Source organism: Pecten maximus, chromosome 1 (assembly GCF_902652985.1).
Source record: "Pecten maximus chromosome 1, xPecMax1.1, whole genome shotgun sequence".
In the NCBI taxonomy this organism is placed as follows: Eukaryota; Metazoa; Mollusca; class Bivalvia; order Pectinida; family Pectinidae; genus Pecten; species Pecten maximus.
This window is the reverse complement of record NC_047015.1, coordinates 12,939,806-13,083,984: the sequence shown is the minus strand read 5'-3', so window position 1 is coordinate 13,083,984 and position 144,179 is coordinate 12,939,806. Positions and strand designations below refer to the sequence as shown.

The following is a 144,179-nucleotide window of genomic DNA, read 5'->3' as shown; positions in this document are numbered from 1 at the left end:
ACCACAATAACGTGCAAAAGATAAGATCGAACGTAACGCCACACACAAACTACCATCCTAACACAAAAGACAAGAATACAAAAACAGAGATTCATTATGTCATAAATGAAACAACGAATTGAGCAATTAAAATATGAAGCATACTGCAATAGATATATGTCTACTCATACACATACTGTGTTAAATATTCACCATTTCATTATGATTAGATTTATGACTAGGGATAAACATATATTTTATAAAAGCATACAAAGCTAGGCTAATACAAGCAACATCTAATGACCTGAAGTTCCATACAACAAACAAGCCAACACAGTAATTAAATAGGTTATGTCACCGATATGGTTGTTGGTCCGTGTACCAGACACTGATGACAACAGCCTACACAAATGAGTGCAGGTTGTATCTATGACAACTTGGCTGACAACAGCCTACACAAATGAATGCAGGTTGTATCCATGACAACATGGTCACCAACAATTGCAGGTTGTAACCATGGCAACAACCAATACAATGATTGAATGTAGTATCTATGACAACAGCCAAAACAAATGAATGCAGATTGTATACATAAATACATGTAACAACAGCCAAAACAAATGAATGCAGGTTGTATGCTGACAACAACCAACAAAGCAGAAAGGTAAATGTATCCGTGACAACGCAGGCAACAATAACCAATACAAATGAACACAGTTCATATCCATGACATGGTCAGCAGTAAACTAACATGTTTGGGGTGTAACAGTTAAACCATGGCTAGCTCTTAACAATACAAAGTAATCAACATATTCAGTGGAAACTGTTACGATACCCTAGCTGTAAACAATGTGAAAAAGAAATACTCGTAACTAAATATTTAACAGAAGAATGGCACAAATGAATGGCATTAATATGGAGGTGGTGCAATCACTAAGCAACTAGCCCACGGAAGAACTGATCAAATGGGGTAGGTATAAAAATGATTGGCGATGTATAGAGAGATGCTGACCAAGATAACTAATGAACTGGTAGCAAAAGATCTATGATATGTGCAATAATATCAAGTCATCCATACTTATGCTTGACATAAAGGTCAACATCAAGTACAGTAGACTTAGGCCTGACATATAAGTCATTAGCAAATCGCATGAATACATGTACTATGAGGTGATATTGCCCACTCCTCCGGGCACTATCAAATTTGGCGCAAGATAGAACATGAATCTATTGTGACGTCACTGTAACTGCTGCGAACGCAGACGACGAATATGGCTGACCCTTACAGGCACCTGGTGGTGAAATATTTTGTTGGATATTGGAATTAGCCAAGTAAAATGTAAGTGTGATGTACTAAACAAATGATGGCCTTCTTCGAGATGGAATAGTACCCTTACCTCTAGCTCGGGTACTATGCCATCCCTTTATAACACTGTCAGGCCATAGTGCCCTCAAAAGTCGGCAATAATATATAAATATCTCGGGTATACTTATCAGTTTTACCATCTATTACCAAATAACAGCACTTCTCACTATGTACCTCCAGTATAGTAGGGGTAATGATAGTACCGATGTAAATTTTGTTAAGTCCACTAATCTAAACATGCATCCTTATGTCAGTTTCAATCACATACGTAGACTTAAGTGTCTCATAAAAATTTGAAATGAAGAGAATCAGTTGCTGACGTATATAGGACACTTCGTTTCAGCGTGGACAAGAGAATGTATCACTCCTGCACTAGGATGTGGATAGAAATCTCCACCAGAGGACTTCAGCATGAGGCTATCCATGACAAAGTTGGTGACACAATCACATTGAGTGGGTGACATTTGATGACACAATCCTATTGTTGTGTGATATTTGTATAAGTTATCTCTATCTGTTATCATGAAAGCAGATTTATTTCTTATTTTAAAAAGATTGTACATGTATAGTGTTAATAAAACTATACTGTCACACATGTAACAGGATGTTAAGAATTAGACGCCTGACGGAGAAATTTTATACTACCTACAAAACCAGAGATTACTATTGGTACACATGTACCAACAAAACAAGGCTTCAATTTTAAATGCCTTCAAGACAGATTTAGCAATGTATTCTGATTATTTAATACTTTCAGGCAAATAATAAACCATAAATATCTCGGCATTATGTTGCGATTGAATAGGGGATGGATACAGGGACTGTTTGAATATTTATGTCCATGAAGGAGATCTAGACAGATGATTAAGGGTGCCAGGACTGTTTATATATAAGTGTACCAGGACTGCTTTTATATAGAGGGTCTATGAAGGAGACCTAAACAGATATTTTATACATTATAAATTACTTGGAAGTTCTAAAATCACTCCATATACATTTTCTTGACAAAATACATGTCTGTATAGACACAAGACTAACAATCTGGAACATAATTGTATATAGAATGTTAAAATATATTCAAATAACCTGAACCAGCTATATAAAAGTACAGTACAGAAACTGTCAGTGTCAATAAAGCTCAAACACTGGCTTTAACATAATTAACAGGATTCACACAGAAAATTTAATTGAAACAAATCCAAGGACAAATTCCAGAAGATTAAGATATACCTGATTAATCTCTGAAGGTCTAAGAAGAATCTAATTAATCTAATCTTAAACTTTTAAAACATCTACATCCTACAAATCAAATCACACTTCCAAAGTGTTTTAAGAAGTTGTATAGAGTTGGCAGTGTATAACACACTATGTAATTTCAGACAACATGATTCCCTTATATGAAATGCTATGGAGCCAATTTCCTGATCAAGTTGGGTTCTCTGGTTTCATTCCTTCTGCACACTTCCATTCATGCCAACAAGAGTGCAAGTGATATAACTGAACAAAGATCAGCTGTCAAAAACTTTTGAATATTAAAATAGACATTTAATCAATTGTCAACACATCCTTGGCCTTCTGATTATTTGACAATGGTTATATCATAACACATTTCTAGCCAATATCAATACTGTTGAATGCTTGCTGTCTGAAATGATTGGTAATTCAGAGGAAGTTGTTCCAAAATTTATCACATTTGACCTCTTTGATCTTATTGGGCCAATGCCATTCACTTCCACAAACTTGGTTTTACTTCTTCCCAGTCTATCATGATCCTAGACATGCCAGAAATGTTGATGCTAGACATGCCTTTTTGGTAGGTAAGCCATTTATAATGTAGCAACTCTTAGTTGTAATGAGATATACTATCAGAATAAGCTTGGTATGAACTTCAGATCGCTACAGTACAATGCAATTCAGAGCTAAAACATGCTCAAACCTACAGGTAAATGAAATAGTTAAGCCATGCACGTAATATCAACAATGCCATCTTCGTACAGCTAAATAGTGTCTATAACTAATTAATATAATCACAAATCAATGGTGAGCATACTGGCACAGGCAACATTTGATAATGTATGTGAACACAGTTAACATTGACAACTTAAAAATCAAAACGGCAAAAGTTATTATTGGTAATGCCACGAGTCATTCAAAGTTTATGATTTACAGGGAATCTTTCCTGTTGTCCGTGACCTGATGTAGTTAGTAACCAAAGTTGTTAACACTATTAGGTAGGTCCTTTCTTGTGATATTTTTGCAATGGTAGTGCAAATGTTAGATCATTTCTCAGTGATTTGGCCGAGCACAACTGATAAGTTATTTCACAGTGGCATATAGGTGTCATCAATAAGTAAGGATCATTTGTTATTAAAGTGTATGCAAATGGCATAGCAGATATGTTTATATACATATATAGGTTTTTTTCAGAGTGCAATATTGTGAATACACAAAATGAAAGTATTAATTCCATGTGCTTATTTCCATCATTTCATGAAACAAAATGCACAAAAGGCAGTTTTGGCAAAGTCAAACACACCTGTTCTAGATTATTTTTCAAAAACTTTTGAAAATGCAGAGGATTTCACACCAATGCATAAAGTTTTTGTAATAAAATCTTTCTCATACCAAGTCTCAGACAAGGGTACCAACTGTCAACATATCCTGTCTCCTGGCAAATACAAAAAACAAAATACAATGTACATATGGTACCAACTGTCAACATATCCTGTCTCCAGGCAAATACAAAATTTATATATAGGGGCATCCACCATACGTTCTTCGTCTATCTACTTTGATTAACAAATTCCTTTCAAACTTTTTCATTTCCATCAGGTTACAAACTCATTCAAAGGGTATATGAATGACAAGATCTCAGAAGTACAACTATGTGTAGGACTAACGAGATGAGAGAACCATCACAAATTCTGACTAGACATTTATGCATGTTTATTTTATCTTCTGTACTATAAACAGAATTTCTGCCTCTAACCAATGTGTTTATCTGATTAAACTGTTAGAAGTATAAATACATATATGTGTATATCTCTGATTAGTTTCTACCCTGTGTATTGTCCTGATAAAGATAATGGCACAATATCTTTCAAAGAAAGAAAATCATAGATAAAGTATATGAAAAATTAGATTAAAACCAGTACTATCAACTTCATAATAAATAATTAAAGCAGTAAAAAATCACATAAAAAAACAAAACGTTTTCACAGATCAAAGCTTATCAACTTGGTACAATGATCATTATTGGAAGATGGGTGTAAATATATCTTACGCAGATGATGTTCTGTTTCCATTATAAAATTACAGTAATATTATGTATAGTTTCATACAGAAATGACACTGGACTATTGGGAGATTACTAGCCTCTCAGGGTTTAAACAAGAGGTCACTGGGCCTGTATAGCTCTCCTGTCCTTCTAAACCTGGTATGTTTAACATGATACATGTATATCAAATAGAACATAGAATGTAGGACTGAGATATCCTCACTATTCTCATGATAGGTCTGAAATCTAGCATTACCCATTATCATATACATGAAAACCCTGCCCAGCCAACCCTGGTTTAACCAAAGGATACTCTATAAAAATATGTTAAAGCTCTCTGATTTATCATTTATAGAATGACATCGACTAGTTAATCCAATCATTCTTCCCACACAATAATGTATGACATATTTTGTATTTACTCACCTGGCATCCTTCACTAAACATGACCAAAATCTATATAACCTTATTTTCCCTTTTTTGATAATACACCTCTGCCATGCAATATTGCACCTCCTTGCTCCCAGGATCCTCAATACTCTATTACATTGTAATCCCTTTAATTACTTGCACAGAAGGCATAAGCATACCCATTTCCTCTATTGGGCACCATCCCTCATGTTCCGAAGATCAACAACCTTCCTTTAACAAATTTTCAAAAATCTTTTTCAAGGAATCCTTCATATCAAATGAACTTAAAATCCATTCAGCCCTGCTTAACGACTAGAACTTTAAAGATTTTCACCTGACATCTTAAGTAGTGGGCACTAACCCTCTGCCCCAGGGGACTACACCATAAATCAAACCACATCAAGGCCTTGAAACCAGAGATCTTCCATCGTAATCCAAAAATCAACCCCTCCTCCTTTTTATGCAAAAATATGTTCAATATGAAGACCCAATAATGACCCACATATCTGACAGTTAAAAGCTAGTCAAAAATACACTGTACTAGATCAGAAGACTATCAAATGATAAATTGGAAAGATGACAGAAGCTGCAACACAGTGTAAACTCAATCTGGGAAACGAGGGTCAAACCAATGATCTCCAAAGAAAATCAGGTTAGCATGACATTGTACATAATTTGTAAGACATTTTGTTTAATTTCAAATGTAATAAATGTATGTAATGATTTTGCCATGCAATGCCATCAGTAGCACTGTAGATCTAGGACTCTTAAGGGTATTATTGTATACATCTTCACTCTGTTAGCAGCTACTACCCTACCTTATATAATATTTATTGAAAATGATAGCAGATTTGGGTTTCTGAACTCTTACGTTCAATCAATGTTTTTAAAAGGAGATGAAATTGAACAAAGTAGATGAAATGGCTAATTGGTCAGAAAAAAAAATCCAAATCATAAATGACTGCATCAACCTGTACACATAATTTACATGCATTCATTAGATTTCTGATTGTGATTACATAAATTTATCTGATAACACAATCTAACAACATGGACCTTTAATATCTAAAGTCCATAAACTGTGGGAAATATTTTAGTAATGCTTTGTTTGGTTATAAATCCATAAAGTATACATGTTTAGTAAATAAATATAGTCAACCATTCTTATCATATAAAATTAGTAACACATAATCTAATCTGGTTGGAGTTTGGCAGGTGGACTGTTTACACATTGTTTACGTGAGTTTTATGTGACTGCCCAGCTAGCGTATGTGGATGTTCTAGCTTTATTAACATGCAGTGTTTTCTACCAGTAAATCAGCATGCAATGTGATCAATGTAGTAGTACTGGAGAACTAATCTAAATAATATATATAGTTAGTGAAGTACCAGTATAACCCAACATGTACCAGCGCCATTAGTATACATGTTATATTCTGTAGCGATATCAAAAAGAATTTCATTCGTATAAAACCTTCCTCACACAACATAGCACTTAGGATTTCAGTTTCTCTCAACAATGATCATCAATCAGTTTCTTTCTATATTCACAATGATGATTAATTATTGCACTTTCCTCACTGTACAAACTCTCACTCAGATAATGTCATACTCTACATGTTGATTTTGATAGATAGCGGCACGGTAACTGTACCTATCAGACAGGGATCGCTGCACTGGCCGTTTCTGATGGACTTTGACTTCATCTGACTGTCCATTTTCCTCATCCTCCCCAATGACAGTCTCGACAAGGGAAGGCTCCAGCTCTGGGTAGGCAGTCATACGGGACTGGAGTAGGTATGTGTACGTCTTGTACCGCTTCAACTAAAGATATAAAACACAGTCATGTGAATGTGTGAAAAACCGCTTCAACTAAAGGTATAAAACAGTCATGTGAATGTGTGAAAAATCGCTTCAACTAAAGATATAAAACACAGTCATGTGATTGTGTGAAAAACCGCTTCAACTAAAGATATAAAACACAGTCATGTGATTGTGTGAAAAACCGCCTCAACTAAAGATATAAAACAGTCATGTGAATGTGTGAAAAACCGCTTCAACTAAAGATATAAAACACAGTCATGTGATTGTGTGAAAAACCGCTTCAACTAAAGATATAAAACACAGTCATGTGATTGTGTGAAAAACCGCTTCAACTAAAGATATAAAACACAGTCATGTGAATGTGTGAAAAACCGCTTCAACTAAAGATATAAAACACAGTCATGTGATTGTGTGAAAAACCGCTTCAACTAAAGATATAAAACAGTCATGTGAATGTGTGGACTGGAGCTGGTGTACTATCATGTATAGTCTGATCAAATGGACAGTTAACTACTGGACTTTTTCCTGATCAGTTTTGTAATGAAACATACATAACTAATGACCAAGTGTACCCTAGATACAAAATTTATGAACAATGATAAGAGGCTGATGGGCCTTAACAGTCATCTGACTCTAAAAGACCACTGTACTATTGTAGTATACATACTCAGTACCAAGTATCCCTTCCGTATCAGATGGCCTAAAAAACTTTATAGCAGTTTAAAACCGATTTACAACCACAACTGAACATAATATACAACTAAAGAAAAACAGGAACCTAACCCCTGCACTTTCCACGATATCGCAAGAAAAATTCCAGTAGTCAAAATCCAAGAAGGCCACCATGCATTCATCTCCTTGACTGAACTAGCACAATTAAGAAGCAGGAGAGATCTACATGGCATTTGTAAAAGACCCATTCAGTATTTCCTAAGAAATAATGATAGCAATAATTGTGAGAATTAGTGATCAGTCACCTCACTCTCCAGGAAGCTTTCTTTCTCCAAATAGTCTTGTATAAGGCGGGACTTGGCACCCTTTTCCGGAGGAAACTGGCGATGATCCTGGAGATCATTCTCTACCTGGTTACACATGACTTCGTGGCGCTGTAGTTGGTCATGCTACACAAATAACCAATTACAATTTATATTTACATCACAAATGTCACCAAACTACCATCATTATTAAATGAAGAATGACAACAATCTTATTAAGAGAACTATGCTTATTGATACAGACATATAGATTTATATCATTTATTACATTCAAAATATTACAATCTTTCCAAAAATAGAATTGACACAATTTCTAATACATTCAAATTATTATAATCTTTTCAAAAATATATTTGACATCATTACTTACACTCAAAATATTACATTCTTTTCAAAAAGAAAACTGACACTATTGAAATTTCTTACATTCAATATATTACAATATTTTTCAAAAATTCAATGTATCAAGATTTCATGATTTCCAAGTGAAGTTTTAGTAAAAGAAAAAAAAAAAAAAATGGAATATTCTGGCAAATTCTAACTAACGGCATTTATGAATATTTTATCTATCTACATACAAGATTGAATTTGGTGTAGGTTGCCGGTAACAATGGTCGCTGGAACTTCTTTTGTGAGCCCACAGCACCTGGCAGTTGTGGGGACGAAAGGCTGGCTGACACAAAATTGATGGTGTCGATCCATTCCTGGAGCTCACGACTGTCACTAGAGTCAGAAGGATTCACATAATATGATCTACTGTTTTTATATCATTTGTAAACTGCAGCATTAAAGTTTTACTTTAATACTAAATCTTAATCCATTTTAGAGTACATAATATGTCTTTAACTACTGAACTACCAAGTTACTCCATGTTAGAGTACATGTGTCTTTAACTACCAAATTATTCCATGCTAGAGTATATGATTATGTCTTTAACTACCAAATTATTCCATGTTAGAGTATATGATTATGTCTTTAGCTACCAAATTATTCCATGTTAGAGTATATGATTATGTCTTTAACTACCAAATTATTCCATGTTAGAGTATATGATTATGTCTTTAACTACCAAATTATTCCATGTTAGAGTATATGGTTATGTCTTTAGCTACCAAGGTACCAATTCCACAGCATTTTCAAATAACCCACTGCAATGTAGACTTAAGTTTACTATTAAAACAAAACTTATCTTTCTACATTATGAACATTTTCACTTATTTACCCCAATGCAGTGATCAACCTATCCTTATTTGTTTACTGGATTGTTGATAGCATGCCGACTTTGATTTAGAATTTATTCAATTACTAATAAACACCACACCACACCACACCACAAATGTTGTTCCCAATTCTTAACCAAAGTTACCTTGTTTGAAACAGATATTCTGCCCCATCTGCAGTGTTCAGTCTGAAGACATGCTGTTTCTTTGTGTAGTCATTAGCCTTGGAGGCAAGGCAGTGGTGGATGCGTATGGCATTGTTGGAGCCCTGTATGAGCTGCCCTTTCTTCATCCCATGTTGGTCCTTGTAGAGGTAGAATATCAAATCACGAAGAGAGACATAGTACATCTTCCATCCTCTCTTTCCCAGTGGCGCTGAAAACAACCAAACTCAGATTATACACTGTATGTGATACATAGAAAATGTACAAATGTTCAGCAATATCATTCACACACCAGTTTGGACTACCCAGTAACTTTTATCATTATTAAATAAACAGGTAATTCCTTATAAGAATACTGCCTGACAAAGTATTTATAATTAAATATCTTGAAATTTTCTGACACAAAATAATAGACATATCACTTTTATCTTTCATTTTGTATAAACAAATGTTTTTATCTATATCAAGTACAAAACTTACTTCTTCTCCTATCTGCTTCCATGCAACACTTTCTCATCACATAGCCGTTTTTGTATTCAGTGGCTTTGTCTGGGTCAGGTACCTTGTAAATTTACACAATTTCAAATCAGAAGATACATTTTATACTGGAGTAATGATGATATTTCACAAGACCTGGTTTTAACCAGCATTATATTACAGATATCACACAAGACACCTCTAAATAAAAAAGAAAATTATTTATATATTTTTTTTCTTTTACGATTCTATCTGTAAATCTGTATAGTGAAAAACCTAGTCCTATAAAAATCCTTAGATATGAAGTGATGATTTATTTTATAACAGAAGACTTACATCAAGGAAAGGATTAAAACTTAAGGTTGGTGTTGACATGTTTGTTAACGATACAGCTGAGCGATCCTCTGTCTGACTGTGGTCCTCTTCATGGTCATCATCACTGTAATAGACAACATAACTCTCGGTGAAGATCTAACTGAACCTATTATATATATCCGTGTATAGATATCTGTGTAACTGTGTGGTTTCCATGTTCTCATGTAAGAATTAAGTTTGCTTCAGAGCAAGTCTTATGAGTACAGGCATCAACTAGTTTCTGAATTATTGCAGGCACACAGGTAACAAACTGAAACATAAATGCTAGGTTATAATTTCTGTAGTGTAACGTACAACAGAAACAACATCAATAGCATCAATGCTTTGTTATAATTTCAGTCGGGTATTGTACATTAGAAACAGCACCAATGTTTGTTGGATATTTGTTACAGTAAAGAAACATTTACATTATTCAATTAACTGCTCCCTTTTACTGGTCACAGGATCGGGATAATACAGTTTACTTACGCTGCCCACTCAATGGGTTCAGCCTTGATATTTTGGTAGATAACTTTGAGAAGTTCTTTCGGAAAGTTGTCACCATCGTTGAGCTCTGCTAGATTTTCTATAAACTCTGCACATGTCATCTTCCTACCAATACTCTGTAATACAAAACAAGATGTCAAGTCGACTGTATATAGGTATACAGTATTGTATTCTACTCAAAGGTGGAGAGTTTAGGTCAAAATTGACAACATATCCATAAACTAAGGCCAAATTTGGAAATAGCAAAGAAATATCAGACAATTAGTACTCTAGTATCTCAGATACATGAAACATCTTCACAGCAAGCTTCTTCAATATTCCTTACCGTATTTTATTGGGTATAAAGTGACTAAACCCAGGGGACTAATGCACTGAAAATGGGCAAAACATGTACATTGTTTATTTCATTCGGATATTGTCAACGAATTGCAGGTATGTTCATGAGGTGGTACAAGTTGCCAAAGACTGGAGTGCCATGAGCAATAGATAAATTTGATTATAGTGGAAACTGCATCTTAAGCTCATTATATGTACTGTTTGAATTGATTATGTCAAAAAGTAGAGTTCTGTGACCAAGTGGCCCTAATGAATCATTTTCAATATACACAATTAAGTTTTAAAAACAATGCTGTACATGAGATAGGATAATATCTGGCTAACCATTAGAATCCTAGTAATGAACCACCATTGGCCTTTTGTATTAGATGAGTCTACTGTGTTATCCAACATGTTTGTAACAGGATAGAAATCAATCACTAGTCTATAAAGTATGTATATTGGCTTACTAAAGCAAGAGTCACCCGGTTTAGAATGTCTTACCTGACCGTGGAGGTCTGTGTTCAGTAACATAATAGCACAAGTAAGTGTATGACAAGCATCTGTAAAACATAAAGATAACAAATAAGATACAATAAACAATACCAAACAGACCACATACACAATCATGAATAAATAAGTTTGTCCATAGTTACTGTGTAACGTGTATATGTAGGTATCAGTATATTAAATAACAACAATGAATAACATTCCAAATGGTTGAATTACCTTCAGAATTATAAATGCCTTGATTGCTTTCTATGTATCGCTTGGAGAAGTGAGCTAGCACCCGTTCCCTTTCTTGTGTCTCCCCTATCAGAGAAAACTGTAGCAGGAACTTTCTCAGAGCCAAATCAAGTGTATCCTTATCAAAACTGAAAAACTTGAGGTACTCCTCCGATACTAATGCACCAAAATCATTTCTGAAAAGAAGAAATAACTCTTCATAAATCAAGGAATCCACACCATATCTAAATTGTCATTAAGTGAGTGCAATGAAATATTAAACTGACTACATAATTTGTACATTTAATGTAATAACGATATAGAAACATGTACAACCCTCATAAGAAAAAGCTGTTTAACAATAAATTTTTCCTTACAAGGTATTATCAAATACAGCTGTTGCTGCTGTACTAGTAGTCTGCCCTATGTAAGTGCATTTACAATGATGATCATAATCACTACCTGTAAGTAATCTACAGGTATATATTATACTTACTTCTTACTAAGATGCCTTGACACATCTGATTTTTTGAATCCATCCAAGTTATATAGTCGTTTGGCAAGCCGCTGAGCTGATGGTCGATCAACACCCTTAGCAAGCGGTTGATATTCTAAGAGATTAGGATCAAGGGATGGGTCTAGCGAATATCTTTGAGGTTTTTCATTATCTCGCTCAACATTGTCATTATTTTGTGAGCCCTCTAGGCAATTATTGTTTGCAGCACCATCACCAAACATTTCACTGTCCTCTTTGGTTTTGGCTTTCTTCATGTGTGCCTCGTCCACCAACGTTATAAATCCTGGTATGAATTCTTTGTCATGGCACTTATCTGCCTTGTGTTCTGGAGAACTATCAAGACTTCTGGAGGTTAACAGGACGTCTCCTTCACCAATTCCTTCCAGGGAAGCTGTTGAATTGGTTGTGCCATGTTGTGGTATTTGATCCAAGGAATATGCCTTATTATCTTCCTCTATATCTATGGTCACTAGAGAAAATTCAGATTGGAGCTCTTGACTTTTACTGGGACGTACACTCTGATGACCACCACCCTTTGTTTGCACAAACTTTTCGGCACTTTTACTGGTCACCATTTTCGAATAATCAGTGTCTTTTTCTGATTCATTATAATCCCTCACATTTTCACAAGAACTATAGGTATCACTATCTCGGATAGCTTCTGTTTCTGGGGAAATAAGTTGCTCAGAAGAATGCTCATTTTTCCCCACAATACACTGTAGCACTGTTTGTTCAGATATGTCAGACTTTATATCAGAAGGCGTTGATACAGACGAAACTGATGTACTTGCAGCTGAAGACTGTGACCTCGTCATTTCTGCTAAGTCCTCAGAGCTTATCAAAGACAAGTCTGATACACTGTTGGGTTCTGTGGCTTGACTCCTATCTCTTTCTAATGTTCCCGAATCCTGATCCTCAAACCCAGATTCGGCAGACCTTTGATTGTCTTTAGTGAGACTGGTGCCCTCTGTATACTCTTGAACACCTTTCTCCTCTATAAAAACAGCATTGGTGTGTATCCCTATGTCGCTCAGATCACCTGTGTCGCTGGTGTCTGTACTGTCAGATGTGCTTCTGTTGACCTTATCTCTGGTTTTCTGTGTGGTCCGAATTATCATGTCACCAGTCATAACAAAAGTTTCAAAACCTTTGTCTTTCTTGGCGTTGTTGTCTTTGGAGCTGTTCTCTTCAATCTTGGAATGTGTGTCCACCAGTCCATTTTCCTGAAATATGTGCTTGGGCTGTTCTTTGGTCAACTGTTTGACCTTATTATTAGCCAATGTGTGGCCTGTGGCCCTGACTGGCACGGGGATACGGGAGGAGGCACTCTGAGCGACACGGTCCACCATCACCAGCTAGCATGCAATCACATGAGGCATCCAAACCATCACTTGGTCATGACCTTCCCACAGGTGTAAGGCAGCTTTTATCATCATGACATATTTTTATCTACAAAATGAAATAACAAAATCATTCAATCCCTCCAGTATTATTTAAATTTCATTTTTCCAACAGATAGTGGTACATAGATGTTGTAATACCTATGAAATAAAAATATCTTCACTAGATCTTAGTTTAAATAAACACTATTATACATGTATTCAAGTAAAAAAAAAAGAGTTGTCTAGAAATGCTAACATGTAATGTATATGTACACTAAATACTTTTCAAAGCAACATTATTCATATTCCACACCAAAGAATACAAATTACAAGGTTCTTTTCATGAAATATTTCCTCATGAATCATACACATTTATTGTGCCAAGCAGTGGCAAGGAAGTGATATTATGTTGCCATTCAGTTTCTTGAAAAACAAGCAGTTCAGCTGCCATACATTTGAAGTTGAACTCTAGCTTCACCTGTATTTAATACTTGAACTACAAGCTTAAGTAAACAATAGAACAATTACTATACTGTATAACTTTTCTTAGCACTTCACTCTAGGAAACAACGTCTTGTCGTGTTATATTTAAAGCAAGTTTTTGTCATTGTTTGCCTGCTTATGGTAGATTTAGATTGTAATTTGTAACATAACAAAGAATTAGAGTTATTGTTTAGAATTGCAACAAGAGAGCTCGAGAAAAATGCAACAGCCGGACCAGACAAGTGCTGAAAAACCCAGGATATCCTATAAGCTAATGAAAGAAGGATGCAAGTGCTTTGACCATATGAACTACCTGGCCACCGGCATTCAGTCCCGTCCAGTTCTGCTACAGAATTTTCCTAATAGCTCAATCTTTTCAAGAATACAATATTTTTCAAAAAAAAAATTGGTGTACAAAATCAGAGCAGTAAATTTGCTATAACTAATGCTAACAATAAAAAATAACTAAGTACACAAAAATGTTATCGTACATGTGACACGACAGGTCACTTCATTTCGTGTTGCTGTGTATACACGCAAAGATTTATGTATAAATATAACATATCCCTTGTTTCCGCAACCAATTGTAAATTTGGCACCGTTTCATCAAACTGCAGGGAAGATTATGGATAGGTTCCCATTGAAACACATCTAGGCATATCTTTCACTATTCTGTCAATATAACTTGTATACGTTCCATTTCATTTATGACTTCCTGGTAGCACATGGGTAACAGTCAAACCTAGGGCTATTTGTTTAAACTGAATTGGAACTTTATGAAAGGGGGAGTTTCGGAAAAATTACTTGACAGACGGCTCTTTGTCGCGATCAGCATCGGTTATTTTTTTAGCTGTTTACTAGAAACGATTATTTCAGAAGATGGCCCGAGTAGAGAATGAATGTATAATTTAAGCAATGATTCGTTAACCGTTTAAATATAAACATTACAATACCTTATTTTGCGTACTACAAAAAAGCCGAGTTGTAATAAAATCATTACCATTTTCCTCCATATTGAAATTTGTAGTCAGCACTAATTCACGGAATTAGGCCGGTGATAGAATCCTACGGTTCCGGAACTACTGTTGAACTCTATCGAAGGCATTTCAAAATTGTTTCGATGAACGTGTCTATTTCTGATATATGTGTATTAGATAGTTAGCTGTATGGTTTTTATTTCTTCAGTTTTTTTTTATTTGATTAAAACCATTTATTAACGAAGTATGAATGAAAGAATATATTAGGTCGGTCAAATAGCATTTTGAATGGAATAAAAGGCGCCGTTTTACTGTTTATTCACTATTTTGATACCCGATTTTTTATATACTGTACTACTGTATAGTACATCTATCAAGAATTACTTTTGGTATGAAAAAATAGATAATATAATATCAGAGACATATATACATATCTGTATATATATATATGTCTCTCTGATAATATTTGCTTTTTTCGATATCATAAATTGATAAGATCTAGACGCTCCTTCAATATTTGTTCAGTATTATTTTATTTAAAAAATCAAACCTATTTTCTTATATAAAAAAAAACAATAACTTTTTTTTTACATTTAGAATAGGTGGTAGCAAGGCGCCGTTTTACTGTTGTTTTGATATTCCGGGAAAAAAGTCCTTCCGTCGTTTATTCCTATTTCATTTCTTCTCGCGTCAAAAATCATGTGACTGCCCTACGATAACACACGGGAATGAAAATGGCGAAACTGATGGACGTAGTGACGGTAAGGGAGCTTATTATTTCAATGTTTTATCTCAGATCAGCTATGTTATCGGTTTAAACTAAATGATTCGACTGTAGTCAGTTAGGACGCATATTTGTTCATGTCATACGACTACTGTAAATTGCTCCAATGTCCCGTTTACCACCTGGCCACTGTCACAGTGACTTGTTAACGTTGCGTAAACACCAGATCGCAAATGTCAACAACTCGACAACAGTAACACTATCATTCGTGGTCCTGCGTGTTCAACCAGAACGGTCACATTCCGTGACGGGTATATCAGTATTTTATTGTGCATCAAAAGCTTATTATACCCTATGAGTCCTAACACTCATACCAAAAGGGAAACCACAAACTTGCGTAATCATACGCCAGTTGGATTATGGATTTGTCACTAAAAATTGCCAAAATAGACTAGTTTAAACTTAACTTTTGAAAAAGACTGTAAATTTAGTTCTCTGTATGTAAGTTGTCTATAAGTTCAAATTAAACTGAGATATGTTACGCAAGTCCGAAACGCATCAAGTTAATATTTATATTTCTACTGGGTCACTGCATCATGTATTCACAGTATATATATTTATTGTTCTGGCCTTACCAAGCGACAAATTGGAATTGTATTTTAATTTCCTTTTTGAAGAGATTGCAAGTACTCGAAAATGCATATTGCAGTCACATATTAACACATTTCCAATTGATTGTCCTTCAAAGTTCCTATTTCACTTTATTTTGATTCATAAATAATGCAGTTGAACTATGCATTAATGCAAAACACCAATGGTGCAAATAAGTTGCACATGCGGATCATTGTACAACATTGTTAGTAATGTAGAAAGTAGGAAAACGTAATCAGCTTGACTATCAAGTAACTGACATGTAACCTTTGTTTATATATATATATAATTCAATTTGTTGTCAATAGCTAGCACTCTTATATAATAAATTGGTAAACAAGAGGAATTACTAAATATAGGAAAGGGGTTAAAGAATCAACATTCTAATCATTTCAAAGAGTGGTAATCTTCTAACGGTATTCAGTAGAGAGTCTGGATGTTGTAAACATAATACGTAGAAATAAAGGCTTCTTCTCAACATTCAAGAACAGTATCTTCTTTATTGTCATCTAGAATTAGTCAACATGTTTTGACTGCTAGGAAGATGCGTCGGGACAACTTTAACTGGATTTAGGGACATGTCCTATTCAAATTACCTACACTCGCTTTCAGACTGATGAGGGGCGATATGATAAAAGTCTACAAATTGACTAGCAATATCAGCGATAACGGATATCAAAGCTGCAGACTTTCTCAAGCTCTGTAGCGATGAGTTTAAAAGACACAGAACAAGAGGACACGATAAAAAATGATTTCCTCAGCATTCTCAGCTAGATAAGGAAACACATTTTTGGTCTGCGCATTGTTAGAATATGGAACAATCTCCCAGAACATGTTGTCTCAGCACCAATAGTAAATTCTTTCAAAAACAGACTAGATAATCATTGGGAAAATCAGGAACTTTTATATAACTATAATTGTAAGTGTGAAATTATATAGGAATTGGAACTGTTGTCACAATTTATTGATTTTATTTATTGTAATAATCATATTTTGGAGTCTGGTATAGAGGATCCAAAGGTCCTACACTGGTTATAAAATTTATCTTATCTTATAACTTTCATATGCTCTGAAGTACAATTTGGCTGTTCTAGCTGATTATAGTTGATTGAAAACTGGATACACAGCATTGGTGGACAATGTTGTTTTATAACCAGTGGTGGTGGTAAATTTTTTAATAAATATTGATATTTATTGCATTTCTGCCAGTGAAATATATAGATATTATCAAACGGATCAAGTTTATATTTCCACTGCAGTGATGATGAACAGTTAAAATATAGGATTTTGCAGAGAAAATATAAGTTCTGCAGTGAAAATATAATTTTTAAAGGTTCATAGTTTAGTACAATTTTCCATCCATCTTTTGTAGGGTTGGGCCCTCACTTATTTTATTGTTAAAAATACACCTGTAGATACCACATCGTTGGTTAAGTAACTGTCATTAGTTGTAGTATTTGTAATCGGTAGAGTATGTAAGGTTTGTTTAAGACCAGAATGAATTTCCATGGATGGTTTTTCCAGTGTTTGTGTAGCCTCTCCTCAAAACAGTTTATACCTGGTGCCGAGACTACCTCCTCTGGCAATTTATTCCAAGGCTGGATGACACGGTGAATGAACACATTTTTGCTTCTTGTATGATTTTTTGAATAGTTTTTTGGAATGCCCCCTCATTGAACTATAGTCGTAATATTGTATATGTATAGATTCATTGTAAGATATCTATGAAATCTTCAAATTCAGGGACACTGAATTTGTATAAAGTGAATGCAGCTGATAATAAATAATCTGTATAAGTTGTACATGTACCTGATAATATTGTAGTGTCTGTTTCTAGGTTATCAGGTATAGATATCATTTGTTTACTTGTTGTAAGTAAAGTATGCTTACATAAATCTGTTCACAGGCTTTACATTATGCATGAGTATATCATAATTTCCTTCATAATGCCTGTTATAAATAGCGGGCACACATTCACATTAGATTGTATTCCATTGGGTGATAACTATTTGTTTTTTATGTTCAGTTAAATGTTATTTTATTGTAATTACACGTACAGCCCCCAGTGCCTACAGCTATTGAGCCCCCGCAGCTGTGTCCTCATGAAATATTGAACATAAAACAACATAATTTCTAAATTCTACATTCAGTTGCCTCGGATGTATTTTTTGTTAAAAAGTCAGTATTCCCATCCTCAGATTCTGAATGTACATTCACTGCTATCAGAAAAATATGCATTTTAAAACTGAAACTGAAATGTCTGATTTTGCTCCGACTGGCAAAGCAATGAAAAGTGTTTGGAAATAACCATGCAGTATTCAGCCATAGGTGTTTGGGCATGAAATAATCTCAAAACATCAGTGGAACTGTGTATGCTATATGAAAAGTGAAACAAAAATGATTAAGGTGCCGCGTTACTGGAGCATTTTCTTACCTGACCTTGTTTTAAAGTGCCTCAACATGGCATCCCCAATGTTTACACTTTAGCAATTTTAATCTCAGGGAAGGGGTTGTACAGTGATACTTTGGGGATCATAGTGCGATGATCATACTGTTGTGATAATACTGTGGGAATCTACTGGAGATCATAATGTGGGGATTTTGTAGTGGGGATCATATTACAGTGATCTTACTGTGGAGATCATACTGTAGTGATAATACTGTGGGGATCATACTGTGATGATCATGATCATACTGTGATGATCATGATCATACTGTGATGATCATGATCATACTGTGATGATCATGATCATACTGTGATGATCATGATCATACTGTAGTGATCTTACTGTGGAGATTCATACTGTGAGGATCATACTGTGAAGATTCATTCTAAATTACTTTGGTGATTCATACTGTAGTGAATCATACTGTAGTGAATCATACTGTGGTGATCATTAACATACTGTGGCTATCATACTGAAGGATCTTACTGTGTAGTGATTAATACTGTGATGATTCATACTGTAGTGATTTATACTGTGGTGATCATACTGCAGTGATCATACTGTAGTGATTAATACTGTAGTGATTTATACTGTGGTAAATCATACTGTGGTGATCATACTGTGGTGATCATACTGCAGTGATCATACTGTAGTGATTTATACTGTGGTGATCATACTGTGGTGAATCATACTGTGGTGAATCATACTGTGGTGATCATACTGTGGTGAATCATACTGTGGTGAATCATACTGTGGTGAATCATACTGTGGTGATCATACTGTGGTGATGATACTGGAGGATCTTACTGTGTAGTGATTAATTCTGTGATGATTCATACTGTAGTGAATCGTACTGTGGTGAATCATACTGTGGTGAATCATACTGTGGTGATCATACTGTAGTGATTCTCATACTGTAGTGATTCATATTGTGGTGATCATACTATAGTGATTATACTGTAGTGATTATACTGTAGTGATTATACTGCGCTGATAATATTTTAGTGATTGATACTGTGGGGATCATACTGCAGTAATCATACTGTGGTGATTCATAATGTGGTGATCATACTGTGGTGAATCATACTGTGGTGATTCATAATGTGATAATACTTTGGGGATCATACTGTGTAGTGATTTATACTGTGGTGATCATACTGTGATGAATCATACTGTGATGAATCATACTGTAGGATCTTACTGTAGTGATTCATACTGTGGTGATCATACTGTAGTGATTCTCATACTGTAGTGATTCATATTGTGGTGATCATACTGTAGTGATTATACAGTAGTGATTATACTGTAGTGATTATACTGCGCTGATAATATTTTAGTGATTGATACTGTGGGGATCATACTGCAGTAATGATACTGTGGTGATTCATAATGTGGTGATCATACTGTGGTGAATCATACTGTGGTGATTCATAATGTGGTGATCATACTGTGGTGAATCATACTGTGGTGAATCATACTACGGTGATCATACTGTGGTGATCATACTGTGGCGATCATACTGTGGTGATTCATAATGTGGTGATCATACTACGGTGATCATACTGTGTTGATCATACTGTGGTGATCATACTGTGGTGAATCATGCTACGGTGATCATACTGTGGTGAATCATACTACGGTGATCATACTGTGGTGATCATACTATGGTGATTCATACTGTGGTGGTCATACTGTGGTGAATCATACTACGGTGATCATACTGTGGTGATCATACTGATCATGTATAAATACAAAGTCCAAAATTGAGAGTCTCCTATATACCGGAGCATGATTTATCACAGCATAGCTTACTAAGATATGATTACCGCTAAAATATGTTAATCATTTACATTAACATTACTTACATGCTACATATGTAAGTTGGTCCAAGAATACTTCTACCTATGCCGATGTGAAATGGTTTACAGTTTTATGATGCCTCATGCATTGTACGTTTGCGTATGCTTGTTTTAGGGACCGGCCATGCCGTACCTTGACATGGTGAAGGACAAGATCAACAGCCTGTGTGATGGATTACAGCCCTGGCAGGTCGTAGTCTACTCCTGTGGTGGCACACTCGTATTTGTCACCATCAAAAACCTCCTTTTCAACGAGGAACAAAGTAAGTTTACTGAAAGTGACATTTTCTAGAAATTATAAAGATTGTTATTAATATTGAATTTTGGATTGCAGTACATTTGAAGTGACATTCTTGCTAAAAAGATAAATTTTCTAATGACTTGAAGTTATAAATCAACAAACAATGTAATTAAAACTTTGTATTAGAGTTAACGTTACAAATAGTGTGATATTCCAATTCTGAGTGAAATAATGGGTTTGAATTATCACAAATTGGCATTGTAATACAACTGGCTTGGGGAATTCAACATATGTAGTACAATATATAATGGGACCTTTGGAGTTCTCACCAACGGTAGTAAGTCCAAGGGTGGTTGGACAGGTGGTGCAGTGGTAGCATATATTGGCCTTTCACCAAGGAGACCAGCAGGATTTATTTCCTGATCAGACATGTAAAGGTTTGGGGTCACCTGCCCAACTACCTGAGTTTTCTTTGAGTACTCTGGTTTCCTCATACAGGAAGATGCCTCTCATGTTACCACCCATAATTTGTTTTCGTAAATTTTGTGATATACATGTATAAGAAGTTTACACTTAACATGTCTTTGAAGTCTTTGCCAGCATGGTATTGGAGTATATTGGGACATGGAGTTGCAATCTTCAAGTTGTATCGTAAATAAAAGTGTCTTTTGAACTATGATATATACAAATTGCCATATGATTGTATACATAATGTTGTGATTGTCCCAAGTATGGATCCTTCCCTTTAAAGTAAATATTTTGTTTGATACAAAAGTTCACTGATTTTGTGATGTGAATTGAAGGAGTTAAATGATCATTAAATATGTATAAATTGATTAATTTTTATGTCAATTTCATTAAAGCACTAAAGAAGAGAACATTAGACACCATCTTCCGGTATGTGAAGATGATTCCTTTGGTTAAGAAGAAGGTGGCAGAGGAGAAGAATAAAATGCTAGTGGATATGGAGGCCAGTTTCCATAAGAGTGTGGATGGGTATCAGAAAGCCCTGCCAGCCACTGGTCTCAAAATGGTGAGACATTTGTTCAATTATCTCTACAAGTTATAAGTAACTACAACAGCATCAATTTACAAGTAACCTAAACCCAATTTATATATTACAATAACTGTTAATATCCCTACTCAGTCAAGTTGATGGCAGTAATAGTAACAGACCATTTCAGTATAATTTGAGAAGTTTTGTACTTCATGTTTATATCCTTATTATAGTAACTGTTAATACTTTATGTCGTAAACCTACACTTATTACACAGTAGGGGTCACTCTACTGATCATGGCCTATACCTACACTTATTACACAGCAGGGGTTACTCTACTGATCATGGCCTTTACCTACACTTATTACACAGTAGGGGTTACTCTACTGATCATGACCTATACCTACACTTATTACACAGCAGGGGTTACTCTACTGATCATGGCCTATACCTACACTTATTACACAGCAGGGGTTACTCTACTGATCATGGCCTATACCTACACTTATTACACAGCAGGGGTTACTCTACTGATCATGGCCTATACCTACACTTATTACACAGCAGGGGTTACTCTACTGATCATGGCCTATACCTACACTTATTACACAGCATGGTTACTCTACTGATCATGGCCTATACCTACACTTATTACACAGCAGGTGTCACTCTACTGATCATGGCCTATACCTACACTTATTACACAGCAGGTGTCACTCTACTGATCATGGCCTATACCTACACTTATTACACAGCAGGGGTTACTCTACTGATTATCTGTTGAGAATACTCAATTTTACCCAGTTTTCATATTTCACTTGACATGTTATAGTCTTTTTAATCCTCTGTGTGTGGGTAATAATCTCTCCCTTCACATCTGTTATACTGCTATTATAGGTGATCTAGATCTGCTAAAAGCTTGTTACTGGTTTAAGTTAGCATTGCAGCTCATAAATCATATCTTTTCTGTAAAGGGTTTTAATGAAAATGTCTTATTGTTCAATTTTTAGGATGAAGTTGAGAAGTTGTTGTTGCAATATAAAAGTTTGGGTAAGTATTTAAAAATGTATTAGTTCTATGTTACTGCTTCACACTGTGGATTGTATAGAGTATGAATTAAATAAATGTTTGGAAGGATGCTGGGCAGTGGTAATGACCAGTGATATGCTATCCCCGTCAAGTATTACGTGAGATGACAGTAAGTTACTCTGTCAATCTTTATATTCCCTGATTAAAGGCATACCTCACATACTCCACCTGCTAGTGCCAAGTTTTGGCTACCTGTACATTGTTATGGTGGACTGCTATGTACAAAAAGTTTGTACAGTAATAACCCACCATATAGATAATTTTGACCCTTTGTACACCAGATACCCAGAATGTGTCAATTTAGGTGAGGCATTTTTCATATAAGATAACCTCTATTTGATACGTTGTGTATAACTCTATAATAGACAAAATGTCCTATCATTGAGTGATAATGCATATAAAGTTACAATTTTGTCACATAGACATACAGGTTAATATGATTTTCACTCACACAGTCAGTCAGATCTTGACAAAGACAAATTTTGGTGCCATGACCAGCATTATTTGTGTTACAGTTGGGTGCCATGACCAGCACTATTTGTGTTACAGTTGGGTGCCATGACCAGCACTATTTGTGTTACAGTTTGGTGCCATGACCAGCACTATTTGTGTTACAGTTGGGTGCCATGACCAGCACTATTTGTGTTACAGTTGGGTGCCATGACCAGCACTATTTGTGTTACAGTTGGGTGCCATGACCAGCACTATTTGTGTTACAGTTGGGTGCCATGACCAGCACTATTTGTGTTACAGTTGGATGCCATGACCAGCACTATTTGTGTTACAGTTGGGTGCCATGACCAGCACTATTTGTGTTACAGTTTGGTGCCATGACCAGCACTATTTGTGTTACAGTTGGGTGCCATGACCAGCACTATTTGTGTTACAGTTGGGTGCCATGACCAGCACTATTTGTGTTACAGTTTGGTGCCATGACCAGCACTATTTGTGTTACAGTTGGGTGCCGTGACCAGCACTATTTGTGTTACAGTTGGATGCCATGACCAGCACTATTTGTGTTACAGTTGGGTGCCATGACCAGCACTATTTGTGTTACAGTTGGGCGCCGTGACCAGCACTATTTGTGTTACAGTTGGATGCCATGACCAGCACTATTTGTGTTACAGTTTGGTGCCATGACCAGCACTATTTGTGTTACAGTTGGGCGCCGTGACCAGCACTATTTGTGTTACAGTTTGGTGCCATGACCAGCACTATTTGTGTTACAGTTGGGTGCCAAGACCAGCACTATTTGTGTTACAGTTGGGCGCCGTGACCAGCACTATTTGTGTTACAGTTGGATGCCATGACCAGCACTATTTGTGTTACAGTTTGGTGCCATGACCAGCACTATTTGTGTTACAGTTGGGCGCCGTGACCAGCACTATTTGTGTTACAGTTTGGTGCCATGACCAGCACTATTTGTGTTACAGTTGGGTGCCAAGACCAGCACTATTTGTGTTACAGTTAGGTGCCATGACCAGCACTATTTGTGTTACAGTTGGGTGCCAAGACCAGCACTATTTGTGTTACAGTTGGATGCCATGACCAGCACTATTTGTGTTACAGTTTGGTGCCGTGACCAGCACTATTTGTGTTACAGTTGGATGCCATGACCAGCACTAGTACTATTTGTGTTAAGTTTGGTGCCAAGACCAGCACTATTTGTGTTACAGTTGGGTGCCATGACCAGCACTATTTGTGTTACAGTTGGGTGCCATGACCAGCATTATTTGTGTTACAGTTGGGTGCCATGACCAGCACTATTTGTGTTACAGTTGGGTGTCATGACCAGCACTATTTGTGTTACAGTTGGGTGCCGTGACCAGCACTATTTGTGTTACAGTTGGGTGCCGTGACCAGCACTATTTGTGTTACAGTTGGGTGCCGTGACCAGCACTATTTGTGTTACAGTTGGGTGCCGTGACCAGCACTATTTGTGTTACAGTTGGGTGCCGTGACCAGCACTATTTGTGTTACAGTTGGGTGCCGTGACCAGCACTATTTGTGTTACAGTTGGGTGCCGTGACCAGCACTATTTGTGTTACAGTTTGGTGCCATGACCAGCACTATTTGTGTTACAGTTTGTTGCTTTGGTCTGTATTTATTATGACTATGTTGTCTATAGCCCAGGTTGATTGGGAGAATGGCCAGGTGTCTGGAACAGTTTACAGTGGAGACGCAGAGCTCACTGAACTCATGGCTAAGGTAAGTCACTGTTCCTCATTCACTAGAGCAGATAGAATAGGTTTGCTATTTGTCACTTACACATCAAAGACAGTAAATACTAAGATTTATAATCAGTGGCAAATTTACATTACCTGGTCATTAAGTTTGATATGCCTGATCTAGTAAAATGTATATAGAGGATATCTAACAGTTTCTTTAGTAATACCAAATATATTTCACGAGTGTGGCTAATATTTTGATATTTTTCACAAATGTGCAGAACGAGTGAAAAATATAGAAATATAAGCCACATGAGTGAAATATATTTGGTATTACTGAAGAAACTGTTTGATTTTCTGTTTATTACATTTTCAAAGCTAAATTTACGGATCAGCTTTTCATTTTCGTTTGTAAGCAGTGTTTTGATTAGTCAAATCAGAAAAAGTGATATTTTTCACAAGTGAAAAGTACCAATTTTATCAAATGAATAATTTTTGATATTTCATTGGTAAAAATGTATGACTTATTTTGCCAGACCTATCAGATGGCCTGTCTGATCTAGTATGATATATGAATGATATTTATTTTGCCGGACCTAACAGACGGCCTATCTGACCTAGTATAATATATAAATGATGATTTATTTTGCCGGACCTAACAGATGGCCTGTCTGACCTAGTATAATATATAAATGATGATTTATATTGCCAGACCTAACAGACGGTCTGTCTGATCTGGTATGATATATAAATGATGATTTATATTGCCAGACCTAACAGACGGCCTGTCTGATCTGGTATGATATATAATTTATGACTTATTTTCTTGTTAACAGACCTATGGGATGTTTGCTTGGTCCAATCCTTTACATCCAGATGTGTTTCCTGATGTGAGAAAGATGGAAGCAGAGGTCGTCCGTATGTGTTGTACAATGTTCAATGGTGATGACAACACCTGTGGCACAGTGAGTTGATAAAATGGCTAATCATGTGATGTTTTTGTTTAAAAAAAATGATGAGATGATGTGATTGCGAGCAGGAATATCAGGTCCTAATAAACAGGGTAGCTATTTGATAAACTTATTTATTAGATATATTGAAATCAATTTCTGTATAAATACATTTGCCTTCAACTTTTTGTAACATTGCAATTGCCAAGTTTGAGAAATAAGGTCATTTTTGCTTGGAGAAGAAAAGTGCAGGTATGCAGTGTTATAATTGTTTTTAACATTGAGCTTTAATTATTGTTCAGACCTAAACAGAGAAACATTAAATTTGTATTTACTTTGATATCTTATCCTCTCAGATGTCTTCAGGGGGCTCAGAAAGTATTCTGCTGGCTTGTCTGACCTACAGAAATATAGCCAGGGATAATGGAGTTAATTTTCCTGAAATGTAAGTTGGTTTTTCAGAATGAATAAATAAATTTACTCTGATAGTCTGAAAGAGAGTCCACTGTATTAGAGTTGTTGATTTCTGCTATAAAGCAGATACACTCTATTACAACTGTATTGAGAATAGTGTATTTTAATACACTGTATTATAACTGGTATATGTACTGAGAATTAATACACTGTATAACAACTGGTATATGTACTGAGAATTAATACACTGTATTACAACTGGTATATGTACTGAGAATTAATACACTATTACAACTGGTATATGTACTGGTAATGGTGTATTTTAATACACTGTATTACAACCGATATATGTACTGAGAATGGTGTATTTTAATACACTGTATTACAACTGGTATATGTACTAATAATGGTGTATTTTAATACACTGTATTACAACTGGTATGTGCAATGATAATGGTGTATTTAAATACACTGTATTACAACTGGTATATGTACTGAGAATGGTGTATTTTAATACACTGTATTACAACTGGTATGTGCAATGATAATGGTGTATTTAAATACACTGTATTACAACTGGTATGTGTAATGATAATGTACTGGGTGTATATTACCCTATTGTATATTGTTACCTTATACTGTACTTTTAAACAAGGGATTTGCTTTATTCTCCAGGATCGTACCTGTCACAGTCCACGCTGCATTTGATAAGGTATGTTTATATAATACTCAAGGCATCGATTTGTTCCTAATTAGCTCACTGGTTACGAGTAACTGTGAGCTAATGCTGTACTCCCGACGTTGGCGTCAGCGTCCCACATGCACCCCATTTTAAAGTCCAAAAGTATACACCTCACACCCTTCTAATTTGGTTTATACATTCATTAGAGGTCTAGGAGTGATGTTATGGCAAAATCATGCAGAAAAAAATTGTGTGACTTTTTCGCATTTTACCATTTTGTGGAGCAATATTATGTGACATACAATTTCAAAATGACATGCTTATAATATACATACATAAAAAATGAATGCATAAAATGCGATTGCTGCCGCTGGTGAGCTTTCGCAATCATTGATTGCACTTGTTTTTGTTTTGTTTGTATCAGGATTCAGAAAGATTTTGTGGGGAATGAAAGTAGTGTAACTCGGATGTAGAAATTATCAAAACATTTTGCATGTAACTAAGTAATGAGGATTTAATTAAATTACATTAAGGAGTCACTTACCTTAAAAGAGTTATAAAACTCTTGCTATCATAAAAAATACAGACTTGTGATCACGATAAAGATCCCTGAGATATATTACCACAACAAAATATCAGCAGTTATATAAAGTTACCTTGAAACCTCTCTGTGGGCCTTGAATTTGTCTATTAGTTATTCTCTAGTAGCTTACATGTAAGCATACCCTTTATCTCTTCATTGTAGGCAGCATTCTACTTCCGAATGAAAATCACACACATTCCTTCAGATAAAGTGACAGGAAAGGTTGACATCAAGGCTATGAGAAGGGCTATCAATAAAAACACATGTATGGTAAGTTTCCCTCTGTAACTTTTACAAAAAAATGTGTCTGGTATTTTCCTTCTAAGAGAATTGGTATGCCTTTTGAAAAACTAAAATCAAAATAAAGCAACTATATCTCAGTAAAAATCACTGTTGCTGAATGCCATGCAGACTCATCACCTGCACCTACATAACTCTGTTCAGCTTTCTCTGTTTAGCATTGGTTACATACATCGGTTGAGGTAAACAGTGGTTTAAAACCCGTAAACATGTACTCATAGAACATTATTTACCATATGGGCTTGTGTTATTCTATACATTAAACTTATTTCACTATCTATAAAAAGAAATCCAATGTTTAATGAGTATGAAATCTACAGTTATAGCCACTTTAAAATTTTAATTGAACAATTTCTTGAATACCTGTAGATAAAAAACTTGTGTATTTCAGCTTGTTGGTTCAGCACCTGGTTTTCCTCATGGTATCATAGATGATATTGAAGAAATTGCAGCAGTAAGTTTTGTCAGATAAACAAAAAATCATTTACCTGTTAAAGTTGATCCCTTCCTACAATTTCAATAAGTTCCCTCCTGATATGTTCCTGAAATATTGAAAAATACTTTGAAACTGGAAACAGTGTTTCTGTGTAAATTGAAGAGTTCAATCAGAGTTAATTTCTTCCAACAAATTTAAATGTATACTATTAGAAACAATATTGTTATGTTTTCTTATAAACTTGTGTATTTGCCTCACTACACAGCTTGGACATAAGTACAATATTCCAGTCCATGTTGACTGTTGTCTTGGTGGCTTCCTCGTCCCATTCATGGAGAAAGCAGGCTATCCCATTCCTGTTGTGGATTTCAGACTTCCAGGAGTCACAAGTATATCAGCTGACACTCATAAGGTAAACAAAACAGAAATCAGCAGTAAAATTATCCTCTGTTGAGTGGAATGTTCAGATTAATGTATGAACAATATCAGACCTATATTAGCATTAGTGACTTGTGTTTGTACAATATCAGAACTATATTAGCATTAGTGACTTGTGTATGTACAATATCAGACCTATATTAGCATTAGTGACTTGTGTTTGTACAATATCAGAACTATATTAGCATTAGTGACTCGTGTATGTACAATATCAGAACTATATTAGCATTAGTGACTCGTGTATGTACAATATCAGAACTATATTAACATTAGTGACTTGTGTATGTACAATATCAGAACTATATTAGCATTAGTGACTCGTGTATGTACAATATCAGAACTATATTAACATTAGTGACTCATGTATGTACAATATCAGAACTATATTAGCATTAGTGACTAGTGTATGTAAAATATCAGAACTATATTAGCATTAGTTACTTGTGTATGTACAATATCAGAACTACATTAGCATTAGTTACTTGTGTATGAACAATATCAGAACTATATTAGCATTAGTGACTTGTGTATGTACAATATCAGAACTATATTAGCATTAGTGACCCGTGTATGTACAATATCAGAACTATATTAGCATTAGTGACTAGTGTATGTACAATATCAGAACTATATTAGCATTAGTTACTTGTGTATGTACAATATCAGAACTATATTAGTGTATGAGTGACTTGTGTATGTACAATATCAGAACTATATTAGTGTATGTACAATATCAGAACTATATTAGTGTATGTACAATATCAGAACTATATTAGCATTAGTGACTAGTGTATGAACAATATCAGAACTATATTAGCATTAGTGACTTGTGTATGTACAATATCAGAACTATATTAGCATTAGTGATTAGTGTATGTAAAATAGTATTAGTTCCTTAAATCAAACGGTCTCAAAATACCTTGCCAAGATATTTGATGTAATATTTAATATTAGGTGAGTGATACTGGCTTTTTACGCCTTATGTAATGATGTGTGTTGTTTCTTAGATGAAGCTTTACTCCCTGTCAAATTTCAGTATGGTTTTGCACCAAAAGGCTCATCTGTGATTCTGTATAGAAAACCTGAATACAGACAGAAACAGTTTTTTGTCCAGCCAGAATGGCCAGGTGGTATCTATGCCACATCCACCACAGGAGGTAAGTTGTAGTTTATATGTGTTCAAATCTTTAAATTGTTTCTTCTGAACAATCAAGATTTTTAGTCATGATATCAATCTACTAGGATGAAGGCTATCAAGTTTGTTAGAATTGGATAATTTGAATAATTTATAAGGTCACCAGTAATAGAGGTGAAAATCAACTTTTTGATAACCAAGAGGTCAATGGTCATGACCAAAACGATACTGGGATTTTGCATTGTAGATTTAGTTCAAATGAATGATTTTCAAAGGAATCACTGAAATGAATAACAGGCGAGTTATATACAGGCCCACTGGACATTTTGTTTACTAGTCTCAGACATTAATGAGTGACAGTGCTACACCATCATGTGAACTATATTTTCCCCTTCATTGAGTATAATTTGAATTGAACCCCAATTCACTAATACCAGAAGTACAACATTCCTCCAACTTGTTTAATTACATAATATGTAGAAGATCAGATGTAACAGTAAACACCCATCCAGCCTCTTAACTACTTTGCTTTGTGATGACTGTTGTAGTTGTGTCATGTGATGACTGTTGTAGTTGTGTCATGTGATGACTTGTAGTTGTGTCATGTGATGACTGTCATAGTTGTGTCATGTGATGACTGTCATAGTTGTGTCATGTGATGACTGTTGTAGTTGTGCCATGTGATGACTGTTGTAGTTGTGCCATGTGATGACTGTCGTAGTTGTGCCATGTGATGACTGACGTAGTTGTGTCATGTGATGACTGTCGTAGTTGTGCCATGTAATGACTGTCGTAGTTGTGTCATGTGATGACTGTTGTAGTTGTGTCATGTGATGACTGTCGTAGTTGTGTCATGTGATGACTGTTGTAGTTGTGCCATGTGATGACTGTTGTAGTTGTGTCATGTGATGACTGTTGTAGTTGTCATGTGATGACTGTCGTAGTTGTGCCATGTGATGACTGTTGTAGTTGTGCCATGTAATGACTGTCGTAGTTGTGTCATGTGATGACTGTTGTAGTTGTGTCATGTGATGACTCTTGGTTGTGCCATGTGATGACTGTTGTAGTTGTGTCATGTGATGACTGTTGTAGTTGTCATGTGATGACTGTCGTAGTTGTGCCATGTGATGACTGTCGTAGTTGTGCCATGTGATGACTGTCGTAGTTGTGCCATGTGATGACTGTCGTAGTTGTGTCATGTGATGACTGTTGTAGTTGTGCCATGTGATGACTGTTGTAGTTGTGTCATGTGATGACTGTTGTAGTTGTGTCATGTGATGACTGTTGTAGTTGTGCCATGTGATGACTGTTGTAGTTGTGTCATGTGATGACTGTTGTAGTTGTGCCATGTGATGACTGTTGTATTTGTGTCATGTGATGACTGTTGTAGTTGTGCCATGTAGTGACTGTTGTATTTGTGTCATGTGATGACTGTTGTAGTTGTGTCATGTGGTGACTGTTGTAGTTGTGCCATGTAGTGACTGTTGTATTTGTGTCATGTGATGACTGTTGTAGTTGTGTCATGTGATGACTGTTGTAGTTGTGCCATGTAGTGACTGTTGTATTTGTGTCATGTGACGAATGTTGTAGTTGTGTCATGTTATGACTGTTGTAGTTGTGTCATGTGATGACTGTTGTAGGTGTGTCATGTGATGACTCTTGGCTGTGCCATTTGATAACTTTTGTAGTTGTGTCATGTGATGAATTTTGTACTTGTGCCATGTGATAACTGTTGTAGTTGTGTTATGTGATGACTGTTGTAGTTGTCATGTGATGACTGTCGTAGTTGTGCCTTGTGATGACTGTTGTAGTTGTGTCATGTGATGACTGTTGTAGTTGTCATGTGATGACTCTTGGTTGTGTCATGTGATGACTGTTGTAGTTGTGTCATGTGATGACTGTTGTAGTTGTGTCATGTGATGACTGTTGTAGTTGTCATGTGATGACTGTCGTAGTTGTGCCATGTGATGACTGTCGTAGTTGTGCCATGTGATGACTGTCGTAGTTGTGTCATGTGATGACTGTCGTAGTTGTGCCATGTGATGACTGTTGTAGTTGTGCCATGTGATGACTGTCGTAGTTGTGCCATGTGATGACTGTCGTAGTTGTGTCATGTGATGACTGTTGTAGTTGTGTTATGTGATGACTGTCGTAGTTGTGATGTGATGACTGTCGTAGTTGTGCCATGTGATGACTGTCGTAGTTGTGCCATGTGATGACTGTTGTAGTTGTGCCATGTGGTGACTGTTGTAGTTGTGCCATGTGGTGACTGTTGTAGTTGTGCCATGTGGTGACTGTTGTAGTTGTGTCATGTGATGACTGTTGTAGTTGTGTCATGTGGTGACTGTTGTAGTTGTGCCATGTAGTGACTGTTGTATTTGTGTCATGTGATGACTGTTGTAGTTGTGTCATGTGATGACTGTTGTAGTTGTGCCATGTAGTGACTGTTGTATTTGTGTCATGTGACGAATGTTGTAGTTGTGTCATGTGATGACTGTTGTAGTTGTGTCATGTGATGACTGTTGTAGGTGTGTCATGTGATGACTCTTGGCTGTGCCATTTGATAACTTTTGTAGTTGTGTCATGTGATGAATTTTGTACTTGTGCCATGTGATAACTGTTGTAGTTGTGTTATGTGATGACTGTTGTAGTTGTGCCATGTGATGACTGTCGTAGTTGTGCCATGTGATGACTGTTGTAGTTGTGTCATGTGATGACTGTTGTAGTTGTGCCATGTGATGACTGTTGTAGTTGTGTCATGTGATGACTGTCGTAGTTGTGCCATGTGATGACTGTGGTAGTTGTGCCATGTGGTGACTGTTGTAGTTGTGCCATGTGGTGACTGTTGTAGTTGTGTCATGTGATGACTGTTGTAGTTGTGCCATGTGATGACTGTCGTAGTTGTGCCATGTGATGACTGTTGTAGTTGTGTCATGTGATGACTGTTGTAGTTGTGCCATGTGATGACTGTTGTAGTTGTGTCATGTGATGACTGTCGTAGTTGTGCCATGTGATGACTGTTGTAGTTGTGCCATGTGGTGACTGTTGTAGTTGTGCCATGTGGTGACTGTTGTAGTTGTGCCATGTGGTGACTGTTGTAGTTGTGTCATGTGATGACTGTTGTAGTTGTGTCATGTGGTGACTGTTGTAGTTGTGCCATGTAGTGACTGTTGTATTTGTGTCATGTGATGACTGTTGTAGTTGTGTCATGTGATGACTGTTGTAGTTGTGTCATGTGATGACTGTTGTAGTTGTGTCATGTGATGACTGTCGTAGTTGTGTCATGTGATGACTGTTGTAGTTGTGTCATGTGATGACTGTTGTAGGTGTGTCATGTGATGACTCTTGGCTGTGCCATTTGATAACTTTTGTAGTTGTGTCATGTGATGAATTTTGTACTTGTGCCATGTGATAACTGTTGTAGTTGTGTTATGTGATGACTGTTGTAGTTGTGCCATGTGATGACTGTCGTAGTTGTGCCATGTGATGACTGTTGTAGTTGTGTCATGTGATGACTGTTGTAGTTGTGCCATGTGATGACTGTTGTAGTTGTGTCATGTGATGACTGTCGTAGTTGTGCCATGTGATGACTGTGGTAGTTGTGCCATGTGGTGACTGTTGTAGTTGTGCCATGTGGTGACTGTTGTAGTTGTGCCATGTGGTGACTGTTGTAGTTGTGCCATGTGGTGACTGTTGTAGTTGTGTCATGTGATGACTGTTGTAGTTGTGCCATGTGATGACTGTCGTAGTTGTGCCATGTGATGACTGTCGTAGTTGTGCCATGTGATGACTGTTGTAGTTGTGCCATGTGATGACTGTTGTAGTTGTGCCATGTGATGACTTGTAGTTGTGCCATGTAATGACTGTCGTAGTTGTGCCATGTGATGACTGTTGTAGTTGTGTTATGTGATGACTGTCGTAGTTGTGTCATGTGATGACTTGTAGTTGTGCCATGTGATGACTGTCGTAGTTGTGCCAAGTGGTGACTGTCGTAGTTGTGTCATGTGATGACTGTTGTAGTTGTGCCATGTGATGACTGTTGTAGTTGTGCCATGTGATGACTGTTGTAGTTGTGTCATGTGATGACTGTTGTAGTTGTGTCATGTGATGACTGTTATAGTCGTGTCAATGACATTTGAACTATAAATCAACAAAAACATCCATAAGTAAGCAGACTGACATGTTTCCAATCTGAATACAGGAAGCCGAGCTGGTGCTATTATAGCAGCGTGCTGGGCAACCATGATGCACATAGGACTCAACGGATATGTGGAATCCACTCGCAAAATTATCAAGACTGCCAGATATATTACAAAGGGGTAAGATAACATTCTTTTCACATTATTTTACACACTATGTGACATGCAAGAATTAATTATATCATAGTTAGAAAACCTTATAAATTTTGGTTTACTCTCAGTTGAATGGAAACAACAATATGTTTGATGTGTGATTTTCCAAAAATAATATATTAGAAACATTTTGATGTGATAATTCACATCAGTCAGAGAGTCTTGTCTATCCTGGTGCTGAACAGGCAGGGCCCAAATGTGAAGGTCCCTTGGTGACAGGTCAAGGTCAAATATATCTTTTCATGATGAACTTTTTGTTAAGAATTATGAAGCAAAGTTTGTTGAAATTGTATCAGTCTACTGACCTCAGGTCAAGGTTTATGTGTCAAAGGTCAAGGTCAAATTTTGTATTGTTTCACAGATTTTAGCACATTATAAAACAAAGTTGGTCAGAATCAAATAATTATTCAATTGAAGAAAGGTGGTCACTGGGTCAAAGGTCAAGGGCAAATTTTGTATCTTTTCACTAAATAAACATTTTCTTATGACATTAGAGAAAAAAAAAGGTTTGAAAAATCAAAGAGTCAGTTGACTAAATGTCCAGGTTAAAGGTTAAGGTTACTGGGTCTAAAGTTTAAAGGTCAGGGTAAAATATTCAAATTTTTCACTAATGAGCATTTTGTAATGGTATTATGAATAGCTGGGTGGGATTAATCATGACATCAAACCCGCAGCAGATCTTGTAGGAGTAATTACTAAACAAATTGAGCCTTCCAAGTCCCCACAGCTTTGCCATGATTACTGAAATATTCAGGTGATAAATACAGGCCCCAGGGGCATCTTGCTTATGATTATGTGTAATAACAATATACCTATGGATGTGTGTGTACAGCTTGAGGGAGATTGAGGGACTAGTTGTGTATGGCGAGCCCCTGATGTCTGTGGTAGGAATGGGATCAGACCGGTTCAACATATTCAGGCTAGCAGACATCTTGACAAGTCGAGGATATAACCTAAACGCTCTTCAGTACCCAGACAGGTGAGTCATCTCTCGAAAAAATTGTATGCATGGTGTGGAAATTAGCATTTAACAAGTAAAAGTTCATTAAATTGTTAGCATCTGACGTGCGAAAACTGTTACAGTAGTTAATGTTTTGGTTAGATGATATTTGAGTTTTTAATCAAATGTAATTGTGACTTTCAAGATTTTTTTGTTACATGTACAAATTTTATGTTCATAAGTATAAAGCACAAACAAGAATAAGTGTTTTGATTGTATTATTGGTATGGACAATGTAATAACTATAATATGGATATTTCTTGTGAGTACATGTACTTCTACATCCCTAGTAAAAAACTGGATTTATTGTAGCCTACATCTATGTTGTACATTGGTACATACTAAAGAAGGCATGGCAGACAAGTTTCTCAGTGATGTGCGTAATGCTGTAGAGGAGATTCTACAGGATCCACAAGACCATGCGATAGGTGGCATGGTAAGTACCATTTATGGTGAAGGATAAAACAGATTTTAGGTCATCTGAACTTTGCTCAAGTGACCTATTCATATCGCCTTTTGTCTGTCGTTGTGTGTCGTCTGTAAACAATTTACATTTTTGACTTCTTCTCCAAAACGGCTGAACTAAATTCAATGGAATTTGGCAGGAAGCTTCTATGGCTAAAGGTCAACCAAAATTATGAATCATATGGTCCCCACCCCCAAGGGGCCTGAGGGGCGGGGCCAAAACTTCAAAAATCTTCTTCTCTAATCTCAGATGTGGTGGAATCAAACACTGTTAATAGATGGAAGGGTCTTCAAGTGCTCTTCATTGTGAATTTCATGACCCTGGGGTCTCTTATTTCCCCCTTGGGAGGGGGTTAACTTTACTAGTTTTTACATGGAAATCACATTTTTGACTTTCATTAAATTAATTTTGTTGAATTTCTATTGGAATTCATTCTAAATTTGTTGATATTATCAGCATGAGATGACAGCTTAATAGTATGCACATGTTGGCCCTGACTGACCCCTTAGACTGATGGGTGGGGCCAAAAAGGGTTAATTTAATTTTCTGAAATATTTCAAATCTCTTTTGACCATTAAGGCCCATGGGCCTCTTATTAAAATGAATATTCATAAATCTGCAGATTTTGTATAAGGCAATATAAACAGTATTTGTGTATTGTATGGTTTAAATGATGCCTGTTCTAGGGTGCCATATATGGCATGGCACAGAGTATTCCTGATAAGAAAATGGTTGGAGAGCTGGCTGGTTGTTATCTGGAGGCGATGTACAGCACCAACAAGGAGTGAAGGCTTACTGTAAATACAGTCTGTGGAGAGAGAGGGGAAAGGGACCTGGCACTGTTCGTGGAGAGAGGGGGAAAGGGACCTGGCACTGTTGATGGAGAGAGACTGGACAGATGTATCGGCCAGTGTGTCTGGAGTAATTAGGTTCCTTTGTCTCACCCTGGACAGATGTATCCATAACTTTGTCTGGTGTAAGGTTTATAGAACGTTCCATCCCTATTGAGACTAAGATAGGGGGTAAGATTGCCAAACACTAGACTAAAGGTCACAGCCCTTTGGGTAAGACTTTTAAAGTCTCTTGTTTGTCAGATTTTTCCAATCGCTATCTCACCCCTGTGGTGATGAAACATTCTGCCAATGTACATGTAGAGAAACATACCTGGCATGATCTATGAAACGAGCATCAAGGTGCCTTTAGATCGACTATTATATATCATTCCTTAGAGATGCTGTGAAATAAGTACATTATGTATAAGATAACTCCTGTGTGATAGACCAGTGAGTGTGATGGAAAAAACATTTTTATGTTTACAAAATACGAATTACAAACAGAATTATCAAGTTGTTAAATTTTACATCTATATTGATTTGGTTTTAAGGAACGCTTTATTATGTGATTATTTTATATATATATATATTTTCCTTGTTATAATCTTAAACACTCCATTTATCTGGAAGATGTATTTGAGATCCAAGTAAGAATTTGTTTTATTGTATAAATCGGCTGTATGGTTTTTGATATTTGTGTCTCTCTACATATATGGTGAATTTCATAAACTATAAACAACCCTACAAGTGTTTTCAGATTAAACAGATGATTAAGTTTATATTTGGATAACCAAAAATGTTTGTAAGAGAAGTGTTTCTTGTGTACATGTTAATGCCAATAATCAGTGTTCTGATGAAGTATGTCTAGTAAGTATGACAATACCAGGACAAACATCTTGTGATAAAGAGGAGAAATCAGTGCCAATGAATCTATAAACAAGCCTTTAAGGAGACAAAAGGAAACTATAATTCACAATAATTACGTAATATCTATTAGAAAATAGTGTGATCCGTTCAGTCCCAAGGACATGTTAGTGACCTTTGAGGCGATGTATTGACAGTAGTTCCTCTGGTGCTCATGAATTATTTAAGCAGGTATTTAGTCCTTTGGACAATAAGATATATGTACCTTATTGTGTGACCACAGGAAATGTAGAGATTATAGTTTGTATATGTAGATAGATATAGCTAATTTGGTTTAGAAAGATTTATTTTTAAGAGTGCTCATATAATATATCATGAATTAAATCCTACAGAAGCATTGTTTTCCATGCTCTAACTTGTCTATATATGTTGTAATATTTAATATGTGGTGTGAAATGTTTGTAACACATTCTGTGTCTTTACCATATGGTGTGTACTTCTTTACACATACAGTGTTCGAAAGTAAAGGTGGTCCGATGGCCCGAGGCTATAGAAAACCTGGCCGGTCTATATGAAATTTCTAAATGTTGGCCCGAATGGCTATGAAAAGTTTGAGTCCTGACATACATTTCAATTCATGTAAACAACATTCCTATATTTTCTGACAAACAATCATATGAAATCAGAGTTTACAATCAAGGTGTTTTTACTGAGAATAGCACTGAGTGTCGTTATTGGCTTCAAACATTTAAGTGAGTATGAACTTGATGATGCAAGCTTTTGCGCGATGCAGTTATGCTACTTTACACAATATATGTTTACAAAATAGGTCTATCGAAAAATGACTTGGGCTAAGGGATTTAAATTTTCTGTAGACCAATTGTCTAAGGAATTTTCATACATACTTTCAAACACTGCACATAGTGTGAATGTCTTCAGCTTCTTACATGTACTGATATTTCTTAACAGATCGTATTTCCTTACGTGTGACTGTCTTCAGTACATTGTGTGTATTTTAACATTATGGTCTAATTGGTGTGTATTTCAAGGTTGTTTTAAGACTTACGTTTTTGAGGTTTTACTTTTCACAACAGGGCTACGCAATAAACAGAGTTCACTTCAATAATTAGTGTGAGTGCATAATAGGAGATAGTTTAATTGTATGACTTGTAAATCAAGATGGCCATCCACTAAAAAAAGGCAATATCAGGTGAATTAAGATGACTATCCATTAAACAGGCCAATATAGGGTGAATCAAGGTGGCCATTCATTAAATAGGCCAATATAGGGTGCATCAACGTGGCCATCCATTAAATAGGCCAATATAGGGTGAATCAAGGTGGACATCAATTAAATAGGTCAATGTAGGATGAATCAAGGTGGCCATCCATTAAATAGGTCAATATAGGGTGAATCAAGGTGGACATCAATTACATAGGTCAATGTAGGGTGCATCAACGTGGCCATCCATTAAATAGGCCAATATAGGGTGAGTCAAGGTGGCCATCCATTAAATAGGCCAATATAGGGTGAATCAAGGTGGACATCAATTAAATAGGCCAATATAGGGTGCATCAACGTGGCCATCCATTAAATAGGCCAATATAGGGTGAATCAAGGTGGACATCAATTAAATAGGCCAATATAGGGTGAATCAAGGTGGACATCCATTAAATAGGCCAATATAGGGTGAATCAAGGTGGCCATTCATTAAATAGGCCAATATAGGGTGCATCAACGTGGCCATCCATTAAATAGGCCAATATAGGGTGAATCAAGGTGGACATCAATTAAATAGGCCAGTATAGGGTGAATCAAGGTGGCCATCCATTAAATAGGCCAATATAGGGTGAATCAAGGTGGCCATTCATTAAATAGGCCAATATAGGGTGAATCAACGTGGACATCCATTAAATAGGCCAATATAGGGTGAATCAAGGTGGACATCAATTAAATAGGTCAATGTAGGATGAATCAAGGTGGCCATCCATTAAATAGGCCAATATAGGGTGAATCAAGGTGGACATCCATTAAATAGGCCAATATAGGGTGAATCAAGGTGGCCATCCATTAAATAGGTCAATTTAGGGTGAATCAAGGTGGACATCAATTAAATAGGCCAATATAGAGTGAATCAAGGTGGCCATCCATTAAATAGGTCAATTTAGGGTGAATCAAGGTGGACATCAATTAAATAGGCCAATATAGAGTGAATCAAGGTGGCCATCCATTAAATAGGTCAATTTAGGGTGAATCATGAACCTCTATTAAACATGCTACTGAACTCAAGTTGATCATTCATTACCAGACATCTTTAATGTGTAATGTGACAGGTTTCTGTTTTAATCTGCTGAAAAACATGGATAATGAGGGTAATTTGAAGATGTATTTGATAATATATTCAATCATAGAACTGGTTACTGTTAGCGTTTTGCTGAAAATCTTCTTATTTGATTATCTGATACATGTTGTGATGTACATTGATAAGAACTATATGTTATGTTTTGAGCATATTATTGACAGAATGAAAGTATTGACACAGAATGTTATATGACTTTTATCATGTAATTATGTAAATTGGATGCATTTACACGGTGCATTTATACTACTCTCCCCCATCCGAACAAAAAATCCAAAGAAAACAAAAGTCCTGCTACATAATGTACTATCATTTAACATTTAACAAGGATTCTTTTCTGTGATTTTATTCATGTTTTTCAAGAACAATCTTTAATATATTAATTAGAAATTTAACCAAAGACAGGTGTAGATTATACTTAATCTTCTCCTGTTCAACAAAAGTATGTAATGATTTCTACTACAAATTATGTATCATTGTTCCTTTAGATGTCTATTTGTATGTTTTCATTCTATAGACTTTTTCAATGCACTTAAATGTACATGGATTCTATTTATTTGAATTGTTTTAATGAATTAAATTATTTTTGCTGTCACTTCTTTTGATGTGAGAGTATCTGGCATCTTTATATTAGACTGGCATTGTTCTCAGTTGTACCAAATGATACTGTGTAATGGAGTCCAAATGATACTGTGTAATGGAGTCCAATTGATACTGTGTAATGGAGTCCAATTGAATCTGACACAAGTTGGCTGTTGTCTCTGTTAAATATATACATTGTACTTCAGATATGAAATTATTCCTGTTCAACCTAGAAAAACTCCATGAAAAGTGTCATACTGAAATAGTCAAATAACAAAAGGTATATTTCTTATGGTAAATTGAGGATGCCATCCTGGATGTGGGTGGTGCAATTGAGAAAACTAAACACACAAACCATTTTGGCTAGTAAGGCACATTCCATTACAGGTCAGCTGATAAGGGACACAGGAATAAATATAGTCATCAATAGTAGAGGTTGGATTTAGGAAAGTAAATGTATCAGTGACAAACCCTTTTCATAACTTTATCACGAGTTGTATATTTATTGGTGATAATGCAACATTAGTTTGGTTCAGATACTTACTAAAGCACACTAAAATTGATTCCACACTATGTCAGTAAAGAGAGAATGCTAGAGAGTCTCTACACATACAGTCAAACCTGTCTATAGCGACCGCCCAAGGGGAGGCAGAAAAACGGTCACTATAGACAGGTTGCCTTTATAAACAGGTCAAAATTATTGCACCAACCAATTTACTTAAACCTGCCCAAGGGGAATCTTAAAACCGGTCGTTATAGACAGGCAGTCATTATATACAGGGGGTCGTTAGAGCAGGTTTGACTGTAGTATTAAACAACAAAGGTAGGAAACAGACTTTGAATACCACACATTTTGTAATAGCAAATTGTGAAAGTAAGTAAAACACTGTGACCTTAGTCTATGGCAGTTTTCCCAACTCGAATGACCCAGACAGGGAGATAAACTTGTAACTGTTGATATTAAATTATTGTAATTATTTAATAGATATAATCATTTTGTGTTAAACACTCATCAATTTTTTACCTTTCTTGAAGGTTTCACTGTAAAAACAAACAGAAGCACAAACAATGCAATGGTTGAAGTTACGTGTGCTATTTTTATGAGTTTTGTTTTAAGGACAGACCGATGGTGGAGCTACCTGGGTGTTACTTAATACCTTCTCCTGTAGAAGGAGTGTTTTTTTCTGATAATGTCTGTAGAAGAAGTGTTTTTTTCTGATAATGTCTGTAGAAGGAGTTAGTTTTTTCTGAAAATGTCTGATGAAGTGAAAGTATCATCCCAGGGAGCTATATGACATATAGTTTGTATGCACATGCACTTTGTACTCAAATGAATAAATTTGTTGTCTTTATTAATGAGTTATATGATATATTTCGGTAACCTGAGACTTTGTCTCAAGTGACCTATTCTAATAGCCTTTTGTCTGTCGTCATGCATCCATAAACAATTTACATTTTCAACTTCTCAGAAACCCCTGAACCAATTTCAATGAAATTTAGCAGAAACCTTGCATGGCCAAAGCTGAACCAAAATTGAGAATTTCATTGATGGAAGGGTCTTGAGGTGCTTTATCAAAACTGCGAATTTCATGACCCTGGGGTCTCACGTTTGCTCCTGGGGAGGTAGTTAACTTTACTAAAGATATTAAGGAAAACTTTTCTTAAGATATACATGTATATGGGAAATCACATTTTTGACTATCATTTGTTGGTTAGAATTAGTAGTTTTGGAAGGCAGTTTGATGGTATGCAAATGATGGCCATGACTGACCCCAAGGGGCTGATAGGCGGATCAAAAGGCAGAAATTTTTCAAAACTCAGGTGACCATTATGGTTCATGGGCCTCTTGTTTTGTGTTCCTACTTAATTGATATTGCCAATTCTGTAAAAACAATGGAGAATACTGACATAATAACGAAGCCATAATTGTTACACAAAAATCACTAAACAAGGGCAAAATAGGAACAAAAAGTAGATTTGTGTGGAGACAATGTGCTCCTGAGGAGTAAGCATTTTCTGATTCATCAATGACAGCAACCATACAAATCTAGATCAAATCTGGGTCTAGTCACATTCTCAAGATGAGAACTACGGTGGTTACATTATGGAACCACTAGGAAAATTGATCATTGAACACATCTGACTTCATATCACCAAAAAATTCAATATTTCCAAATGAGATCACGATTTCAGTCTGTAGTGTAAAGATGGTAACTATGAATGGAAATAAACAATTGGAAAGTTGATATCATCGCACCATACAGCTTAGTTGTAAACTGTCCCTGCTGGTGTAAGTAAAGATCAAGGTAAGCAGCTGGCCTTGATAGGGCCCCGCACAAAAGTGTAGATGCCCTATAGTAATCACTGTGTCTGTCTGCCCACCAATCTGTCTGTCCGTCTGTCAGTCTGTTTGACAGCACTTTTATTTCCCTGCAGTAACTTGAGTTTCCTTGGGGTGATCATTATTTAAAGTGCTTGCTTGGGATTGCTTTTCTGTGTCAAATGTCAAAGGTGAAGGTCACTGTTGCTAAATATAGAAAATCAGTTTCCATGCAATAAGTTATGTTTGCTTTTGCCAATCAAACTGATACATCAAAACGATCTACCTCAAACTGCATACAGTGCTTCCTTATTTGAAATGCTTGCTTGGGATTGCTTTTCAGTGACAAAGGTCAAACGTCAATGTTACTGTTACTCTAAATAGAAAATCAGTTTCCATGTAATAACAGGAGTTTCCTTGGGCTGATGTAACTCAAACTTTTTACAGTGCTTCCTTGTTGAAAGAGCTTGCTTAGAATTGCTTTTCAGTGTCAAAATTCAAAGGTCAAGGTCACTGTTACTAAATATAAATAAACAAATCACCTTCCATGCAAAATCTAAAGTTTGCTTTGGGAAATCTAACTTGAACTTTTACAGTATATATAGCCACATGGCTGGGATCTTGCTGACCTGTCAGTGTTCAAGTTTTCCAATCAGTCTGATCAGTTATGCACAAATAGGCAGCAAAGGGAACCTACATATGAAACTTGAGAAATACCAAGTATTTTCTGAGAAATAGCAAGGACTGTTTACAGACTGATGGAGTGACGAAAGGCAATTTGAATAGCCCACTATCTGATGATATGAAAACCTGGATGAAGCCATTTCTTGACAGACAGTTGATGCCATTAGCTCAAAAGGCACTGTCAAATATATTTCTGCTTCGAGGTCTTTTAAGGTCATCTGACCCGAAGGGAAATGATATTAGGCCTGTAGCATGCTGGGGTGAAGGGCTACCAGGTTTGTTCAAATGAATGACCTTGACCTTCATTCATGGTCACATGGGTCAAATAGGCTATAATCTACAAACAACGTCTCAATAACCAAGATGCCTAGGGACTTGATATTGGTCCTGTAGCATGCTGGGATGAAGGGCTACCAAGTTTGTTCAAATGAATGACCTTGACATATGTTCAAGGTCACAATGGTCAAATAGGCTCAAATTTTAAAGCAATTTCTTCTCAATAACCAAGAGGCCCAGGGACTTGATATTGGGCCTGTAGCATGCTGGAGTGAAGGGCTACCAAGTTTGTTCAATTGAATGACCTTGACTTTCATTCAAGGTTACATGGGTCAAATAGGCTAAATTCTTTAAACAACCTCTCAATAACCAAGAGGCCCAGGGACTTAATATTGGTCCTGTAGCATGCTTGGGTGAAGGGCTACCAAGTTTGTTCAAATGAATGACCTTGGCCTACTTTTAAGATTACAGGACTCAAGTCTTCAAACTTTTCAACCAAAAACTCCATGTCAAGCAGTGATTTTGGGCCATAGGATCTCTTTCTATTTGATATTCAATGAAGTACACAATCATCAATACATATATGTAGTTTAGTCAGATGACCGTTAAGGCCCATGGGCCTCTTGTTTAATATTATGATTTTGCATCTGGTTTTTGATACTGAAACCATGTGACCTGAATCCAGGTAATTTTAGTGGACCATGAAAATGTGATTCATCACAACTCCCTACTGTTTACATCAACAGGTGGTAAAAACACTGTCAAATGTACATTATAAGATTGCCTTCATTAAAGGCCTAACATTTCAAGGAAATAAATTCTAGATATACTTCCATGTCTGGCCAGCTAAAAAAGACAACACTAAGAATTCCCTTAAGTCAAAATATGTTTATTGTACATCATATATAAAACAGTAAATAAAGATATGTGGTCCTACCAGGAAGTACAAGATAAACGTTGATCTATAGGCACATTGACATTTCAAGCAGCACCATAAATAAGCATATATGTAACAGCCATGTAAATACAGCTAGTACCCTACCCAGCAACTGTAACCATGTAAATACAGCTAGTACCATACCAAGCAACTGTATTACCAAGCAACTGTAACCATGTAAATATAGCTAGTACCATACCAAGCAACTGTAACCATGTAAATACAGCTAGTACCATACCAAGCAACTGTAACCATGTAAATACAGCTAGTACCATACCAAGCAACTGTAACCATGTAAATATAGCTAGTACCCTACCAAGCAACTGTAACCATGTAAATACAGCTAGTACCATACCAAGCAACTGTAACCATGTAAATACAGCTAGTACCATACCCAGCAACTGTAACCATGTAAATACAGCTAGTACCATACCAAGCAACTGTAACCATGTAAATACAGCTAGTACCATACCAAGCAACTGTTATAAACCATGTAAATATAGCTAGTACCATACCAAGCAACTGGAGAAGCTTGAGCCAGTGTAATAGGGGATGGTAATGTAGAGCTAGAGCCAGTGTAATAGGGGATGGTAATGTGGAGCTTGAGCTTGTGTAATAGGGGATGGTAATGTGGAGCTTGAGCTTGTGTAATAGGGGATGGTAATGTGGAGCTTGAGCTTGTGTAATAGGGGATGGTAATGTGGAGCTTGAGCTTGTGTAATAGGGGATGGTAATGTGGAGCTTGAGCTCGTGTAATAGGGGATGGTAATGTGGAGCTTGAGCCAGTGATGATAATATAGAGTTTGAGTTAGTGTATAGATGATAATAATATAGAGGTTGAGCTAGTGTATGGATGATGATAATATAGAGTTTGAGTTAGTGTATAGATGATGATATAGAGTTTGAGTTAGTGTATAGATGATAATATAGAGGTTGAGTTAGTGTATAGATGATAATATAGAGTTTGAGTTAGTGTATAGATGATAATATAAAGTTTGAGTTAGTGTATAGATGATGATATAGAGTTTGAGTTAGTGTATAGATGATGATATAGAGTTTGAGTTAGTGTATAGATGATGATAATATAGAGTTTGAGTTAGTGTATAGATGATGATAATATGGAGTTTGAGTTAGTGTATAGATGATGATATAGAGTTTGAGCTAGTGTATAGATGATGATATAGAGTTTGAGTTAGTGTATAGATGATGATATAGAGTTTGAGTTAGTGTATAGATGATGATATAGAGTTTGAGTTAGTGTATAGGTGATGATAATATAGAGTTTGAGTTAGTGTATAGATGATAATATAGAGTTTGAGTTAGTGTATAGATGATGATAATATAGAGTTTGAGTTCGTGTATAGATGATGATAATATAGAGTTTGAGTTAGTGTATAGATGATAATATAGAGTTTGAGTTAGTGTATAGATGATGATAATATAGAGTTTGAGTTCGTGTATAGGTGATAATATAAAGTTGAGTTAGTGTATAGATGATAATATAGAGTTTGAGTTAGTGTATAGATGATAATATAGAGTTTGAGTTAGTGTATAGATGATGATAATATAGAGTTTGAGTTCGTGTATAGGTGATAATATAAAGTTTGAGTTAGTGTATAGATGATAATATAGAGTTTGAGTTAGTGTATAGATGATAATATAGAGTTTGAGTTAGTGTATAGTTGATGATGATATAGAGTTTGAGTTAGTGTATAGATGATGATAATATAAAGTTTGAGTTAGTGTATAGATGATGATAATATAGAGTTTGAGTTCGTGTATAGGTGATAATATAAAGTTTGAGTTAGTGTATAGATGATAATATAGAGTTTGAGTTAGTGTATAGATGATGATAATATAAAGTTTGAGTTAGTGTATAGATGATGATAATATAGAGTTTGAGTTAGTGTATAGATGATGATATAGAGTTTGAGTTAGTGTATAGATGATGATAATATAGAGTTTGAGTTAGTGTATAGATGATGATGATATAGAGTTTGAGTTAGTGTATAGATGATGATAATATAAAGTTTGAGTTAGTGTATAGATGATGATAATATAGAGTTTGAGTTAGTGTATAGATGATGATGATATAGAGGTTGAGCTAGTGTATAGATGATAATATAGAGTTTGAGCTAGTGTATAGATGATGATATAGAGTTTGAGCTAGTGTATAGATGATGATATAGAGTTTGAGTTAGTGTATAGATGATGATGATATAGAGGTTGAGCTAGTGTATAGATGATAATATAGAGTTTGAGTTAGTGTATAGATGATAATATAGAGTTTGAGTTAGTGTATAGATGATGATAATATAGAGTTTGAGCTAGTGTATAGATGATGATATAGAGTTTGAGCTAGTGTATAGATGATGATAATATAGAGGGATCTTGTGCCTGCCATTGAATGATCTTTAATTGTTCATGTAAGACTGGTATTTCTCTACTTTTCCCCTCTTTCCTCTTTATCATTGTATAACAAGGAAATGTCTAAGCATAACTTTACTGAGAAATAGCTGATTGATTATCAGACTCAAGTTTGAGAAACATCCTTCCAGCATTTCTTCAGAAATTTTGAAAACAAACTTCAATTGTCAGAATCCAAGATGGCCACCTGTTCCCTTTTTGTTCCCATTTTTATCAATCATAAATCAAACAGGGACCAAGGGAAACCTACATAGTAAGATTGAGATATATCCCTTCAGCACATTCAGACTCGAAAATTCAATGGGCACAACTAGGGCCCCAAGGGAAACCTACATGTGAAGTTTGAGAAATATCGCTCTAGAACCCCCCCCCCCCCCCCACCCCCACCTCCATCTGATGATTGGCTAAAAATAAAAGCACACATTGATTTTGTATTTCATATTTGATACTATTTATTATCAAAATACAATACATAGTAGTATAACAAATATGGTGTACACTGCGTATGTATAGTGATTTACTTGTTGTTTTACTTTATCTTGTCTTTAGTAATATTGATGACTGAGCGTAATTGAGGCACTATTCCATATTTGTGTTGAACTGAAAGATAATCAGATGTGGCAAAAGACAGGCAGATATGGCAAAAGACAGGCAGATATGGCAAAAGACAGGTAGATATGGCAAAAGACAGGCAGATATGGCAGGTGCAGGTCAGAGAGGGTGAAAACCACATAGATAGATATGGCATGAGCTGATCAGATATGGCAAAAAGACAGGAAGGTAGATATGGCAACTTCTGGTCAGATAGGGTGAAAACCAGGTTGATATGGCATGTGCTAGGTGGATATTAAAACATGTGCATGTATAATCAATTTGTATTGTATTACAAGAAAGTTTAGATATGAGCGAAGTGTTCTGTAATAGATAGGACATATATCCTATAGCTAATCTGTACTGTAATACATAGGACACATATCCTATAGCTAATCTGTACTGTAATACATAAGACATATATCCTATAGCTAATCTGTACTGTAATCACATAAGAACATATAGCGTAGTAGCTGAATCTGTACTGTAATACATAGGACACATATCATATAGCTAATCTGTACTGTAATACATAAGACATATATCCTATAGCTAATCTGTACTGTAATACATAGGACATATATCGTATAGCTAATCTGTACTGTAATACATAAGACATATATCCTATAGCTAATCTGTACTGTAATACATAGGACATATATCGTATAGCTAATCTGTACTGTAATACATAGGACATATATCCTATAGCTAATCTGTACTGTAATACATAAGACATATATCCTATAGCTAATCTGTACTGTAATACATAAGACATATATCGTATAGCTAATCTGTACTGTAATATATAGGACAAATATCCTATAGCTAATCTGTACTGTAATACATAAGACATATATCCTATAGCTAATCTGTACTGTAATACATAGGACATATATCCTATAGTTAATCTGTACTGTAATACATAGGACATATATCCTATAGCTAATCTGTACTGTAATACATAGGACAAATATCCTATAGTTAATCTGTACTGTAATACATAGGACATATATCCTATAGCTAATCTGTACTGTAATACATAAGACATATATCCTATAGCTAATCTGTACTGTAATATATAGGACATATATCGTATAGCTAATCTGTACTGTAATATACAGGACATATATCCTATAGCTAATCTGTACTGTAATACATAGGACAAATATCCTATAGCTAATCTGTACTGTAATACATAGGACATATATCGTATAGCTAATCTGTACTGTAATATATAGGACATATATCGTATAGCTAATCTGTACTGTAATATATAGGACATATATCGTATAGCTAATCTGTACTGTAATACATAGGACATATATCCTATAGCTAATCTGTACTGTAATATATAGGACATATATCGTATAGCTAATCTGTACTGTAATACATAGGACATATATCCTATAGCCAATCTGTACTGTAATATATAGGACAGATATCCTATAGCTAATCTGTACTGTAATAAATAGGTCACATATCGTATAGCTAATCTGTACTGTAATACGTCATAAGACACATGCTGTAATGCAGATTAATACTATATTAGTAGTATACTGTACATTTAAACACACTGGCCACTAAAAGACCACCGTGTGGTCCAATGCCACCAGGTACAGTTACAGTATAAGGACAGAAATTTTAGATAATTGATTTAGAAATATTAGTTTTATAATTGTGAAGATATACAATTATTTAGGTATAGTTTACTCATACAGTTCAATTGACTAGTACATGTATAACAATTTGACTTACTTTACCAATAAAGCCTATGATCCACAAATTAATGTATGACTAAGATACAGATGTGATAATTAGATATTTATCATACACTATATAACGAGTGTAGGACTAAATAAAGATAACATTATATACAGTATATATTTAAAAGCATTATACATTGATTGATTTTTCATTTTGACAGACAGAACCATTTTTCTATTTTCATATTTGTTGTTGAGAATACCATATAAAATTTATGTAATGATAGAAATTTTACATGTACATTTCAATCATCTGCATAAATAAATGTTGTGTGTTATGGACAATCTTATCCACTGAACAATGAATGGTAATCAAATCATAAAGACATATGGTATGATTGGTCCAAAAATGCCTGACTTCTTAGAGCTACAGGGTGTGTGGGCTGGTCCATATATATCTAACCTCTCAGAGATACAGGGTGTGTGGGCTAGTCTATATATATCTAACCTCTCAGAGATACAGGGTATGTGGGCTGGTCCATATTTATCTAACCTCTCAGTGATACAGGGTGAATGGGCTGGTCCATATTTATCTAACCTCTCAGTGATACAGGGTGTATGGGCTGGTCCATATTTATCTAACCTCTCAGTGATACAGGGTGTGTGGGCTGGTCCATATTTATCTAACCTCTCAGTGATACAGGGTGTTTGGGCTGGTCCATAAATATCTAACCTCTCAGAGATACAGGGTATATGGGCTAGTCTATATATATATCTAACCTCTCAGAGATACAGGGTGTGTGGGCTAGTCTATATATATCTAACCTCTCAGAGATACAGGGTATATAGGCTGGTCCATATTTATCTAACCTCTCAGAGATACAGGGTGTGTGGGCTGGTCCATATTTATCTAACCTCTCAGTGATACAGGGTGTGTGGGCTGGTCCATATTTATCTAACCTCTCAGTGATACAGGGTGTTTGGGCTGGTCCATAAATATCTAACCTCTCAGAGATACAGGGTATATGGGCTAGTCTATATATATATCTAACCTCTCAGAGATACAGGGTGTGTGGGCTAGTCTATATATATCTAACCTCTCAGAGATACAGGGTATATAGGCTGGTCCATATTTATCTAACCTCTCAGAGATACAGGGTGTGTGGGCTGGTCCATATTTATCTAACCTCTCAGAGATACAGGGTGTGTGGGCTAGTCCATCTAACCTCTCGGAGATACAGGGTGTGTGGGCTGGTCCATCTAACATCTCAGAGATACAGGGTGTGTGGGCTGGTCCATCTAACCTCTCAGAGATACAGGGTGTGTGGGCTGGTCCATCTAACCTCTCAGAGATACATTATTACAGTGGTTATCTTATTTAATACTCACAGCACTGTGCCAGATTCCTGTGTTTTGATGTTTTTGTTTTTGCAAATTTGTGGGATTGTCAATTCATCTTTGTGCTAATCTGATAAAAATGATCATGCACTAACAGTTTGAGTGCACAAAATATGTACATTTATATTCTGTACCTATAGCACTATTACCGGGTAGGTATATGTAGATATATATCATTTACCTAATAAATTATGTTTGTACCCAAGGCATATATATTATCAATATATCAGGTACATGTATGTACACATACACATTATCAGGTACATGTATGTAACCATATACATTATCAGGTACATGTATGTACACATACACATTATTAGGTACATGTATGTAACCATATACATTATCAGGTACATGTATGTAACCATATACAGTATTAGGTACATGTATGTAACCGTATACATTATCAGGTACATGTACGTAACCATATACATTATCAGGTACATGTATGTAACTATATACATTATCAGGTACATGTATGTAACCATATACATTATCAGGTACATGTACGTACACATACACATTATCAGGTACATGTATGTAACATATACATTATCAGGTACATTAATATACACATATACATTATCAGGTACATTAATATACACATATATATTATCAGGTACATGTATGTACACATATTCGCTATCAGATACATGTATCACAAATATATACATATCATTTGTTTACTAAATAAATATAGATTGCATTCTTAACAGGTAGGTAATAAAAGCAAAGAGGAAAAATACTATTCCATGATTATAAACAACTATAACATATTTGTTAATTACAATTGTAATGTTAAGAAAAAAAGACAAATATTTTTTACTAGTTAAGCCCAAATACACAATCTGATAACATCATAACACTAACAAATTTTAGGACATGTGTACACAAAGTACCACTCCAGTACAATAACAAGCCAAACCCATGGTTACACAAACATCAACAATATTCCAACAATAACCTAGTAAGTTTTCTGTACAACCAATTAACATCAATAATACATAACATTAACTAATAGGAAAACAAAAGTAGAACACATTGTGTTACAAGTATTATCATGGCACAATCAAAGCATGTAAAAGTTACTGAATTACACAATGTGGTGCTTAATTGAGCAGTTCCTCTTAAAACTACTATCGTTAAATGTTGATCTCAAGACTATTTTACAGACCTTAAGCCAAACTTAATGTATAAAAACAATGAGACATTCACAGCTCTAAAGAGACATTCTGTTTCTATGTGAAAGTTTGAGCATTGAAAACTGTGAGCCAACAGTGCCATCTACCAGTGTAAACTGAGCAAAACATCCTTATCTTAACAGTGGATTTCATTGTTTTAGATAATGTGCAAAAAGGTCAATACCGTAACAAAATTTTGAGTTTAATAGTCAGAATATAGTTTATTTCCACCTCACAGGTCATATAAAGGCAATAAAATATTGGTAAACTTGCATCTAGGCCTTCTATCAATTACAGATTTGTGTGTGTGTCACAGTAGGCTGTACAGATAGCTGATAATACACAGGGATAGGTGGCTTTAATGTCTTGTTTCTAACCAACTTGACAGAAGATGTTAGGCAGTGTGTCTGGCCCCAGGTCAACAAAGCATTATGTGAGGGTGACAGTGCTGCTTGGGACATAAATCAATACCTCTACACAAATCACAAGGATTTAGTTTTCTATTTTATCCATGATTAAATCATGATGCCTCACATTATCAACACTAAATTTCCAGTACTCTCCACTGGAATACTACTACAGTACTCTCCACTGGAATACAGTAGTACCCTCCACTGGAACACTACTGCAGTACCCTCCACTGGAACAATACTGCAGTACCTCCACTGGAACACTACTGCAGTACCCTCCACTAGAACACTACTGCAGTACCCTCCTCTGGTATACGACTGCAGTATCCTCCACTAGAATACAGTAGTACTCTCTACTGGAATACTACTGCAGTATCCTCCACTGGAATACAGTAGTACTCTCTACTGGAATACTACAGCAGTATCCTCCACTGGAATACAGTAGTACTCTCCACTGGAATACTACAGCAGTATCCTCCACTGGAATACTACAGCAGTATCCTCCACTGGAATACAGTAGTTCCCTCCACTGGAATACTACTGCAGTACTCTCCACTGGAATACTACTGCAGTACTCTCCACTGGAATACAACTGCAGTACTCTCTACTGGAATACTACTGCAGTACTCTCCACTGGAATACAGTAGTACTCTCCACTGGAATACTACAGCAGTATCCTCCACTGGAATACTACAGCAGTATCCTCCACTGGAATACAGTAGTACTCTCCACTGGAATACTACAGCAGTATCCTCCACTGGAATACTACAGCAGTATCCTCCACTGGAATACTACAGCAGTACCCTCCACTGGATTACTACAGCAGTACCCTCCACTGGAATACAACTGCAGTACCCTACACTGGAATACTACTGCAGTACCCTCCACTGGAATACAACTGCAGTACCCTACACTGGAATACTACTGCAGTATCCTCCACTGGAATACTACTGCAGTACCCTCCACTGGAACACTACTGCAGTACCCTCCACTGGAATACTACTGCAGTACCCTCCACTGGAACACTACTGCAGTACCCTCCACTGGAATACTACTGCAGTACCCTCCACTGGAATACTACTGCAGTACCCTCCACTGGAACACTACTGCAGTACCCTCCACTGGAACACTACTGTAGTACCCTACACTGGAATACTACTGCAGTACTCTCTACTGGAATACTACAGCAGTACTCTCCACTGGAATACTACTGTAGTACCCTCCACTGGAACACTACTGTAGTACCCTACACTGGAATACTACTGCAGTACTCTCTACTGGAATACTACTGCAGTACTCTCCACTGGAATACTACTGCAGTACCCTCCACTGGAACACTACTGTAGTACCCTACACTGGAATACTACTGCAGTACTCTCTACTGGAATACTACTGCAGTACCCTCCACTGGAATACTACTGCAGTACCCTCCACTGGAACACTACTGCAGTACCCTACACTGGAATACTACTCTGTACCCTCCACTGGAATACTACAGCAGTACCCCCACTGGAATACTACTGCAGTATACTCCACTGGAACACTACTGCAGTACTCTCAACTGGAATACTACTGCAGTACCCCCACTGGAATACTACTGCAGTACCCTCCACTGGAACACTACTGCAGTACCCTCCACTGGAATACTACTGCAGTACCCTACACTGGAATACTACTGCAGTAAACTCCACTGGAACACTACTGCAGTACCCTCCACTGGAATACTACTGTAGTACCCTCCACTGGAACACTACTGCAGTACCCTCCACTGGAATACTACTGTAGTACTCTCTACTGGAATACTACTGTAGTACTCTCTACTGGAATACTACTGCAGTACCCTCCACTGGAATACTACTGCAGTACCCTCCACTGGAACACTACTGCAGTACCCTACACTGGAATACTACTCTGTACCCTCCACTGGAATACTACTGCAGTACCCCCACTGGAATACTACTGCAGTATACTCCACTGGAACACTACTGCAGTACTCTCTACTGGAATACTACTGCAGTACCCCCACTGGAATACTACTGCAGCACCCTCCGCTGGAACACTACTGCAGTATACTCCACTGGAACACTACTGCAGTAACCTCCACTGGAATACTACTGCAGTAACCTCCAATGGAATAATACTGCAGTACCCTCCACTGGAATACTACTGCAGTACCCTACACTGGAATACTACTGCAGTAACCTCCACTGGAACACTACTGTAGTACCCTCCACTGGAATACTACTGTAGTACCCTCCACTGGAACACTACTGTAGTACCCTACACTGGAACACTACTGTAGTACCCTACACTGGAACACTACTGTAGTACCCTACACTGGAATACTACTGCAGTACTCTCTACTGGAATACTACTGTAGTACTCTCTACTGGAACACTACTGTAGTACCCTACACTGGAATACTACTGCAGTAACCTCCACTGGAACACTACTGCAGTACCCTCCACTGGAATACAATTGCAGTACTCTCCACTGGAATACTACTGCAGCACTCTCCACTGGAATACTACTGCAGTACTCTCCACTGGAATACTACTGCAGTAACCTCCTAGATATTTGTATGTATATCTAATATAAATTGTGAGTTTCTCTCATACTAGACAAGTACAAATATCATTTACCTTTGCTATCAATATCTTGAGACTTGTCTTTGTGACATTAATTTTGTTACATAGCTAAGACTTGTGTACAGGTAAATGATAACAAGACAAAAGGCAATCTTATACTACATTAAAGATAGTAAGCTAAATGTACTTCAAAGTCGGTAAAACATGTGTTTGTTTTCAGACTATCTGTTGTGATACATGTTTCTGAAGATTTTCTAACTTCAGGATTTCAGCTCATAATCATGACCAAGGTAAATCTTCAGGGACAATGATATGTGTGACACATACTTGGTGACCAGTGAAGACAAACAAGGGGAACAGACTGACTCACACAGTTCTACTACAACACCTGGGTACAGTCTCCTGAGTCATCGTCAACACCACTATTGACTAGTGGTCATTGGTCTGCCTTAGAGGGCCTAACTACTGGTCACTTTTAAGACAAGCAACCTTATAATCTGGGTCCAGGATGGGTGAAATGTTTATATTTATAATCTGGGTTCAGGATGGGTGAAATGTTTATATTTATAATCTGGGTCCAGGATGGGTGAAATGTTTATATTTATAATCTGGGTTCAGGATGGGTGAAATGTTTATATTTATCATTCTGATAATGTGATTCATTTGCGAGGTTGAAATGGGTTCCTAAAATATACATGTATTGCTCATTCATAAAATCATTTTCAGTTTAAAAAAAAAAAAAAGTAACTGTACAATAAAATATTAATTGCTGAACACAAATTAACCTATTCTGGCAGTACACACACCATAAATTGCAACAATAGTATTCAATTAATGTATAAGAACTCTTTACACTGGACAGATGGACTTTTGAAAGGATGAGAATTACATAAAAAGAGGTAAATATTATCCTCTGTTGGAATGTTTTTATTTTCCTTGAGGTGTAAAACTGGTCTGAATCCAACTGCTAAAACAAAGTTAGATTAGATAAAAGATACAAGCTTTGTTATGGAAATCTTAGTATGGTGTGAAAGATGTAGCAAAATAGTTGTGATGATGACTACCCCAGCATTCCCCCAATATTATTCTTTTTAACATTTCAACCTCCCCAATGTTTACAATCTTTATGCCCAAAGGTGTCTACATTTTCTGTTATGATCAAGGTATGCCCAAAGGTGTCTACATTTTCTGTTATGATCAAGGTATACCCAAAGGTGTCTACATTTTCTGTTATGATCAAGGTATACCCAAAGGTGTCTACATTTTCTGTTATGATCAAGGTATACCCAAAGGTGTCTACATTTTCTGTTATGATCAAGGTATACCCAAAGGTGTCTACATTTTCTGTTATGATCAAGGTATACCCAAAGGCACATTGATATGACTGATGCAGCCAACTGGAATTAAGAAATGAACTTATAATATATGAGGCATTAGAATAAATGGACATAAATGGTACCTTTTCTGAAAATAAGGGAAATATACGCATGAAGATAAAAACAAGAGGCCAAAAGGACCTGTATTACTCTCCTGGCTATTGAAGCAATTCTGACACTGATCTCGTTAAAATATCTTTGAATCTGTTCTGCCAAAAAATCTGGAACAACTCAATATCTGATCAACCATTATGTAGTACAAAGGATTTTAGGGAAAAGCTGACAGACAATGGACATCATGTTACATTGCAGGTTCACTTGGTCCTTCGGTTAAGATGGGATAAAAAATACTACACTCTAGACAAAAACAGGGTCCAACAAATGATAACATATATCACTATATTATGGCCATGACCTAAATCCTTATTATATTTATACATCGAATATTTCGACCAAGATTAAAAACATTCAAATCAATTATATAGAAACCCTAGAAGTCTACCAGGTTATGTATTACACTTGTTCCCATTAAATCTGTTTCAAGATGAAATCTAAAAGAAATCATGGCACCAAATCACTAAACTGAAAACAGTAAATATCACATCACATTAGAGCAGAGAAACATTATCAACACGACACAAAGCATTTGTAAGCCACCATTTTTGAGTATTGAAATAAGAAGCGCATTAAAAATTTGTACATGATAAAACTATATAAAATTTAACTTATTCAGAACATGATTTTTAACATCTCATCAGAATAGTTCTCTATCTGGAAATAATTCTTTTATTCATATATGGCTACATGGTAATCTCTAAAAGGAAACTACCTTGAGCAACCAGTGATTTGCATATCTCAGACAGGCGTTAACAATAGATTTTGGCAAGAAATATAAACACCTTTAAAAAATAACAATAAATAACACAATGTACAGCAGCAGCAATCACACAATCAGCAAAATGTGTGTGTTGAGCTCTAACTATTCCTATCTTTAACTACTGTTATAATATGAATTAACAAATAGTGTGGTTTTCTCCCTTTGTACAGCTGACCACCCCACAATAAAAATAATACTGTACCTTGACCTCCCTTTGTGAAACTACAAAGATGATGATCTCCCTTTGTGAAGCTTTCACCTCTATCATGGTAATACGTCACAGTGGATGATCTCCCTTTGTGAAGCTTTCACCTCTATCATGGTAATACATCACAGTGGATGATCTCCCTTTGTGAAGCTTTCACCTCTATCATGGTAATACATCACAGTGGATGATCTCCCTTTGTGAAGCTTTCACCTCTATCATGGTAAATCGTCACAGTGGATGATCTCCCTTTGTGAAGCTTTCACCTCTATCATGGTAATATGTCACAGTGGATGATCTCCCTTTGTGAAGCTTTCACCTCTATCATGGTAATACATCACAGTGGATGATCTCCCTTTGTGAAGCTTTCACCTCTATCATGATAATACGTCACAGTGGATGATCTCCATTTGTGAAGCTTTCACCTCTATCATGGTAATACGTCACAGTGGATGAAGCTTTTCATTCAATTTATCTTTCATGGTAAAAAAAGTGTGTGGTATTTCTTGGATGATACATGTACTGACTATACAATGACAAAATAGTGTTTTCAATTTTTTAGATATAAATGCATTTATATGCATTTCTATAAAGCAGAGGCATATATATTTTATAAGCAGTGATGTTTAACACTAAAAGCTAATGCAACTCACAGGGACCTTTCTATATTATGGCAAGGAAACCTAACTGTTTTTAAAGAAATAAATTATCTACATTTTATAGTGACATTAATGTATAGTATGACTTATAGCCTACTGACTAAGGATGGTATAACTGTAACATATTACCATGGTGTAGAGGAAGTGTAGTGTAGCCTACTGACTAAGGATGGTATAACTGTAACATATTATAGTGACATTAATGTATAGTATGACTTATAGCCTACTGACTAAGGATGGTATAACTAACATATTACCATGGTGTAGAGGAAGTGTAGTGTAGTCTACTGACTAAGGATGGTATAACTGTAACATATTATAGTGACATTAATGTATAGTATGACTTATAGCCTACTGACTAAGGATGGTATAACTGTAACATATTACCATGGTGTAGAGGAAGTGTAGTGTAGTCTACTGACTAAGGATGGTATAACTGTAACATATTATAGTGACATTAATGTATAGTATGACTTATAGCCTACTGACTAAGGATGGTATAACTGTAACATATTACCATGGTGTAGAGGAAGTGTAGTGTAGTCTACTGACTAAGGATGGTATAACTGTAACATATTACCATGGTGTAGAGGACTAGTGTAGTGTAGCCTACTGACTAAGGATGGTATAACTGTAACATATTACCATGGTGTAGAGGAAGTGTAGTGTAGTCTACTGACTAAGGATGGTATAACTGTAACATATTATATTGACATTAATGTATAGTATGACTTATAGCCTACTGACTAAGGATGGTATAACTGTAACATATTACCATGGTGTAGAGGAAGTGTAGTGTAGCCTACTGACTAAGGATGGTATAACTAACATATTACCATGGTGTAGAGGACTAGTGTAGTGTAGCCTACTGACTAAGGATGGTATAACTGTAACATATTACCATGGTGTAGAGGAAGTGTAGTGTAGCCTACTGACTAAGGATGGTATAACTGTAACATATTACCATGGTGTAGAGGAAGTGTAGTGTAGTCTACTGACTAAGGATGGTATAACTGTAACATATTACCATGGTGTAGAGGACTAGTGTAGTGTAGCCTACTGACTAAGGATGGTATAACTGTAACATATTACCATGGTGTAGAGGAAGTGTAGTGTAGTCTACTGACTAAGGATGGTATAACTGTAACATATTACCATGGTGTAGAGGACTAGTGTAGTGTAGCCTACTGACTAAGGATGGTATAACTGTAACATATTACCATGGTGTAGAGGATGTGTAGTGTAGTCAAGGTATCTTTAAATTTGTTCAAATCTTAGTCTAGGCTCAGGGGCCCAATCCTACAGGTACCAGTCTTATCTCCAGGAGCCTGGTCCTTCAAATACTAAGGCTTATACCAGGCTTCTAGTCTGGTCCTACAAATACTAGGCCTATCACTCAGGGGCCCAATCCTACAGATACCAGGCTTCTAGTCTGGTCCTACAAATACTAGGCTTATCCCTCAGGGGCCTAGTCCTACAGATACCAGGCTTCTAGTCTGGTCCTACAAATACTAGACTTATCACTCAGAGGTCTAGTCCTACAAGTACCAGGGTTATTCTCTAACTGATCAGGAACCTGGACCTTTATATTCTGTCTGTCCTGAGAGGCCTTGTCCCAAATACACCAGGATTACATGTCAAGGGTCTAGTCATATAAAATTAGTATTACACATTTTTGTTATGTGAACCTTATTTTCACCCTACCAAGTTTGTAGCCTCTGGCATTTAAAAAATAAGCTCTCCCTCCCATTGTATCAAAACTACATACCAATTAATACTTGAACAGCAAACATGACAGGGTATGATAATACTCATTCTCATAGTCTGTGGTAAAACTGATAATACTCATTCTCATAGTCTGTGGTAAAACTGATAATACTCATTCTCCTAGTCAGTGGTAAAAACATTAGAGATTAATAGGTCAGGATGGTGGAGCGTACATCTGTACACATATAGAAGCACACAAAACATTGGTTTACAAATCTACATTATCACATTGACACATTTAGTAATCTGTTAAAAATCAAAATAAATTAAAACCACAATATCACACAAGTGCATTAGACATTTTGGCATGCAAAATTAATCAGTTGTGTATGTATGCCCTTTGGAAAGCTTTTGAGATTAGGTATGGGGTTTAGGTGGGATAACAGTGATAGATATATGAAGATGGTGGGAAAGTGACAGTTCAGGAATAACTAAATAAAACCGGGGATGTTTTAAACCATAAGAGAACATTACTACAGAAACATCATATCCCTGCTTTCACATATAGCAAGCTTCATTTTTTCAGCGACTCATAAATTTCTATTAAAGCAATCAGTTGTATTTAAAATGATTCCCACATATAAAATACATTACAGGTACATAGTATTGATGAAACCAGATACATCCAGATCAGTGTAGTATTGTACAATGTATTACAATGTTCTAATATTACATTGTACTAGTAATACAATTTTCCTAGTATTACCATATGGTAGTGTCCAATATAGCAACTATATACTAGCAGTATACATATATATAAAAGTATTACGTACTACTACTACCAGTGCCTGTATGTAATACACTTAGGATACCACGGTACTGGTTTACCATTACTTAGGATACCATTGTACTGGTTTACCATTACTTAGAATACCACTGTACTGGTTTATCATTACTTAGGATACCACTGTACCGGTTTAACATTACTTAGAATACCACTGTACTGGTTTACCATTACTTAGGATACCACGGTACTGGTTTACCATTACTTAGGATACCACTGTACTGGTTTACCATTACTTAGGATACCACTGTACTGGTTTACCATTACTTATAATACCACTGTACTGGTTTACCATTACTTAGAATACCACTGTACTGGTTTACCATTACTTAGAATACCACTGTTCTGGTTTACCATTACTTAGGATACCACTGTTCTGGTTTACCATTACTTAGAATACCACTGTACTGGTTTACCATTACTTAGAATACCACTGTACTGGTTTACCATTACTTAGAATACCACTGTTCTGGTTTACCATTACTTAGGATACCACTGTACCGGTTTACCATTACTTAGAATACCACTGTACTGGTTTACCATTACTTAGAATACCACTGTTCTGGTTTACTATTGCTTAGAATACCACTGTTCTGGTTTACCATTACTTAGAATACCACTTTTCTGGTTTACCATTACTTAGAATACCACTGTACTGGTTTACCATTACTTAGAATACCACTGTACTGGTTTACCATTACTTAGAATACCACTGTTCTGGTTTACCATTACTTAGGATACCACTGTACTGGTTTACCATTACTTAGAATACCACTGTTCTGGTTTACCATTACTTAGAATACCACTGTTCTGGTTTACCATTACTTAGGATACCACTGTACTGGTTTACCATTACTTAGAATACCACTGTTCTGGTTTACCATTACTTAGAATACCACTGTTCTGGTTTACCATTACTTAGGATACCACTGTTCTGGTTTACCATTACTTAGAATACCACTGTTCTGGTTTACCATTACTTAGAATACCACTGTTCTGGTTTACCATTACTTAGGATACCACTGTTACTGGTTTACCATTACTTAGAATACCACTGTTCTGGTTTACCATTACTTAGAATACCACTGTACTGGTTTACCATTACTTAGAATACCACTGTTCTGGTTTACCATTACTTAGAATACCACTGTTCTGGTTTACCATTACTTAGAATACCACTGTACTGGTTTACCATTACTTAGAATACCACTGTTCTGGTTTACCATTACTTAGAATACCACTGTACTGGTTTACCATTACTTAGAATACCACTGTACTGGTTTACCATTACTTAGAATACCACTGTTCTGGTTTACCATTACTTAGAATACCACTGTACTGGTTTACCATTACTTAGAATACCACTGTTCTGGTTTACCATTACTTAGAATACCACTGTACTGGTTTACCATTACTTAGAATACCACTGTACTGGTTTACCATTACTTAGAATACCACTGTACTGGTTTACCATTACTTAGAATACCACTGTTCTGGTTTACCATTACTTAGAATACCACTGTACTGGTTTACCATTACTTAGAATACCACTGTTCTGGTTTACCATTACTTAGAATACCACTGTACTGGTTTACCATTACTTAGAATACCACTGTTCTGGTTTACCATTACTTAGAATACCACTGTTCTGGTTTACCATTACTTAGAATACCACTGTTCTGGTTTACCATTACTTAGAATACCACTGTACTGGTTTACCATTACTTAGAATACCACTGTTCTGGTTTACCATTACTTAGGATACCAATGTACTGGTTTACCATTACTTAGGATACCACGGTACTGGTTTACCATTACTTAGAATACCACTGTACTGGTTTATCATTACTTAGAATACCACTGTACTGATTTACCATTACTTAGGATACCACTGTACTGGTTTACCATTACTTAGAATACCACTGTACTGGTTTATCATTACTTAGAATACCACTGTACTGATTTACCATTACTTAGGATACCACTGTTCTGGTTTACCATTACTTAGAATACCACTGTACTGATTTACCATTACTTAGGATACCACTGTTCTGGTTTACCATTACTTAGGATACCACTGTTCTGGTTTACCATTACTTAGAATACCACTGTACTGATTTACCATTACTTAGGATACCACTGTACTGATTTACCATTACTTAGGATACCACTGTTCTGGTTTACCATTACTTAGCATCTAACTTGCCAAACTGAGACTGATACTTCTGTAGCTCAGCTTGCAGTTCCATCACTCGACTCACAGCTTCATTTCTGGAATGTCGTTCAGATTCCAGCTTTATACAGAGGTTTTTTACTTCTTCTTTCTTTGACTTTTCAAGAGAAGCAACACGTTTTTCATACTTCTCTTTCATAGTTTCAAGCTGTGTAGAGAGTGACTTGATGTGGTTCTCATACTTTAATTTTGTGGCTGACATCTGATCTCCATGTTTCTTTTTCAAAGCCTCAATTGTTCGATTAAGGTCCAGGGCCTCCTGTCTCAGCTTTGACAGTTTGTCGTCCTCATGTGTGCCCAGTACGGTTCTCCTGTTCCACTGAGATTCGTGGTTTCGTATCACATTTTCAGACCCATTTATTTCTAAGGAGTTTCTGTTTCGCTTAATCAGACTTGACCTGTCTGGTTTGTACAGAGTTGGAGAGGTAGGAGAGGGAGGACATGGGTCATTTTTGGCCCGTTCACTGACCCGCCGCCCTCTCTCTAGTTTACTCTTCCTTTTTGGGACAATAGGTCTGTCAGAGTCAACATTGTCATCACACATGTTATCTGTGGAACTGGAAGTTTTGTCTGACAGGTCACTTACAGGAGACAGATCATTCTGTGGGGAGGTAAACACGTCATTGTCAGCAAACTGAATGTCTTTGAGCTCCTCCAGCAGACTGGTGCGAATCAGAGGCTGATTAAAGATATTTTCATCTGTCACAGGCTGGAGAATGTTCCCAATATCCTTAGGTTCTTCTTCTGGGCTCAGGTCAAGTAGTGTATCCACAGGTACTTGTGGAGGGCTCTCAGTCTCTTTGGTAAATATTCTATCTGGGTAACAAATCATCATGTAAGCCAACTGTTGTGTGAGATCAGCTGTTGCCATTAGTAACTCTGGTGTGTTCACCTCAGTTACATTGCGTACGATATTGGGACCTAAAACAGTCCCTAGATTAAGATTTGTCATTTTATTAATAGCTGATTTTTCACCTACATCATGGAAAAATGTACATAAGTAACTTAAAGAATTGTAATTTTCATCAGGAATTTCTGAAATAGCCAAATTAGCTTCCACTACAACTTCCATTTTGGTGTCGAGATCCCGAGCATCTTGAAAATTGAGAGCAATATTCATGAACTTTTGATAGCTTTGAGAAGGAATGATGGAATCGGGAAGTTCCCTGAGGTACATCTTCACAAGCGACGCCACCGAATGAATGTCTATCTCTGATATATCAAACTTCACCTTCTCCGCACAGTCAAACTTTTCCTTGTAATCCTTGATCAATGATGTTCTACCAGCCAATCTGTAAAAAAGAAATAAATAGTCTATCAGTTATCACACATATTTGAATACTTCTTTAAATTTGACACACTTGATTAATTGTATACACTTTGATTAATGGTATACTCTTTGATTAATTGTATACACTTTGATTAATTGTTTACACTTTGATTAATGGTATACACTTTGGTAATTGTTTACACTTTGATTAATGGTATACACTTTGGTAAATTGTTTACACTTTGATTAATGGTATACTCTTTGATTAATTGTATACTGTTGATTAATTGTATACACTTTGGTAAATTGTTTACACTTTGATTAATTGTTTATATTTTGATTAATTGTTTTAAGTACTGATGTCATTTTTTTTAGTTTCATTGGGGTGTGAAAAAAAAAAATGTTTGCAAACTGTATGAATCCGTGTAGCAGATTCTTACAAAAGTTTGCAAACAATTTTTTTTCATACCCATATGAAACTAAAAAATAATTGACATCAATGCTTAAAATTAATTTCTGAAATTGATTTTCAAAATTAAAACATGTTTTATGTATAATTGTCCTTTGGGCAGGTGTGCTTAAAATGATAACAGAGACCTTGACTTTGAAGAACTTTGTAGCCTTACACCAGAGCATACTACAGACCCAATATAAAATATTTTGGTTATTGAGAACAGATTGTTCAAAAAAAAAAATTGACACCAGACAGATGGACAGACTGACAGAGAGGAAATCTACAGTCCCCTCTCATTTTTTGAGAAGTTATGTTAAAGATAAAGGGAAGATAAGCTGTGGTAATAAATGTAAAATGGCCACAGGAAAATCAATATGAACTCAGCTTTCAACAAAGCTGACAGAATACTACATTTACTTAGTTGTCAAGAATAACCTGCTTCTTTGATGATATTAAGCTGTTTTTATACCTGTCATCGTTGATAACAGGAAATGATTAACTTAATGATCCTGAAAGCCTACACTTCATCTGTAAACTTATTTGCAATCATGCCACACATCCAGCTTAGTAAATGGGCCATCCTCATCAGGATTAACTCAAACTGACAGCTCTGTACTGAGCCAAGGCATGTACAGACAAGTCTTCTGATATAGACAGACAGTAGACATATATAGAACTGATCAACTGAGACTCCAATATTAAAAGAGTGTCTCAATTTGATTTATCAACCCAGACTCTTATTAAAAGAGTGTCTCAATTTGATTTATCAAACTAGACCCAAATTAAGAGAGTGTCTGAATTTAATTTAACAACCTAGACCCCCATGTTAAAGTGGGTCAGAATCTAGATCAACTATGGCCCCAATATAGAATTATATCTGCCTTAAGATAGATGTAGGACAATTAACCCTGGCCATTAGTGTATGTTTTAACATGTCATGAACTATTGAAAAAATATGTTGTAAATAACAAATATAAAGGAACTGATAAAGAAGGAGAAATCGTCCACAAACCTAAATATTCCTTCCGTTTCCATGCCATATTGCCGTAAAAATTCCACACTGTGCGTTATGATGAAAGGAACTTTCCTGCAGTATCTCCGCTCATAGGCCATGGTGTCCTGTAAACTTTGGCCAAAAATAGCTGAAAAGAGAGGAAAATCTATTTTATTCCAGATGTCCAGTACTTAAATTTGTTATACGTTTATGTATACAGGTATGATGCTTTGTAATATCTATCATGATAGAGACTCAATGGTGCCATCCTCTGGCTATTCTTACATTAAGACATCTGTATTTATTGCCAAATCTTCCAATTTTTAATAAATATACAAGATATCGCTCGCCTGGATAGTTCAGCTAGTTCAGTGGTTATAGCATTTCCCTTTTTGGGTGCCGTCTTCAAGCTCCTGTTGGGCAAACCAACCTTTATACACAAATTTGGTTCCCCTTCACTTAAAGATGCTTCAGACCATATTTGGTCAAAATCCAACAAGTCGTTCATGATAAGCGCCAATCTTTATGAAAAGTTGACAAACGTTGTGCCATGCCATAAGCTCACCAGCCCTTATGAGGCCAGGTAAGCTAATATATGGAGAACTTTGGTAAGCTTATTTATGGAGAACTTAACTATCCATTATATATATATATACCGTATTTGACCTAATAAGGGCGCCTGCCCTAATAAGGGCGAAGGCGCCCTACCTTTTTTCAGGGAAATAAATCTTTGACTGAGTGTCAAAATGGTGTTCAAAAGTAATAATTTATGTGAAAAGTTTTGCTACTTTATGTGTTCAATTTTCCTCAGCAAATTAAGTAACTGGAACACAAGTTTTCGCCACATTCATTCTTGTTGATAAATAACTTTTGTTCAGAACAGAAAGCTAGTAAAAGACACTGTAAATCAATTATTTTACAACTTTACAGGAATATTCAAGTGATGTTTAAGCTTAATATATGATAATGAATAGATATCTTCATCTGGAATATTTTTACAACTTAATATTTTACCGTTTCCACAGCCTTGGGTATTCTGCTATAAGGTATAGTCTGTTTCATAAAACTTCACAATAACTAATCTTAATAAGGGCACCCCCACTGTCAATTACCCGCGTACTGCGCCCTTATTAGGTCAAATACGGTATGTACATGTTACTAGCCTCTAGCTTACCTCCACCAAACGGTGCATGCATAATCTTGCGGAGGGCCTTGATCCATGTGTCCCTTTCCTCTGCAGTGGCAGCCCACAAAAGAAATGTGTCATGGTTGGGTGTCATCTTGGACTGGACTGATCCTAAACAGTTTAAAACTATCATTAGATATCTTACCAATTTGGAACAGGTATTCAGATGCTTTTTGAAAACAATTTGATGATATATTTGTATCAAAATTCTGATATTAACTGCTTAAGCTTTCTTATTATATGTATTAGCATATTATATATTTGGCTCCAGCAGCTGTGACCTTTAAAGTAGGTAAAGGTCAATATCTAAGCAAACACAGCAGCAATACATCCTAGCATGCTTAGCTATAAAGGAGTTGTCTAAATGTTTTATCATTGACCTCTGGGACTTTAAAAGTGATCAAGACCATTGTCAGTGAGTCAATTATGTGACACTACTCACGTGTTAATTTAGATGATGGAGAATTATTGATTTCAATTTCATATGATTATTTTATCACACAGAATCCTGTGACATTTAAGGGAACAATTCTATGGACCTAATTCATCAGAAGATGTGTTCAGTCTCAGAACATCAAGGTGTAACCAATGATCTGTTTGATCTTAAGGCTCACTGAAATAATTCAACACACAAGACTATCCTCATTGCAATCAATGATTAACAGATAAGTGACAGGTTGTTTGACAGTCTGTTGAGATGACCCCCCGGCAAGAGAACATGCAAAAATATAGAAAAGGAGGATCATGCATCCAAAGTTCACCATGCCCATTTTAATAATTTCTATAACAATACAATGTCCACAATAAATCCAAAAAGTAGGGATCCTTGTAAATATGATAACAAGTGGGCTGTATTCGTACATTTTACAGTATATATGATAATAAGTGGGCTGTATTCGTACATTTGCAGTATATATGATAATAAGAGGGCTGTATTTGTACATTTTGCAGTATATATGATAATAAGTGGGCTGTATTTGTACATTTTACAGTACATGTATATATTATATACATCTACTGTAATTATATGATAAGTATTTGTACATTTTACAGTATATATGATAATAAGTGGGCTGTATTTGTACATTTTACAGTATATATGATAATAAGTGGGCTGTATTTGTACATTTTACAGTATATATGATAATAAGTGAGCTGTATTTGTACATTTTACAGTATATATGATAATTTGGACACTTATGATAATTTGGACACTGACAGGTCAGCAAGGGCTGCACCATGTTCTATCTAAATTATCATCAAGAAGCCATTTGTCAATATCACCAAGGTTGCCATTTATCATGAACAAGCACTCTTTCAATAAGAAATCACTGTATGAAGTTTGAGTGTATTGCCCAAAGTAAACTCATGTAATTGCAAGGAAACTGATTTTCTATTTATAGTAACAGTGACTTTGACATTTGACCTTTCAAACTATAAATCAATTCTAAGCAAACATTTTAAGTATGGAAATACTAAAAGAAGCTGAAAGAAGTTTGAGTTAGATTGGCGTAAGCAAACTCTAAATTTGCATGGAAAGGGATTTGTTCATTAATATTTAGTAACAGTGGCCATGACCTTTAAATTTTGATGCTGAAAAGCAATTCTAAGCAAGATCTTTAAATAAGGAAGCACTGCATACATCAACCTAAGGAAACTCAATTTTTTGCTTGGAAACTAATTTTCTATTTATAGTAACAGTGACCTTGACCTTTGATTTCTAGCTTCAGTAAGTGTGATCTTTAACCTTCAAAGCTGAAAAGCAATTGCAAGCAAGTACTTTAAGAAAGAAGCCTTGCATGAAGTATCAGTTTGATTGGCAAAAGCAAACTCAATCTATTTTTGCATGGAAACTGATTTTCTATATTTAGCAACAGTTACTTTGACCTTTGATACTGAAAAGCAATTCCATATTTCTACATTTAGTAAAAGAGACATGGACTTTTGACAGAGAAAAGCAATCCCAAGTAGGTACTTTCAATAAAAAAGCACAGTATGAATTTTGTGTTCGATTGGCCCAAGGACGGACCTTACACGGTGATTACTATAGGGCACCCATACTTTAGTATGGGGCCCCAATAAGTGGGCTGTACCAATACATTTTACAGTTTATATGATAATATGAACAAGAGGCCCAGGGACCTTAACGGTCATCTGACTCTAAATTAAAAACCTTATATAATTGTAGTATGTATTCTCTGTAGCAAGTATATAGTGGCACCGTTTGCCATGGTGGCCATCTTGGATTTCTGACCGACCCAATAAATAACAACACTTGGTAAGGACCATCTCAGGATCATTTCTGGTAAGTTACAGCTGAATCCCACTGAGGGAATTTGAGAAGAAGTTTAAAATAGGCATTGTTCAGGAAAACCATGATTGCACAATCATGTTACAAATGGCCGCCATGGCTGCCACAAGTCAATGATTTTACAAGGCGGAAAAATATTAACACTTTGTTGGCCCTCCTTCCTTAAAATCCTCACCAATTTCCAACTCAATGGCACCAGTGGAACTGGAGAAGTTTAAAATGTTTTTTCAAGATGGTTGCCATGGTGGCCATCTTGGATTTCTGGCCGACCCGATAAATAACAACACTTGGTCGGGATCATTTCAGGATCATTTCAGGCAAGTTTCAGCTCAATAGCACTGGTGGAACTTGAGAAGAAGTTTAAAATGTGTTTTTCAAGATGGCGGCCATCTTGGATTTCGGACTGACCCGAAAAAAAAACAACACTTGGTCAGGATCATATCAGGATCATTTCAGGCAAGGTTCAGCTTTATAGCACTGATGGAACTGGAGAAGAAGTTTCAAATGTGTTTTTCAAGATGGCGGTCACGGCGGCCATTTTGGATTTCGGACCGACCCGAAAAATAACAACACCTGGTCGGCATCATATCAGGATCATTTCAGGCAAGTTTCAGCTTAATAGCACTGGTGGAACTTGAGAAGAAGTTTAAAATGTGTTTTTCAAGATGGCTGCTATGGCGGCCATCTTGGATTTCGGACTGACCCGAAAATTAACAACACTTGGTCAGGATCATATCAGGATCATTTCAGGCAAGTTTCAGCTTAATAGCACTGGTGGAACTGGAGAAGAAGTTAAAAATGTGTTTTTCAAGATGGCGGCTATGGCGGCCATCTTGGATTTCGGACTGACCCGAAAAATAACAACACTTGGTCAGGATCATATCAGGATCATTTCAGGCAAGTTTCAGCTTAATAGCACTGGTGGAACTGGAGAAGAAGTTTAAAATGTGTTTTTTCAAGATGGCGGCTTTGGTGGCCATCTTGGATTTCGGACCGACCCGAAAAATAACAACACTTGGTCAGGGCCATCTCAGGATCATTTCAGGCAAGTTTCAGCTCAATCCCACTGGTGAAACTTGAGAAGAAGTTTGAAATGTGAAAAGTTTACGCACGGCGGATGGCGGACGACGACGGACGAAGCATGATGACTATAGGTCCTTCGGGTCAGATGACCTAAAAATATCAGGCTTAGTATAAATAGTGAAATAAATGTCTAAAATACAAGACAGTAAAATAGTCAAATAAATAATCTAAAATATCAGGCTTAGTACAAATTAGTAAAATAAGGAGTCTTAATACCAGGCTTAGTATAAAATAATCAAATAAGGAGTCATAATACCAGGCTTAAAGACTACTGTAAATCACTTATATTTCGCGTGGGATTTATTTTCGCGTTAATTCGCGAGGAGAGTCAAACGCGAATTCAAATCCCTCGCGAATATTTGTATAAGGATGACAAAAATACTAAGTGGCGTCCATTTTGAATCTACCGTAATCTTTAGTTGGTGTGCAAACATCGCCGTTAAAGTAATGATCGAGTGATAGATTATATACTTATATCAGAGTGTGTTTTTATATCACAAAACACCAAAATTTCACACACAAAAAACCCACTGAACACGGATATTGTGGTTGGAATCGGACTAAATTAACTTCTAGACGACGTTTTACATGTAGTTAATTTAAGTACAATAGGTACGGTCCCGAGGATCCCGGATGGTCACCCGGAATACGTCCTACTTTATTACCCACGCTGTTGTAAGTTATATAAGGTTTCATGTATATATAGCACTTCACATCGCTTGATTCTCGAAAAGATATTGACCATAACAAAGTTGAAATCAAACAAATTATTTATGTAATTCAAACATTCAGAGCAAATAACCGCCTGGAGTATAAATCATTCGCAATAGACTGTCCCGAGAACTGTTCATCGGTATCACTGTATACACACGTACGTTAATTACAATGTACGTTAACTCACAACCTATTGTAGTCCCGTCATCTTCCAGGCATTCTTAATGACCCGTGGGTTTTGTTCAATGTCTGACACCGCTTTTGTAAGCCATTTAGAATGTATACAGGTACGGTAAATACAATTCAGTATGTCCAGACACCGATATCACATGATTGAATCACATGATTGAATCACATGGCTTTTCTTGTACCGTCACATGACTCTCATAAACAAAATGGCTACCAACATGGAAATATCGCTGACCTGTTAACGTCATTCGCGAATTTAAAGTCATTTTGAGATCAGAATTCGCGAAATTATGTATTCGCGAAATATAAGTGATTTACAGTATATCTAATACAAGTACTAGTTAATGTTTGTCATTATATTGCTATGCACAATTCCATTTCATTCCGTCACATCGATTTCTTTTCTTTGATCAGTCTTATAAATGAAAATACAAAAATTTGTAACCAGGGAAACCTTCATCAGAACTTAGGGAAATATCCATCTGGTACTTCTTCTGTGATGACCTATAAGTGTTCAAAGCAACAATTTTTATTGCTTCTTAATTACATTAGGAACAATACAAGGCTAAATTTCAACTTAAAAATTATACACTCATCCCTTTACAGGGATTTAATCCCAAAACCGTATACAATTCTCAAACAGTCCCAAGAAAAGATGATAATAAGAAAATCTGTTGCAAAAGTTGCATGCTTGCCATTTCCTCATATAACATGATCATTATCAATGGCCCAAAAATATTTTCAATTTTAAAAGAACATTTGAAAAGTTCATGCAAAACTGAATTAATGATAATCATATATATATAGGCCTTCATTCTTTACCACTAGGTAGGTAGGAAAGAAGTGTTCCAAGGTGGGCTGGGTCAATGACAGTCTCTAGGTGATTTGTTTTCATGCATGCTCTTAAACTTTGTTAATTTAATTAACTCTATTAGAACTATGTGTTTTATAGATGTCAAAGACACAAGCAACAGCAGTGGGGAGTGTCTTGGCTAATTACTCTATCTCACAGTTATTATAACACTGTGTAACATCACATGACTGATAAGGACAGTCCTAGAGACAGGGTAACATGTTGATAGGCCAAAGACAGTCCAGGAGACAGGGTAACATGTTGATAGGCCGGAGACAGGGTAACATGTTGATAGGCCAAAGACAGTCCAGGAGACAGGATAACATGTTGATAGGCCAAAGACAGTCCAGGAGACAGGATAACATGTTGATAGGCCAAAGACAGTCCTAGAAACAGGGTAACATGTTGATAGGCCAAAGACAGTCCAGGAGACAGGATAACATGTTGATAGGCCAAAGACAGTCCTAGAGACAGGATAACATGTTGATAGGCCAAAGACAGTCCAGGAGACAGGGTAACATGTTGATAGGCCAAAGACAGTCCTAGAGACAGGGTAACATGTTGATAGGCCAAAGACAGTCCAGGAGACAGTGTAACATGTTGATAGGCCAAAGACAGTCCTAGAGACAGGGTAACATGTTGATAGGCCAAAGACAATCCTAGAGACAGGGTAACATGTTGATAGGCCAAAGACAGGCCTGGAGACAGGGTAACATGTTGATAGGCCAAAGACAGGCCTGGAGACAGGGTAACATGTTGATAGGCCAAAGACAGTCCAGGAGACAGGGTAACATGTTGATAGGCCAAAGACAATCCTAGAGACAGGGTAACATGTTGATAGGCCAAAGACAGTCCAGGAGACAGGATAACATGTTGATAGGCCAAAGACAGTCCTAGAGACAGGGTAACATGTTGATAGGCCAAAGACAGTCCTAGAGACAGGGTAACATGTTGATAGGCCAAAGACAGGCCTGGAGACAGGGTAACATGTTGATAGGCCAAAGACAGTCCTGGAGACAAGGTAACATGTTAAAGAGGCCAATGACATTTAGAAATTAATGGACAGGTATACATGGAATCATTAGCAGATAAATTTTGAGGAAACAAATCACTTAAAAACATCTGTACTTCAAAGATTGAGTTAGAGGAGAAAGATTTTGCAAAAAAGATGTTGAATTTTTTATTCATTGGAAATGGTTTTAGCATTGTTAATCAAATCAACTAAACTTTACCCGAGAGTTCATACAATTAATTAGTGTTAGTAGCTGCCTACAGATGGGAATTGTAGAGAATGAATTAACAGCACCAGTGGTGTTACAGATAAGAGTTTGGCGACACAATGGTTGTTACTGTCAACACTCTCCCACACACACCAAGCTGACATACCTTGTGTAAGGAGCATCAACCTGATACACATTCATCTTACTACCCAATTTCCTATATTTTTAATCTTGTTGCTACTTTAAATTTTTTTCTATTGAAATTCCATGTAAATGTTCTTACAGTGTAATAACATTCTAATTTCTTCCAAACTCAGGTTACATGGAGCTTGTAGCAACACTACCAATTCAATTACACAAGCCAGGATAGATAGACCTATATTGTACCCAGCACGTCTGGGAAGGATAGATCAGCACACAGCAAGGTAGCAGCTGTGTAAAAACTAGAGAACATGAGTAAGTTCTGTAGGACATTCTACTGTTAGAATGGGTGACCAGTGGCTTTATACCAAAACTATAAAGATAATGACACTGTTAAAAGTCTGTCTGTCTATCTGTCTGTCTGTAGTAAGTTAACTGTATAGTTATTATTATGTCTGTCTGTCTGTCTGTCTGTCTGTCTGTAGTAGGTAATCTGTATAGTTATGTATGTATGTATGTATGTATGTCTGTCTGTCTGTCTGTCTGTAGTAAGTTAACTGAATTGTTATGTCTGTCTGTCTGTAGTAGGTAATCTGTATAGTTATGTATGCATGTATGTCTGTCTGTCTGTAGTAAGTTAACTGTATAGTTATTATTATGTCTGTCTGTCTGTCTGTCTGTAGTAGGTAATCTGTATAGTTATGTATGTATGTATGTATGTCTGTCTGTCTGTCTGTCTGTAGTAAGTTAACTGAATTGTTATGTCTGTCTGTCTGTAGTAGGTAATCTGTATAGTTATGTATGCATGTATGTCTGTCTGTCTGTAGTAAGTTAATTGCATAGTTATATGTCTATCTGTCTGTCTGTGGTAAGTTAAGTTAACTTTTAAAGTTATGTCTGTCTGTAGTAGGATATCTGTATAGTTATATATGTATGTCTGTCTGTAGAACTTTAACTGCATAGTTCTGTCTGTCTGTCTGTCTGTCTCTGTAGTAAGTTAACAGCCTAGTTATATGTATATCTGTCTGTCTGTGGTAAGTTAAATGTATATAGTTAAATGCCTGTCTGCAGCTAGTAAGTTGTATAGTTTTATATTTCTGTCTGTTTGTCTGTCTGCCTGTCTGTCTGCCTGTCTGTAGTAAAATAACTGTATATAGTTATATGTCTGTTTGTCTGTAGTAAGTTAACTGTATAGTTATATGTCTGTCTGCCTGTAGTTAGTTAACTGTATTGTTATATGTCTGTCTGTCTGTAGTAAGTTAAATGTATATAGTTAAATGTCTGTCTGCAAATAGTAAATTGTATAGTTTTATATGTATGTCTGTCTGTAGTAAAATAACTGTATATAGTTATGTCTGTCTGTAGAAGGTTAACTGCATAGTTGTATATCTGTCTGTCTGTCTGTCTGTAAGTTAACTGTATATAGTTATATGTCTGTCTGCCTGTCTGTAGTAAAATAACTGTATATAGTTATATGTCTGTCTGCCTGTCTGTCTGCCAGCTGTCTGTAGTAAAATAACTGTATATAGTTATATGTCTGTTTGTCTGTAGTAAGTTAACTGTATAGTTATATGTCTGTCTGCCTGTAGTAAGTTAACTGTATTGTTATATGTCTGTCTGTCTGTAGTAAGTTAAATGTATATAGTTCAATGTCTGTCTGCAAGTAGTAAATTGTATAGTTTTATATGTATGTCTGTCTGTAGTAAAATAACTGTATATAGTTATATGTCTGTCTGTAAAAGGTCAACTGCATAGTTGTATATCTGTCTGTCTGTCTGTCTGTCTGTAAGTTAACTGTATATAGTTATTTGTCTGTCTGCCTGTCTGTAGTAAAATAACTGTATATAGTTATATGTCTGTCTGCCTGTCTGAAGTAAAATAACTGTATATAGTTATATGTCTGTTTGTCTGTAGTAAGTTAACTGTATACTTATATGTCTGTCTGTCTATCTGTCTGTAGTATATGTCTGTCTGTAGTAAGTTAACTATATTTAGTTTCACGTCCGTCTGTTAATAGCAAATTAGCTTTATAGTTATTTGTCTGCTGTCCGTAGTAAATTAACTGTATAATTATATGTCTGTGACCTGAAAATTGATCAAGGTCATTCATTTGAACAAACTTGATAGCCCTTCATCACAGCATGCTACTGGCCCAATACCATGACCATGCATGGGTTTCTCGGTTATGGAGAAGTGGCCACTGTAAAAGTTTAACACATTTGACCTCTGTTACCTTAAAAGTAGGTCAAGGTAATCATGACCCTGGGCCTATTGGTTATTGAGAAAAAGTCAAAAATGTAAATTGTTTGTGATGCACGCCGGACACCAGCAGACAAAAAGTGACTGCAATAGGTCATTTAAGAATTCATCTCAATGACCTAATAAAATCTGTAGACTGATGAACAGCTTGAATCTGACAAGATGGAAATGCAAATGTCAGACCAAGAAAGATACTATATTGGACATGTTTCATGGGGTATGGTATACAAGATAGGAAGCAAGAGTAACCAGACTCTGACAGCAACTATAACTGTAGATTTTTCTTATAAATTGTGAAATTGGTGTAAGATATAGCAATATATAAACTGTAAAAGTTTTATAAATATTAAAACACTGTCTACTTCAGTTGAGGTTTGTAAACAATGCTACACAGAGAAAGCTAAATGGATACAAGTAACGAGTCCGAGCAGCTTTCTGTTTACCAGCAGTAACATATGTATTCTTTCAGGTCCTACCAAATTATAATGTTTTTTACTTTGCACTGAGTTAAATATTAAAGAGTACAACATGCACACCAGATAGCAGAATGTGTATAGATACCCTACCCATACACTCCTGGACTAAATGTAAAGAGTACAACACCAGATAGCAGAATGTGTATAGATACCCTACCCAGAATGTGTATAGAATACTCTACCCACACACTCCTGGACTAAATGATAGCCGAAACTGTACCACATAACTACAGTGTAAGACAGTGTACAGGCCAAGATGATGCTGGTGTTTTAACACAGGATGATAAAGGTCAACGTTTTAGCTGTCACATCATGCATGCCAAGAGCCAATAACAGTTGTACAAAAAACAATCAATTCTAATAACATTAAACTTGTAAAAAATAACTATATAAATCAAAGTTAAAGAAGGCTTATTTTTAGAGTGATCATGCAATGAAAACAAATTTTCTAAATATTTTAACTGTGTCAAGTGTTTTTGGACAGTGGACTGGTAAGGTTGTCTAGAAATGGCCTCAGAGTAATGGTCAAGGCTGGCCATCAGGGAAAGCGTGGCTACAGAGTGTAACATTGAGTTAGTGGGACCCACAGATAAAACAGGTCAAACAATAACTATAAGTACTTCTCTCACCTGTCGGACGTTTTTCCTTTTTATCTGAAAGGTAATCGTTACCTTACAACAAACCACACTTCTCGCCAGAAAATGTCTAAATTACCTTACAACAAACCACACTTCTCGCCAGAAAATGTCTAAAAACACTGGGACAATTATTCATAGTCACCTAGCTGATAGTTCCATAACGTCCCATGATATAACCTCTAAGAAACCATATTCCACTTCTATCTTAGAATACTTCTTTACATTATACTTTTAAACTCTCTATGTTAAAAATACTACAAAAAATAAGTTATGATAGGTTGAATCTGTTGTACAAAACTTAATACAGTGGAACTTCGTTAACTCGAACTCGGATAACTCGAATACCCCGCTTAACTCGAAGTACCTCGTCGGTCCCGGCCGAATTCTCTCTTTATCTTAGTAAAGAAAACTCAGAAAACTCGAACTCGGAAAACTCGAAGAACTCGGATAATACGAAGTGAAAATTTGGTCCCAACAATAAAAATCCTATTTGAAATGATCGAATAACTCGAAGTATAATTTTCGTCGATCGGTGGTAAACGGTGTAATACTGAACATATCGGCACTACTAACCTACATGCTATTATAAGTGTTTCATAAATTCATAAAAGAAATTGTCGGTTGAATCTTATAACAACATGTCTTGGTGATAAAAAGTACTGCTTTACTTACATCAAGTAATTTCCTAAGGCGGTCGCCGATATTAGTACACACGATAGTCAACAACTCATCTACCCGTTCGCTCAAGCGGAACTAATCTCTGACACACCGGTAGATCTACCCGACTGATGTTTTTACAGGTGTAGAAATGAAACAGTCACCGGCGCCTATTAAATCTTTAAACTGCTGAAACTATAGCGTAATTACTGCCAAGGTGTTCAAAGTACAATTGTAACGGTCAGTGCTGTCTATTAAATCGGATAAAACGCCAGCTCAGTTACAGTAACATTTTATACGCACATGCGCAGCCTAACTTCCGGTGCTAATACACATGGAAATGGCGTGGTTATCAATAAAAAGTAAGTAGGCCGATCAAACAGTATTTTATATGTTCAATAAAAGGTAATGGTTCTGTTATGTTTTGCATGCAATCTGTGTTAAACTCAAACGGTTACCGGGTATTTGATTTGACATGAATTACTTGTTATTTTGTCGAATTCCGTTTTATCGTTAACCTTTTGCAAACATGACTTGGACATCAGATCGTTCTTGAAGTGACTAAGTGAAAGAAACTTTATCGTGACTGTATATCGGCAAAACTACACCAAATTACAAGTAACATAACGAAACATTACATATATATTTACATGTATTGACCAGTCTTCACACTAAACTGATGAGCGACAGAGCGAAGTTATAATGATTATATAATGTTGACAAATATTGACCAAACATTTCACCAAAAATGATAACTCGCTTAATTCGAACACTCGGATAACTCGAAGTTTTTTCGTGGTCCCGTCGACTTCGAGTTAACGAAGTTCCACTGTAGCTTGTTTGGATAACACAATTTGTCTCATATAAACCTTGAATGTTTTTGAAATTTTCACATACATGCATCTTCATGATATCCAATGAAGGACTGTCTTGATCAAGTTTTGCTTTTGGGAAATTTGAAATTACTGAACATAAAATCTAAAGATAAATTCTGAGTATCTAGGTGGTTTTTTTTTTATTGAACTCCTTGGTGATTTATAGGGACACAAAAGACCGGTGAGGTGTATATAACTGGCTACTGTTGCTGATGTTATCCCCAAGTCTGCCTAAATGGTGGCCATTCTACACCAGGTCCTTACTGGTAGTAAGAGAATGCTCAGCAGAAGAGATGAGGATAAGTTAAAAAGCAAAAGAGATTTTATTTTTCATAACTACATTGAAAAAAAAATTATCCATTGCTAACAGAGAATCTATTCTCAATCTACATTAAACATATATTTATTCGTGTACCTGGAAATATCTCCAGCAGGAACTTGTCTGGGTCATCTGGGTTGAAAGCATGCTCCACTACTCTGTTGCCAGGGAGGAAGATGGAACCCAGGGCCTTGAGGTCATCCTCCTTGCTGAAGTAGAAGAGGCAGTCGCCATTCAGACAGAACCAGCGGCGATGCCATGTCTTCACCATTCCTCCCTGCTTTCGTAACCAGCCACATTTTCTGATTCTCTGTCGGTGGACAGGGTTGTTCATCTTTATCTTCACACACAAGGACCGGCATTAGTCTCCCTCGTCATTGGGCTGTCAGAAAAACAATACCCATATATATAGTGTCCGTATTCTATTTGACAAATGCTACTATCATAAATCAAGTTCAATCTTTTAGGTGTAACCTGTAATGCAATAGATAATTGATACTTACCACAATGTTTATTGTAAACCATACCTTGTATTGTAGCCTTTTTTTTGTTTTACATGTAATTTCCAACAATATCCACTGACAAGTCTTCTTACAATGTCCAAACTATACTGTAGTCCCCTTGGCCTGTTTTACAGTATACTAATGTACAATCTGTAAAATTTACTATTACAGTATACAGATGTACAATCTGTAAAATTTATTATTACAGTATACAAATGTAGAATCTGTAAAATTTATTATTACAGTATACAAATGCACAATCTGTAAAATTTATTATTACAGTATACAAATGTACAATCTGTAAAATTTACTATTACAGTATACAAATGTACAATCTGTAAAATTTACTATTACAGTATACAAATGTACAATCTGTAAAATTTACTATTACAGTATACAAATGTACAATCTGTATTACTATATCACCTACACTTTGATACCATTATTGTACCTCAAAAGTTGTATTTTTAGGGAGATAGAAGCAGTGCATTTACTCCCCCCCCCCCCCCCCCCCCCCCCAAATTTTTTTTGAGGTATGATGCAGACAGAGATACAATATACTATAAGGTCTGTTATATACAACTGGTGAGCTGACAACTTTATACACCAGAGTCAGTTATATACAACTGGTGAGCTGACAACTTTATACACCAGAGTCAGTTATATACAACTGGTGAGCTGACAACTTTATACACCAGTCAGTTATATATACAACTGGTGAGCTGACAACTTTATACAACAGAGTCAGTTATATATACAACTGGTGAGCTGACAACTTTATACACCAGTCAGTTATATATACAACTGGTGAGCTGACAACTTCATACAACAGAGTCAGTTATATACAACTGGTGAGCTGACAACTTTATACACCAGAGTCAGTTATATACAACTGGTGAGCTGACAACTTTATACACCAGTCAGTTATATATACAACTGGTGAGCTGACAACTTCATACAACAGAGTCAGTTATATACAACTGGTGAGCTGACAACTTTACACACCAGAGTCAATTATATATACAACTGGTGAGCTGACAACTTTATACACCAGTCAGTTATATATATAACTGGTGAGCTGACAACTTTATACACCAGAGTCAGTTATATATACAACTGGTGAGCTGACAACTTTATACACTAGTCAGTTATATACAACTGGTGAGCTGACAACTTTATACACCAGAGTCAGTTATATACAACTGGTGAGCTGACAACTTTATACACCAGAGTCAGTTATATACAACTGGTGAGCTGACAACTTTATACACCAGAGTCAGTTATATACAACTGGTGAGCTGACAACTTTATACACCAGAGTCAGTTATATATACAACTGGTGAGCTGACAACTTTATACACTAGTCAGTTATATACAACTGGTGAGCTGACAACTTTATACACTAGTCAGTTATATATACAAATGGTGAGCTGACAACTTTATACACCAGAGTCAGTTATATACAACTGGTGAGCTGACAACTTTATATACCAGTCAGTTATATACAACTGGTGAGCTGACAACTTTATACACCAGAGTCAGTTATATATACAACTGGTGAGCTGACAACTTTATATACCAGTCAGTTATATACAACTGGTGAGCTGACAACTTTATACACCAGAGTCAGTTATATATACAACTGGTGAGCTGACAACTTTATACACCAGAGTCAGTTATATATACAACTAGTGAGCTGACAACTTTATACACCAGTCAGTTATATACAACTGGCAAGCTGACAACTTTATACACAAGTCAGTTATATATACAACTGGTGAGCTGACAACTTTATACACCAGTCAGTTATATACAACTGGCAAGCTGACAACTTTATACACAAGTCAGTTATATATACAACTGGTGAGCTGACAACTTTATACACCAGAGTCAGTTATATACAACTGGCGAGCTGACAACTTCATACACTAGTCAGTTATATACAACTGGTGAGCTGACAACTTTATACACTAGTTGATGAACTGGTGAGCTGACAACTTTATACACTAGTCAGTTATATACAACTGGTGAGCTGACAACTTTATACACCAGAGTCAGTTATATACAACTGGTGAGCTGACAACTTTATACACCAGAGTCAGTTATATACAACTGGTGAGCTGACAACTTTATACACCAGTCAGTTATATATACAACTGGTGAGCTGACAACTTTATACACCAGAGTCAGTTATATACAACTGGTGAGCTGACAACTTTATACACCAGAGTCAGTTATATACAACTGGTGAGCTGACAACTTTATACACCAGAGTCAGTTATATACAACTGGCAAGCTGACAACTTTATACACCAGTCAGTTATATATACAACTGGTGAGCTGACAACTTTATACACCAGTCAGTTATATATACAACTGGCAAGCTGACAACTTTATACACAAGGCTTAAAATGATGAATCTAATCATCAGAGACATTCTAGTATTGATTATACTTACACACAGCTCAAACCATCAAACTTTTATGGAGAATACTGCACCCTGAGACTTTTCTGAACATTTTAGTATTTTAGTGTTAAGTATATTTATATAGTAATAATATTGTCTTCTTTCTATAGTGTGACACCAGGGACACACATTCTTCTACAAAAGATATAAGGTACCTTCATTCATACAATCACATTCAAGTGCAATATTCTGAAGCATTTTTTTTATTTGTTTTTTTCTCATTATTCATTCGTCCATATAATCTTTCAGAAACAGAGCTTTGCTGAAATGAATGACCATTATCCCCCAAAAGATAATCCTTTTGTGGAACATCTGTGCGTTATTTGACAAAATTCTTAAAATAGTAACCACTGGCCATTCCTGAAATGTGAGTTCCGTGTTTTCATCTCATAAATAATCTTGAATTTGTATAAATTTTTATCAAAACCTGTTGAGAAATAAAGCTCCTAAAGTGATTTCATAAGAATAATCACTGGCAGATTTAAGGGGGGGCATGGGAGGTGCACGCCCCCCTAAAATTGTATGAATCTTGTGTGAAATACACTAGAATGCAGGATTTTGCATTTACCTGCTAAATTTTTTCCCGGGGGGAGTACCCCTGACCCCCCATAATGTGGCACACCTCCTAACTGAAAATCCTGTATCCGACCATGATAATAGTTATTCAAACAGAACCATGGTCTTGACCATAGGACTCTTGCACTAGGTGTCTATAAAATTTGAATGAAATAAATAAAGTAACTAAGTAACGAATTCAAATTTATGCACATGTATCAGATCTAGTCTATAGTCATCAGCTTTATCTTTATGTCCAGCAATCAAGCTCAGTCATATATGTACAGGTATAAGATCTAGCTAGTCTAAAGTCAGCTGTATCTATCTGTCCAACAATCAAACCAAGCCACTTCAAGCCTGTTGAGTAACATCTATTACATTTTTACCAGTGAAATATCAAAAATTATTCATTCTATAAAAGTGATATTTTTCACTAGTGAAAAATATCACTTTTGCTGATTTGACCAATCAAATTAAGGATTAGAAAATACTAAAATAATTGACCAATCAGAAAGCCCGACATATATGTCAGCACCTGGACAGGGGAAACTACTTTTTTTGTTTACAAATTATCGCTGTAGGCCTAGTTAGCATACGGGTTAGGGTTTTCGTTGATAAAAAATGTAATAAACAGAATATCTAACAGTGTCTTCAGTAATACCAAATATATTTCACTCGTGGGGCTAATATTTTGATATTTTTCACTCGTGCTGCGCACTCGTGAAAAATATCAAAATATTAGCCCCACTCGTGAAATATATTTGGTATTACTGAAGACACTGTTAGATATCCTCTATTTCTTGTGGTCCTTCTAAATCAAACCATCATTAGCCTCACAATCCTAGATTTCAAACAAGTTCTTGTGAGAGAATAATTCTGTACCAATATTGAGATTGACTTTTTCAGTTTTCTGAGTGCTTACTCAATAAATCAAATCTGAATCGATTACTAGTGTGATAGACAATAAATGCTGGTATCTTTATTATGGAGCTAACTAGATTCCAGTAGTGAGATGACTGGAGTCTCTGCTGCCATTTACACTACAGAATCAGTGGGCAGAATGGGGCACCCTGGTCACAACACTGTAATTACATACATACACAACCCTAAAGTGACAAGCAGCCGTGTTTGTGACATATGGCAATGGTCTCAATCATTTCTCATAACACTGTGTACAGGCAGACAGCAGTGTCCTTGCTTGACCAGCCATTAACTTGTATTAAGTGTGCTGTAGATAATCGTTAACCTCACAACGTTTCTATCACATTTACCTATTTGATCCAACACATACCCTGCTAGTTCCTGAATCTCCCATAACTTGGCTGTATTGGCAAATGACCATGCAGCCATTATCCTGTCTGGGAATGTGGGCAGATGACCAGCCATTATCCTGACTGGGAGTGAGTGGACAGATGACCAGCCATTATCCTGACTGGGAGTGAGTGGACAGATGACCAGCCATTATCCTGTCTGGGAATGTGGACAGATGACCAGCCATTATCCTGACTGGGAGTGAGTGGACAGATAACCAGCCATTATCCTGACTGGGAGTGTGTGGACAGATGACCAGCCATTATCCTGACTGGGAGTGTGTGGACAGATGACCAGCCATTATCCTGACTAAGAGTGAGTGGACAAATGACCAGCCATTATCCTGACTGGGAGTGTGTGGACAGATGACCAGCCATTATCCTGACTGGGAGTGAGTGGACAGATGACCAGCCATTATCCTGACTGGGAGTGTGTGGACAGATGACCAGCCATTATCCTGACTGGGAGTGTGTGGACAGATGACCAGCCATTATCCTGACTGGGAGTGAGTGGACAGATGACCAGCCATTATCCTGACTGGGAGTGAGTGGACAGATGACCAGCCATTATCCTGACTGGGAGTGTGTGGACAGATGACCAGCCATTATCCTGACTGGGAGTGTGTGGACAGATGACCAGCCATTATCCTGACTGGGAGTGTGTTGACAGATGACCAGCCATTATCCTGACTGGGAGTGAGTGGACAGATGACCAGCCATTGTCCTGACTGGGAGTGAGTGGACAGATGACCAGCCATTATCCTGACTGGGAGTGTGTGGACAGATGACCAGCCATTATCCTGACTGGGAGTGAGTGGACAGATGACCAGCCATTATCCTGACTGGGAGTGAGTGGACAGATGACCAGCCATTATCCTGACTGGGAGTGTGTGGGCAGATGACCAGCCATTATCCTGACTGGGAGTGAGTGGACAGATGACCAGCCATTATCCTGACTGGGAGTGAGTGGACAGATGACCAGCCATTATCCTGACTGGGAGTGAGTGGACAGATGACCAGCCATTATCCTGACTGGGAGTCATGGCTGTGTCACCATTAACCAGGTATAATACACTGTCATGACTGTGTCACCATTAACCAGGTATAATACACTGACATGGCTGTGTCACCATTAACCAGGTATAATACACTGTCATGGCTGTGTCACCATTAACCAGGTACATGTATAATACACTGTCATGACTGTGTCACCATTAACCAGGTATAATACACTGACATGACTGTGTCACCATTAACCAGGTATAATACACTGGCATGGCTGTGTCACCATTAACCAGGTATAATACACTGTCATGGCTGTGTCACCATTAACCAGGTATAATACACTGGCATGGCTGTGTCACCATTAACCAGGTATAATACACTGTCATGGCTGTGTCACCATTAACCAGGTATAATACATTGTCATGGCCGTGTCACCATTAACCAGGTATAATACACTGTCATGGCTGTGTCACCATTAACCAGGTATAATACACTGCCATGGCTGTGTCACCATTAACCAGGTATAATACACTGTCATGGCTGTGTCACCATTAACCAGGTATAATACACTGTCATGGCTGTGTCACCATTAACCAGGTATAATACACTGCCATGGCTGTCACCATTAACCAGGTATAATACACTGTCATGGCTGTGTCACCATTAACCAGGTATAATACACTGCCATGGCTGTGTCACCATTAACCAGGTATAATACACTGTCATGGCTGTGTCACCATTAACCAGGTATAATACACTGTCATGGCTGTGTCACCATTAACCAGGTTTAATACACTATCATGGCTGTGTCACCATTAACCAGGTATAATACACTGTCATGACTGTGTCACCATTAACCAGGTATACTACACTGACATGGCTGTGTCACCATTAACCAGGTATAATACACTGACATGACTGTGTCACCATTAACCAGGTATAATACACTGCCATGGCTGTGTCACCATTAACCAGGTATAATACACTGTCATGGCTGTGTCACCATTAACCAGGTATAATACACTGTCATGGCTGTGTCACCATTAACCAGGTATAATACACTGCCATGGCTGTCACCATTAACCAGGTATAATACACTGTCATGGCTGTGTCACCATTAACCAGGTATAATACACTGCCATGGCTGTGTCACCATTAACCAGGTATAATACACTGTCATGGCTGTGTCACCATTAACCAGGTATAATACACTGTCATGGCTGTGTCACCATTAACCAGGTATAATACACTGTCATGGCTTTGCCACCATTAACCAGGTATAATACACTGTCATGACTGTGTCACCATTACCAGGTATAATACACTGTCATGGCTGTGTCACCATTAACCAGGTTTAATACACTATCATGGCTGTGTCACCATTAACCAGGTATAATACACTGTCATGACTGTGTCACCATTAACCAGGTATAATACACTGTCATGGCTGTGTCACCATTAACCAGGTATAATACACTGTCATGGCTGTGTCACCATTAACCAGGTATAATACACTGTCATGGCTGTGTCACCATTAACCAGGTATAATACACTGTCATGACTGTGTCACCATTAACCAGGTATAATACACTGTCATGGCTGTGTCACCATTAACCAGGTATAATACACTGTCATGGCTGTGTCACCATTAACCAGGTATAATACACTGTCATGGCTGTGTCACCATTAACCAGGTATAATACACTGACATGGCTGTGTCACCATTAACCAGGTATAATACACTGTCATGGCTGTGTCACCATTAACCAGGTATAATACACTGACATGGCTGTGTCACCATTAACCAGGTATAATACACTGTCATGGCTGTGTCACCATTAACCAGGTATAATACACTGTCATGGCTGTGTCACCATTAACCAGGTATAATACACTGCCATGGCTGTGTCACCATTAACCAGGTATAATACACTGTCATGGCTGTGTCACCATTAACCAGGTATAATACACTGTCATGGCTGTGTCACCATTAACCAGGTATAATACACTGTCATGGCTGTGTCACCATTAACCAGGTATAATACACTGGCATGGCTGTGTCACCATTAACCAGGTATAATACACTGCCATGGCTGTGTCACCATTAACCAGGTATAATACACTGTCATGGCTGTGTCACCATTAACCAGGTATAATAGACTGCCATGGCTGTGTCACCATTAACCAGGTATAATACACTGTCATGGCTGTGTCACCATTAACCAGGTATAATACACTGTCATGGCTGTGTCACCATTAACCAGGTATAATACACTGTCATGGCTGTGTCACCATTAACCAGGTATAATACACTGCCATGGACTGTGTCACCATTAACCAGGTATAATACACTGTCATGGCTGTTGTCACCATTAACCAGGTATAATACACTGCCATGGCTGTGTCACCATTAACCAGGTATAATACACTGCCATGGCTGTGTCACCATTAACCAGGTTTAATACACTGCCATGGCTGTGTCACCATTAACCAGGTATAATACACTGTCATGGTTGTGTCACCATTAACCAGGTATAATACACTGTCATGGCTGTGTCACCATTAACCAGGTATAATACACTGCCATGGCTGTGTCACCATTAACCAGGTTTAATACACTGTCATGGTTGTGTCACCATTAACCAGGTATAATACACTGCCATGGCTGTCACCAATAACCAGGTATAATACACTGCCATGGCTGTGTCACCATTAACCAGGTATAATACACTCATGGCTGTGTCACCATTAACCAGGTATAATACACTGCCATGGCTGTGTCACCATTAACCAGGTACATGTATAATATGTATACACTGTCATGGTTGTGTCACCATTAACCAGGTATAATACACTGTCATGACTGTGTCACCATTAACCAGGTATAATACACTGTCATGGTTGTGTCACCATTAACCAGGTATAATACACTGTCATGGCTGTGTCACCATTAACCAGGTATAATACACTGCCATGGTTGTGTCACCATTAACCAAGTATAATACACTGTCATGGCTGTGTCACCATTAACCAGGTATAATACACTGTCATGGCTGTGTCACCATTAACCAGGTATAATACACTGTCATGGTTGTGTCACCATTAACCAGGTACATGTATAATACACACAGTCATGGCTGTGTCACCATTAACCAGGTATAATACACTACCATGGCTGTGTCACCATTAACCAGGTACATGTATAATACACTGTCATGGTTGTGTCACCATTAACCAGGTATAATACACTGCCATGGCTGTGTCACCATTAACCAGGTATAATACACTGGCATGGCTGTGTCACCATTAACCAGGTATAATAGACTGCCATGGCTGTGTCACCATTAACCAGGTATAATACACTATCATGGCTGTGTCACCATTAACCAGGTATAATACACTGCCATGGCTGTGTCACCATTAACCAGGTATAATACACTGTCATGGTTGTGTCACCAATAACCAGGTATAATACACTGTCATGGTTGTGTCACCATTAACCAGGTATAATACACTGCCATGGTTGTGTCACCATTAACCAAGTATAATACACTGTCATGGCTGTGTCACCATTAACCAGGTATAATACACTGTCATGGCTGTGTCACCATTAACCAGGTATAATACACTGACATGACTGTGTCACCATTAACCAGGTATAATACACTGACATGACTGTGTCACCATTAACCAGGTATTATACAGTCATGGCTGTGTCACCATTAACCAGGTACATGTATAATACACTGCCATGGCTGTGTCACCATTAACCAGGTATAATACACTGTCATGGCTGTGTCACCATTAACCAGGTATAATACACTGTCATGACTGTGTCACCATTACCAGGTATAATACACTGTCATGGCTGTGTCACCATTAACCAGGTATAATACACTGTCATGGCTGTGTCACCATTAACCAGGTATAATACACTGCCATGGTTGTGTCACCATTAACCAAGTATAATACACTGTCATGGCTGTGTCACCATTAACCAGGTATAATACACTGTCATGGTTGTGTCACCATTAACCAGGTACATGTATAATACACACAGTCATGGCTGTGTCACCATTAACCAGGTATAATACACTACCATGGCTGTGTCACCATTAACCAGGTACATGTATAATACACTGTCATGGTTGTGTCACCATTAACCAGGTATAATACACTGCCATGGCTGTGTCACCATTAACCAGGTATAATACACTGGCATGGCTGTGTCACCATTAACCAGGTATAATAGACTGCCATGGCTGTGTCACCATTAACCAGGTATAATACACTATCATGGCTGTGTCACCATTAACCAGGTATAATACACTGCCATGGCTGTGTCACCATTAACCAGGTATAATACACTGTCATGGTTGTGTCACCAATAACCAGGTATAATACACTGTCATGGTTGTGTCACCATTAACCAGGTATAATACACTGCCATGGCTGTGTCACCATTAACCAGGTATAATACACTGTCATGGTTGTGTCACCATTAACCAGGTATAATACACTGCCATGGCTGTGTCACCATTAACCAGGTTTAACACACTGTCAAGGCTGTAACCAGTAGCATGTTAAACAGCTGTATCTGTTGGTGTACAAACACTAACCAACATCTATGGCTATATTGATTTCTCCTCTATATGTTTCTGGAGTTTTGGTAGATCATATTTGAAAACTAATTTCCTGGGCTAGCTGTAGTGTGTAACGGATTCATTGACTGAGACAGGCTGCCTCAGCAGTGTGTAGGAATGGCATCATGTTCCAGAGACTACACTATGTCTGGTCTCCCAGGAGGGACACCGTACCACTAATATCACCACATCATGCAACCAAACTGTAGCATTTCTTCATTGGAATATGAAAACACACACCATTAATAGCATTGGGATGTTTAATTTAATACCTTTCCTGGAAATTTATATGTCAATGTTGATCCTCCTGTTCTTGAAAAGTGATTCTCATCAAACACCTTTTACCGAGATTTATTTGATTTCATTTTTTTTCATTTCAACAAGATTTATTTGATCTGCTCCATTTAAATTTTATGGATGAATATGTTGATTTGCATGCCATTGCCATGTTATAAGGAGATAAAGTAGATAACAGCACGGCATGTCCTCACAGATGTTAATGTAGGACTGCATGCTAGTCTCAACATCTCTCAACACCATGGAAATGTGTATAAATTTTACATATAGGGATGCAAGCAGTATCTGAAGTTAGATTTCTATCATTTTTTCATCAATTTGACATAAAACACAAAAGAACACCCACAGGGCAGTAGAAAATTAATCATAGGACTAAAAATTACATACCTATTTAAAAATTGTTACATTATAACCTGTCTAAGTTGGATATCACTGGGACAAGGTGTCCGTTTTGTACAGATCGATAATTGTCAACATCTGAAAAATAGTATTTGACTATGAAACAACAGAAAAAGAACACCTTAACATTCAATTATTTATGCTACAAACAGAGAAAAAAGTCTATTCACTGCCAACGTGCACAACACAAAAATATCTGTGCCAGAATTTGCTGTCTATATATGTATCGGTAATGTCGTCTTTAAGAATTTTACTGTCAGTGACCAACTCGTTTTCACCAGAGTAAGTCTCCTTATTTTCAAAGAACATGATTGAAAGTATTCATGATATGTGGCGATAATCCTTTAGGTGTGGTGAATAGTTGTCAACCACCTCAAGATAGCCAATTAAAGTTACATGTCGGTGGGGGCCTCAATTAACAGCAAACCAGTCATGACCTTGAAATTGTGAAGGTCTTGGAAGTTGGGAGAACATGACGTCTGCTTTGATCAGGTTGTTTTAGAAGGATATATATCTCATGGACAGTTAAACAAAGTACACCAGTCCTCAGAATTGACAAGTTCTGGATTGTGCAGGTTTAAACTACTATAAGATATAAGACAAGAGGCCCAGAGGGCCTGTATCGCTCACCTGGTTTATTTGACCAAACATCAAAATAAAGTTATGTTCCATTTGCTAATAACTTTATTTGTTTATGTGTGATTAAGTTGTGGGGATCTCAACTGCTTCAAAGATATAACTAAGAAACGAAGTCAAGATTCAACATGGTTGGGTTGGGGGTCAGCCCCATAATTTTTTACAATTTCTCCACCCCATGCTACCATACAAATGTTAGTAATATCCATCATTGCTTATTTTCAGAGAAGAAGTTGTTTAACAATTTGTACAATTTTGACCCCTCAGACCTCAGGAAGGTCAGCCCCATCATTTGTACAATTTCTAGTCCCCACCCCATAATGATGCTACCAGTCGAATTTTATCCAATTTCGATCAAGTGTTGACGGACGGACAGATGTCGGACGCCGAACGCCACAGTATGGCATAAGCCTCCTGGGCCCTTGGTCCTTTGGACCAGGTGAGCTAAAAACACATTCCTACCAAGTACCCAATGGGAACTAAACCCAGGTCTCAGGGCATGATAATCCATGGCTCTACGTACCTCCTCAGTAAAAGATGCATGCTATATATGTAAGCTGAGTGACAAATACTGTATTCAACACTATATGTACAAGTCACACTAACCTGTTCCTAATTTACACTACTTCCTGGCCATTTTCCTTGGGATTTCCTAAATTTCTGCCAGAGAACTTTCAATACCAAAGAGGGACCTTAGATGGGTGCCATATATAGTGAAATAACATTCCTGCTGAGTGCCCCAACTAGAATCAAACCTGGGTCTCCGCCGTAATGATCCATGGCGAAGACTCTACCTCCTGACCCAAAGCAATGCTTCATCAGCATCAACAGTTTAACACTATAATGTACAAGCCACACTGACTCATTCCTTTTATAGGGAAAATGCCAAGACCAAACAATGATGCAAGATTTCAAGACAGGGATCAGATTATACAGGGACTGGTTATAACAACATTGTGCTTGCTCTTTCTTTAACACCCACATTTTTTAATTTGTTATCTGAATTAGAGCAGCATTTGGATATATATTTCTCACAATTTGAGATCATGTTAGATTGCTTACAATTCAAAAGAAGGTGGGCATACACACTTCATATCTCTGTTTAATGATCATTGAGATGTTCACCTCATTATAATATTTTTTACATTATATACATTTACATACTTCATTCCATAAGTGTCCAATTACAAAATAAACTTCATTATAAGTGTACAGCATGCAACTTGAATACAATACTGATATAAAGCATAATATTCAAGAGATTCTCAAACATTTTGTATTTCTCAAGCATTTTGTCTATAAAAATGGCACTTGAGTCTAGGATAACTGTTGGTGGAGGGGTGTAGCTATGACAACTATAATCATCCATGTCTAGGATAACTTGCTGTTGGTGGAGGGGTGTAGCTATATATGACAACTATAATCATCCATTCGCATAATGTAATATACACAATGTCATGTTTTTGATATATAAATCATAAACAAGTAACTCAATAAAAAGATTTATCAACATGTCTTAAAATGGAAAAAAATAACTGGTATTATCAATAAAACTTGGCCAAGATCATGTCACAGCTGAGGATTTCCAAAGATCTGCCCATAGAAACAGAATGTGTACTGTATACACCATCAGGATATAGACCACTCATGATGGAACAATGGTTACAGACAGCCTGGGCGTTACACCTGTGTAAACAGGAGCTATGATTCAGTACCACATGGACCTTCCTGTCTGTGGCATCCCCTATAGATTAGGTGAGGTCATCAACACATGTATATGTCAACTTAATCATAACAGCAGTATACATTAATTAGTACCTAAAAGTTAAGTCTTACACATGCACCTAACTCCTACACCAGCAGTACCTTAAAATCTTATACCTAACACCTATACACCAACAGTACCTTAAACTCTTATACCTAACACCTATACACCAACAGTACCTTAAACTCTTATACCTAACACCTATACACCAACAGTACCATTAACAAAATCTTATACCTAACACCTATACACCAACAGTACCTTAAAATCTTATACCTAACACCTATACACCACAGTACCTTAAAACTCTTATACCTAACACCTATACACCAACAGTACCTTAAGACTCTTATACCTAACACCTATACACCACAGTACCTTAAAATCTTATACCTAACACCTATACACCCAACAGTAACCTTAAAATCTTATACCTAACACCTATACACCAACAGTACCTTAAAATCTTATACCTAACACCTATACACCAACAGTACCTTAAAATCTTATACCTAACACCTATACACCAACAGTACCTTAAAATCTTATACCTAACACCTATACACCAACAGTACCTTAAAATCTTATACCTAACACCTATACACCAACAGTACCTTAAACTCTTATACCTAACACCTATACACCAACAGTACCTTAAAATCTTATACCTAACACCTATACACCAACAGTACCTTAAAATCTTATACCTAACACCTATACACCAACAGTACCTTAAAATCTTATACCTAACACCTATACACCAACAGTACCTTAAAATCTTATACCTAACACCTATACACCAACAGTACCTTAAACTCTTATACCTAACACCTATACACCAACAGTACCTTAAAATCTTATACCTAACACCTATACACCAACAGTACCTTAAACTCTTATACCTAACACCTATACACCAACAGTAACCTTAAACTCTTATACCTAACACCTATACACCAACAGTACCTTAAACTCTTATACCTAACACCTATACACCAACAGTACCTTAAAATCTTATACCTAACACCTATACACCAAAGAAACCCCCCCTAAAAAAACCAAAAAATAACAACCCCCAAAAACCCAAAAAAAACCAAATTTAACCCAAAAAAACCCCAAAAATAAAAACCCTTTTTTTCAAATATACCCAAAAACCCCCCTTAAAACTTATCCCCAAAACCCCAACCCCCCTACCAAAAACTTTTCCCCCCCCCAACCCCAAAACTTAAAACTCACTAAAAACCCCCCTAGCCTTTCCAACCCTTACCCCCCCCTAAAAATTTAACCCAACCCTTCCCCGCCTTAACCTTTACCTAAAACCATCCCCCCAACTTTAAAACCCCCCCCCTACACCAACGACCTCTTCCCAAAACCCAAACCAAAATTCCCTTTAACTTTAACCACACCTTTCACCCCCATATTCCTTATACCAAACCCCATAAAAAGCCAGAAACCAATACAAACCTAAAAACAGGACCAAAACCAAACCCAAAGAAAACCTTTAAAAAAAAAAAAAAGAAAAAAAAAAAAACCAAAAACTCTTATACTAACACCTATACACCAACAGTACCTTAAACTCTTATACCTAACACCTATACACCAACAGTACCTTAAAATCTTATACCTAACACCTATACACCAACAGTACCTTAAACTCTTATACCTAACACCTATACACCAACAGTACCTTAAAATCTTATACCTAACACCTATACACCAACAGTACCTTAAAATCTTATACCTAACACCTATACACCAACAGTACCTTAAACTCTTATACCTAACACCTATACACCAACAGTACCTTAAAATCTTATACCTAACACCTATACACCAACAGTACCTTAAAATCTTATACCTAAACACCTATACACCAACAGTACCTTAAAATCTTATCCTAACAACCTATACACCAACAGTACCAATTAAACTCTTATACCTAACACCTATACACCAACAGTACCTTAGACTCTTATACCTAACAACCTATACACCAACAGTACCTTAAACTCTTATACCACCTACCACCCTAAAATCTTCTACCTACCTACCAACAGTTACCTTAAATCTTATACCAAACCTTAAAAAAAACCTTAAAATTATACCAACACCTAAACCCCCCTTAACTTAACCAACCAACACAAAATACCTTAAATCTTAACAAAAACCAAAAACCAAAAATACCAAAACCCTAACACCTTACACCAACAGTACCTTTTTTCTTATAAAACCTATCACCAACAGTACCTTTAATTTTACCCAAACCTATACACCAACTACCTTAATTTTTCCTAAACCCCCCAACTACCCTTTAAAAAAACAAAAAAAAAAAGGAAAAAAAGAAAAAAAAAAAAAAGCATACAAAAAAAAAAAAAAAAAAAACCCCAGAAAAAAATTAAAAAAAAAAAACCCCAAAAGATAAAAAAAAAAAAAAAAAAAATTTGATCTTTTAAACCATACACCAACAGTACCTTTAAAAACTTATACCTAACACCTATAAACCCCCCAAAAAATCTTATACCAAAACTATACACAAAGTACCCTTAAAAAAATTTTTACCAACCCCTATTTCCCAACAGTACCTTAAAATCTTATACCTAAACCCATACCCCAAAAAGTACTTAAAAACATACCTAACACCAACACCAAAGTTTAAACCCCATACCTAAAACCCCTTAAAACCCAAAAGTCCTTTAAAAAAAAACAACACCAAAACCAACAGACCAAACCAACCAAACCCCAAAAAAACCCAATTTAAACCCCAAAAAAAAACCAAAATTTTCCACCTTCCCTTTTTTTCCCCAACCCCCCCCCCTCCCCCTTTTACCCAATTTACCCCCCCCTAAACCCCCTTTTTTTTTAAACCCCCCCCCCCTAAAATTTTTTTCCTAAATTCACCCCCCAAAAATTTAAAAACCCCCCCCCCCCACCCCCCCCTTTTTCCCCCCTAAAAACCCCCCCCCCTTTTTTCCCAACCCCCCCTTTAAAAATTTTCCCCAAAAAACCCCCCCAACCCCCCCCTTTTAAAAAATTTCCCCTTTTCCTTTTCCCCCAACCTTTTAAAAACCCCCTATCCCCCAAAACCTTTAAAAAAACCCCCCCTTTTAAAAAAAATTTGTTTTTCCCCCCCAAAAAAAAAAAAAAACCCCCAAAAGGGTTAAATTTTTTTAAAAAAAAAAAACCCCCCGTTTAAATAACAATAAAATCCAAAATCTTTCCCCCCCCCAAAAAACCCCCCCCTTAAAAACCATCCAAAAAAAAATTTTTTTAAAACAAAAACAAATTTTTACCCAACCCAAAAAACGACCCCAAAAAAATTTTCCACCCCCCAAAATTTTAAAACCCCTTCCCCCCCCTTTTTTTAAAAACCCCCCCCCCTACCTTCCTTTTCAAACCCAAAAAACCTCCTTTTTTTCCCCCTTTTCCCCCCCAAATTTTTTCCCAAAATTAAAATTTTAAAAAAAAAACCTAACACCAAAAGAAATTAAAATTAAAACCAAATATAAAAAACATACCTAAAAATTTTTTAAAAAACTAAAACACCAAAAAAACTCTTATACCTAACCCATCACCCAAAAGTACCTAATCTTATACCAAAACCTACCACAAGTTTTTTAATTTAAACCCAAACCCCCAAAAACCCAAACCCTTTTAAAAAAAAAAACCCACAAACCTTTTTAAACCCCCCAAAAAATATTTTTTAAAACCTAAAAAATACTTTTTTTTCCAACACCTTTAAACCAAAAATACCTTTAAAAAAAACAAAATATACACCAACAGTACCTTAAAAATCTATATACCTACACCTATACACCAACAGTACCTTAAAATCTTATACCTAACACCTATACACCAACAGTACCTTAAAAATCTTATACCTAACACCTATACACCCAACAGTACCTTAAACTCTTATACCGAACACCTATACACCAACAGTACCTTAGACTCTTATACTAACACCTATACACCAACAGTACCTTAACTCTTATACCTACACCTATACCCAACAGTACCTTAAAATCTTATACCTACACCTATACACCAACAGTAACCTTAAAAGCTTAACAACTAAACATCAAACCGTACCTTAAAATCTTATACCTAACACCTATACACCAACAGTACCTTAGACTCTTATACCTAACACCTATACACCAACAGTACCTTAAAATCTTATACCTAACACCTATACACCAACAGTACCTTAACTCTTATACCTAACACCTATACACCAACAGTACCTTAAACTCTTATACCTAACACCTATACACCAACAGTACCTTAAACTCTTATACCTAACACCTATACACCAACAGTACCTTAAAATCTTATACCTAACACCTATACACCAACAAGTACCTTAAAATCTTATACCTAACACCTATACACCAACAGTACCTTAAAATCTTATACCTAACACCTATACACCAACAGTACCTTAGACTCTTATACCTAACACCTATACACCAACAGTACCTTAAAATCTTATACCTAACACCTATACAACCAACAGTACCTTAAATCTTATACCTAACACCTATACACCAACAGTACCTTAAAATTATACCTACACCTATACACCCAACAGTACCTTAAAATCTTATACCTAACACCTATACAACCAACAGTACCTTAAAATCTTATACCTAACACCTATACACCAACAGTACCTTAGACTCTTATACCTACACCTAACACCAACAGTACCTTAAAATCTTATACCTAACACCTATACACCAACAGGACCTTAAAATCTTATACCTAACACCTATACACCAACAGTACCTTAAACTCTTATACCTACACCTATACACCAAAGTACCTTTAAAAAACCCCAACCCCAACACCAACCCAACCAAATTTCCCCCAACCTAAACCCCAAAACCCTAAACCCCTTTAAAAAAAAACCTAAAAAATTTTCCCCCCAATTTAAAAAACCCAAAACCAAAAAACTAACCTAAAACCCCAAACCAAACTACCCAAAATTTAACAAAAAACCCAACCAAAAAACCAACGTACCTTAAAATTTAACCCAAAAAATAAAAAGTACCCAAAAATTTTTAAAAAAAATAAAAACTAAATTTAATTTTTTAAAAAAATATTAAACCCCAAAATACCTTAAACTTTCCCAAAACCTTAAACAAAAACCTTAAAAAAACCTAACCCTTAAAAAACCCTTAAAACTTATTAACACCTAACACCCCCAAAACAAAAAACCCCCTACCAAAAATAACCCAAATTTTTAAATAAATTTTCAACCTACCAAACCTTTTCCCCCCCCAAAAAACTACCAAAAATTTAAACCCCAAAACCCCCAGACCAAAAAAAAAAAACACCAAAACCAAAACTTTAACCCCCCAACCCAAAAACCCAAAAAAAAACAAAAAAAAAATTTTTTCCCAAACCAAAAACTACCTTAAAACTTTTAAAAAACAAAAGACCAAAAACATAAAACCAAAAACCCCCCAAGGAAAAAAAAAAAAAAAAGTTTTAAACCAAAAAAAATAAAAAAAAGAAAAAAAAAAAAAAACCCAAAAAAAAAATTAAAAAACCTAAAAAAAAGTATTAAAAAATTTTTATAAAAATAAAAAAAGAAATTTAAAACTTTAAAACACTATAAAAAACCTTAAAAAAACCCAACCCTATAAACCAACAGACCTTAACTCTTTTAAACCAACACCTTTTCCCAACAGTACCTTTAAACTTAACCTCCCCCAAAAGAAAAAATTTAAAAAAAAAAAAAACACCAAAAAACCAAAATTTTTAAAACAAATTTAAAAAAGTATTTAAAAATTTTTACCAAAAAAAAGTATAAAATTTTTAAACCAAAAACCCTTTAAAAAACCCTTTTAAAAAACAAAATAAAAAAAACCAAAACCCAAATTTAAAACCTTTCCCCCAACCCACCTAAAAATTATACCCAACACCTATCACCAAAACCCTTAATCTTTTCCTAAACCCCAAACCAAAAGTAAAACTTTACCTAAAAAACCAACAAACCCAAACCCTTAAAAAACCAAAAACCATACCCAAAATAAAAATTTAAAAAACATACAAACAACCTAACCTTTTACCCAACACCCAAAAAACAAACCCTTAAAAACTTTAAAAAACCTTAAACCCAACGTACCTTAAATCTTTTAACCCCCTATAAACCACAGTACCTTTAAAATCTTTCCTAAACCCCAAACCCAACATACCAACTTACCTAACACCTATCCAAAAACCCAAAATTTATAAAAATATACACCAACAGTACCAAACTCTTTCCCCAAAACCATAAAACCAAAAGTACCTTTTAAAAAAATTTTTACCCAAACCTATACACCAAAAAGTACCTTAAAAAATTTTTACCACCCCCTATACACCCAAAAACCTTTAAAATCTTATACCAACCCTAAACCCCCCCGTACCTTAAAATCTTACCTAACACCATACCCACAGTTAAAAAATTTAAACCTAACCAAACAACCAAAAGTATTAAAAAAAAAAAAAAAACAACGCCTTAAACCAACCAAAACCCCCTACCAAAACCCCAAACCCTAAACCCAAAAAAACTTTTCCCAAACAAAAAAACAAAAACCCCCCCCTTTTCTTATAAAATTTCACCAACAACCTTAAATCTTATACCTAACACCTATACACCAACAGTACCTTAAAATCTTATACCTAACACCTATACACCAACAGTACCTTAAATCTTATACCTAACACCTATACACCAACAGTACCTTAAAATCTTATACCTAACACCTATACACCAACAGTACCTTAAAAATCTTATACCTAACACCTATACACCAACAGTACCTTAAACTCTTATACCTAACACCTATACACCGAACAGTACCTTAGACTCTTATACCTAACACCTATACACCAACAGTACCTTAAAATCTGATACCTAACACCTATACACCAACAGTACCTTAAAATCTTATACCTAACACCTATACACCAACAGTACCTTAAAATCTTATACCTAATTATAACACCTATACAACCAACAGTAACCTTAGACCTCTTATACCTAACACCTATACACCACAGTAACCTTAAAATCTTATACCTAACACCTATACACCAACAGTACCTTAAACTCTTATACCTAACACCTATACACCAACAGTAACCCTTAATCTTATACCTAACACCTATACACCAACAGTACCTTAGACTCTTATACTAACACCTATACACCAACAGTACCTTGACTCTTATACCTAACACCTATATCCACCAACAGTACCTTAAAAATCTTATACCTAACACCTATACACCAACAGTACCTTAAAATCTTATACCTAACACCTATACACCAACAGTACCTTAGACAATCTTATACCTAACACCTATACACCAACAGGTACCTTTAAAACTCTTATACCTAACACCTATACACCAACAGTACCATTAAAAATCTTATACCTAACACCTATACACCAACAGTACCTTAAACTCTTATACCTAACACCTATACACCAAACAGTACCTTAAAATCTTATACCTAACACCTATACACCCAACAGTACCTTAAACTCTTATACCTAACACCTATACACCAACAGTACCTTAACTCTTATACCTAACACCTATACACCAACAGTACCTTAAAATCTTATACCTAACACCTATACACCAACAGTACCTTAAACTCTTATACCTAACACCTATACACCAACAGTACCTTAAACTCTTATACCTAACACCTATACACCAACAGTACCTTAAGACTCTTATACCTAACACCTATACACCAACAGTACCTTAAAATCTTATACCTAACACCTATACAACCAACAGTACCTTAAACTCTTATACCTAACACCTATACACCAACAGTACCTTAAAATCTTATACCTAACACCTATACACCAACAGTACCTTAAAACTCTTATACCTAACACCTATACACCAACAGTACCTTAAATCTTATACCTTTAAACCCTTCCCCAAAAACCAAAACTTTTTTTCTAAAAATATACCCCCCCAAAAAAAAACCTTTAAAACCTTTCACCAACACCAAATCTTAACCTAAAATAACACCCAAAACCAAATCTTAAAATAAACCCCCAAAAACCAAAATACCTTTTAAAAAATTTTACCTAAAACCATACACCAACCAACCTTTCCCAACCAACCCAACACCAAAATCTTAACCAACCAACACCAACCAAACTTTCCCAAAAAAAAACCCCAATATAAAAAAAACCCCCCCCTCCAAAAATTTTTTAAAAATTAAAAAAAAAATTTTAAAATTTTTACCTAAAATTTCACCAACATCCTTAAAATCTTATACCTAACCCTTTAAAAAACCCCAAAACCTTAAACTCTTTTCCTAACACCAAAAAGTACCTTAATCTATTAAACCAAAACCCAAAAAACCTTTAAACTTTAAAAAATAAAAAAATTAAAATCTTTAAAAAAAAACAAAAAAATATTTTTACCAACCATAACACCCCCAGTATTAAAAAATTTATACAACCAACAAACCCTTTAAACTTTTCCTAACACCCATACACCAAAAGACCTTAAATCTTATAAACATTTAAAACAGAAAAAATCTTATATAAAAATTACCCCCAACAAATTTTTTTAAAAAAAAAAATTTTTCCTAACCAAAAACACCCACCAAACCTTTAACCAAAAATATACACCAACGCCTAAATCTTAACCCTAAAAACCATACAAAAACAGACCCAAAACTTATACCAACACCAAAAAAAAAACCTTTAAATTTTAAAACCCCCCACCTTTCCCAAAAATTTTTAAATTTAACCAACCAACAAACTTTTAAAAAAAACCAACCCCCAAAAAGACCTTAAATCTTTCCAAACCTAACCCAAAAAAGTACCTAGACCCAACCTAAAAAATTAAAAAACCTTAAATTTTTTTCCAACCCAAACCCCCTTTCACCAAAAATTTTAAAATTTACCTAAAAAAACCTTTCACCAACATACCTTTTTTTTTAAACCAACACCAACAAACCCTAAACCTAACCTAACCCCCAAAGTACCTTTAAAACTTAAACCTTTTTAAAAAAATACCAAAAACCAAATTTAAAAAACCCAAAATAAAAAAACAAACCTAAAACCATATAACACCTAAAAAAAACTTAAAAAAATACCCAACCCTTTTTTTTTTTAAACAAACCAAACCCCTACCAAAATTTAATAAACCAAAAATACCCAGTACCAAAACCTTTTCCCAAAACCTTAACCCAAAAACCTAAAATTTAAAACCTTTAAAAAACCAAAAACCAAAAAAACCCAAACCTTAAAAAACCAAAACCCCAAAATCCCCAACAAACCCTAAACTTTATCCCCCCCCCTATACCCCAAAAACCTTTAAAAATTTACCTAAAACCTTTCACCAACAAAAAACTTAACCTAACCCTTACCCCAACAGTACCTTAAATCTTTAAACCCAACCCTTACACCAACCAAAAATTTAAAACCTAACAAAAGTACCCTTAAAATCTATATAACCCTATACCCAAAGGGTTAAAAAATTTTAAACCAACACCATACACCAAAGTACTTAACCCTTTTCTAACACCTATACACCAACAGTCCTTTAAAAATTTTACCTAACACCTATACACCAAAAAGTCCTTTCTTATACCAACACCCATAACCAACAACCAAAATTTTTTAACCCAAAAAACAAAATTATTAACCCAACCTACACCAAACCCAAATACCTTAAAACTTAACCTAAAACCTATACACCAAAATACCTTAACTCTTATACCTAAACCCAAAACCCAAAATTTAATCTTTCCCCAACCTAACACCCAAAAACCCCAAAAATTTTTAAACCCAACACCTATACACCAACAGTACCTTAAAATTAACCTAACACCCACACCAACGTACCAACTCTTTCCAACCCCCAAACCCCAAAATTCCAAAACAAACCCAAAATTTAAAACCCCCCGACCTTAACCCACCCCTTAACCCAAAAACCTTAAACCCCATACCAACCAAAACCCCAAAAACCTTAACCCTTAAAACCTAACACCATTTCACCAACGTACCTTAAAATTTTTACTAACACCTATACACCAAAACCTTAAAATTTTTCACCTATCACCCCAAAAAAACCCCCAATAAAAACAAAAAGTTTTAATACTAACCTAAAATAACCCCAAAAACCCTTTTAAAACAAAACCCAAAAAAAAACCCCCCCCAAAACCAACAGACCTTAAACTCTTTTTAAAATTTTCCCCAAAAAACTAAAATTAACAACCAAAACCAAACCCCAAACCCTTAAAATTTAAAAACCCAAAACCCAACCAAAATTTTTAAATTAAACCAAAACCAAACCCCCCCCTCCTTAAACCAAATAAAACCAAAAAAACCCTTTAAAAAACCAAAATAAAAACCCCCCAAAAAAAACCCCTTTAAAATTTTAAAAAAACATACACCAACAGTTTCCTTAAACTTTATACCCAACACCTTACCCAAAAAAACCTTTTTCCACCATAACCAACGTCCTTACTCTTTAAAACCCAAAACCAACACCCCCCAAACCCTTTAAAATTTTCCAAACCAAAACCCACAGTACCTTAACCATACTAAAAACCCCAACACCAAAAGTCCCTTTACCTTTTATACCAATTTTTAAACCCCCCAAAGACCTTTTAAAAATAAACCAAAAAAAAATTTTCCAAACCCTTTCAAACCCCTACCAAAATTTAAAAATAAACCCCCCAAAAAAACCCCTTAACCCAACCTAAAACAAAAAAACAAATTAACTTAACCAAAAAATTAAACCCTACCCCTTTTTTAAACCCAAAAAAAAAACTAAATTTCCCAACCTAAACCCAAACCCCAAAAATTTAAAAATTTAACCAAACCTATAACCCCAGTACCTTAAATCTATCCTAAACCTTTCACCACCTTAAAATTTAATTTTAAAAAAAAACACCAAAAACCCTTTAAAATTTTTACCCAACACCTATCACCAAAAGTACTTAAAAAATTTTTTAAAAAATATAACCCAAAAAAAAACTTTTTCCTAAAATACCCAAAAGCCTTAAATTTTTTACCTAACACCCAACCAAACTTTTTAAACCCCCAACCAACAAACCCCAAAAACCTTTAAACTTTCCCCCAAAAAACACCAAATTTAAATTTTAACCCAAAACCAACACCAAAAGAAAAAATCTTTCCTAACACCAAAACAAAGACCTTAAAACTAACCCCCAACACCAACCCACCCACCTTAACCTTAAAAATAAAAACCTAAAACCCCAAAAAAAAAAAATTTAAAAAAACCTTACCCAAATACCCTTTAATTTTACCAACACCATAACCCACAGTACCTTAACTCTTTTACCAAACCCAATACCCAAAAGTACTTAAATTTTTAAAAAAAAAAACACCAAAAACCTTAAACTCTTAACCTAAACCTATACCCAAAAACCCAACATAAAACACCTAACCCAAAAACCTTTTTTATTAAAAAATACACCACATCCTTTAAACCTTTTTTAAAAAAAACTTTCCCCCCACAAACCCAAACCAAACCTTAACCAAAAACCAAAATTTATACCAACACCCATCACCAAAGTACCTTAAACTTTTTCCAACACCCCCCCCTTAAAATTATACCTAAACCCCCAAAAAACCAACTTAAAACCAAAAAAAAAAAATTTTAAAATTACAACACCCCCCAACCTTTTCCTAAACCCAAAAACCAACAAAACCCAAAATTAACTTAACCTAAAAAACCCCCCCTACCCTTTAATTTTATAACACCTTAAAACAAAAACCCCCCTTTTACCAAAACCCATACCCAAAAACCTTTAAAATCTTATACCTAAAAACCCTAAACCCCCCCAAAAATTTTCCTAACACCAAAAAACCCCCCCCTTAACTTTAAAAAAACCCAACCCTAACCAAAAACCCTTTTACCTAACACCTAAAACCACAGTACAAAATTTTAACCCAAAAAACCCCAAATTTCTTTTACCAAACCTACCCCAAAAATACCTTTCTTTACCCAAACCCCATAAACCCCCCCCCAAAAAACCCTTTAAAAATTTTCCTAAACCAAACCAAAATACCCAAAATTTTCCCAAATTAAACCCAAAAACCTTTAAACCTTAAACCAAACCCCCCAAACCCCGATTAAACTTTTACCCAACCCTAAACCCCAATACCTTAACTCTTATACCTAAACCATACCCCAGTACCTTAAAATCTTTTAAAAACCCTTTAAAAACAAACGTTGTCTTATCCTAAACCCCCACCCCAAAAGTACCTTTAAAAATAAACCCAACACCAACCGCCCTATTTAAAATTAACCTAACACCCAAACCCTACCCATTTTTAAACCCCCCGGGACTTCCTTTTAATTTTCCCTTTTAAAAACCCCAAAAAACACCACAAAACCAAAATTAACCCAACCTAAAACACCAAAAAAGTACCTTAAAATCTTATACCAACCCTAAACAACCTTTTTTAAAAAAACCTAAACCCCAACCACTAACCTTAACCTTAACCCCCAAAAACCCCAAAAACAAAATTAAAATCTTTTAAAAACCCAACCCCAAAGGGACCACTCCAAAAACCTTAAACCAAACCCCCAAAACATACCCAATTTCCCAAAAACCTTTAAAATTTTCCCAACACCCAAAAAAACCTAAACTTATACCAAACCCCCAACTAAAACTTATACCTAACACCTATACCAAAACCAATCAAATAAAAAAAAAACCCTTTAACCCCAAACCCCAAAACCCCAACTCCCAACTTCCCAAACCCTTTTTAACCCACTTCCCCCCCCCTTAAAATTTCCTAACACCCAAAACCAAAAGTAAATTAAAAACTTTTACCAACACCATACCCAAAAAACCCTTAAACTTTTAACCCCTATAAAACCCAAAAAAACCTTAATTTAACCCAACCCATCCAAAAAAACCTTAAACCTTAAAACCCCACCTTAAACCACGGACCAAACCCTTAACCCAAACCTAAAAAAACCAATACCAAATCTTAAACCAACCCCCAAAAAAAAAACACTTAAACTTAAAAATAACCCAAAAATACCCCAAAAACAACCCCTTTTCCCCAAAACCCTTTTACCTAAACCAAACACCCCCAAAAACCTTTTCTTATACCTAACCCCTACAACCAAAAGACCTTCAAATTATCCAACCCCAAACCACAACCTTTAAACCAAAACCCCCCATACCCAAGGGTAAAACCCATCCTTTTTTTAACCACCTTCCCCAAAAATAAACCAAAAAAACCCCTTAACAACCTAACCAAAACTAAACCTTTAAACCCATCCAACATAAACCCAAAACCTTTAACCTATTAAACTTTTCCCAAAAATTTAAAAAAAGACCCCCCAAACCCTTTAAACTTAACCAAAACCCTTTCAACCCAAAAAAAAATCCTAACCTTACCAAACCTAACCCATAAATTTTAACCCAATAAAACCCAAAACCTTTAAATCTTTCCCCCAAAACCTAACCCCAGTAAACCAAAAATTTTCCCAAACCCCTTTCACCAACCGTCCCCTTAAACCTTAACCTAACACCCCAAACCCAAAACTACCTAAAACTTTTAAAAAACCCAAAAAAACCAACAAAAACCTTAAAATTTAAAACCAAAACCTATAAAAACAGTACCTTAAATTTAAAACCCAAAAACCCAAAAACCTTAAACCTTAACTAACACCTAAAACACCAAACCTACCTTTTTCCTAAACCTAAAACAAAAAAAAAACCCAAAAAACCCCAACCCAAACCAAATTTCCCCAACACCTATACACCACGTACCCCTTTTTTTTCCCCAAAAAAAACCAAATACCCTTAAATCTTTTTACCTAAAACCCCATACCCAACATCCTAAAAACCCTTTTAAAAATTTTTAACAACCAAATTTTTTAAAAAAAAAACCCCCTAACCCAACAAAACCCTTTAATTTTAACCCAACCCCCCACAAAACCTTAATCTTATCCTAACACCTAACACCAAATACTTAACTTTTACCCCTTAAAACCCAAAAATTACCTTAAATTATACCTAACCCAACCACAGTACCCAAAAATTTTTAATTTAAAATAAAACTTATACCAACCAAAACCCCCAAAAATATCTTTAAACCCAACACCTATACAACCAAAATACCCCTTAAAACTTATACCTAACCCTAACCCAGTAAACCCTTAAAAATTTTCCAACACCAACAACATACCCTTTAATCTTACCACCATAAATAAAACCAACAGCCTTAAACCCTTTTACCTAAAACCCTTTCACCAGTACCTTAAAATTTTTAACACCCCAAAAAAACCCCCCCCAATTTTTTAACATAAAAAATACCTTTAAATTTTCCCCAAACCTTTAAACCTACCTTAATTTTCCCCCTATACAAACGGAAAAAACTTTACCAACACCAAAACCAACGTACCTTAATCTTTAAAAAACCCTAACCAAATACCAAAATCTTTACCTAAACCTAACCCAACCTTTCCTTTTAACCAAACCCCCAAACCCCACCTTAAAACATACCAAATAACCAACGTACCTTTTACCAAACCCAAACCCCCCAAAACCTTTAAACCCCATACCAACCCTAACCCCCAAATTAAAATCTTATACCCAAACCCATAACCCCCCAGTACCTTAAATCTTTAACCCCCCAACCCAACGTACCCCTTTTATCTTATCCTAACCCTTTACCCAACAGTACCTTAAAATTTTAACCAAAACCATACACCAACAAATTATCTTATACCTAACACCTTAAAAAAAGCCAAAACCTTTACCTCCCTTCCCCCCGGGTTAAAATTTTCCAACACCTAACACCAACAGTATTAAATCTTAACCTAACCTATAACCAACATACTTAAAAAATTTCCAAACCTAACCCCAAATACCTTTAAAAAATCCAAATAACCCACCCTTAAAAACAAAACCTTAAAAAATACCTAACCTTACCAAACCAAACCAAAAAAAATCTTTTCCTAAAACCATACACCAAAAGTACCTTAAATTATACCTAAAACCCATACCCAAATCCCCTTTAAAATTTCCAAACCAAAACCAACACCAAAACCCCTTCCCAACCTTTAAAAACCTTAATATACCAACCCCCAAAACCCCTTTTAAAATTTACCTAAAAATATAACCAAAAGACCCAAAATTTTACCTAACCCTAACCCAAATATAAATTTTAAAAACCCAAAAAACCCAACCCCTTTAAAAAATTTTAACCCAAACCCCTACACCCAAAACCCTTAAAATCTTAAACCCAACCCCCCAAAGTACCTTAAAATTTAATTTCCTAACCCAAAAAACCAAACATCCTAAACCTTCAAACCCAAAACCTTATAAAACCAACCCCAAAACCCCAAATTTTAAAAACCAACCTATACACCAAAAGTCCAAAAAAATTTCCTACCCTATACACCAAAAGTACCTTAAAACTTATCCAAAACCCCCCACAAAACCAAAAATTTTTTCCCTAACCCCCGTACCTTTAAAAAACCACACCTAAAAAAAACAAAAAATTTAAAAAACCAACACCCTTTCACCAAAACCTTAAATCTTATACCTAACACCTACACCCCAAACCAAATCTTATACCTCCCTTAAAACCAACAACCTTAAAACTTTCCTAAACTAAACCCTAAACCAAATTTAAAAACCCCTTTAAAACAACCAAAATTTTCCAACACCTAACCAAAAAAATTTTAACCTTTCCAACCCCCTTTTTAAAACTTTCCAAAAAAACCCCCAACTACCTTAAACTTTACCTAACACCTTTAAAAACCTTTTTTAAAAACCCAAACCCAAACCAAAGTATTAAAAACTTTTAAACCAACCCAAAAGTACCCAAACTTAACCTAACCCCCCCAACCAAAAACCTTAAACCCTTTTAAACCCAAACCCCTTTCCCCAACACCTAAAATCTTAACCTACACCTATACCCAAAATTTTAAAAAATCTTATACCTAAAACCTAAAACCCCACAGACCAAAAATTATACCAAACCCCCAAAACCCCCCATTTAAACCTTAAACCTAAACCAAAAAATACACCAACATACCAAAAAACCTTTAAAAATTTAACCAAAACCAACAGTACCTTAAAATCTTATACCTAAAACCTATACACCAACAGTACCTTAAAAATCTATACCTAACACCTATACACCGAACAGTACCTTAAACTCTTATACCTAACACCTATACACCAACAGTACCTTAACTCTTATACTAACACCTATACACCAACAGTACCTTAAACTCTTATACCTAACACCTATACACCAACAGTACCTTAAACTCTTATACCTAACACCTATACACCAACAGTACCTTAAAATCTATACCTAACACCTATACACCAACAGTACCTTAGACTCTTATACCTAACACCTATACACCAACAGTACCTTAAACTCTTATACCTAACACCTATACACCAACAGTACCTTAAAATCTTATACCTAACACCTATACACCAACAGTACCTTAACTCTTATACCTAACACCTATACACCAACAGTACCTTAAAATCTTATACCTAACACCTATACACCAACAGTACCTTAACTCTTATACCTAACACCTATAACCAACAGTACCTTAAAATCTTATACCTAACACCTATACACCCAACAGTACCTTAAAATCTTATACCTAACACCTATACACCCAACAGTACCTTAAAATCTTATACCTAACACCTATAAAACCAACAGTACCTTAGAATCTTATACCTAACACCTATACACCAACAGTACCTTAAAACTCTTATACCTAACACCTATACACCAACAGTACCTTAAAACTCTTATACCTAACACCTATACACCAACAGTACCTTAGACTCTTATACCTAACACCTATACACCAACAGTACCTTTAGACTCTTATACCTAACACCTATACACCAACAGTACCTTAAAATCTTATACCTAACACCTATACACCAACAGTACCTTAAAATCTTATACCTAACACCTATACACCAACAGTACCTTAAACTCTTATACCTAACACCCTATACACCAACAGTACCTTAAAATCTTATACCTAACACCTATACACCAACAGTACCTTAAACTCTTATACCTAACACCTATACACCAACAGTACCTTAAAATCTTATACCTAACACCTATACACCAACAGTACCTTAAACTCTTATACCTAACACCTATACACCAACAGTACCTTAAAATCTTATACCTAACACCTATACACCAACAGTACCTTAAACTCTTATACCTAACACCTATACACCAACAGTACCTTAAACTCTTATACCTAACACCTATACACCAACAGTACCTTAAACTCTTATACCTAACACCTATACACCAACAGTACCTTAAAATCTTATACCTAACACCTATACACCAACAGTACCTTAAAATCTTATACCTAACACCTATACACCAACAGTACCTTAAACTCTTATACCTAACACCTATACACCAACAGTACCTTAAAATCTTATACCTAACACCTATACACCAACAGTACCTTAAAATCTTATACCTAACACCTATACACCAACAGTACCTTAAACTCTTATACCTAACACCTATACACCAACAGTACCTTAAAATCTTATACCTAACACCTATACACCAACAGTACCTTAAACTCTTATACCTAACACCTATACACCAACAGTACCTTAAAATCTTATACCTAACACCTATACACCAACAGTACCTTAGACTCTTATACCTAACACCTATACACCAACAGTACCTTAAAATCTTATACCTAACACCTATACACCAACAGTACCTTAAAATCTTATACCTAACACCTATACACCAACAGTACCTTAAATCTTATACCTAACACCTATACACCAACAGTACCTTAGACTCTTATACCTAACACCTATACACCAACAGTACCTTAAAATCTTATACCTAACACCTATACACCAACAGTACCTTAAACTCTTATACCTAACACCTATACACCAACAGTACCTTAAAATCTTATACCTAACACCTATACACCAACAGTACCTTAACTCTTATACCTAACACCTATACACCAACAGTACCTTAAACTCTTATACCTAACACCTATACACCAACAGTACCTTAAAATCTTATACCTAACACCTATACACCAACAGTACCTTAAACTCTTATACCTAACACCTATACACCAACAGTACCTTAAACTCTTATACCTAACACCTATACACCAACAGTACCTTAAAATCTTATACCTAACACCTATACACCAACAGTACCTTAAACTCTTATACCTAACACCTATACACCAACAGTACCTTAGACTCTTATACCTAACACCTATACACCAACAGTACCTTAAACTCTTATACCTAACACCTATACACCAACAGTACCTTAAACTCTTATACCTAACACCTATACACCAACAGTACCTTAAAATCTTATACCTAACACCTATACACCAACAGTACCTTAAAATCTTATACCTAACACCTATACACCAACAGTACCTTAAACTCTTATACCTAACACCTATACACCAACAGTACCTTAAAATCTTATACCTAACACCTATACACCAACAGTACCTTAAACTCTTATACCTAACACCTATACACCAACAGTACCTTAGACTCTTATACCTAACACCTATACACCAACAGTACCTTAAAATCTTATACCTAACACCTATACACCAACAGTACCTTAGACTCTTATACCTAACACCTATACACCAACAGTACCTTAAAATCTTATACCTAACACCTATACACCAACAGTACCTTAAACTCTTATACCTAACACCTATACACCAACAGTACCTTAAAATCTTATACCTAACACCTATACACCAACAGTACCTTAAAATCTTATACCTAACACCTATACACCAACAGTACCTTAAACTCTTATACCTAACACCTATACACCAACAGTACCTTAAACTCTTATACCTAACACCTATACACCAACAGTACCTTAAACTCTTATACCTAACACCTATACACCAACAGTACCTTAAACTCTTATACCTAACACCTATACACCAACAGTACCTTAAAATCTTATACCTAACACCTATACACCAACAGTACCTTAAACTCTTATACCTAACACCTATACACCAACAGTACCTTAGACTCTTATACCTAACACCTATACACCAACAGTACCTTAAACTCTTATACCTAACACCTATACACCAACAGTACCTTAGACTCTTATACCTAACACCTATACACCAACAGTACCTTAAACTCTTATACCTAACACCTATACACCAACAGTACCTTAGACTCTTATACCTAACACCTATACACCAACAGTACCTTAAACTCTTATACCTAACACCTATACACCAACAGTACCTTAAACTCTTATACCTAACACCTATACACCAACAGTACCTTAGACTCTTATACCTAACACCTATACACCAACAGTACCTTAAACTCTTATACCTAACACCTATACACCAACAGTACCTTAGACTCTTATACCTAACACCTATACACCAACAGTACCTTAAAATCTTATACCTAACACCTATACACCAACAGTACCTTAGACTCTTATACCTAACACCTATACACCAACAGTACCTTAAAATCTTATACCTAACACCTATACACCAACAGTACCTTAGACTCTTATACCTAACACCTATACACCAACAGTACCTTAGACTCTTATACCTAACACCTATACACCAACAGTACCTTAGACTCTTATACCTAACACCTATACACCAACAGTACCTTAGACTCTTATACCTAACACCTATACACCAACAGTACCTTAGACTCTTATACCTAACACCTATACACCAACAGTACCTTAGACTCTTATACCTAACACCTATACACCAACAGTACCTTAGACTCTTATACCTAACACCTATACACCAACAGTACCTTAAAATCTTATACCTAACACCTATACACCAACAGTACCTTAGACTCTTATACCTAACACCTATACACCAACAGTACCTTAAAATCTTATACCTAACACCTATACACCAACAGTACCTTAAACTCTTATACCTAACACCTATACACCAACAGTACCTTAAAATCTTATACCTAACACCTATACACCAACAGTACCTTAAAATCTTATACCTAACACCTATACACCAACAGTACCTTAAAATCTTATACCTAACACCTATACACCAACAGTACCTTAGACTCTTATACCTAACACCTATACACCAACAGTACCTTAGACTCTTATACCTAACACCTATACACCAACAGTACCTTAAAATCTTATACCTAACACCTATACACCAACAGTACCTTAAAATCTTATACCTAACACCTATACACCAACAGTACCTTAAAATCTTATACCTAACACCTATACACCAACAGTACCTTAAACTCTTATACCTAACACCTATACACCAACAGTACCTTAAACTCTTATACCTAACACCTATACACCAACAGTACCTTAAAATCTTATACCTAACACCTATACACCAACAGTACCTTAAAATCTTATACCTAACACCTATACACCAACAGTACCTTAAAATCTTATACCTAACACCTATACACCAACAGTACCTTAAACTCTTATACCTAACACCTATACACCAACAGTACCTTAAAATCTTATACCTAACACCTATACACCAACAGTACCTTAAAATCTTATACCTAACACCTATACACCAACAGTACCTTAAAATCTTACACAGACTCCTACTTCAACAGTCTTACACCTAACCACTTAGCACCATAACATAGCTGTAGCTATAAAACACCTTATGATATAACCCGTACAGCAGGTACTTTAATCACTAACAACTAATTCTTCATTGGTCAATTGAATCAAATAAGTGATACCTAAAACTCTGATAGTATCTCCTGAAATCCAGTTGAAACAGTAAAAAAAAGATCACACCACTATGATAACTATACCTGTGTAGTTAAGAAATCACATTCCGAACATTTGCATACCCGGCAAATTACTCTGCATATCCGAACATCCAAACAAATTACACTGCATAACTAAACAAATTACACTGCATATCGGAACAAATTACACTGCATATCGGAACAAATTACACTGCATAACAAAACAAATTACACTCCATATCGGAACAAATTACACTGCATATCGGAACAAATTACACTGCATATCGGAACAAATTACACCGCATATCGGAACAAATTACTCTGCATATCGGAATAAATTACACTGCATATCATATCGGAACAAATTACTCTGCATATCGGAATAAATTACACTGCATATCATATCGGAACAAATTACACTGCATATCGGAACAAATTACACTGCATATCGGAACAAATTACTCTGCATATCGGAATAAATTACACTGCATATCATATCGGAACAAATTACACTGCATATCGGAACAAATTACACTGCATATCGGAACAAATTACACTCCATATCGGAACAAATTACACTGCATATCGGAACAAATTACACTGCATATCGGAACAAATTACACTCCATATCGGAACAAATTACACTGCATATCGGAACAAATTACACTCCATATCGGAATAAATTACACTGCATATCGGAACAAATTACACTCCATATCGGAATAAATTACACTCCATATCGGAACAAATTACACTCCATATCGGAATAAATTACACTGCATATCGGTACAAATTACACTCCATATCGGAATAAATTACACTGCATATCGGAACAAATTACAATGCATATCGGAACAAATTACACTGCATACCAAAACAAATTACACTGCATAACAAAACAAATTACACTGCATACCGAAACAAATTATACTGCATATCGGAATAAATTACACTGCATATACTGTTATTCACTTCTGATTCCCACACCTGGCATCAACACTCTTACAATATATGTAAATAGCTCTGATCACGTACAGTTACCAACAATGGATTGCCTTACCTACACAGTGCCCTCATCCTATCTAACTACAGACATATCACTGCACCTTGGCTCTTCGATTCACACATACAGAAGATCCGGTTATCAACAACTTGTACTTTTCACACAATGTAATCAAAGGAAGATTGACGACCAGCATTCTCAGTGGATAAGATCTGATCCCCCAGGATGTAAATCTTTTATCATTGTACCATGTTAGTTAGTAATATGTATCTGAATGCACTCATGAAATTGTTTAAAAATTAAGATGATGATAGTTTTTTATAATTAATGTGACAATTCAACATGTATATGTTCCCGTGATATTTTCTCTGTGTATATATTACCAGGTATATATGGTATAGTATGCAGGTGAACAATAGTGTCAAATTGATCACCCAGGAAATAAATCATACACCAGCTGGTAAATGGATTGTCCCAAAGTTACAATTTTTTTTATCAGTTAGAAAAAAAAATGTACATGTATTTCAGAAACATACCACAGAAAATTATTGTTTTAATTTTCACTGAAAATCGATATCTTTTTAAACAAAATTCAACAAATTTGTTTTTTTACTGGAAATGTTATGATCAGTAGCTCTTAAGGCTAGATCAAGAATTCAATGATTGCAAAGATGTACATGTATAAGATTTTCAAGTTCTAATTAATATGTTTTACAATTTGTGATTCAGAACATATTAAATTATTCATTAATTTATTATCATATAATGTAAAATTTAAGGCTCTGATAAAAATTGAATGAAATATCTAAGATATTCAGTTATTATAATACATGTAACACATGCATGAATTTGAGACTTTTCCAAAGCATTAAATAATGGCATATATAAGAAATTTCTGTTATCATTAATTATAGTGACACATGTAAAGGCAGGGTATCAAAATGGCAGAGTTTTGACATTCCATTATTACACACAATAAGAGACTCTTACAAAGTATTAAATGGTGTAAGTTATTTAGTTACACCAAAACACCACAGCTCAGAGGCATCAGACATTTGGTTCACAGTATATATTTTCAACATGAATAGGAATTGTTTTTATCATCTATAACTAACTTGTTAAGCCATGTAATGATGATGTCTTCCATTGTCTGACACAAGTGTAATAACATTACTGTGCATTGTTATTAGAGATTGCCTTGGTATGAAATACGTACTAAGACTCCCAGTGTTGGTTGTGAGAAATGTAGTGTCCAAGTGTCGTTTTTGAAAAAGGGAGTTTCCAAGTGTCGTTTGTGAAAAATGTAGTGGCCAAGTGTTGTTTGTCATTTGTGAAAAAATGTACTGTTCCATTGTCTGATTTTCTGATAAATGAATACAATTTAAGAGATCCCAGATGGATCTTGTGCCCACCAATGAATGATCTTAATTATCAGTCCTTATAGTCCTCTTAATCATTTGATAACATGTGGAGAACCTACATACTGTATGCATGCTAAGAAATATCTAAGACAAACTCTCTGAAATGTATCAATAACAATCTTCAACTGTCAAACTCAAAGAGGTTGCCTGTCAGCCATTTTGTTTTCCAGATCAAACTCAAAACTGAATTGGTACAACTCAGAATCAAAAGGAACCCACATGTGAAATTGGGAAATATCCCTCAAGTACTTTTAAGAAATAGTGATGACAATTTTCAACTGTCAAATCCAAGATGGCTGTCCATCCATCTGCCATTTTTGTTTTCCTGATCAAGCAAGGATTGTTTATGGACGGACGACAAACGTAGGGCGATTTGAATAGCACATATATAGCATATTATACAGTGTATCATAGAACTACACACGTATACTACACTGTAATGTCAATACTAAAGAGACCCGTAGTTTACTGGATACATGCATTGAATTAACTATAATTCATGATGGATTTGAAAAAGTGGCAATTGCAAAGTTTGTGAGTCTGGATTGAGCTGAAGGGTTTGCAATCCATATATTAGTGACCACATTGTGATTTGAAACAAGTGTTGGTATAGTGTGACCAGAATGACCTGTTGTGTTGAACTTTGATTACCATATTGATTGAAGACATGTTGATATCCATATATAGGGAATTACTTGCAATGTATACGTATAAATATGCAATACATGTAGTTTTAAATGATGTACAAATCTGTCCACATAGACAAATCAGTCATGTGGGTTAAATGGTATTTACCAAAGTACTGATCATTACCAGTGACACTGTTACAGGTTCAAACCCCATTGTGTATTTTTCGCCTTATAACATTTTTTTTGATTGCGCATTGTTTAAAATATGCCAGTGCATAGTTTGTTTTTATTTTTACATTTGATTTTCTTTTTTCAATTCTACTTCATTTAATGTCAAACTTCTTGCAGCTTGACTATTCGACTAAACTATTGACATATCCAACGTTCAATAAGATACTCCAATGAATGAGTACATTCCGTTTTAAAATTTTGTTATTCAAAATATATAAATATGCTTGATAACCTTAACTATCTAATGTTATTTAACGACCTCATCTGTCTATACAGGCACATTGAGCGTGCTACACAGAGACCAGGCTCAAAAGGCTTAATTATATAGCACATTTTTGTAAGGCCTTCCTCTGTTCCCTGTTGGTCACCTCCAAATCGCTTGTATGTTAACTTGTAACTGTACATTTTGGTCGCCCCGAAATCGCTTGTATGTGAACTTGTTTATAATTTGAATATTGCGATGCAGAGATCATTTTGCAGCCAAGTTACTCTACAACTTGTACATGTGCATTATGTACTTGATGCATCGAAAAATCAATTAAAAGGTTGACATATATTGACCACATATCATTTGAGGGCATCATGTTATATTGACCACGTATCATTTGAGGGCATCATGTTATATTGACCACGTATTATTTGAGGGTATCATGTTAAATTGATACCTGTGCACAAATAGGAATGCCTATTTTGAACATTCCACGAAAAAGGTCAACGCAATAGCTATGATAGGTCATTCAATGTGCATTTCTATAAATTTGCAAAAATTGTAAACAGTCCATTTTGATGATTTTTGTAAAAATTGCACCTTAATAAAATCAACTTATATATGGTTTTGTATCTCATTAACCAATAATGTTATATGACAATCTAAGCTTTATGACATGTGTCATATCAATTACAGACCCCCTTTAAAAATTCCATATTACCCGTTAACTAGACATTGTTCTTGAGAACAAAAACAGTGTCTTCTCTTCTCCATTACTTATTGCATAGTTTGTTTATTTATTTTACTTTTGTTTTTTTGCATTCCATTGACCTTTGACCTGTAAATCAAGGTCACACTTCACTTTGACCTGTAAATCAAGGTCACGCTTCACTTTGTCAGTGTGGTGATAAATTTATTAAAGGTATACAGCAACTTTCATTGAAAGAACATTAAGAGTTTAAATTTTATTGCTAGATAAGAAATTATAAGAAAAATATGAAATTTGACATTTGAACCCGAGACTAAGGTCAAAGTGACCATATTGTACTGCATGCACATTAAATTGCATATCGGCTTCAGGTAATGCAAGTATACTGCATGTTTTGTCAAGATATCTTCCAACGGTTAAGAGTTCGAAGTTATGGCTTGGAAAAAAGGTCACAGTGATGTTTTTTTTTTTTTTTTTGTTTAACATCTTATTAACAGCCAGGGTCATTTAAGGACGTGCCAGGTTTTAGAGGTGGAGGAAAGCAGGAGTACCCTGAGAAAAAACCACCGGCCTACGGTCAGTACCTGGCAACTGCCCTACGTAGGTTTCGAACTCGCAACCCAGAGGTGGAGGGCTAGTGATAAAGTGTCGGGACACCTTAACCACTCGGTATCTGTACTGACATTGGCATATTGGTCATGCTAGTATGCTCTAAGTTTTATTACCATATCTTCAAAGGTTAAGAAGTGTTCAGAAGTTATGACCCAGACATGAAGGAAGGAATAGAAGAAGAACCAGTACTCTTAATTTGATTGGGGAGACTGATAACAAGATATGTTGTAAGTAATTAAGTGCATCAATCTTCTAACTGAAAGTTACTAACTTCAAATTTCTTTGAAATGCTTTGATCAAGTCCATAATATACAGTACATTGTATGTGAATGAATTTGCAACATATTCTACATGGTGGTTCTAGATAGGGAAACATGTAGGGCTTATTATATATAATTATATAAAATAGGCTTCCAAATTGGGATCATAATACCAATGACTATACAGGTATTGTTTTCTTACTATAGCAAACAGGAAACTTTCCAGAATACAAGGAAGAACAAAATATTCCAAATATGACTGACATAAGTATAGAATAAGTAGGTGGACAGGTGGACAAAGGACCATGAGGAAAATCAAATTGTAGGCTAGCTTCCATTGTTTAAAATTTGCACTTCAGGCAGATGCATATTAACAATTTACATGTGTGTGTGTATATAAATTTGAAGAGGTTCACACTTCACACACTAGAAGTGGGTGCATATATACTTCCGCACTTGATAATCTTACAGGAAACAACACCGGCATGTCTACAATGTCATAGACCAGGTTAATATGTACCCAATCAAGGAAATGTGGTTTACCAGTTTAACCTTCTGTTGCCAGTTTTATGGTATATATAAAGTATATAAGAGCTAGCTATGGCCTTCCCCACTTTGTCAGTACAGTAAGTTTTAATTATATACATAAACTCCAAAATTCAAAAAAAATTTCAGGATATACATTGTATTTAAAAAAAGAAAACAAGGCTCATGGGCCTTAACCGTCGTTTGACTTAAGGTAGACCGACCCTTCTGTGACGTCACAGACATGAGTCCGGCGATCCGGCGTCCGGCGATCTGGGCCCTTGATTATATTCACGAATAGTTACATCTGGTTTAATTTTCAAGCCAGCTGGGAGATAAATGTTTAGGCCTACAGCACGATGCGGTCAAGAGGTAAAGGGGTCAGTTTTGTAAAACTAAAAGACTAGGTAAGGCTTATGCTTTCAATGAAGTGAGAACATAAATTAAAGATGGTCCATTGAAAACAAGGACAGCGCCGATGTATCACATAATGTGCCAATGTGTGACGACCATATAACGTTAGTTACAGTCTCAACGGAGACAATTTATATCAAGTCAGGAAGAGGTTAGCACATCTCCAATTTATGGCAATGTAGAACAAGAGGACACTTCATGGTGCACAGGCCGACGCATAGTGGAGTTGGGGACTTTGGCCGATGCTCTAAAAGCATGTGCACTTTGCGGCAACCAACAATTACTTCAGTATGTACTCCATCTGTCAGATTGTATATTGTTAGGGGAACGTAAGTTCGGCCTTGCGCACTTTACATGTGATATATTGTTATTCAGAATGCGAGGTAGTCAACCATATTCCAACCGCCGGTAGACACAGATCAGAAAAAGGAGGACACGCATGGGGTGTAAACACAAAACTTGCAACATGCATTGATGGTATAAAAGATCTAGATAAACTCTCACGAAATTTACGTTGACATTCGACAATTTTTCAAAAACCTAAAACCCGTGAAATTGATGTAGATGTTAAGTGCCTTTTTACTCATATTCTGGATATATTATAAATATTGTATTTAATTAACTGTAGGCCTCTAAAACACGTTTCTTGTGATCGGTCTAGGCTAGAGATTTCACTCCATGGGGAGCTCTCTACCAGGTTCGAGCAGTTTTATAAATAGATCATAACAAAAACGGATGACGGATAGACAAGCACAAATTCGGACCCTTTAAAGAGGCATGTCCGTGAATGAATTGTAACGAGTTGCATAAATGCAAAAAATACATAAACAAAAACCATCAAAAGGCCCACTCTGGTAATTTCTTCATCATTACCATGTCAGCAAATTGCGGCGCCCGGGTGTAAAGCTCAAGAGCGTCTTCGTTGCCACAGGTGTAAAATACGGAAATGTTTAATTTTCCTATTTAACTATTACCAATCAATCCAATAAGACTTGACAATATCAAAATATATAATTCCAATAAACTGCGAGATTTACAGTCATTTCGATCGCAGATTTTGCTGTATATGTTGCATAATTCGTGGATTGCAGCATAATTTGGTCATACCCGCTTACAATGTGGACGAATTAGCAAAAAATGAGAGGTGTTTTTCCTGTCAGTTATCCTTGCAAGTTATAGCCAATTTATCATTTTGTTCCGTGGTCGGGTTATTTTCCTTGAAGGACATCATTATCACATCAAAAAAGAGAAAAAATATCCCAACCGTTCTTCCGATCCCGTCTTCGGCGTTCATTTTCGATAGAAATTATCGTTGCCCGGGTGTAAAATTCATCGATGCCCAGGTGTAAGCACCGGCGCCCGGTCAGTACGATTGAACCCGGTGAGTAAAGCCTGGGGTCGCGGTTCGATGATGGTGGAGGCACACTACTTGCTTTTCTGTTACATCGGTTGACCACTCCAAGTGCAAGCTATATGAAAATGAGAGGCTTCGTTGGGGATAAAACCTGGGTTAATGTGTGTTCGGGGCGAACACGTTTTAAAAGTGAGGAATAGTGAGGCAGGTTTTAATTGTAAATAGGGTACATTTAGTGATTTCAGGAGGGGGAATTTCCATTAAGTCAGTCGGTAGAGCGACGGAGCAGTAAGCAGAGGGTCGCGGGTTTAACCCCTTGTGGAGGCACTAAATTCGCTTTCCTGTTATATATATCATGAAAATATTGTTTTATCGTCTGCCCTTTTACGTTGTTAGTAGCAAAGAAATATGGCAGTAGAATACTGATGCCATTATTAAGTGCATGATCATTTGGAATCCAACAATGCAAAGTAAAGACAATGAAATTCACATCAGGACAAACAATAAACAATTCTGTCACAGTGTTCGAAAGTAAAGGTGGTCCGATGGCCAGAGGCTATAGAAAACCTGTTCATGTAAACAACATTCCAATATTTTCTGACAAATGATATGAAATCAGAGCTTAAAATAGAGGTTTTTTAACCCATAATAGCGTGCTATTACTGGATGATGCAAGCGTTTGCTAACAGTAATGCTACTTTTCAACAATATGTTTACAAAATGGGTCTATGGAAAAATGACTTGGGCTATGGAATTTCAATTTTCTGTAGACATACTGTCTAAGGAATTTTCATATATACTTTCATGTATAGATGTTTAGATGTAATACATAGTTATGTTACAATGTGTTTACATGTTTAGATTTAGATTTTTAAAAAAAGGGGGGTATAATCACCTATTATATTTTGGCCTCTAGTTTGTAGCATTTTTTGTGTGTCATTCCTTTAAATTCACCCCCTCCCTAAAATAAAAAGTCTAAAATCTGAAAATGTGGTGTAGTATATACATGTTACGGTGAGTGATTACTGTCATAGCGCTCTTCTAAGGTTTTGCCTTCATTCAAATTACATTATCGCATAGGTTGGAATGCTCGACACTCGAGCAACATTGTTTAGCGCTGCAAATAAAGCTCATATTGTGCATGTTCTGGCATTCTGTATCACCGATACGCTTTGTTTGACATGGCGTATTAGAAGCAAGCGTCTGAATGACCGTTAGTGTAATGTTCTAATTTTCATCCGGAAAAGAGGAAAATATCCGGAAAATGGTAATTGCATTTGGGAAATCAAATAAAATTCTTTTAGAAAAAAAGAAAGCACCAGTAACATAGATTACAATATAATTTATGAAAGAAAATGGTAAAGATTTAACAAAAAACTTCATCAATCTCAGATTCCAAAATACGGCCATAGTGTGAAAAGTAATATGGTGAGGTGTTATTTATATTTTTTTCTCTTAAAGCATACATATGAAATGTTTAATTAAGCAAAAAAAAGGGGGTAATTTTTCTGTTCATTTTTTCAGGAAAAAAATAAACGAGTATTTTTTTTAATCAATTTTTCACTTAAAATAACAGTTTTTTCGTATAAAAATAGCCATATTTTGTTAACCACCCAAAGAATCTTCTCCTTTTTTTGATAATTATGAATGATATTGCTCATACTGATGATATAAATAGGATATAAACTTCTTTTTATGCTTGAGGTGAATATTATCGGGGAAAGATAAAATCTACCAAATTCCTTAAAAATATGGTTCAGCTATTAATTAATACGTATCTTTATGTGGCCCTGGTATTAAAACGAACGTGGTGACATATGTTTTTTATGTGCTTTTTGTGATAAGAGCATAATTAACATTGAAATAAAAATAAAATTAAGGAGATCTATCACAGGAACTACCTGAAGGGTCGGTCTACCTTAATTAACCGTCGTTTGACTTAAACAGACACTAGAACTATAGTAGAATACATACTCAGAAGCAGAATAGCGGTACTGACAACAATTAATTGAGATCATGCAATAATGTATGTTGGCCCTAGGGCCATCTTGGATTACTGAGCAAACCAAAAAATAACACTTGCATGGTCAGGACCATCTCAGAATAATTTCAGGCAAGTTTGAGCTGAATCACATATGGGTGAAGGCTAAAACAAGTGTTGCTCAAGGCAACCATGGTTGTGTGTTATCATGTTAAAAATTGCCTGCTGTGGCTGTCATATCAAAGTTTTTATGAGACCAAAAATTAACAACACTTTGTCGACTACCCTTCCTTAACATTTTAAATTTTGACTAGCGTAAAGCGAGGGTCTATACTGACAGAATAAAATACCTAGATGAGACTAAATTTGTGTTCTGGGGTAAATAAATATATCATTTATCCATATTTGTAAGGTAGGTGTTATGTCACACCTGATTTTATTGTTTTTGCACCAAAATCTTAGCAACATCAAACGGTGTCAGAGAATTCCATCTAATGGTGTCAGAGAATTCCACGTTTACATATAGTAGTGCGCTCTGGCCTGGACCAGACATCGTGTCTGCAGAGCCAGAGGAAACTCTGGCTATAAGGACCTATGCTATGTAATTCTGTATTTTATTGTCATTATTCAATTCATATAAAAGCTCTAGAAATGCCTGTGATTTATATCAAATAAACAGACAAAACATGATGAATATGTATATGGCTGTTTACGTTTATATTTAGCACAGTCCAAACGGTTGGACAAGAGGGTCGTTTCGGTACCTGGTCATTTCGGTACTTAAAAAAAAGTAGTTTCGGTACTTTTCGAAAGTAGGTTCGGCATTTTTTAAGTCGTTTCGGTACTTCGTTGTGATATTAAATAATGATAATTAACTGGTTGTAGGCTGGTTTTTTTTACGTTTACCTTACCATCTGATTTGTTAATATAATCATGCACATCGCACTTCAAACGTGATCCCGCCGCGAAACGGTTGTTTTCTTAACTGAGTACATCAGAGTAGCTCGAAATAATTACCAACTTGTCATAAAAATGAGAGTATCACTCTCAAAATTATCAATACGAGCCGGTTTAAAAAAATTGTCCACATAAACTAACAGGCCCTAATTTTAAGTCATCATGTTACCTTCGATAAAAGAACTTAAAAATAAGCAAGCCGAAATTAGCAGTCTCTAATATTATAATACGTTATTAGGTTAGAATCAGGTAAGTCTCTCATCTTTCGAAATAGTCACAGAAAAACAAAACTGTACTTCAATATTATATCTACTGACATTGTGCATTTGAAAATGTTCCCATGTTTGTCAAGCAATATAATGCAGCACAAAAAAACTCTGATTTGAGGCATTGCTTTGGAAATAGGTAGATGAATGTCATATTACTTATGCCACCTATAGTCCATAATGTGACAGACCTTGACCGTCTATCAACTGGATATATATGACTTATATCAAACACATGTACAGGTGATCAGCTGGGGATGTAGAACTGGTTAACATGGCTAACATTGCAAGTGTGATATTTTCAATTTAAACACTGTACCTGGTGTTTTCTCGGCAAAATTGTCGTCCCCATGCAAAGCTATTCGAACTCATATATCCTAACTTTTCTTGAAGTTTTCCATTTCGTGCCAATACCAACTAGGAACCAGAAATCGATATATTGATAAACATCATCCCTGCTGAGAGGTTTACTTCCTATGTGCACATGAAGTGGTGACGTAGGAAATTCACAGAATTTGATGTATCCGATTGAAATTAGTAATGGTCTATTAATCTATAAATAAACAAACATTGGTGTATGTGACGATATAAATAATGAAATAAGATTAATATCTATAGAGTCTCGTTATAAACGATAATCAAATTACAACAAGACATGCTTACGTCACACGCACCAAAATAGACGATTTCTAATGGAGGATTGGAAGACTTCATACGACCCATAGGATTTCTTGTCTTCATCCTTTGATCACAGACAATTGTTGTTCATGTGGATTATCTAGGTAAACACGTGTTAAGAAACAAGAGGTTTTTACATATTTGTTATTCTACTTTCCGAGAACAGGTGACTGCCTATATTGGAAAGTCGTCGATGCGGCACCACTGGCGTGACTTTTCGTGCACGTCCTCGACAGGAGTTGTATGTAAAACTTCACCAATCCGGATCCTCTTGATGGATTCATGCAGGGGCATTCATGTGATCATTAATATGTGTCTTTTTATTGTTTACATCTATGAGTTGATGCTGAATGTTTTTGATGGCTGGATGTGGAGAAACCTTAATCGAACTTGATACAGTCTGCCTGTCATCTTCCAATGTTGAAAAACATTTTTATTATGACATTCTTTATAGGCTATACAAGAGTGTATAATCGATTTTATATTGAAGTACAAGTATCCAGTTTATTAAGTTTATATAATTATTATGTTTCTTTTGATTTTTGTGAATAAACAAAACTTAACTATGTCACTGTCTGTTCATGTTTGACAGTTGGAGTTGTCAAACGTGTGGACTGCAAATTAATGGATCTGACAGTTTTTCATTAAATTTAAACATTTTCTGTATAAAACATCCATTAATAAGCACATTAAGGATTGGATAATATGATGTTGCCAAATATATGGGTTTCCATATCATTATATCTCTAAAAGGAACAGGTCTATGTGGCTTGTACATATTAATAAGTCTGTCACTCAGCTGATGAAGCCTGCTTCTTTGGCTCAGGAGGTAGAGCCATGGCTTGCCATAGAACTGGGTTCAATTCATTTTGGGGCACTTGGCAGGAATGTGTTTTCCCGGTTCTTTCACAAATCTATATGCATCCTCTCTCCGCACATGCACACACACTTTAAGACATTTAGGCCTGTACGTGTCATCATCATCATGGGCAGGAACTGATCCTGAGGGGTGTGCTGCAGATAAATAAATATTTGTCAACTCAGAGTCAGTGGTGTCTTCCTAAATGGTCCTGTGGTCATAATGAGATTGGTGGAAGGATTCCACTGAAAGGGCATGCAGTCATTTCGCTACTAGGAATTTGGTTCCAGGTTATAATGGTTCTTGGAAGAAAAGAGTTCTGGTAGATGTCAGTCTTAACTGGGATTTGTTTTAAGCTGCCACTACTGGCTCCATGTGTCCTTGCATCTGCCTGCCTGATATTGTGGCTGAATTAATTTCCACAATGTTGTTGATGATCTTGTATAACATCGTTGCCCTGTTAGAGGTTATTTCCCATCTCGGCTAACGCTATGGCTATATCTAGCTTATGTTTAAAAGAACGTGTTAACCTTTGGTGTGAGGTATTAAAACACCTAATTAGCATGATTTTCCATTGGTTCTGGCTCATGAAGGTATTTTTGAGAGCCTGTTTTATCTACTAATTGTATATTAATTAGTCATGGATCAATATACCGATAAATTGATATGTCTCGATATAGCCAGATGTTTCTCTATATTGATACATAAACTTCAGCTGTAAATAGCCAGATGTTTCTCTACATTGATGCATAAACTTCAGCTGTAAATAGCCAGATGTTTCTCTATATTGATGCATAAACTTCAGCTGTATCGATACAAGTATGCAAAAATGGCTTCCACTTTCGCTTTGTTGATGGACTACAAAAATGGTTGAAATGTGAGTGCTGTATGCTCTTGTTCAAGTGTCTGTGTAAGTTTAACTAAAAAAACATCCAGGTTACTTTTCATACAGTAAACATGCTGCCAGCCAGGTCAAAGGTATGGTAGTATTGTTAAACGGCTAACAATAAAATTAATGATATTGCTAATTGCAACATAACATCAACATATTGAGGTAATCACCAAATATCAATTTTATCAAATCTTAGAGAAGAACCAATACACAGTATGTATTGTGTAAGGAAACCATACGGGCCAACATATATATAAATTGAATCAAAAATAATTATACATACCCAGTCCTTATATTAATACAGTATTATGAAAATGATGCTCAAAAGTTGTCTGGTGATATAATTCCTACTAAAATCACTGGCAATATTCAAAGCTTTAGAATGGAAGTTCATGATCACTTACTAATAATACAGTGAAACCTCACTAAACGACCACTCCTCTATTACAGGCACTATTTTCAGTCACATTATTTGTCTCTATATAATTTGACAGGTCAGAATTCTAGCTATTGATCACTTTGAAACCCTGTGAATTTCTTTCTTTCGCTAGCCCAGACTCAGAAACTGACTCCGTCGTTTGTTGCCATAACATCATTGTAAATTTGTCCTATATATTCAGTCTAGTTATTTTCCACCAATGCACCAAATATCATTCCTTACAGGTAGAACGATATACGGTCAAACTTTGATGTTTCAAAGTTCAAAGGACTAACAGAAAAACTTCGAAACAGCGGGACTTCGATTTATTCATGGTTGACAATAGATAGATGTTTTCTTGATAATGACCATATCTGTTAACGTTATATGTCCTCGGTGTCTTCGTGTTGATTGTCGCCAGTCAGGCTCACATCAAAATGTTTAGTTAATTTACCCCAAACCCAACAAAATAAAAATACTTTTCATCAATTATACCTTAGTATTTTTTAATTAAACAAACTATGTATATGTTACAAAGCACTTATATCCCAGCTTATAGATAAAACAAAAGTACAATGCACACTTACGTTAACGTTTTTCTGCTGCACATGTGTTTACGTTATGTGCATATAAAATACGGAATGCCGATCAGTTGGTGAATGCAAGCTTGAATGACAAATAATCGATTTACATGGATATTAATGTATAAGTTTGAAACGTGACACTTTGAATATGAGTGTGAAGACATCGCTAATTGTTTGTGTTTAAAATTGATCCGCTTTTGTTTTACTGTTCCGTAAAATGTACTCACCAACCGCTGATTTCAATGGTGGTGGAGATCATCAAAGACAACTACCGGTATGGTTTACAGGAGTGATTAAATCCCATGGCTTCTAAATATACCATTTATCTATCAATTTAGTCAGATTATTAATTAACCCCATGATTGGGAGTGACAACGCACACTATCGTTATCCCTATTGTCAGTCAGGGCATTTTTGGGAGGGGTGTGAACTCTTGCCGCGGGGGTCACGACAAACACCTGTCAAGTGGTCAGTACAGGTAAACTTTTTGTTCGAATCATGAGATGTCAATTACCTATAATATCATAGCTAACGGGCCATGTAAAAAAGTGCCGTGACCAGGAAATAGTGAAAAATTGGATATATATATATAGGTCCCCTTATTATCTCGGGCTTTAGCCTATTGGTAGGGTTTGCACCTAAAAGTGAGAGGTTAATCTAAACTTTATCTATTTTTCAACAATTGCAAAACAAGTTTTATTAACTTTAATTAATCACCCTTGTTGGCCTGGATGGAAATGTGCAAGGGATCTTACTGTGGGAGGAAACCGGAGTATCCAGGGAAAACCCACATGACTATGTGACTTCCTGTTTATGTTGAATTGGTACTATGATAATTAGTGGTGTACCGATGACCGGAAACATCGATTAAATCGAGTTGGACCCAAGATTGATTCGATAATCAATTTTACACTTAAAAGATCGATTGTGAAATTTGGCTATGAATAGATCGTTTCATATGTTTCTAATTTGAATGGCTGAAGTTATTCAGATACGTACTGTTGTTATGAATGCTTTTATTTTCAATAAACCAAAATAAAACATCCATTTCGCTTGTTCTTGTTAAGTCTCGCTTGAACCATGCCGGCATTCAAGCGTTGTAGCTACCTTACGTAATCGTGGTCGGTGCAGCGTTTTATACAAGGCTATACTAATTTGCTAATATATGACGGAATCCGGACTTTCCAGAATTTATTTAACACGTGGTCGGACCTAATTAAAAAACATTTCCAGCCGATAATCGATTATCGATCGATCTTGACAGCCCGATAATCGATCTTCAATATCATGGCGATTCCCGGCACTAATGATAATGTTTATCATATCCAGAGTCAGGGTTTTCCCTGTGATTTTGTTATGCAGTGTCCCAGGGTTTCCTTGATGTGGAAATTGGGAGTCCCGGCCATTTCAAAATCCTGGAGTCCCATGAAATTTTTTTTAATTTTATTATTTTTGGTCATCAGGCATTTAACAATGTTGCCTTAGTAGTAAAATGCAAACATAATAAAATACTAGTGTCAATAAAAATCAGCTGCTATTTATTCGTTTTATGGCAGATTTTGGAATCACAATGCATCCCAAGGATGCGCTGACATTTAGTTTGGGAGTCCTTTGTATTTTCTTTATCTAAGAAGCAGGAAAGCTATGTCAGGGAAAACCCTTCAGAGCCAGTTTGTTAAAATCTTTAATATTCAAACACATTAAGCATGTATAAATTCAATTTCAGGATGATTGTATTTATGTTAGTCCAAGCTTTATCTTTTATCTTCTATTTAAATTTGATGTTGAGTTCATTTATATTAGAAATTTTTACCTCAAAGTCAATATTCCAAGAAGCAGAAAACTTTTACTTGTAGAGAGGTATAATGCACAATTTACAATAATGCACAAAATTATATATCTGGGACCATATGGTTGAAAAATCTGGTAAGCTACAAGAAATACTGATAACTAGACACACTAGAAATACCTATGACCTGTAATATCTATGATAAGCTTTCAAGCTACTATATTTTAGAAGACTGTTAATATTGTCAGATATTTTGGTGTATCGTCATGTTGTGTATTGAATTTTTTCCATTTAGAAACTATAAATAATTAACATGTATATATAATTGCATTCATATGACTTGTTTTATCACTTATTTATTTTGTAGATGACATTGGACCTGAAACAAAGCAAGCTGTAGAAGGTCAACTTTGAAGTACTTTTAAAAGCAGTTCACACCAATGGACATATAGAGGCTTCCTCGATTATCCTAACCTTCTTGCAGTATGAGTAACCCTCCAGCTGCTGCCCCTCCCAACTTCTACATGGTAGAAGTTGGTGACTCGACTTTCACAATTTTAGATAGATACCAGAATCTCAAGCCAATAGGATCTGGAGCTCAAGGAATTGTGTGGTAATTATTGAAGGAATTTGATTTTAGCAGTTTATTCAGAACTGCTATACATTTTTGCAGAAATTTAGTGTTGGCCTAATATTTTCACTTTGCTGAAATTAAAACATCTTTGATAGAAAGAACACCAAATTTTAAGCATTAAGTCATCTTTGTAGAGATATAATTAACCTTTGGTTTTTTGTTTCTATAAGCCTTAATTTTTTATCACTATATTTGATGCAGATACTTTTACTGGGGGTATATAACTATTACTGTATACATACACTATTATCAGTATATAGTTCTATATATTGTGGTTGACTAATCAGAAGATTTTGTTTCTTTCAGTGCTGCCTATGACACTGTTGCGGGAGCAAATGTTGCAATAAAGAAACTCAGTCGTCCATTTCAAAATGTTACACATGCCAAAAGGGCATACAGAGAATTTGTACTGATGAAGTTGGTAAATCACAAGAATGTAAGTAAGATCACGAACTGATGAATATTGACATTTATCTTAAACTCTGAGAAGTTAGAACAATTATGCTATGGTCAGATGAAATACTTTCTGTGGGCTGACCCACTGGGGGGCAAAAATTGATATATACAACTTCTTCACTGAAACTAAGCAATAGATATCACTCATAGTTGTCTGGTAACATCGTTTTGGGGTAGGGATTCAAAATAGTACAAATTGTGGGGCTGACCCCCAGGGTTCTGAGGGGTGGGGCAAAATGGGGTCAATTTGGCTAAATTGATATATACAACTTCTTCTCTGAAACTAAGCAATATATATATCACTCTTATTTGATTGGTAGCATCTTTATGGAGTAGGGATTAAAAATTGTACAAATGGTGAGGGTTGACCCTTTAGGGCCTTGAGGGGTGTGGGCCGAAAGGGGACAATTTGGCTGAATTGATATAGAAGGCCTCTTCCTTGAAACTAAACAATCGATATCACTCATATTAAACTGGTAGTATCCTTATGGAGTAGGGATTCAAAATTGTAGAAATAGTGAGGGCTAACCCCCTAGGGCCTGAGGGGCGGGGCTGAAAGGGATCAATTTTGCTGAATTTATATAGACAGCCTCTGCTCTGAAACTACATAAGCAATGAGTAACACTCCTATTTGACTGTTAGCATCCTTATGGAGTAGGGATTCAAAATTGTACAAATGGTGGCGCTGACCCCCTGAAGGCCTAAGGGGCGGGGCCAAAAGGGGTCCATTTGGCAATATTGATATTAATCACTTCTTTTCTGGAACTATATAAGCAATGTATTACATTGATTTTTCTGTGGTAACATCCCAAGTAGGCTGGGATTCAAATTTTTACAAATAATGGGGCTGACAACATAATCATACATCAACAAATAAAGCTATTAGCAATTGGAACATAAACATTATTTTGATGTTTGATCAAATAAATCAGGTGAGCGATACAGGCCCTATGGGCCTCTTGTTTCATATACATTGCACTAGCATATAAAACAGTACATAATCATCAGTTACCGGAACTGATATTGATATAAACTTGTTGCGATTTAATTTGAGTAAAGAACTAGTGTTGTTTTTTTCTAAAATGTATCATGTTGATGGATAATAATTTACCATTTGTATTTTATTCAGATAATAGGCCTGTTAAATGCATTTACTCCACAAAAGACACTAGAAGACTTTCAGGATGTGTAAGTAATGTAAAATTATTTCTCATACATTTTTTTACTTTTGTAAAACTTATCAAAGCTACATTACAACATTTGATTGGAATTACCAATTGACGTTGGATTGACAGGTTGTTTACCGAGTACATTAGATAGCGATAGGCATAGTCAGCTTGCAATTTTAAGTGGTCCATCTACGAGTTTGTACAATCAAAATAATTAATCCTACCCTCAATTAGCTTATGATTTTCACATAAGTATGATCTCTTGTGGTATCTGCACGATATATACAAAGCTATTAAGGCCCAATTATAACAAGATTGCTTGGAAAGCTGAGTACAAGTGTACTATGCAATGTAACACTGGCCGCCATTGTGTATACAGAAACAATTCTGCTGTCGTGTGTGCTTGTCATTACTTTTATATCATGAAATAAACTTTTCGTTAGGTGGAATTTACAGTGCAGATCATGAAGCAGAGCAGTTTTCACAGTCAGGTCGTAATTTATAGGGCCAGTTGGTCAGTGACTGCCGCACAAGATCAAGGCATTATTGTTATCCTTCCCGAATTGTGCATGCATGCTGTTACACTTTCAATAAATAATTAAGTTGAATGTTATCGGTTTCTGCCAAAGCTTTGGATTTATAAGGTGATTTGTTTCAGATTATGAATTAACTAAGTACTGATATACTGTTTAATTAAAGTTTTGTTTGATGTTAATTGAGCCATTATACATCGTATTGAACCTGAATACAGTAACTTGCTCAAGTGAGATATTGTGTGTGTGTGCGTAACACATGTGGCTTGACAAAGATAAATCCATGTAATGTGCTGATAAATAGATATACAATTTCAAGGAGTTAAACATCAAAATAACTATATTTCCTTGATTATTTGTTCAATATTTAATATTATATCATAATCCTGCTGTCAAAGGAAACGACGATTACAAATCTCAAACACATTCATGACATCCATGCATCTGACCAGCAAAGGCTTGTTCCTGCATATAGTGAGCAGTGGATTTTCTCTATTGTCAATTTTTGAAAAAAAGTGGGCACTATATGCACATATTAACGGTAATCAGTTCATTGATGTAATTAGCATCACAAGATAGTGTCAAGTAACACCACTGTTAATATGTTTTCTTTGAACAGGTATCTTGTGATGGAACTTATGGATGCCAATTTATGCCAGGTGATCAACATGGATCTTGACCATGAAAGAATGTCATATCTGTTGTACCAGATGTTATGTGGTATCAAACACTTACATTTTGCTGGTATTATCCATCGGGTAAGTCTTTTCAATTTTCTCCACATTTTGTAAACAAACTTAAGTTGTTAGATCAGTAATTACCAAACGTGTTGGACTGTTAGCCCTGACCACTGAAAAGATCAGTAATTACCAAACGTGTTGGACTGTTAGCCCTGACCTCTGAAAAGTGGCAGGTCCAGTAGAAAGTTTTATGCTTTTAGTCCAAATATATGATCAAATTCTTTTATTAGATCAAGTTTTAAAAGACAACTATCCATCATTTTACGCCTGTAAATAGTCTTGAAAATAAAGTTGAATAGGGTCCTGCATCGAAGATGCTTGTGTCCTATATATAGTAGTCAGGTCACAGGGGACAGATGTGTTGAAAACTTTAAACAACTCTGCATAACCAAGAGGCCCAAGATCTTGATATTTGGCAGGTAGAATGCTGGAATAAGTGCTACCAAAAGTATTGAAATGAATGACCTTGTACTTTCAAAGTCATAGAGGTCAAATCTGTTCAAATCTTGAAATAACTTCTTTTCAATGATGAAGACACCTTGGGTTATGATAAAAGGCTAATGCTATGCTGGGATGAAGGTCTACCACATTTGTAAAAATGAGTGATTTTGACCTACTTTCAAGGTCAAAATGGTTCAAATGTGTTGAAATGTATTAATGTCTTCTCAATAAATAAAGGGCTTAGGGTCATGACATTAGTGAATTAGCTTGCTGGGATGAATGGATACAAAGTTTGTTCAAGTTAACAAACATTGATATACAGAATGTACTTTCAAGGTCACAGGAGTGAGATGTCTTAAGTCTTAGTTTAAAAGAAAAACATCATTTAAAAGTATACTTGGATGATTGATAACGGCCATGAGCCTCTTGTTATTATATAAAGTGATGTTGTGGAAATGTCTGTAGTTTAGTATTTTACAGTCAAACCTGTCTATAAAGACCGCCCAAGGGGAGACAGAAAAAAAGAGTTTTGCTCCAACCAGTTTACGTTAAAATGCCATAAATAACTTGTCATTGAACAGGGCATTCAGTAGCCAAGTCAGTTTTAATATTTTCAGATGTCAAATCAATGCATACACTTTTTTATATATGTTTTTTTTTTTATAAATCTTAAAGCTTAAATCTTTGTTAAAAATACTTTTAAATTCTTAGAACTAAATTTTTTTTCTTACCCAAATTGAAACCCAGATTTTTATGTCTGTTTACAACTTTTTATTATTATTATCCAACTAAAGATGGCGACAGTACGACTTTTTATTAGTATTATCCAACTAAAGATGGCAACAGTACGACAGCTACGATTAAAAAAACATTGGTTTTCATTTGAGTAAGTCTTGTTGACAGATATGACCAGTGTTTGTTCTTGAAGTGATGTATCCTAGTTGTAATCACGAAATTAACTGACCGTGTCAAATGAAGTCACCTAGGCACAGTTGTAATGTAATACACAGACACGCATATGGTGACCGACTCCTCTCTCACCAAGCCCCAGACCAGGGTAGCTACAGTAATCATAACAGGTGGTGAGCGTCTTTTGTTTATATAACCAGGCCAGAGTTGAAGCGTCTGAATTTTCCGGGGATTTAATGAGGGATGACTGCTGAGAGCAGAAGATAGCTGACAGAAATCAGTTGCTATAGAAAACAAACGTGCGACCGCCATCCAAAATCATAGGTCATTAGTACCATTAGACAGGTGGTCACTATACAGAGGTTCATTACATAATGAAATCTCAAGGGGAATCTGAAAATCGGTAGTTAAAAATCCCTCATTATCTTTAAAAGTGACAGGATTCAGTCCACATTTGGTTAGAAACATTGTTGGGAGAGGCAGCTCACAAAGTAGGAAAATATTTGTGAAAATAACTTATAATTACATGAGGGTATTTTGCCATGCTTACTGGAATATCCAAGTAAGGGTGTTTTGCCATGCTTACTGGATATCCAAGTGAGTGAAACAGGCCCTTCTTGTTGGAATAATAAAGTAGAGCTTCTCATTGAAATTTTGAAAACCCAAGGGTAGGGTTTGCCAATTTTCCAATCATGAATGAATAAGTAACTTCCATTCTCATTAAAACGCAATGTCACTGTAACACTATCTTGTAGCTGTAATACTATAAATGACAGTATGCAGGTTTGGTGGCAGTATGATATATATATTCTGTCTTTCAGGATTTGAAGCCAAGCAATATAGTAGTGAAGTCAGATTGTACACTGAAGATTTTAGACTTTGGCCTGGCACGTACACAGGGAACAGCATTCATGATGACACCATATGTTGTGACACGGTACTACAGAGCCCCAGAGGTCATTCTGGGCATGGGCTACAAGGAGAATGGTAGGCAATTGGATACTAGAGTATTCAAAGGCATTAAATGATTCAGCATATAAAAATCAAGATATGATAGTAGTCAGTACAACCTAAGATAATTTAAGAGTTTCAACATTATCAAAATCAAATTACCCAGTTTATTTGATCTAGAGTTAAGGGCCATGTTAGCTTATTTGTATAATTACCCCATCCGTTCTGAAATCTCTGCCATTGGATGGTTTGTCTCAAGTGACTTAAGCTTACCATCATTAGATGGGGACTATTCAAATCGCCCAATGTTCATGGTCCATGGTTTGTCCTTAAACAGTCTTACTTCTTGAGAATTTTTCAATCCTCACATGTAGGTTCCCTTAGGTTCCCTAGTTGTACCCATTTAATTTTGAGTCTTGATTCGAAAAACAAAATGGCCGACAGATGGCCATCTTGGATTTTTTGTCAGTTGGAGTTTGTTATTGCTGTTTCTCAAAAAAAGTTCTTTGTAGATCTTCTTTTCAATGTGGGCGGCAAGATCCCTCTGGGGTCCCTTTTTAAGTAAAAAAGTAGTTGGTACATAGAAGAATTGACCAAATTAGATAAGAGTGGTGTTTGCAATTTTTAAAGAGAACAAGCTTAAGAATTGTGTCATGATGACTTTTAATATCCAGGTGCATGATACAGGCCGTCTGATTAAAATTTCTGTTTGCCTTTAACAGTGGATATATGGAGTGTGGGTTGTATCATGGCAGAGTTGATCCGAGGAGCTGTGATGTTTCCAGGCAGTGATCGTATCCTTTATCTAACTTAGATTTTAGGTCATCTGACCCCAAGGGTCAGGATGACCTATAGTCATCTTGTTTCATCTGTCGTTGTGTGCGTCCACTGTCCGTAACCTTTTCACATTTCAAACTTCTTCTAAAGTTTAAACAGTGGGTTTCAGCTCAACTTACCTGAAATGTTCCTTAGAAGGTCCTCTGTTCTGGCTGTGAACAAACACTCATTATATATGTTTTATAGAGAGTGGCTGTGAACAAACACAAATTATGTATGTTTTACATAGAGTTGCTGTGAACAAACACAAATTATGTATGTTTTACAGAGAGCGGCTGTAAACAAACACACATTATATATGTTTTACAGAGAGTATCTTTGAATATTTTTACCAGATTTCCTTAACACTGAATTCTAGATATTGATCAATGGAACAAAATCATAGAGCAGTTAGGAACGCCGTCACGGGAATTTATGCAAAGACTGCAACCAACAGTTAGAAGTTATGTTGAAAACCGGCCGCGCCATGCTGGCTATAACTTTGATAGACTATTCCCAGATGTGATATTTCCTCAGGACAGTGCTGACCATAGCGGACTAAGGGCCAGCATGGCTCGTGATCTCCTATCTAGAATGTTAGTGGTAGACCCAGAAAAAAGGATTTCTGTTAACGAAGCATTAATGCACCCATATATAAATGTGTGGTATGATGAGAATGAAGTCAATGGGGTAAGTAAAACATTATTTATAAGTTTACTGTAATTTTTGTCAGAAAGGATATATCTGATCTGTAACAGTTATAATTACATCTATCTGTGGAAATGAGAATAGGGGTATTATGTTAAAAATCCATAATTACATCTATCTGTGGAAATGAGAATAGGGGTATTATGTTAAAAATCCAAACAAAACTTAATATCTATGAGTATCCAGTATCAGACTAGTAACTTACGTTATTTGTGTACATTACATTATGATATAGTAAACAAAATATAAAAATGTCAGGATAGCCAGGAAGTTATCATATGGGCAATATATATCAGGATAGCCAGGAAGTTATCATAGGGCAATATATATCAGGATAGCCAGGGAGTTATCATAGGGCAATATATATCAGGATAGCCAGGAAGTTATCATAGGGCAATATATATCAGGATAGCCAGGGAGTTATCATAGGGCAATATATATCAGGATAGTCAGGAAGTTATCATAGGGCAATATATATCAGGATAGCCAGGGAGTTATCATAGGGCAATATATATCAGGATAGTCAGGAAGTTATCATAGGGCAATATATATCAGGATAGTCAGGAAGTTATCATAGGGCAATATATATCAGGATAGCCAGGGAGTTATCATAGGGCAATATATATCAGGATAGTAGGGGAGTTATCACAGGGCAATATATATCAGGATAGCCAGGAAGTTATCATAGGGCAATATATATCAGGATAGTCAGGAAGTTATCATAGGGCAATATATATCAGGATAGCCAGGGAGTTATCATAGGGCAATATATATCAGGATAGTCAGGAAGTTATCATAGGGCAATATATATCAGGATAGCCAGGGAGTTATCATAGGGCAATATATATCAGGATAGCCTGGGAGTTTCCATAGGGCAATATATATCAGGATAGTCAGGAAGTTATCATAGGGCAATATATATCAGGATAGCCAGGGAGTTATCATAGGGCAATATATATCAGGATAGTCAGGGAGTTATCATAGGGCAATATATATCAGGATAGCCAGGGAGTTATCATAGGGCAATATATATCAGGATAGCCAGGAAGTTATCATAGGGCAATACAAGTTATCATAGGGCAATATATATCAGGATAGCCAGGGATTTATCATAGGGCAATATATATCAGGATAGCCAGGGAGTTATCATAGGGCAATACGAGTTATCATAGGGCAATACATATCGGGATAGCCAGGGAGTCCTAATAGTAGATAAGATTTGGGAATGTAACTTTAGGATATGTCTCAGAATAGTAAGTTTTAAACAGTTGTAACTTTTATCAGATAATGTGTTTACAGCCAGCTCCAGACTCATATGATCACACAGTAGATGAACAGGAGCACACAGTGGAGCAGTGGAAAGGTCAGTTCAATCTGTAAGGTATCTCAACATACATCTTTCCCAGTTTATTGGAATCCATGCTCATTGTATATTTTGTAGAACTAGGCATTGTTTCTTGACATCAGGTTTGGTGACACATTCATCTTTAAATCCCATGGTGTTCAATATGGTATGGTGACGTATTTATTGTCTCTCTGTTTTTTTGTCGCACCTGCAACGGATGGCGGAAAGGCCGCACATAGGCGTGGGGCAACGATACCGTGGGGTCAATAATTTAATGTTTTGCATTTAGCTTTGCTTCTGATGAAGTATAAGAGCTAGACTCACCAAACCTCGATCATAGATGGTAGTAGAGCCTACTGGACTAAAAGGAATTCATGGATTTATGCAGTTTCACTTTAGATATGACCTCTAATTTCATTAGTCTCTCCAAATATATCCTTGAGTACCCATGTAAAATAAGTAGGACATGCAACACATATAATTACACATAATTCTTGTCTGTACAATGATGTTAAGAAAGCTGAAATACCTGGAAGGGTTCTGATTTTTATGCAGTATTTACCTTAGATGGTGGACTGTAAAATTGTTTTTATAAATATGCTTGATCCTATATATGTCAAAAATTTAAAACAATATCTAAAAATACCTTAATGTCAATGCAAAATGGGAATAAAAGGCATTTTGGAGACTTCTGGTCGCTTTAATATTAGGGAGTTTTTGTTATCACAGGGAATAGAATATGTAGTCACTGGTCACGTAAGGAGAGGGTTACTTACCCCTGGTAATGAAGTTAAAATATATATTGATAGTAAAAATTCTAGCACAGAAGGTCACCTAATACAGATGATTGTTTGGACAGATTCGACTGTATAGGCTTTTAAATGCATATGGTTCCTGCATATGAATTCCTATGGATGCTCTTTAAAAAAAAATGTATTTTAAATTTGCTTTTTATGCATTTGTCCCTTTTTTCTTTTCAGAGTTGATATATGATGAAGTTATGTCATTTGAATACAAGGAAAAGAAGAAGTTACAAACAGCCTCCAATCCTATGCAAAACCACGCTGGTATGTGTTTCTATTTAAGCTTGCATTAAAACCATAACCCTTCTTTTATGAGTCCCCTTGTCATGTGTGCCAAATCTGCCATATACAGCAAGTAGGAGAGAGTAGTCAATCACCACCATAGTATGGAAATGTTGCTGTGTCAAATATTTGTAGTATGTCTACAAAAATTTGCAGTTACATTTTCATTCGATATTGAAATGGTCAAAGTATAAAAACATTTCATTCTTTGTTGTGTCAACTTACATTATTAAAAAGTATTTGAATGGTATAGTTCAGATTTCGGGTGGCAGTACAATTGTAATTGTATTAATATTAGTGACTATGGACAGGATGTGTTTGTACAATGTGAGCACTGCACAGGTCAGAGGTATTATTGGTCCCAAGTTGTTTCCATTACATTTCGAGACTGATCAGGAAAACAAAATGACCAACAGGTGGCCATTTTGATTTTGCTGTTGAAGTTGAGTATCACTTAGTCCATTTCTCAGAAAGTTCTTCATGGATCTTTCTCAAATTTTTAATGTGGGTATCTTCTTGTGTATATATTGAATCTTGAAGTCTGATCCGAAAACAAAATGGCTGACAGGTGGCCATTTTGAATTTTGAATGTTTAAGTTTGTTTTCACTATTTCTCAAACTTACGACAGATGACCTTGGTCTGTAGTTGTGCATATTGAATTTTGAGACTGATCTGAAGACAAAATGGCAGATGAAATTTGGTAGAAAGTTCTTCCTGATATGTAGGTTCCCCTTCTTTAAGAAAAAAAGGGAAAAAACTCAAAAGTTCAGTCTTACATAGTCCCAGTAACGATCATTCAATTGTGGGCACCAAGATCCCTCTGGGATCTATTCAATTTTCACTGCTGTTCACTTGTGCATCCTTGGCCTGACAACATTGAATTACAGTACTGTTTTACTGCTAGATCTAGAAGGTGTCTTTTTTTACCTATATCAAATTGGAAGATACTGGAAAATGTGCAGATTCTACATTTCCTACAGATTAAAAATGGGGCTATATGGGACCAAGTGTGTTGATAAAAGCTAAAACCTAATTCCTACATGATACCTGGTATTTTGTACAAGTCTAGTATTTAATGTGTTGTTGTGGTGATTTCAGGCAATGTTGCAGAGGTAATGACTGTGCCTATAAACGTGGTGCATCTCTCCCCTTGTGGTTCCCCTAACTAATACCTCAATGTGGCCATCACAATGGTACACACCTCCAAACATATCACATACAAAATAATAACAAACTGATAGTCACCCAATGTATTGGGAAAGACTCATTCAAACATTGCTGAACTTGCTTTAGTTATTTTGTATCTATCTAGATAAGTACATAATGATAACCTGCTGTTGATGGATTGTTTATGGGTCCGATACATGTGTATGTGTAACATCTAGCTCTTTATTGTTTTCTAACATCGTATACTCATACATGGAATATATGTTTATCGATGTCTTAGTGTAGATTTGTGTAAGATGTTCAGTCTAATCATGCATCCATTTGGACAGAGGTTTCATACTTTGACCAATGCATCATGATCGTGGCAATGTCAATATAAGATTCACATTCGGCAGTATATGTAGATAGCACACATGTTAACATCTATGGTTCATCTTCATCAATAACATGCAACATTAGTTATCTTCATCAATAACATATACAACATCAGTTTTGTTCATTCCATCCTGATAACTTCAAATTGTCCCGTGATATTTGTGCCCTGTAAATAGACAGTTTGCCCATCATGAGCATGTTGACTTTGTGGTATTGTGATAGATGGTCCTTGGTTTGTATGTTCAGCTCCCTAATATCAAGGACTTGGTGTATAGAATATTGTATTTGAACATTGATTAAATAATACTGGTTATTTACTGAAAACAGTGTCATTATGGAAGATTTTTATCAGGAAACTGGAAAAATGCACTTTCAATTAAGTGGGATGTGTACAAGTAATTGAACATCTGTGACAAAGTGCCTGTTAGTCTATGCTGTAGTGTGGAAGTCATCCCTTGTGAACTTTTCCTTCAAACTGTTTATTATACAGAAGCATACGTATACCGGTATATAGATACTAAAATCTATACAGAAGCATACGTATACCGGTATATAGATACTAGAATCTTCATATCTAGCCTATAGCTTCCTGTGGAAGATGGCTTTAGATTACCTTTCAAGGTCAAAGGTCAGGTGTTTTATAAACTTAAAACCACTTATATAGATCTATGGTTTGTTCAGTCAGGTGTCTTTTCACAACTATCAAGTTTTATTTTATTTTGTGTCAAAGAATTGAAAACAAATAACTAAAGATAAGTGATGATTCAGGGTATTGGGCCTACTGCTCACTTTTTCATTAGTTTAAGAAATACAGTAAAAAGCTGGCAGTTGGGATCATGTGAGTCTTGACATGCAATGGTAGTAGCAATGATCTACCAACCAGAATGATTATATCTTTCAAAACTATACTTGTCCATGCTGTCATATCCAGTAATGTCCATGAAGGGAATTTGTACCACGTAAAACCAGGTGTTTGTGGCTATTTCATCAAACGTTTTGCTTTAAGTGGAAAGACTGCATCCCCCTACGACTAAGTCTCTCCTGCCCACGCACTGCGTCTTTACCTCTGCTTACATTGCCAGGATGGAATGAAAATGCTTTTATCCTTACAAATCTCATGGATGCTGAGTAGTATAGATTTTATCATACAATTTTTGACATGGCTATTTCTTATTTTGTTATATTGTGTTTTTGATTTTGCTTTGATGTGGAAAGAAGGTAATATGTTATGCTGCTGATAATGAATTGTGGAAAGGACTAATATATAGGCTGAGCCTGTTGTCCAATCCCTTTTGCCAACACCAATTCTGTACGATATTCAATGTAAATTTATACTTGTTGTGTTGACAATAAAATATTTTGAAATTAAGAAATAATGAATTGTGATCAAAGCTGTGGTCTCTAATCAAATGTGTATCTTCTTTTTATATGGTCTCAAATTTACATTTGTGAATAATATCTACTTTTTGAATAAATAATTCAGCTGAACTGAGGAAATATATCACATTGACTTATGTAGATAATACCATTTCATGATGCAGTCAATATTTTCAATCTTACTTAATATATCGGTATTGCTGTAATAGAAATGTTGTTGTGTTATTGTGAATGCCACAAATATCATATCTTCATAACACTAATTCGGCTATAACATCATAGTGTAGTGACCTGTGGTAGAATGGATTTACCTTTATTGTGTGACTGTGGATCAAATAAAAATCAATTGTTTAGATACCCACAGATGACATAAAATGGTTTTCAATTAAGTGTTAAATGAAGAACTGATATATCAAAAGGTTGGTTTTCTTATATTATATTTTGGAAACTCTGCTGATTCCAACTATTTGTTTGCTTTTATGTTTTCAGTTGGAGCTGCAAACAACGAGAGCTTGACGAATGACAGTGTGGCGGGCACGAATTCCAACAGATGTCGATAACTGCTGTATATATAGAGCTTGTACCATACTAGGCTGCATAATTTATTCCTTCCTCTTCACCCATGTCTGTCATTTGGAGAACATCTCTCAGATTTACACAATCATGTCTAAATGTTCTTTATCGACTGTAAGTGTATCTAATGACTCATTGGCTTGCAAAGTCTCTAAATGGTATAAATAAACATGCTTGTTTGTTGACACAGTTATACACTTTGTGTTAACAATTGATATCATATACAGATTCATGTAATTTTGTCTTATGAACAGTTACTATACAAATGGGGATTTAGTTTTTATGAACAGTTGGTCACAACACAAATTCAGTTGAAAGAACAGTTGTCAGTTGCATACGGGTGATCTAGTTCCAATTAACTATAATGTATCTTGCCTTCAAATAAATTTCACCAATTTGTTCTGAATCAGGAACTTTGGAGCTTCTGTATTATGTTGGTTATTACGGAGCATTATCATTGATAGCATTACTCTACTGTCTACTGACAGGAATGTATGCTTCCCATGTATCAGGTAAAGTTAATATGGGGTAATTGATTATCACCATTTTGTGTTCAGTTTATTTTGGTCTTGAAGGAATATAAAACAATTCTGTGTTGTTTATGTCACTTTGTTACAGTATAACTTAGTTTCTACCACAATACCCTGTGCTATTCAACTCTCAGACCATCAGTTAATCATTACAGCTGTTGATTAACAATCTGTTTATACCACATGTGGTATAAACTCTGTACGCATTTCGATTGGCTGACACGGTGAACTTTGACCCAAGCTGTAATTGTTATTGACATCATCAATAATCTAATGACGTCACATCATCGGGTCCCGGACGTCACCGGTACACTTTATTTGCATATGCGAAATTATACTTGGCCACGTTTCCCTTGATTCAAGCCGATATTATTGTGGTAGAAACAGGTCACACGACTCGAAATTGTTGGATATGGAATTTATTTCACACTCGTAAGTTATTTTTTTAAAAGTTGCAAAAAACACTCGCTAAAGCTCGTGTCTTTTGTAACTTTTAAAAAATAACTTACTCGTGTGAAATAAATTCCATATCCAACAACCACTCGTTGTGTAACCTCTATATCTCCATATGACTTTGTTACGGTATAACTTAGTATCTCCATATGACTTTGTTTTTATTTGAGTTTGAGTATTTTTACAGCATTAATGCACAATATTTGGTGTTTAATTTTTGTAAAAAGGACTACATCTTTACCAATATTTTATATTTATGAAACTTGGTACAGACGGTTAACTGACAATTTTATTCTAAATAATTGAATGATTGTGTGTTTTATTTCAATTATTTTATGGATGTTTAGTCCATTTCTGAATATTTCTTATGGAGCAAAATATATTATGGTCTACTGGCCCGGCTACAATGACATCAAATTATTTCAATTACTACAATTAACTTACAGTCTGCAGTGAAACAGATCATTTGAATCGTATAACTAGATTTGTAGGTACTGTGCAAGTCAGTGAGTCATTGGAAAGTGTTGGGTTGTAATTTAAAGATAAAGAAAAGCACTATTTTGTTTTTATTCATGTACAGATAATTTTGATAAATTGTAGATAAATAATATTAAGATATTATATTTAGCAGATTTTTGTACAGTTGGTTCCCATACATCACAGACATGATGATTGTCGCCTCCACAGTGACGTTTATTAGTAGTAAATCTGATCGAGGGTGTACATATTATTAGAAAGTAATATTTTTCTTGACATATAGACTGTGTGTTTGAGACACAGGATACCACACCTGTATGATGGGATTTTGTCTCATGCTGTCAGCTATTTATCTGTTTATTGTTATTTGTTCATTACTCATTATAGCATTTGTCCAGTGTAACACTTAACACAAATCAGGATTGGCAGGTACTCCCTGTCTGATTTCAGTAATGTCTTCTGGTGAGAGAAAAAAATTGTATTCCCTTCACCTGAACAGCTTGTTGAAAGCAGACACAAAGTACACTAAGTCCTTGTTGGTGTTAATTTCCATATTTACTACCATCACAAGGACACTAGGCCTTCTACATGAAGTTATATATTGTTCACAAAACCAA

The 144,179-nt window shown here is 35.9% G+C and overlaps 4 protein-coding genes and 1 long non-coding RNA gene across 10 annotated transcripts in view; 3 read left to right on the top strand and 2 right to left on the bottom strand.

Moving 5' to 3' along the window:
* Nucleotides 1-15,022, bottom strand: part of LOC117325405 (PH and SEC7 domain-containing protein 2-like) — a 24,335-nt gene extending 9,313 nt beyond the window's left edge. For 2 of the 5 annotated variants that reach the window (XM_033881584.1, XM_033881600.1), the window contains exons 1-11: nucleotides 14,951-15,016; nucleotides 12,112-13,581; nucleotides 11,619-11,812; nucleotides 11,394-11,452; nucleotides 10,557-10,690; nucleotides 10,050-10,152; nucleotides 9,717-9,798; nucleotides 9,219-9,447; nucleotides 8,431-8,575; nucleotides 7,835-7,978; nucleotides 6,688-6,857 (exon numbers count right to left, since the gene is read on the bottom strand). In XM_033881584.1, the coding sequence (XP_033737475.1) occupies nucleotides 6,688-6,857; nucleotides 7,835-7,978; nucleotides 8,431-8,575; nucleotides 9,219-9,447; nucleotides 9,717-9,798; nucleotides 10,050-10,152; nucleotides 10,557-10,690; nucleotides 11,394-11,452; nucleotides 11,619-11,812; nucleotides 12,112-13,481 (2,630 nt within the window). In that variant the 5' untranslated portion in view covers nucleotides 13,482-13,581; nucleotides 14,951-15,016. Of the gene's footprint in view, nucleotides 1-3,881; nucleotides 4,014-6,687; nucleotides 6,858-7,834; nucleotides 7,979-8,430; nucleotides 8,576-9,218; nucleotides 9,448-9,716; nucleotides 9,799-10,049; nucleotides 10,153-10,556; nucleotides 10,691-11,393; nucleotides 11,453-11,618; nucleotides 11,813-12,111; nucleotides 13,582-14,950 lie in introns of all 5 variants that reach the window. The other 3 variants (XR_004532253.1, XM_033881612.1, XM_033881591.1) reach the window with 3 other exon arrangements.
* A 660-nt stretch (nucleotides 15,023-15,682) lies between these two features.
* On the top strand, nucleotides 15,683-37,895 carry LOC117325378 (sphingosine-1-phosphate lyase 1-like). The gene is made up of 16 exons (XM_033881553.1): nucleotides 15,683-15,735; nucleotides 20,771-20,918; nucleotides 21,760-21,929; nucleotides 22,905-22,944; nucleotides 25,112-25,191; nucleotides 25,988-26,116; nucleotides 26,458-26,546; nucleotides 27,191-27,227; nucleotides 27,943-28,050; nucleotides 28,472-28,534; nucleotides 28,782-28,928; nucleotides 29,991-30,111; nucleotides 34,291-34,408; nucleotides 35,274-35,420; nucleotides 35,754-35,877; nucleotides 36,594-37,895. Exons 1-16 carry the CDS (start codon nucleotides 15,703-15,705, stop codon nucleotides 36,693-36,695), a joined length of 1,656 nt encoding a protein of 551 aa, XP_033737444.1. The 5' UTR covers nucleotides 15,683-15,702; the 3' UTR covers nucleotides 36,696-37,895.
* A 629-nt stretch (nucleotides 37,896-38,524) lies between these two features.
* LOC117325388 lies at nucleotides 38,525-41,898 on the top strand. The gene is made up of 2 exons (XR_004532249.1): nucleotides 38,525-39,763; nucleotides 39,844-41,898. It is a non-coding gene; the product is annotated as an uncharacterized LOC117325388 (long non-coding RNA).
* Nucleotides 41,899-61,771: 19,873 nt separating this feature from the next.
* LOC117325364 (rho GTPase-activating protein 24-like) lies at nucleotides 61,772-124,067 on the bottom strand. Of its 2 annotated transcripts, XM_033881533.1 has the most exons (6): nucleotides 123,922-124,067; nucleotides 78,698-78,983; nucleotides 76,742-76,765; nucleotides 66,855-66,977; nucleotides 65,699-65,828; nucleotides 61,772-64,254 (listed from the first exon to the last, which is right to left on the bottom strand). In XM_033881533.1, exons 2-6 carry the CDS (start codon nucleotides 78,933-78,935, stop codon nucleotides 62,916-62,918), a joined length of 1,854 nt encoding a protein of 617 aa, XP_033737424.1. In that variant the 5' UTR covers nucleotides 78,936-78,983; nucleotides 123,922-124,067; the 3' UTR covers nucleotides 61,772-62,915. The 2 variants fall into 2 exon arrangements, with proteins under 2 accessions (XP_033737424.1, XP_033737431.1); XM_033881540.1 differs by lacking the exon at nucleotides 76,742-76,765.
* Nucleotides 124,068-124,269: 202 nt separating this feature from the next.
* LOC117325357 (stress-activated protein kinase JNK-like) lies at nucleotides 124,270-142,779 on the top strand. Its single transcript, XM_033881521.1, has 11 exons — nucleotides 124,270-124,384; nucleotides 129,190-129,435; nucleotides 129,763-129,892; nucleotides 131,042-131,100; nucleotides 132,234-132,372; nucleotides 134,526-134,691; nucleotides 135,378-135,449; nucleotides 135,851-136,161; nucleotides 137,479-137,542; nucleotides 138,505-138,591; nucleotides 142,019-142,779. Exons 2-11 carry the CDS (start codon nucleotides 129,308-129,310, stop codon nucleotides 142,087-142,089), a joined length of 1,227 nt encoding a protein of 408 aa, XP_033737412.1. The 5' UTR covers nucleotides 124,270-124,384; nucleotides 129,190-129,307; the 3' UTR covers nucleotides 142,090-142,779.
* The last annotated feature ends 1,400 nt before the right edge of the window (nucleotides 142,780-144,179 follow it).

Coding starts and splice junctions, on each gene's coding strand:
- LOC117325378 (XM_033881553.1), top strand. CDS start 15,703: ATGAAAATGGCGAAACTGATGGACGTAGTGACG. Junction 15,736..20,770: donor AACTGATGGACGTAGTGACG/GTAAGGGAGCTT, acceptor TGCTTGTTTTAG/GGACCGGCCATGCCGTACCT. Junction 30,112..34,290: donor TGCCACATCCACCACAGGAG/GTAAGTTGTAGT, acceptor ATCTGAATACAG/GAAGCCGAGCTGGTGCTATT.
- LOC117325364 (XM_033881533.1), bottom strand. CDS start 78,935: ATGAACAACCCTGTCCACCGACAGAGAATCAGAAAATGTGGCTGGTTA. Junction 76,766..78,697: donor CCTGCTGGAGATATTTCCAG/GTACACGAATAA, acceptor ATTACCTTTCAG/ATAAAAAGGAAAAACGTCCG. Junction 64,255..65,698: donor GAAACGGAAGGAATATTTAG/GTTTGTGGACGA, acceptor TCTTTTTTACAG/ATTGGCTGGTAGAACATCAT.
- LOC117325357 (XM_033881521.1), top strand. CDS start 129,308: ATGAGTAACCCTCCAGCTGCTGCCCCTCCCAACTTCTACATGGTAGAA. Junction 135,450..135,850: donor GATGTTTCCAGGCAGTGATC/GTATCCTTTATC, acceptor ACTGAATTCTAG/ATATTGATCAATGGAACAAA. Junction 136,162..137,478: donor ATGAGAATGAAGTCAATGGG/GTAAGTAAAACA, acceptor ATGTGTTTACAG/CCAGCTCCAGACTCATATGA.